The sequence below is a fragment of the Thalia democratica genome, chromosome 5 (genome assembly GCF_965202585.1).
Source record: "Thalia democratica chromosome 5, ktThaDemo2.hap1.1, whole genome shotgun sequence".
Lineage (NCBI taxonomy): Eukaryota > Metazoa > Chordata > Thaliacea > Salpida > Salpidae > Thalia > Thalia democratica.
Genome location: NC_139169.1, coordinates 46,086,883 through 46,210,023, shown reverse-complemented (window position 1 = coordinate 46,210,023; position 123,141 = coordinate 46,086,883). Strand labels below are relative to the sequence as shown.

Sequence of the window (123,141 nt, the reverse complement as noted above, 5' to 3'; positions counted from 1 at the left end):
AACACAATTTCAAAGTATCGAAACGATAGGACGTAAAATAAAAGTTTAACGTCTAAGATAAGATGTAAAATTTACGATTTATACGGGATTTTCGTTATTATATGTCGACTATAACGTAATATTAGTTTGTTTGATTTGCAATTTGGCACCCATTTTAAGACGACTTCTCAGAACACAATTGCAAAGTATCAGAACGATAGGATGTAAAATAAAAGTTTAATGTCTAAGATAGTGAAGACAGATATATAACGTATATATCGTGTATTTATATATCGATCAAACTTCAGCTTAGTGTTGCCCTCTCTACAAGAGCAACCACAATAAATGCAATAAATATCTCAAAATTGAATAAGAGGGGAGAGTTAGTAATGTCAGTATTCATAAAATATAATAATTGAATTAAATAAACTGTTTGTAAACCTGAAATTAATTTATAACAAATAAGATTAAATAACCAAAATATCTAAAAAATAAATATCAAGTTTATATACCTAAATTTAGAATCTCTATCTTCTGAAACTAAACACTTAATATCTAGTAAACAAAAAACTAGAAAATAGAACTAAAAAAGAAAAATAACACATCCACTTGTTTAATCACACTGTCAATGAGGACGAAACAACACTAACAAATTTTATGCACAAGAAACAAATTTAAATAAGATATAATGAATAAAATAATAAAACCAACCTATACCAATCAAGCTCTACTTACACCCAGTTTATGAGACCAACAGCAATCAGCTCAAAAAAGTACAAACACCAATACAAAGATATAATTTTAGCTATTGGTAAAAATTAAGCTTGATATTTTTCTGATTGTCTTTTAAGGCCATAGGGGGGGGGGGGGGTAGAAGCCATTTTTTGACCAAAAATAACATATAGACTTATATTATAGTAAATTTCATAATCTATCAGATGCTTTTTTTAGATTTTAAAAATATTAAGTAACTTTTTTTTTATGACCGGTTATATATAGGGTTGTCTTTATAAAGGGTATATAAAGGGTAACTTTAAAGCCGTTTTTCTCGAGTTTTTAAAAACGGGCTTTAAAATCTATCTTCTCCTTCATTTTTCAAGCAATCTTCTTCAAATTTTCAGGAAATGTTCCTTACATTATGAGAAAAAAACGTTATTTGTGAATTTTAATAATTTAAAAAGAAAAAAATTTTATGACAAAAATTAAAAAAAAAAAGTGATTTTTTATCAAAAAAAAATTTTTTTTTTCAAAAAAAAGGTATTTTTACTTGAAATTTTTTAAAGTCACAAATAACGTTTTTTTGTTATTGTATAAAGAATAGACTGTGAAAGTTTGAAGAAGATTGCTTAAAAAATGAAGGAGGAGATAGATTTTGAATGTATTAGTCTTTTTTCGCCGTTTTAGTTTTTCCTTCCCCATAAGGAACCTGTTATGCGGCCCGACTTTGGCCGGTCATATCTCAAAAACTAATTCGAATTTCTAAAAGCGGTAAAAAGCAACTTGAAGCTTAGTAAAAACTGTATAAAATAAGATCAACTTGTAAAAAACATGGCCTACCCCCCCCTATGGCCTTAAGTAAGTTTTCTCTCATTCCATATTGAAATGCTCCTAGATAGCTCTGATCTATAAAGTTTCTTGGCAATTCTTCCCATAGTTTACAACCAAGGTAAGAGAATGTTTTAAGACCATAAAGACTATTTACTCTGGGAACAAAAAAAGTTTGTTTTGGAAAATCTTGTTAGATGATTTAACTAACGTTTCTAAAGTAAGGCTTAAAGTTAACTGGCTAAGTATCTCTTTTAAATTTGTGCATAAAAACTCCTAACTCAATAAGTTATTGGTTAAAATAATCAAATAAGTAATTGGTTAAAATAATCAAATAAGTAATTAAACATTATTTGACATTAGAATAATTTCTTTCAAACTATATAAATGAGACTCAATTTTTAGAACAAGATATATTTCATGCTTCTTTCATCAGTTGTTTACTAAGCAATAAAAATAATAATAATAATAAAGTTTGAAATTTAACTTATATAGTGGAAATGCAATCAACGTAATTAATAATAATAAAGCAAAGAGTAATTAACAATACATAAGTACTTATAATTACAATGCAACTAAAAAAAAAAAAAAAAAATATAATAATAAAACAGAGCAACAACTTATAAAACAATTTAAGAAAACAACGAAACAGTATAATCAAAATCTTTATGTTTACATAACTTAGGTTTTCTTAATAAAATACAAATAGCCTCAAGTTTAATTAAATCCGAAATGTGAAAACATTTTTTAACAATTTTAAATCTTTTTAAATTATAATTACTAGCACAATCAAGGTTATTTACTAAGTGTTCAGAAATAGCAGATCTTTTTTAAGCATTTATTACTCTAATAGATTTAATTTTCTCATTACTCTTACAAAATTTGTCAATACTTTTTGGAATATGTTCTTTTATTCTTTTGCCAAATTGTCTTGAGGTCATCCCGACATAACTGGCTTCACAAAAGCAGTTAAACTGGTAAACTACCATACTTTGTTTAAATTCTGCTATCGGATCTTTTCCTCCAGGTCTGAACATTGGTTTCAATATAAAAATAACAATTGGCTTAGCCGAATGATACGTCCTACTTACTAATTTACAAATCTCTCTTTCTAACACTCCTGAGTTCTTATTGACATAAGGTAATACTAAAGGAATCAAGCATTTCTCAGGCCCTACTGGCTTTATTTTGTTCAAACTATTAAGATGTAAATTTATAGTTTTATTAACAAGTTCTTGTGGATAACCATTTTTATTTAATATCAATTTTATCTGTTTTATTTCATCATCAATTAATTCTCTTGAACAGATCTTATGTGCTCGATGGCAAAGCGTTCTTATTAAATTTGTTTTTCTCTTCATGCTACAGAATGAATTAAAGCTTAAGTAGTTACCAGTGAAAGTTTTCTTTCTAAAAACGGTTGTCAAAAATTGATTCTTGTTTCGTTTTACTAAAACATCAAGAAAAGCTAGTTCATCATTGTTTTCCTTTTCTGAAGTAAATTTTATTGAAGAATGTGTTTTGTTCAACACATCAAAAAGTTCATCTATGTCTTTCTCGTCTTTTCCAAGTACAAAACAATCGTCGACGTATCTATAATAAGTTACTTTGTATTTAGAGACCACCTTTCTTTCTATAAAGCCCATAAATATGTTTGCCAAAGTTGGCCCTAACGGTGAGCCCATGGCTATTCCATCATGTTGGGAATACATTTGTGAATTAAATGTAAATTGTACACCACTAGTGGATAACTTTAAAAGCTCACAAAAATTGTTTTTGCTTATTCTGGGTGTCTCAAGTCTATACAAAGTGTCAACACAAATATCCAATACTTCGTCTAGCGGTACATTTGTGAATAAGCTCTTGACATCAAAGGATGCCATAAAAGTGTTAAAGTAATAATGTTAATAAATAAATGTTAAAATAAGTAATTGGTTAAAGTTGATGAATGGTTGCGTGCTAATAAACTTTTTATAAATTGTACAGAATTTTTGCTTTTCAATAAATCTTCAAAAAATTGTCAATTTAGTGTTAAGATTAATAGTTTTCTTATTTAGCAGAGTAATAATACAAAATATTTGTGTGTGGTTTTGGATGATAAGCTGAATTGGAAGAAACATCTGAAATCAAATTGTCTGGGATTTGTTATTTTTGGTCAAAATTGAGATAACATTTGGACACAATTACACTTAAAGTGCTTTATTGTAGTCTGTTTTATCCGCACATCCAATATTGTATATCTGCTGGAGTGGTGCTGCTGACTGTCACTTAAAACCAATTGTTTGTATACAAAAAAAAATAATCAGATATGTTTGTCGTTTGCCTGCCTTGACCACAACAAACCCTCTGTTCAAAAAAACTGATGTGCTAAAGTTAAATGATGTGTACAAATTCAGGGTTGCCACTCGGTCAGGAAAAGTCAGGAAATCAGGAAAAGTCAGGAAAAATTTGAAAAAATTACAAAAGTCAGGAAAAGTCAGGAAAAAATGGGGGTTTTAAAAAAAGTCAGGAAATTTGATAAAATTAAAAACAAAAGTCATATTTTGTCAGTTTAAATTTACAAAATTCCTTGTTTTCCAAAGCCTTCAAGTGGTAAAAATTAATTAAAAGTCCTTTAAAGTCAGAAAAAAATTCCAAAATTTTCCTAGAAATTTACAAAAATATTTAATTTTATTTCCAATGCCTTCAAGCTGGTATAAATTAGTAAAATATCCTTTATTAAACTGCAAAAATATTCTATTAACATATGCAACAAGTACCCTACTTGAACAAGCATATTTTGTAAGCTTTTTAGTTTTGATGATCTGTAGCAAGGACACTTCCATAGTGAAACTGTGATATATACACAAAAGTTTATCTCGCATAATTTTAGAATCAAAGTGTTTTTTGTTTAAGTAAATAATTGAGTTCTTTTTAACTAAGCAGTTAGTTTAGTATTTTATGTAACAAGTTAGTGTGTATACTTTACCTCTTTATAATTTTTTCAAATTTGTTTAAATTTATAAAATAAGTTATAAGAGAGGTATATGCGAAGATTAAGTTTACTTATTACTTGTATTTTTTGTAGAGTAACTCAAGTTTTTAAAGTAAATAAGAGTATATCTATTTGTTACAAATTTTACACTAATTTAGTATTAGATGAAGAGGTTGAAGTGCTAATAAAAAAACTAAGAAAATAAATTTTAGTACATACATTTAAAAAAAAACAGTATTTTATTAAGTTCTTTATTGTTTTAATGTTTTAACTGTAAAAGTTCGTTATTGTTTAAAGGTTTGAGTTGTGAAAGTTCTAACCTTATTGATTTAAGGTTTTAATTGTAAAAGTTCCTTATATGTCGTTTCGTTTATTTAGATACATTTATACTAGGAAATTGTAAAAAATGTGTTCTTTATTGTTTTAAGGTTTCAACTGTAAAAATTTGTTATTGTTTTAAGGTTTTAATTGTGAAAGTTCGTTATTAATTCAAGGTTTTAATTGTAAAAGTTCCTTATATGTCGTTTGTTTATCTAGATACATTTATGCTAGGATTTGCTAAAAATTGTTTCTTTTTTCAGATAAGCTGTGTTTATAAGGTAATAATACAAGTATTTTGCTGATAGAGCTGTTTATTACAAACATCAATCATACACAGATGGTTTAAGTGATGTACTGGAAGTTTGATGATAGAATTCAGCAAAAAACTGTTGTTTTTAACCTGTATAAAAATTAGATTGGAAGCTTTATATAGTTTAAAGTGTTAGATTATTTATTTTAGAATAAGTTTAATTTAAGAGTTTGATTTAGAAAAGTCAGGAAAATTTTGGTAAAAAGTCAGGAAAAGTCCGGAAATTTTTCTCAGCTTGATGAGTGGCAACCATGCAAATTGCAAATTTGTAAAATGATGTGTAATACTATAATAGGGTTCGATGTACAGCACAATAGATTTATTTACACTTGCTAGCTTTGTTCTCTCACACAACACAAGGTTTTCAATGAAAATGAATTTTGTAAACGAAAGACCTAGAACGAGACTTGGCCTAAACTGCTTTAGGTATTTGGGTCTCAAGTTTTGGTCTAGTGTCCCTTAAATCTTTGAAACTTAAAAAAGATTGTTTCAAATTTATAAAAACTTTTTGTTAAAAAACTACAAGGAGTGGATCTAGGGTGCTTCTGCATGTGTGTTTTGTTTGTGTTAAAATTGGATTATGTTATATGGGTATCAGATTGTGATGGGTCTTTTATTTTATCAATGTTATGGTAATGAAACAGTGATTGTTATAAATTATTAAAATAAATTATTGTAAATTTATTTTATTTGTTGTCTTTTGTTACTGTGTTAAATTTGAGATACTTCATTTTGTTATTATAAATTTTATTTTTACTTTTTATTAAAAACTAGAGGTAAAAGTATAAAATTAATACTAATTTATTATTATTATTTACAGGGTTGCCACACACTCAGGGAACTCAGGGAATCTCAGGGAATTTTCAAACTGTAGAAAATCTCAGGGAAACTCAGGGAATTTTGGCATTTTTCTTTTAACTCAGGGAAACTCAGGGAAGTTTTGATTTTTTCTCTAAATTTCAGGGAAGTTTTTGAAAATCTCAGGGAAATTTTTTTCTAGATCTAGAATGAGGTTTAGTTAATCCAGTTTCAATATTTTGTTCAAAAGTAGTAATTTTTATTATTTAAGTGGTTATTTAGAATTTTTTAAGCCTTGCGGCTAGTTCTTCAATATTCTTAGTATTAACATTGTAGTTTTTTAAGTTTTAAGTTTATATTTACTTAAGTAAAATCAAACAGTTTAGAGAAATGAAAGTTGTTGTTAACTATTCATTGAAAAGTTCTAATAAACTTTTTATTTTTAGTTACTTATGTAGTTTAAAAAACACTATGTTGTACTATTAGTTCTACTAATAGTATTACTATTAGTACTAATAAGTTTTATTTACTGCATTCAGAACAGTTGCTAGGAAAGACATACAAGTCATAATGAAGTTATTATGTATGCATTTAAGTGACTTCTTCATGTGAAATTATTATTATAGTATAATTAAATTTTGTCAATTAAAATGTCAAACAAATTAAACTTTATTCTTTTATGTAGAAAGTTAACTAACAAGTTTACACAAAGTTGTGCAAAAATCTAGTTTTTAATATTTAGTTGGTTTAAACATTTTAAGATTAAGTTTTTGAAAACAGTTTTTTTCATAAATTTAATGCAGAAGCATACACATTCAACCTTCCTTTTATTATTAAAGAAGAAAAATGAGAATGAGGTATTAATAATGGGAGCGGGTCAGAATGACACAGCAACAAAATGACACAGTCATCACTTTGGCACAGCAACAAAATGACACGGTTGGTCACTTTGGCACGGTGCGTCACTTTGGCACAGAGGGTCACTTTGGCACAGCGACAAAACAACACGGTGCGTCACTTTGGCACGGAGGGTCACTTTGGCACAGCAACAAAACGACACGGTCCGTCACTTTGACACAGAGGGTCACTTAGGCACAGCGACAAAATGACACGGTGGTTAATAAGGGAGGGAACGATTTGTTGTGAAACTTTAATCTTCATTGGTTTGGACAACGATCTTATTTGTCTAGGAAACTTTTCGGTTTCCTGTCTTTTAACCGGTTTTGTAGAGTCAGCAACAATCACATTGATTAACTTTAAGAACAAAGACCGCAGGAATTTTTGATTGTGACTTCATAGAATAAAGTAAAACATGTAATGTTTATACCTTCTATTGTCCATCGTCGTACTTATAAACAACATACTCATTTTTAAGCAGTAGCAAGGTGTTAGGTGTGTTTAAAAGCTGTGCTTAATAAACGACAAATAATTATTTGTATCAAACTACGTTAACAAAGATGCAAAAGCAGCAACTTTTTAACAAAATACGACTGCCAAAATTAAAGGGAATTTATTTTTGATTTCTTTCGAATGGAAAAACTTAAACACAGTTTTGTACTAGAACTTGAAACGAGTAATAAAAATTAGAAAATGACTTGCCATTTTACGAATAGAAAGATAAAAACTCATATAAACATATTTTTCAAACTTCAGCAACATTCTAATTTAAAAAATACAATCTACATTTTAGATCAATCATTCAGCACATCAAAACAATAAAGTAGTAGATGTAAACAAAGAGGAAAATTTGTTTTATAAACTAAACTCAGACGTTATCAAAAACAACTTTTCTGCTGTTGTTATTCTAAATTCTAATGCAGTTCTTATTTTACGTTTTTATGTTAAAAAAAAGTAATACTTGCGCTCTTTTGGCGACTTAATAGGTTGCAATTTTGAACTAAAATACTGCGTTCCCTGACGATTTACGTTAGTAGGAACATCTTCAAAAAATCATAGTGCACTTGAACATTAAAACTTGAACATTTAAAGATCGAAATTTTGCGTCTCTATGCGACTTATGTTAGTTGCAACATATATCGTGCACTTAGAAGTAGAAATATAATGCTCTTTCGCAAATAAAATTGTGCACCTTAGCACTAAAATGCATATATAAAAGTATAAGTACAAATAACCGCAAATAAATTAGTTATTTTTAGCAAAACATTCCCTACATCATTCATCTCTTTAAATAAAACTCAATAAACCACTACTACACACTTGTGTTACAATAGTAGACTTGCTTTAACAAATTACAATTTTTATTACTATTACAATAGTAAAACGTTGCAAAATAAAACATTTTCGCAATTAATATTGTCAAGACTTGACAATATACACATGAGTGAATGGTACATTTTATATTACAAAATATTTTGAATGTTTTTTACAACTTGATCTTATTTTAAAGAGTTTTTTCTAAGCTTCAAGATGCTTTTTATCGTTTTAAAAAGTTCAAATTATTTTTTGAGATATGACTAGTCAAAGTTGGGCCGCATAATAGGATCCCTATGGAAAGGGAAAACTAAAATAGCAAAAAAAAAATATTTCATTTCAAATCTATCTTCTCCTACATTTTTTCAAGCAATCTTCTTCAAACTTTCACAGTCTAATCTTTATACAATAACAAAAAAACGTTACTTTGGAATTTATAAAAAAATTTGTAAAAATATAATTTTTTGAAAGAAAAAAACTTTTTTTTATAATTTTTGTGATAAAACTTTTATTTTTTTACATTATTAAAATTCTAAAATAACATTTTTTCCTTTTAATATAATTAACATTTCCTGAAAATTTGAAGAAGATTGCTTGAAAAATGAAGGAGGAGATAGATTTTTAGTGAATTTTTAAATTTCCGAGAAAATTGACCCCAAAAAATTTGCGGTCCATATGTTTGTATTGGAAACTTTTTACAAAAAATAAAATATCTCAAATTTAAATGATATTTTTGAATTCTATAAAAACAGGCTTGTAGTTTGTATTTAAAGCTTTCATATAAAAACCAAAGTTGTAAAAAAAAGTCGGACCCCCCCCCCTATGGCCTTAAAGGTTCTTAATACATTTTCATGTTTTACTTTTAATCATCACCCCACTTAAAACGGCTTGTAGTTACATTAGAGCAATTAAACTTCAGAACCTTGTTCCATGTGCAAAGAACTAAGCACAAAACAAGATTTGACTTTCTACTATAAAAATTAAAATAGTTATGGTGCCCCAAAAAATACCAAAAATAATAATGAAAAAATAGAAGAAGCCTAGTAAACGCACTTTAAAACCGCTTGTAGTTATATTAGAGCAATGAAACCCTTGTTCCATGTGCGTAGAACTAAGCACAAAACAAGATATAACTTTCTACTATAGAAAATAAAATAGTTGCGGTACCTTCAAAATGACTTAAATTTTCTAACATAAAGTCACAATTCATCTATATTAATACACATACAACATAGTAATTAAGGATTAATTTATTAATGTACACAAATAAAGAACTATATGATTATGCTGAAGAAGCATTGGTACAAAAATATATGTTTGAAATAAGTTTTTTAATAGCTTTATGTATAAAATTAACTTTGAAATAAAATAAGAACATATATATTTGCAATAAGCTTTAAGGTTTTGCAATATATTAAGGTTTTGCAACAAAATTTTAAATAACCATGTGCAACTGTGCATAAAATTAACTTGTAAAATAAAAAATAATAAATTCTATATATTAACAGCATGAAGAATCTTCCAGAAGACTTTGAATTTATTTGCCCAAATTGCAATAGTAGCTTCAATTTTTTAAATTATCAAATTCTGCTCATGTATATTGTAGTGTAGGCAACATTCATGAAACTAAATGCTGCAAATGTCACATCAAATCTTTAAAAAATACAAATTATTAGTTTTGTCACTGAGATTAGTATAGAAATATAAATTTTGTTTATTTGTTTTTAATTTTTTTTTTGTCTTTTTTTACCCATCGCACTGGACCAGTATCAAAAATTTGTTAACAAACAACTGATTAAGTACATACATAAAAATGTTCAAACTTACCTGACATTCTTTATTTACGTTTGGTGTTTTACGAGGTTGAGGTACCTAAAAAATGAACGTTGCCAGTATGAAAAATGTTAAGTTTTCTTTTATTTTTTATCTTACTTTAGGCGTAACTTTTTCTAGGTCATTCGCTGCAAAATATATAGAAGTAGTTTTTGTTCCTATATCCAAATTCTTCTGCTTTTTCACACCTCTTCCACCGATAGAGTTCTGTCATAATCAGCAAAGACTTTTGAATCTTGTGATTTATTTCATGACTTATCAACCTATGAGTTTCATTGCTCTAATGCAGGGGTCGGCAAACTGCGGCCCGCAAAGGGTAAATCTGCGGCCCGCAAGCATGTTTTTTTTTTGAATGGAATGCGGCCCGCGGAAGAAAATTTTGTGGCCCGCGAGCATGTAAATGTGGCCCGCTAAGCAAAAAAAAGTATTTTAAGTTTAACTCATTTTAGTTTTTTCTTTAATTTTATTAATTTCGTTTTAAGTCCCTGTTTAACATTTTAAAACAATTAAAAGCTTTTCAATATCAGCTTAACAATTTTAAAAAGATAGATTAGCATTCCACCAGGTTTTTTTTCTCAGTTTCATCATAACTTTCTTCTTACAACAGTAAGTTTAGGTATTTTTACATATTTTTTATACCTAAGATTCTTTTATAGATAATTTATTACTAAAAGTTATTTTTGATTGTGCACAAAAACATTTAAAATAACATGTAAGTGAAAAAAAAGGTTTATTTCATTTTGATTTTTTTATAATTTTTCTTAGCACTTTTAATTAATTACTATGCACACAAATGTACAAAGATGCTCATATTTTAATCGGCATACTGACAATTCCCACCAGATCAAATCCCACCCGAGCACAATTCCCCCTCGAAAATATTTTTAACTTTCTTTATTTATTCCTTTATTTTCTAAAATTTTTGTTTTGTTTTTATTTATTATTAATTTTTCTTTTACTATCACTGTTACCCCTAACCCTTACCCTTGGTTGATAAGCGAAGCGGTTCTCGGATTTGATCGTGAGTGGGAAATGATCGCGGGTTGGAAATGAGCGGTTCCCATTTTTAACCACGTTTTATTTAATACTTAAATTAGATTAAGTTTACTTAATTCATAGTTTTCTAAAATTCTTGTTTGTACATGTAGTATCTAGGTGTGTAAAGACACATTTAAAACAATACATGATATAAATTAAAATATTTTTTGATAGGTATAAATTTTAAATTTTCAAACAATGTTTTTTTGACAAATTAAGTTAATTTTCATGAACTAATATATACACAGTTACTGTTTTTTTGAACTACCTAATTAATACACACTAAATTTAGGTATGGTAAATTCATAAAGTTTGTGCATTGTTAATCAAAATAGTGTAAATTCAAGCAAATAAACAACTAGACACACTTAAGTTATGACTATTTTTAGAATTCAAATTTCAAGTCAATTTAGTCATTTTTTCAGTTTTTGGTTTGAATAAATTTTTGTATACTAAAATATTAGGCTAGTTTTTGGTAATTTAGGCTGGCTTTTTTTGCTTTATAAGTGGAAAATTAAACTTATAATGTATGTTTTGTTCAATTTACAGTGTTGGTTTGATTATAAAATATATTAAACTTTAAGTCTTACAGCTGATAAAAATTTGAAATACTTTTATGTTAATTGTATACATTTAGGTGTGAAAAATAAGAGTTGCTAAAAAACTTGAATCCCGGAAAAACTTGGAATTTAAAAATTTATGTTTAATTTTCTGGGAAAACATTGAACATGAGAATTTTTGTAAAAACCTGTGACTTTAAACAATTTTTGCGTGTAAAATGATGAAATTTCGATTTGACGCAAACATTTACTTTATAGACACTTTTTTAAACACATTAAAATTTACTTTACAGTATCTACTCATAATGCTATATAACTAAAGATAGTTTTTTTATTTCATATAATTTAATTTTATACCAAAAAAAGGAGCAGAAAATTATAGTTCCAAAAACTTTATGTAAGTGCATAGCATTTTTGCTATTAAAATGCCTTTACCTGTTGTTGTGCTTTGAATAAGAACTAAACCTATAAACTCTCCTAAAAAGTCAAAGTCAGTAAAAACACCTCTATTAAAAACTTTCAGATGAGCAATATTTCTTGTACCAGTGCTCTGTTCTTAACAGATTGATGAAAATTCTAATTTGGTTTATGGTGCTTTATAATCTTTAGAGATATACTAAACACGACTTCTTGTTTTCATTGAAGATATAATCAAAATATTTTACTACCGCCAACATAAATTATTTAAAAGGTTTTTACTTCTAAACAGTATCTTCTTTTTAGTAATTATTTTTGCTACTTAATAACTTTTTGAAACAGTTTTTTCTGATCAGTCTGTAGTGACTAAAGATAATCATCCGCTTTGTTGAAACTGACTATAGCTGTTTGTTTTTTTTTGTTTCTCGCAATAACTCCTAACTAACGTTTTTTTTTTTATAGCTCGTCTTTTATTTAACATTTACTCTTTAAATACAACATCTTTATTGCAAAAAAGAATTACTATAATGATCAATAAAAAGTTAAGTTTTTCTACTTTATTAATGGCTTAAAAGTTTTTAATTTTGTTAAAAATGTATAAGAAACGTAAGTGTCCATATAAGCTGACTTATGATATTATTTTTGCTATATATTTAATTCACTGTTATTAAACTTCGATATTTCTTCATTTTAAAAAGGGTTGCAAATCGTACAGTCTAGTTTAAATTTAAAAAAAAATCAAACTAGGTTAAACTTGTTTAAGACATCTAAATAAAACTCAGGTAAACTTTTATTTCAAACACTTTAAATAAATCTTTGAATTCTTAGAACAATTGACTGTAGTGTAGTTTACTAGTTGTAATTATTTCTGGTCTACTTATATATTGTGTACTTTTTATACTGATGATATTTTAGTTAGGTAACTAAGCTTGATTAATTGCATGTTTCTGCACTTTTTTTAAAAGTGAAAACCATGTTAAAAGCCAATTAATTACTAAAGAGGTACTTTATTAAAGTATCCGAGCATTAGTTATGTTAAAAAAAGTACATACATAGTTTATTGAGACTTAAGTATATTAGTCAATGTTAATTTTACTCCAATAAATATTTATGATTAAAATAGACATTCTATGTGCAGCTAATTATCATTAAAATTAATAAAGTGAATAAAAGTAAAACTTTAATTAATGTGACTAAAACTAAAATCAAAAGATAATTCAAATGTCACTAAAACTGCGGCCCGCGAAGATTTTTGAAACTTGAAATTTGGCCCGCGAGCACCAACTGCCTGCCGACCCCTGCTCTAATGTAACTATGAGCAGTTTTAAAGTGTGGTAATGACTATAAGTAAAAAATGAGAATGTACTAATAATTTTGAATTTAAATGTCTATGAAACTTCAGCCTCATAACCTTGTGAGTGTTTAGCAAATGATGTGGCACCAAGGGAATTTTTTTAGTTAAATAGATTTTTATTTTGGTTAGTTTAGTGTTAATTTTAAAGAGGAGGTAGAATTAAAGGTAGTGACAAATTACTTGCTTGACCTTCATAAAACATTTATTGTTAAAGAGGGAACAGTAAGAATAATGTTTTTCTACCATTGAAAAAAAGACAGTTCAAATTCAAGATTTTCAATGAGCAATATAGCAAAATAATCTCTTAATTTTAGAAAAATAAAGAAAGATCTGATTAATAAAATAGTAAAAAAGAATTAAAATAAGATATTCATAGTCCCTTTACGTAGCTATATTTTATTAATTTTTTAATTTTATTAGAACCATCTCTCAAAAAATAGTTTTAACTTGAATAAAATAAGAGTGTATCATAAAGCACTCAAAATATTTGGTTCTGAAACCTGGTGCACTAAAAAATGGTTATCTAGTCGCACACCACTTGGATACCTTTTAACGTCTTTTCCAGGACAGATAAGGCCCAGTTAATCAAGATTAGGACAATTAAACCAAGTTTTCTAAATTATTTAGAGATATAGTTCACAATCACGCAGAAACAACATGGTTAAAAAAATTTTTATTTAAAGTGTTAGTTTTTAAAATGTCTTGTACTCCAACAATTCAAATTGAAAAAATTATTCATTAGTTAAAACTTTAAATTAAGTTTTTTGACTAAAATATTTTTTAAAATGCTGAGGGAAAATGTGATTTTAATAGTATAAAATAAAATAAATAGTTATTTTATACTATAAAAATTCTATACAACAAACAATCACATTGTAAGATTTTTTTATTTTCAGTAAAAGTAAGTTTTTATTTAAAAATTATTAAAGACATTTTTTTCTTTTGGTTACTAAATAATAAATTTTTCTTTAGCTTTTTAAACTGTTACAACATGAATTTTATTTTATAATTAATACAAGGATTATTTCCTAAACATTTGATAGGGTTGCCACAAAACTTTGTTGAGTATGACAATTTAGACTAAAAAATCTGGATTTTAAGAAGTTTTGAAAAAAACCTGGAATTTTGAACAAAAATCACTGAAAACCTTGAATTTTAAACAATTTTTACATGAAATGTTATTAAATTTAAATTTGGTATATAAAATCTATATTATATATATATGATTTCTTTTTTTTATAAATATATTTATTTTAATAACACGTTTAAAGTAGTTTTACAATATATTTTTAATGTTGTTATACTATCTAAGTCAATTTTTTACCTTAAACTTAATTTTATGCTAAAAAAAAACCAAAAAAGTTGTACTTTTAAAAACTTGGAAGAAATTCTGAAAAACCTTGAGCAACCCTGATTTGAGGTCAATTGCTTAAAAATGAATCAGAAGGTATATTTTTAATGTACTTTTAAATTTCTAAGAAAATTAAGGTCCATACATTTGAATTACAAACATTTTATTAAAACAACTTTATCTCAAAATTTAATCTACTAAAATATATATAGTTTATATTTTAAGCTGTCACATTATTTATGTCCTGGGTAAGCTATTGAATTGTATCTGTGGAGTACAACTCAATAACTGAGAGGTTTTAAAATTTTAAACCAAAGTTTTTGAGCACTTTTTTTGTTCAATAAACAATGCCTTATTGTCATGGTTGCAACACACTCAGAGTATTTTGAAGTTTTTGAATACTTTAAGATCACTCAGAAGAGCTCAGCATAACTCAGAATGTTTTTGTTTTAAAACTCAGGCTGACTCTGGATAGTTTTATTTTTTATTAAAAAACTCAGGATAGTTTTAGGTATTTTTTATAATCTTAGGACATTTTTTTTCTAGATTTTAAAAGAGATTTAGTTTTAATATTTATCACAAACTATTTTAAAGAACATGAATTTTATTAATTTAGAAAAATAAGAAAACTTTTTCGACTCATGACAGTCTAAGGTTAATTAGGAAAGTTTTTAGTCACTCAAGACAACTTTTTTGACTCAAAGAGTGGCAACTCTGTACTATGTAAAACCAATATTAATTTTTTTGGTCAAGAAAAATGTCTTTTTTCCTAATTCCCTTAACATCTATTTGCTTTTATTTAATAATAAGTAATGTAATAATTTAGAAATTTTAAAGTTTACTGTGTACCAAATATTGGCTAAATCATTCAAAGTATTTTTAGATTATTCTAAGCTAAAATGTCTAGCAATAGAACAACTTTTTGCCGCCTACCAACTTCTGTAAAACCTTCTCATTATGAACTGGAGTTAGAACCAGATTTAGAAAATTTTACCTTTAATGGTTCTGTGGATATCCACATAGATGTAAGTTTTCCGTTTTTTAAGCACAGTTATAAGATAAAATATTGTTTTTTTTTGTAAATCTGTAAAATTTTGGTATTAAAACTGAACTCTAAAAAACGTCTCTACTTAATTATTATATTGTAAGTTGCTTTTTCAGTATGCTTGAATTATGTTGTTGATTAGTTATACAAGTTTTTTTTTACTTATCAAACAATTGAATATACTCGAGGTTTAGTATTTAAGTAGTGGAAAACAATAATTTATTTTATTTTTTATAAAACAAAAACCACAAATTACATTTAAGAACTTTGAGGGTTCCTCTTGTTTTTTACAAGTTAATGTTATTTTATAGAGCTTATCTTTATGAAGTTATTACTCTTTTTTCAGTAATTAACAAAAATCTAAACAATTTAAAAATTCAAAATAACTTAATAATAGTAAAACTCAAAGTTTATTCTCTTAATTTTTTAATAAAAATTATTCAAATCTTTACAGCTATCTAGTTGATTACTTAAATTAAACTATAAAACCAAAGGAATTTTTTTGAATTAAAAACAACAATAGATTTTAAAATTATATATTTTTTTGTCTAAAACTTTTATTTATTTATTTTTGAAAATTTTAGATTTTTATTTCTTATTATTTAAAGTATGTTTCCTGAATATTTGAGTTATCTTGATCAAAAATAAAGTTTGTAAACTTTTATTAAGTTAAAAAAGAAAATACAATAAAAAAAGTTTTTGCTTTAATTTCTATTAAAAAACCTTTTGCAAACTTGACTATATTATAAAAGTTTTTTAAACGTTTTTATTCTTTAAAAAGTTACTTATTGTTTACACTTTAAACTTTAGCAAGCTCATCTAGTTTGAGAAAAACTGTTGGGCCCTTCATGATTTAAGATTTCTTTGATTACTTTAATACCTAAAACTAAATAATAACTTACACTATTTTTTCAGATAGAAAAAAGTGTTGGTGAGATATTACTTAACAGTTTAGAGTTGCAAATAAATGAGATATATTTAGAACATGAAAATCTTGGATTAATACAATGTTGTAATAATACCTGCAATGAACATGAAGAAACATGTAGAATAACTTTTTCACAAGAGCTACCTATTGGAAAAGCAAAGTTGCGAATAAGATTTGTAGGCATTTTAAATGACAAAATGAAAGGTTTTTATCGGTCCAAGTGCATCAGTAATGGAGTAGTCAATTACAACGCAGTCACCCATTTTGAAGCTACTGGAGCTAGAAAATCTTTTCCTTGCTGGGATGAGCCATTGCTTAAAGCAACTTTTTCCGTTGTATTAATTGTCAATAAAGATTTAGTAGCACTATCTAACATGAATGTTGAATCTGAAACTGAAGTAAGTATAAATGGAGAGGTTAAACAAAGATTAAGCTACAAAAAAACTCCAGTGATGTCCACGTATTTACTTGCATATGCAGTTGGAAAATTTGATTTCATTGAAAAATATTCTGAACATGGCGTAAAGGTAAGAGTTTACACTCCACCAAGTAAGTCTTACCAAGGTAAACACGCTCTAGATGTAGCAACTAGAGCCTTGGACTTTTATGACAACTATTTTGACATTCCATACCCTCTAACAAAATTAGACCTAATTGCAGTTGCTGATTTTCCTATTGGTGCAATGGAAAACTGGGGTTTAGTGACATATCGTGAATCAGCCCTTCTAGTTGACAGTGAAAAATCATCTGCCAAACAAAAACAGTGGGTGACCATCATTGTCTGTCATGAATTGGCACACATGTGGTTTGGAAACTTGGTTACTATGGAATGGTGGACACATTTGTGGCTAAAAGAAGGGTTTGCATCATTTATGCAGTACATGGCAACTCACCATTGTCATCCAGAATACCAAATTTGGGGACAATATGTTAATGAAACAATAATCACGGCATTAGACATGGACGCACTAGACAACAGTCATCCAATTGAAGTAGCTGTAGGCAACCCAGAAGAAGTGGACGAAATATTTGATGCAATTTCTTACCAGAAAGGCTCTTCAGTCATCAGAATGTTGTACAACTGGATAGGAGCTGAGCTTTTTCAAGCTGGTATACAGAAGTATCTAAAAAAATTTTCATACCAAAATACTCAAACTGAAGATTTATGGAAATGTCTTGAAGAAGCAAGTGGAAAACCTGTAGAAAAAGTCATGTCAACCTGGACTCTTCAAATGGGTTTCCCTATAATTGATGTAAGTATAAAAGACAGTACTGAAAACTCAGTTACTTTAAGTTTAACTCAATGCAAGTATACAACATCATCATCTTGTTCTAACACAGAATTTTTGTGGAGTGTGCCAATATCCGTAGAGACATATTCAAAAAATAACAGTTCAATTAAAGTTCACCAGTTTTTATTTGAATCTAAGAAAACAACTTTCACTCTAGAGGGAGTTAAAAAGGATGACTTAATAAAATTAAACCCTGATTTTTGTGGTTTTTACAGAGTTAATTATGACAAAGAGATGCTTGATAAACTGTTATTAGCAGTAAAAGAAAATAAGCTGAACTATATTGATAGATTAAACATAATAAATGATGTATATTCTATTGCCAAAGCAGGTAAAATTTCCCTTGCTAGTTATCTAGTAGCTTTAAAAGTATACAGGAATGAAACAAAATATCCTGTGTGGAATGAAATCATAACGAAACTAACAGAAATAAAGTTTCTTATTTGGAATGACGAAAGTTCAACTAGAATGTTTGTTGATTTTAAGAACTCATTACTTGAAAAAATTGCATCTGAAACTAGTATTGATGCTTATGGTTATGAGGACCACTTTGCTCCTTTGATGAGAAACCTAATTTTCAGCAATTATGATAGTACGAAAATTAATAGAATTTTAATAGAAAAGTTTGAAAATATCGAGAGTATAGATTCTTCGCTAGTCAAAGCTGTTTTTGGCAAGTATCTTTCACAAGGTGGGCCAGAAGAGTTTCAAAAGATAATAAAAATGCATAAAAGTACTGATTCTCAAGAAGCAAAGAGCTGTGTTGAATCAGTTCTTGGCTGCATTAAAGATCCTGAAGCTTTCAAGATGGCCCAAGATTACATGATGTCTCAAAATATAAGAGACAACACCAGGTTTAATTGAAAATTTTAAATGTATTTTTATTATATTACTTTTAAAAGATTTATAGTTTTTAATAAACTGTTTTTAAACTATATTTACAAAAACTTATCTTTTTAACTAATTTAAAGTTAAAATATATGCTTATATAAGTTTTAATCAGAGAAGTAGTATTTTATATATGATAAATTGAACAAAAAAGTAAAAAGGTTTTTAACTATTCTCTTAGTAAAATTTAACTAGTTTATTACTATACATAATTTTTATGAAGCTATAAATTTTAACGTGAAAATTAATACTTAAAGGTATTTTGTACTCTATTCAATGGCCAGCACCAGCAAAGAGGGAAGGGATAAAATGTGGCAAATGGTGCAGGAAAATTGGTCTGTTTTCACAGAAATGTATCGCGGTGGGCGAGCAATTGGTCGCATTGTCAGATACTCTATTGAAAACTTTGCTTCAGATGAAAAGTTGATAGAGGTTGAGAACTTTTTTGAAGGCAAAGTACCTCAAATTGCAATGAGAGCGTACAAACAGTCAGTTGAGAAAATAAAAGAGAGAATTTTGCAGTGGAAAATGCATCAGGAAGAACTTATTAGTTTTCTACAAAATCAAAACAAAACTTCTGGTAAAAACTAATATATTTTATAACTTATTTTTACTGATAGTTTTAGATAAATTTAAAGTTGATTTTTAAGCCTAAGCATCTGTAGTACATAATATATAACTGTATAGATTTTTTATTAATTTAATGCTTGTATTTCTGTGGTTTTAGCTAGTGCCAAAAAAAACCAGCTTAAGTGCTCAAATAAACGTAATGTTGTTTACTTCCAACAAAAAACATCGGCGAAAGTAAGCAGAGCAGAAGCCTGGACTTTCGTTTGCCGAGAGATAAGCTCAAGTTTAACAAAAGGGTTGATCACGTCAATTCGATCATCAGACCACAAGTTTCGGTAGACTGAGACCGGTTTCGTCCTTATTCGACCGGTCTCAGTCTACCGAAACTTGTGGTCTGATGACCGAATTGGCGTGATCAACCCTTTTGTTGTTTACTTATTATTATTATACAATTATTCAGCTTTCAAACTTAAGTCAAGTTCTATATAATCATAAGTATCTCTATTAAATAGTTTTTTATAGTTTCTTAATTAAAATGATCTAATAAAATTATTTGCTAAAATGTATTAAATTGTTGATAATAATTTTTAACATTTTTTAAATATCTCAATACTTTTAACATTTAAAAAACTGTGCTGTATGTTTTAATTTTATTAATTTTAGCTCTACATTGGTGCAATATGATATAGTTTAAACCCACACTTTGTCATTTATACAATCATTTAAATTCTGAAAAGTGTTAAAACTAATAAAGTTTTAAATTAATTAACTACTAAAGTGTTTTATAATTAGTGATGTACCGGATCCGGACTTTTTTTTTCAAATTAGGATCCGGCCGGACACGGATCCGGACTTTTTTTTCAAATTAGAATCCGGCCGGAACCGAATCCGGACTTTTTTTAAATTAGAATCCGGCCGGAACCGGATCCGGACTTTTTTTTTTAATTAAGATCTGGCCGGAACCGGACCGGAATATTTTTTTCAAATTAAAATCCGGCTGGATCCGGAACCGGATTCTTAATACTCTAAGTTATTAGTAATGTAAGTACAGTGCTTCCTCGCTAATCCGGTCCTCGCTAATCCGGTTCCTCGCTAATCCGGCCGGTTTTAGTCGAGAAGTCGACTTATTTATTTTAGCGTTTAATTTCATTTTACTTCGAAAAAGTATTCAATTTACGTTTTATAAGTATGCAAGCAATATATTGTTACGTCATAATGAAGTATCATTTGTATAATCTTCAGTTTTTTTTTCATACTTTTCTCGCTCAGTTGTAACAAACTTGTTTATTATTCATTTGCAATTTTTCTGTCTTTGATAAGCAAGTTACACTTTAATATACTACAATCAACCTATCTGGTAAAAAAATGGATAAGACAGCAAAGAAAAGAAAACGCGTTCAACTAACAATTGAAAACAAGTTAAAAGTTTGCGAAATTGCAAACAATAATGTGCCTAAAGCTGTTATAAACTCATCCAATTTCGTGAGTTTTCTGCTAAGATACGAGAAAGCACTGTAAAACAATCTTCCATTTTTTCTTTTTTCAAAAAAAATCTTAATTCAGTTAAAGTGTTAACAGTGTAGTTTTTTTTTCATTAATTTTGAACTTATAAAATTTTGTTTCGTTTAGTTTTGTCTGTTTTAATTCTTTTTTCTTTGAATAAGGTAAAATAAATTAAATTAACAGAAATTTTATAGTACGTTTTGTTATATACATTCATAATATAAGTAAGGTAGATAATTTGTAAAAAAAGCGATATTTTGTTCTTATCCGGCCAAAGGCAAATCCGGCCGTATTTTCAAAAAAATCTTGCCCAACTTGGCCGGATTAGCGAGGAAGCACTGTAGTATAAAAACTACTATGTACGATAATGCAATTTTATATAACTTACTACTAACTAAGTATAATTGTGTGAAGTTTATCTTTTATGTGTTATATCTAACTATATATTTTTGAATTTTGAAAAATTATAGTTTAAAAAAAATTTAGACTAAAAGTATTAATGTGCTGCTAAAATAGTTAAATAATAAGAAAGTTTATGATATGTTATTAAGGTCTAGTTAAGATTAAAAGTTAAAAATAGTAGCTGGTATGTTTGCTAATTTTCTGAACAATATTTACATTTAAATTTTATTAAAATTGAAAGAAAAAAAGAAAAACTTGTAATTGAAAGAACAATAAAAAACACTAAAATATATTTTTTGCTAAACTTATAAACTTTCCATGATTTTTGGCAACCAGAATACACCTATTTTAGCTAATATCAGGGTTGCCACTCTTTGATTCAAAAAAACTAGCCTGAGTGATTATAAATTTTCCTGAGTTAGAATGAGGTTTGTAAAACGAAAAAAATAATTACTTTAAGCTAATAATCAGTAGAACAGCTAGCCACAAGGTTGAACATTTTAAGTAATGTTTACAATTAAAGCTATAGGGGGGTTAAATACTTTTTTTACAAGTTGATCTTATTTATAAGAATACTATCTTAGCTACCAGGTGCTTTTTATAGCTTTACAAAATTCAAAGTAGTTTTTGAGATATAAGCGGTCAAAGCCGGAGAGTTTCATAGGGACCTAGTGGAAGGCGCAAGCTAAAAACGCGGAAATATCCATTTCACTAAAAATCTATTTCCTCCTAGGTTTTTAAAGCTAGGTACCTCAAATTTTCAAAAAAAATATTCCTTACACAGTTTAAAAGCTTTTGAGTGTTGGAATCTCAAATAATTGAAATTTACAAATTTAAGGTCTAAAATTCGAAAAAACACTTTTTTTGAAAAAGGGGACTTTTTCTCAAAAAAAATCCCGACACTCAAATGACTTCAAATTTAGTAAAGAGTAAACTGAAAATTTGAATAAGATTGCTTAAAAACTGTAGGATGAGATAGAATTTTAATGAATTGGTTTTTTTTCGCCTTTTTAGTTTGCACCTTCTATAAGGAAGCTATTGAGCTGGCCGGCTTTGACCCCTTGTATCTCTAAAACTACTTTGAATTTTGTTAAGCTGTAAAAAAGTATCTGGTAGCTAAGATTAAAATATATCAAATAAAATCAACTTGTAAAAATCAAGGTGGACCCTCTATAGCCTTACCAATCTAAAATCAATTAAAATCAAGTTCTTGAAAAAAACTAACTAGAAAATCACAAAATATTGAAAACTGGATCATCTCAAACTCATTCAAAATCTAAAAGAAAACTAGCGTGAGTTTTTCAAAAAATCTTAAAACTAGCCTGAGTTTTTATAAAAAACTAAACTAGCCTCAGGCAGCCTTAGATTTTCAAAAATTTTCAAACTAGCAGGGTTGCCACTGTTTAAGTCAAAAAAAAAACTAGCTAGAGTGAGTATAAACTAGCCTGGGTCTAAAATTACTTTAATATAATAATCAGTAGAACAGCTAGCCATAAGGTTGACAATTTGGTAGCAAAGTTTTTAATTTTAAAACATAGGTAAAGAGTTGCATTTCTAAAATGTTTGTTTCATAGTTTAAATTTGAATTAGTCACGTGTACAAAATGAGCCAATCAGGTAGGTGTTTAATTTTCGAACGTATTTTCTGACGAAAATGACTCTTTTTAATTTACACAGGGTTTGTTTTTGAAAAAATACTTTTCTGTATGCTCTTTTTTACTAACTAGATCCGGATCTCTATTAGGATCCGGCCGGATCCAGATATCAGACAAAAATGGCAATATCCGGCCGGATAGTGAGTCTGGTACATCACTAAATATAATTAAATGAATATCTCGAAGCTTATAAAAAAGCTAAATGCAGGGTTGACACTCGGTTAGGAAAAGTCAGGAAAAATTTGAAAAAATTACAAAAGTCAGGAAAAAATGGGGGTTTTAAAAAAGGCAGGAAATTTGATAAAATTAAAAACAAAAGTCATATTTTGTCAGTTTAAATTTACAAAATTCCTTGTTTTCCAAAGCCTTCAAGTGGTAAAAATTAATTAAAAGTCCTTTAAAGTCAGAAAAAAATTCCAAAATTTTCCTAGAAATTTACAAAAATATTTAATTTTATTTCCAATGCCTTCAAGCTGGTATAAATTAGTAAAATATCCTTTATTAAACTGCAAAAATATTCTATTAACATATGCAACAAGTACCCTACTTGAACAAGCATATTTTGTAAGCTTTTTAGTTTTGATGATCTGTAGCAAGGACACTTCCATAGTGAAACTGTGATATATACACAAAAGTTTATCTCGCATAATTTTAGAATCAAAGTGTTTTTTGTTTAAGTAAATAATTGAGTTCTTTTTAACTAAGCAGTTAGTTTAGTATTTTATGTAACAAGTTAGTGTGTATACTTTACCTCTTTATAATTTTTTCAAATTTGTTTAAATTTATAAAATAAGTTATAAGAGAGGTATATGCGAAGATTAAGTTTACTTATTACTTGTATTTTTTGTAGAGTAACTCAAGTTTTTAAAGTAAATAAGAGTATATCTATTTGTTACAAATTTTACACTAATTTAGTATTAGATGAAGAGGTTGAAGTGCTAATAAAAAAACTAAGAAAATAAATTTTAGTACATACATTTAAAAAAAAACAGTATTTTATTAAGTTCTTTATTGTTTTAATGTTTTAACTGTAAAAGTTCGTTATTGTTTAAAGGTTTGAGTTGTGAAAGTTCTAACCTTATTGATTTAAGGTTTTAATTGTAAAAGTTCCTTATATGTCGTTTCGTTTATTTAGATACATTTATACTAGGAAATTGTAAAAAATGTGTTCTTTATTGTTTTAAGGTTTCAACTGTAAAAATTTGTTATTGTTTTAAGGTTTTAATTGTAAAAGTTCCTTATATGTCGTTTGTTTATCTAGATACATTTATGCTAGGGTTTGCTAAAAATTGTTTCTTTTTTCAGATAAGCTGTGTTTATAAGGTAATAATACAAGTATTTTGCTGATAGAGCTGTTTATTACAAACATCAATCATACACAGATGGTTTAAGTGATGTACTGGAAGTTTGATGATAGAATTCAGCAAAAAACTGTTGTTTTTAACCTGTATAAAAATTAGATTGGAAGCTTTATATAGTTTAAAGTGTTAGATTATTTATTTTAGAATAAGTTTAATTTAAGAGTTTGATTTAGAAAAGTCAGGAAAATTTTGGTAAAAAGTCAGGAAAAGTCAGGAAATTTTTCTCAGCTTGATGAGTGGCAACCATGTAAATGTATAACTTATTTTATAAGAAAATTGTACTTGATGCAGGTTGTTTTAATGTTTTTTTTTTCGTCTTTAATTGTACTAGCGATAATGTTTTAGATCCTAATAATCCTTAAAATTAAGTCCCGTCGAAAAATCAAAACAGCTGTTTTGGTACGAAATTAACTTATTCAACTAACGACGTTTCGCAGTCCATAAAGTGTACTAGTTCGAAAATCAAAATGTTTGAGTATTTAATACTTAAACTTTTTTTATAAATATAACAAAGTACATTTCATTTTTTCTAAAATTTATTTGAGTACTTTCGAAGTAAGTCTTATCAAAAATTGTTTCTTAATAAATTAAACTGATTTAAAATAAAATTATACTGTAGTTTAAAGTTTTAAACTATTAAATGACGTAATAATCAAATGTAAAAATTAAGTAAATGCTTATACTATAGAGCTTTGCTGTACTAATAAAATCTTGTTAGACTATAATCAAACTAAAATAAACTAGCGATAAGAGACCATAGTTGATAAACTTACTTTGATAGATTTAAGTTTAATCTACCTTTGTTTTGATTATATAGTTTTGTTTTGTCGTTTAATTTTTGTTATAATTGTATTTACGTTAATTATAATTTATATTGCTGAATATTACTAAAATTCAATTAGTTAACTAATCAACTAATTACTTATCTAAAACTATATTAAATGTTTGTCCGTTGCAACTTATTAGTTTGTTTACTTTTACTTGTGATCATCGCACTAGCGTGAAACAATTGTTAAGTAATAAACTTTTTAACAATTAAATTTTGTCATTATTGTATAAAGGTTTCTTAATTGTGAAGCTCTTTAAAAATTTATTGTTAAAACAACTTCAACCTATAGATACAGTCCATGCTAAAGTTTTTTAAAAAGTGTTAAAAATAATTTTTAGTATATCAAAAAACTAGTACATTTTTTTAACTGCACAACAAATTTTCTGTACAATGCAAAATACCTTCAATGCATTGCTTAGAAAATCTTAGTAACGTTTTTATGAACAATTTTTTTACAATCCTCTATTGTCGTAGCAGCGAAGACTTTCATTTATATATAGTCCTGGACAATCCGTTAAAAGGTATCCAAGTGGTGTGAGACTCGATAACCGAAAGGTTTTTTAGTGCACCAGGTCCTAGGCCCAAATATTTTGAGCAATTTTATTTTTGTCGTTCAATAAAAAATTAATGAGTATTTCTAATGGAAAGGTAATTAAATTCTAAAAAATCAATTGAGTTTAATGTATTGTGGATCAAGAAATAGTTTAGCAGTTTTAGATCTAAAAGATAAAAATTTGACAGCATTCTACTGAAAAAAAGTTGTTATGTATTTTATTAAGTTCACTCGTGAGTTCTAAATGATCATGATTCCTAAATACTTTTGTTGTGAGATATTTTCTCAACAAAAATCTTTACTCACAAAATTTTTAAACTATTTATCATTTTTACTATTATTATTTTGTTACAGATTTACAATTTAAAAATCCACTTTGCGGTGAAACGTTGTAATTGTTTTTCCTGAAACAATAAATTATTTATTTAAGTTAGTTGACATATTCTTGTTTAATAAAACCTTCTCTTTTTTTGATCGTAAGTATACACAAAGTGAACGGGTTAAATATGCACGAAGACACTTTTGCATGAATGGTCATTTTTGCACGAGAAAAAAAAATATTAAAAAAAAACATAATAAAAAACAAAAAAGAAGGAAAAATAAGTTACCAATCGAGGGTAAGGTTTAGAGGTAACAGTAATACTAAAAAAAATTAATAAAAAAATAAAGTTAGTTTTAAAATTTTACAAACCAAAGTGCAAAAGTATCTCTTCGTGCATATTTGATACCTACCCACATCATACAGATGAAAATACAGATACTTTATATTTATAAAAAACGTTTAAATGTTAAGCATATTTTGCGGTAGATTTAGAACTTTAGATAAAATATAAAATGACGTAAAAAAAAAAGTGTAAAACTTAATTGGGTAGCTGTCAAATTTGCACGAGCGTACAAATTTACACGAGGGAACAAAATTGCACGAGTGCACAAAATTGCGTGAAGATACTTTTGCACGAAGGGATATAATTGCACAAAAACACTTTTTCACGGAGACATTTTTCACGGGTTGACTTTTTTTATTTACTATCACTGTTACCCCTAACCCTTACTATCGGTCAGTAGCTTTATTTTTTTATAAATTTATATTTTAGTTTTTTTTTTTTACTCTTGCAATTTTGTTTCCTCTTGCAATTTTGTGCCCTCGTGCGAATTTGTCTTCGTGAAAAAGTATCTTTGTGCACTCGTGCAATTATGTTCTTGTTCAATTTAGTCACCTCGTGCAACTTAGTAACCTTGTGAAATTTAGTCTTTGTGCAATTTTGACCCGTTCCCAAATTAACTAAATTCTAACAAAGTGCTTATTTACTAACCCGGACATGTTAGGCAAGATTTTTCTGTAAACATGTCCGGATAAGCATTTTTCCGGATAAGTACAAAAACTTTTTTTTTCATAAAATAATATAACTGCTGCATATTATGCGAAGCAAAATAAATAATAAAAGCGTTATAATAAAAACTAAAAAAAGTTATGAGTAAAGGTAATAAAATGATAAATTATAAAAGCTAAACTTTAAATCTATTTATTTAATTAGTTTTTCTAAAGTAGAAAAACATCAGACTTACTAACTCTCTGCAATGATACACGTTTTTGAGATACCACCAAGTAAAATTTTATTTGTAATTCCACCTGTCCTAAAATTTAATTAAAAAATAAGATTAATTTTTCTTAAAAATAAACTAAATTTATCATTAATAACAAATTAATCAAAATGAAAAGTATCTAAACCTGTCTTTTTTTGAAGAAAGTTTGAATGTAAGCTTTAGTATTCATATTACGTAATAGTGAACTAAGTTCGAAAATTCATAAATAAACTTAAAACTTCCTTACATCATGAAAGCTTAAATATTTATATCACACAAATATATTTGTGTTTAATATATTTTTTTCAAGTTTTTTCTTGACTGTAACTGTCTGGATAAGTGAATTCCAAATAAGTGAACAAGCACTGTACTAAAGAACTTTGATGTACTAATAAAACTTGTTAGATTAAAATCAAACTAAAACAAACCAGCGATTAACAATACAAAGAACTACACTTTTTAATAATTCAAGGAACCAATTACTTCAAAATTACTAAATATAAGGATTTAAAAAGTATATCTGATATCAGAAGCTTATTTACTAATATTCCAGTAGCGAAGGTTGTTGAAATTTGCTTTAAGGGATTGTATCATTCATATTTAAAACACCCTAAGATTACATAAATCGTGTGCAAAGAAGTGTTACACATGACTGTTTTGGGTGTTGAGTTTAGTTTTGATTGTAAAATGTTTAAACAGATAGATGGGGTTGCAATGGGTTCAACTTTGGTCAATATTTTTGTTGGCTACTTGGAAAGTGACTTGTTTTTGAACTGTGAAAGTCCTCTTGTGTATATTCAATACGTGGATTTCCAGTTTTCTAAACTTGGGCATCTTTTAGTCCAGTCAAACAGAAGTTAGGAGTTACAACGGGTATGGTGAAGCGTTTCACCAGACTTTGTTCTCCTTGCTCTCTTAAAGGCGAGTTGAAAACACTTCAAAATACTTTCCTTTGCCTTGGTTATCCAGGTAACTTAGATTAAAAAGTTATAACAATAGCAAGAAGTTCAACAGCTTTAAAAATTATTGGCTTTCAGAAGTGTTTAGTGTACTTTAAACCTCCGTACCTTGGAGATACTTCTAAGAGGTTTTCTAAGAAAATTTCTGAGGAAGTAAACAATTTTGTATACTGATCGACCTCTAATTGGAATTTACAAAGATGTTTCTCCCACTCAAAAAAAAGTAACATCATCTATAAATTTATTTGTCACTGTGGTAGTGACTACGTTGAGAAAACATTTCAAATGTTAAAGCTTTCATGTAAGAATCGATCAGCATGTTTTGAAAATTTTGAAAAGCTGGTTTGATCGTCGTTTGGAGAAACCTGCAAAAAATATTTCTCTGCGATTGGACAATATTTGTTAGACAATCAAAAGTGTGCGAGAAGTTAAAAAGAAGAGAAAAATTTCAATTTTAGTGAGAGCTTCTCAGCTACATATTCTGGAAGCCTTATGCATTCAATCTTAAGGCCCAGTTTATGTAAGCAGAAAAGTTTGTATGTCAAACTAGACTTTTTAAATCCTTAAATCAAGTGATTGGTTTCTTAAATTTTTCAAAAGTGTTGTTTTATTTTTATTGTTAGTTTTTATCGCTGGTTTATTTTAGTTTGATTTTAATCTAACAAGTTTTCTTAGTACAGCAAAGTTCTTTAGTATCTTATACGTTTACGGTAACAGTTTAATCTCAAGTTGAGCGTAAAATGTTTTAATTTTGTTTGTGGTTTGTTTTCTGCTTTAAGTATTTACTAAATCCGATAACTTATTTTACATAACACAAGTACAAGTTAAATGTTAATGTTGCTTGCATGCATATCAAAATATTTAAACTAAGTTTTTGAGTTTGTATCTTATTTTTTTCGTTCTTTTTAGTAAGACGTTTGTTTTTTTGTTCGCCTTTTAAAATAAATTATTCTTACATTAAAGTTCGATTTGTTTACGTTTATCTCTTGAAATATTCTAAAAAAATTTAAACTTAAAAAGTAATACCAAAATTGTTATTGGTAAGTTTTTATTTTATTTACATTACAAACAACTTGAATCTTTAGGATTCCAATCATTAAATATTAGGATTAGGCCGGATCGAAAACTTTTGGATTTGGTAGATCACTATTTTTGGATTACTTAACAAGTCTAGTAATTAACTTTGTATGAACTAAGATATATTAGCCAGCTTTGTTTATATACAAAAATTGTAATATAGGTTATTACTGTCAAATACTTAAACTCATAATTTAATTTATTTTATATGATTTACTATAGTAATATTTTTATAAATATATAAAATTTGTTCCTAAAATTGCTTTATTTATAAGTAATATAAAAACCATACAAATAGCACCAACGACATTTTATTTAACTCTTTAACGATTCAGGTACATAAAAGAACTATGTGCAAAGTAAATCTAAAGTTCAGGTAATGTAGCTACTATTTACACTACAAGTCATATCAACCTATTATGATATTAAAGTAATTAATTGAGAAGGCAAATATATGTTTTTGAAATGTAAATTTTCAATGCAGAAAAATATAGTTACTATGGCACTTTATTAACTAATTTGTAGGAAATAACATAATGATGAAAACGTTTAGTAACACAACACAAACCACATAACTATATACTAAATAAAATTCCTAAAATAAAACACTTTTAAATAATATTTAAGTACCCCAATAAAAATGTGTCAATGTATATAAAGTGTATGATAAGTTGTTTGGACGTTTCAATTCATTTAGTAAAATAATTGGGGCTAATAAAAATAAAGAATACTTATAATAGAAGTAAATATTATGATTCGAATCTTTATCTAACGTCAGTTACACGAATAAAATAAAGTGAAGCTCAAGCTGATAAGTTAGCGTTGTAAAATAAATTGGTGTTTTTAACTAAATGGTAACAACTTTTATAACTTAGAAGAATTCATTTATATTTAACTAAAGCTGCAAAACAAGTTTTCAAAACATAGCAACAAAAACTTAAAGAGGCAACAACATTTACAAACATTCACTAATCTACTGATTAATATTTTTTGGATAATAAAATTTATAAATTCACCTATTATATTTTGTGCAGCCTTTAGGTATTAGAGTGATGTATTGGAAATTTTTCAATAAAAAATAGAACTATAATAGCACAGTACAACTAAAACGATTTTTTTCTAATACAAACAAAATAAGCTTTTACGCAAAACTTTAAAAGAAGTTTTAAAATATACAATTTAGTTTTAAGCGCTTACTAAACTGCCTAAATAATTTTGAAAACCAAGTTCTTTCAATGAAGTTAGAAAAACAGTTATCCGACAAGCTTACATAGTGCGACATTAGTGGTGAACTATCTTGATAGCTTCAACTTCATCAGACAGCCCGTTAATGCAAGAGTCTCCGTTGTGAAGCTTTCCGTTCATCATTGCTTCATTCGATTTTCCGTTTACATGATTTTTATGCCGGTCGTCTATCTGTTGTTTAAAATTAAGTTTGTACATCTGCGTTTTTTTTAGACGGATACTATTATATGTAAGTGTTGGAAACTTAATGATTTTATTAATTAAATTATCGTTTAGCTTTAATACCATTGAGCCTAATACTTAATTTTACAAAAGTAAAATTTGTGTAAGCTACTTTTAAAAAATATTTAAACAAATGTGGAAGTATAGTTAGTTTTGGAAGCATTTTTTTCAGCAATTTAACAAAATTTTACCATAAGTTTTCTCTAAAACAGAAAACACATAGAAAGTTTGCCCCTCTCCCTAGTGTTTAAAAGTGTTTTGTAAAATTTCCTTGCACTATTTAAAAAAAGCTTTTTTCTAACAAAGTTCGAGTTAATTTAATATATTTAATTAAAATAAATATTTGTATTAAAAATACATCTAGATACATTTAAGTTCTTACAAAATAGTACAATAAAACTGTTAAATATTAAAACTAATAGTTCTTTTTCGCATTTTCTTTGCTAATTGATAAACCCATTGAACTTATTTTGTAAAATTATTTATAGTTCAACTAGATATATTAAAAAACTAGACAAAACTTATAAAACAACTGGTAAGTTAAAGACCTGCGAAATAATTCTAAACAAGTAATATTTTGTTACTTATGTTTTTAAACTTTATTGAAATAAATTATCACTTTTTCTAAAAAACTTTTAGTTGTTTTATATATGTATTTAAAAAAAAAAGAAAGTAACAATTTTCATAGCTTTAACCTAATAAAAAACTTACTTCATTAGTTATAAAGTAATTATTAGTAAAAAAAAATTAGTAAAATAAAAATATTCTTTTGTTAAAAACCAAAGCAAAATTAAATATTGATTCTTAAAATATTTGAAGTATCATATTATGTCTGCAAGTGGCAATTAAATAAAGTTTTTAGATTTTTTTGACAATCAAATATTCAAAACGAACTTTAATTTTAATAAATTAAACTGGTTAAAATGATGAAGTAAATTATTTACAATAAAAAAGCGATATAACTTAGTTATTTTTTAATTCAAGCTTACAAATTAATATATATAGACTTATATACTTATATAGCTTATATACACGGACAAATAAATTTAAACTGATACCTGCTTCTTAACAAATAAAGGTTTTATCGTATGATTTCTATTAATACCATTGGTTGAAACTTTTGCAAGGTTGTCGCCATTCAGAATGTGTTGAACAATTAAATCAACTGCAACTGTTGTTTTTATTGTATTTTTATTTTTTAGCAATTAATATAAATATTAAAAACATTTGTTTTTATTTTAATAAAAGCAATTATTTTAATTAATTAAATTAGACCAAAAAAACTGCAACAACCTAGTTTTTTTCGATTATTAAAATATAGTATAAAGTTTTACAGTTATCTCTTTGAAACGTGTTAGATTATATAATAATAGTTGATAATAACTATGTAACATTAATAACAGCAGATTAACTATTTTACTTTTAAATAAGTACAATAATTATTACTATTCTGAAAAATAAGTACACAAATCCAAGCTTTTCTAGTTTAAAAATTATTTAAAAATTCAAACATAATATTTGAGCACACACTTTAATTTAAAGCAGTTTAGTTATCTTTTTCTCAAAGTGTAAACATATGATCATTGAAGAGAAAACGCTGAAAACATTAGTTTATGAATTTTACATTTAGTTAAACAGTGCAGTTATTTAAGTTAGTTTTTCAACTAAAGTGAATTATAATTAACTTATAATACGTTTAAGTACTTACTTGATACCTAGTGTACATAGAGTTTCTTCCTAGTGATTAACAATGCAAAATTTTTACAAGTTTGAGAACTAAAACTCTAAATAACTTACTGTTGGGATTATAGTAATATGATAATTTTTTTTTAAGTACTAACTAACATAAAGAATTTTTAAAAATTAAGTAATGGTGAAAACAAGAAAACAAAAAGATAGTACAATAAAAGTTACTATTCCAAGTAAATTTAAAATTTAAAAAAGTTTTAATGAGTAATTTAAAAGCTAAATGCGGTTTTATTTTTGATTTAGCAACGCCTAAAGAACTGTAATACTCTAGTTACTTATATAACTTTAAATATATATTTACGATTATCTACAAAAATCTGCTATTAATAGAAATACATTGATTAAAAACTAAGTTTGGTGGTAAAGTTGTAAAAATTAAAAAAAAAAACTATAATGAATATAAAACACTGTAGCGAGAGAGAAACTAAGGAGAACCTATACGACATTCCATAAAAAAGTACTTACTAAATTAACAAAACACCATTAATCAAGTCATACATTTCACGTTTTGAAAATAAAATCGGTGATTACATGGGTAACTTTATTTTTAGTAAAAATGTATAAAACTAATTTTAGCTAAAAAAAAAATTAACAACAGAATACAGACTTGATTTTCTGCTGTTATCATAATAAAAACTCAAGTAAACACTCATGTGGTTTTCAACCATAAAATCTAAATAAAGAATTAACAACAAATCGTTTTGCGCATAGTGACCTTTACATGTGCATGATTATGCCAACAATCTGTAATATAAATCGATAAATTTTACCTTATAATGAACACATATGCAGTATAACAACATATTTTTCTTATTCAACACTGTTATATTCAACTGTTTAAGTATATTAAAAAGTGTAAGAACAAAGAAATCGACATACTTGAGATTTAAATAATGATAAATTTTTTCAAAGTAAGAAAAAACGATTATGATAAACTAAACAGAAGAGTTTATTTTGTGTGAATTATCTAATTAAACTGTTTAATAAAAATATTAATTTACTACATTACATAAATATAACTTTTGCCCTTTAATTAAAATTTTATATATACCTTATAGATTCTGAATGTATAGTAAGTATATTATTCGAAATTAGTTTTTCATTTTTATTATCAATTATCTGGTTCAATAACAGTTATTTTTTAAACGTAAAAAGATATAGAATAATTGATTCATATAAAAAACAAGTTTTAATTTTAATCACAATCATTTAAATATTCTAGTATTAACATAATCATGTACTGCTATTAAAACAAAGAATAGCTACATACATTAGAATAAGAATATTAGAGAAGTTTAACTACAACAAAAATGTAAACAAGTATCTTAAGCTTAACTTTTTTAAATAATAGCACTAAATAAAAAACTATAGATTGTTGAAAAAAAAAGGTTTTGTTGTCTCAAGAGATCTATATTTTCAAATTTTTACAGCTTAATTGGTTACAGCTGAAAAAAATACTGAAAAAACTTTTTATTTAATAAAATTACTTAAAAAAGAGAAAAAAAAATGTAAATAGAGCAGTTAACCATAACAAAAAAAAGTACAGATTTCAAATCTAAGTTATTCATAACTTCAAGTAATACAAAGTATAAATCTGAAGCAGCAATGAATAGCATATTTTAAACCAACAAACCATTGTTTTCTGAACCACGAGGAATGACGATATCTGCAAACTTCTTCGTCTGTTTCAATAAATTAATGTTTATTCATTTGAATAATATTGTACATACACTTATTGTAATGTTCCATTTTAGTTTGTATACAACTTAAATAAAAAGGGTAAACGTGACTAACATTGCAAATACTTAAAAATGTACACGTACCAAATAATAAAATAATAGTAAAACAATCTCAGTATAGAAAAAATTTTCAAAAAAAGTATTCTAACTGAAAATTATAATACTAGTTCAAAATAATACACTTCAATAATAATACTATAAAAATAAAACAGGTTTAAAGTTTAAGCTTTTGCTTGATACTATTAAAAATATCTAAGAAAACTTGCCAATTTTTAAAGTGAACTGATACTTTTTAATAAATTAAACTATAATGCCTATTTATAACTACATTTTTACATTAATGTTTTTTTTTTTTTAATACTCAATTTATTTCTATACACAATTTTTTTTTAGTATGTAACGTACTTTGAGTGAAAACATACAACAGGCCCGTTTAATAGGTACTTATTAAAACCACAGCTAATAAATAAAACACGTTTATTGGTTTACATGAGCACTACTTATGAAGTAACAAGGCAACAACTACCGGGAGGCAAAACTCTTCAAACGCAGGCTTGACGTAGTTTGTGTACTGCATCAGAATTGTTTCTAGCGACCGACCTCTCTCCATTACATCCCGCAAAACTAAAATGAACAGTTTTTAAGAATTTTTTTTATTATTTTCAAACTAAATCAATCTATCTACTGAAAGTTCAAAAAAAATTCTTATTTTATTGCTGGCAGGATTCAAGTGGTGTGATTTTTATCAATGACGTTTGTAAAGTTTTATGCAAAAAAAAAAAAAAATTTTTGTAAAATAAATTTCAACTAGGATTTTTTATATATATTTTTTTTTATTTACGCCAGAATTATTGACTACCATGCCCATAATCATACAAAATCTACAACATTTAGATTAATAATATTAAGTTGTCTTATTCAAAATTATAACGATTAAAATAATTACACTTTTATAAAATAACCTCTTTGCAGTTAAAATAAAAAAATTCAAATAACAAAATAACAATAAACTATTCATACTATGGAGAATAGTTGCAACGTGGTTTTAACAAAACAAAACTTTGGCTTGTTTGATTTGTATGTAAATATTTACAAAAATTAGCGGGAATAGTTAATCAGTGTTTTTAAAGTATCAAATATGCACTTTGTCTCTAATTGTTAGCTCGATTTATTTTCATTACAAAGTAAAATGTAACGTGATGTAGTCATGAGACGATTTGACGCATGAGAAACTTATTTTGAGATTATTTTGAAACGCTCTACACAGCTTAAAAGTCAAGTTACAAAAGCTATTTTAAATAAAGTGTATAAAATACTTATATTATATACGTAAATATCATAACTTTGTAAACTAAGATTTAAAAAATTATATTTAAGCAAAAAATAAAACTATTTAGCTTAAGACTTAAGGATTACTTTTTAGAAATGCCAAAAATTTTATATAACAATAATTAATCTAACAGTCATTCTTAAAATCTTCACCTTTTAGTGAAAAAAAATACAAAATCGTGATGCTACAATAATAGAGTTAACGAAAGTCATGGAATTAAGCCGTGTTTTAGTTACGTTAATTGTGGCATTTGACAATTCGATACGGTGAAATTAGAATGTATGAACTATTTTAATCAATAATAACCTTGTTTAGCATTTTTTATCAAGTAGGTTTAATTTTCTAATATGTATTGGATCTGTTTGATATTTATATTAAAAAATTAAAGTATTAGCATAGCTAATAAATAACAAATATATTTAAATAACTAACTATTTTTTAATCAAATAAAGTGTTTTTATATAGTTGTATATTATAAATATTATAACTACTTATGTCAAGAAAAATTATCAGAAGCTTAACAGGTATTTGCAAGCAACCTTAAGAATACAAAAAACTTACAAATTTACACTAAAATGCTAACAATAATTCAACTTAAAGCATGATTACTAAACATTGAAAACAATTCATTTGAACCGATTGAATTAATCAGTGTACAAAAAAAAACAAAAGCCTTAAAAAATTTTTTCAAGTTTATCCTCATAAATGCTGTAAAATCTATAAATTTTGGACTAGATAAAAATATTAGTTATATGTACTGGGAATTTCATCACTCTACATAAAAAGTATTTTTCAAATTCTAAATACTAACTTCGATAAAAATAGTAGTAAGTTATTTTTGGATTTTTTTAGCTTGGTTTTTGATATAAAGTTTTTGTTTAATTTTTTTTTAAACTTTTAAGTTGATTTTTTTGCTTAGTATTTATTGTTTTAAATAAACTTATTTATTACAAATAAATATTATTTATTGATAAGGTTTATAACCTTCTTTGACAATATTAGCTCAACAAGTACAGACTTTAATGTTAGATTAAGTAAAATGTCTACAAAAATTAATTTACATATTAATAGGTACACAGTAACTAATTTAAATTTACTTTATATTCCTAAATGATGTGTATAAATTTATGAAATATACATTTTTCTACTGGATTTTTGGATATTTTTTCATACCGCTTTTTATAAAAAACTAGTTTGTTTCATTCTAGAAATGTAGTTTCCAATCAGCAAAAAATTGTAAGTAAAAGAAAAATAGATGGATTTAATTTTAAAACTTGTTATTCAAATTAAATGAATTATTATACTATAAGTAGTTTTTAAGACACACATTTTGATTTAAAGGAACATTAAAATAAGTTCTGTAAACTATTTTTAATTCTAAATAGAAATAAATACAAAATTATACTGCTAAAAATTATTTATGGCATAGTTTAGATTAAATATTTAAAATATTAGATGAAGCTCATAACAAATTTAATTATTAACTTTTCATACAGCTTTTGTTTTTTTTTTTTAATTCCATAAAATTTTTTTTTTAATGTGTTTAACTAGAAAAACCAAAATCTAGTATTTCTACACTAAATGGTGTTTAATATTTTACAAAACTAAACAAGCATTAAAAACAAATTTATATATATTGTCATTATAAACTTAATGGGCTATATCTTACAGATATTATGAGTTTAATAAAAATACATTCCTTAGACAAGTAGTCATCTAAGTTTGCACCTGTGCACACTAGTGTGCATAGATTTTTTTTCTAACGGGGCATAGAAAAATCAGTAAGCTGACAAAAGGTTTTTTAGATGATGTTTGTTTTGTCTATTTATATGGTAAAAAGATAGTTATAACATACAATAACAGTTTTTAAAACATTATTTATATGCTTAGGCACTCAAAACAAAAATAGTATTCTTTAATATTTATTTCATACTTTTTATAATTAAGTGTGCACAATATTTATTTCCCAGTAATTTAGTGTGCACAGCTTTTGAAAAGATTGAAGACACTGCCTTAGAAAACTGTGTGTGGAGAATTTAAATTTCATTCATTTGCAAAAAAACGGCTATATTAGCTATATGCATTATATCAAGTATAACAGAACAACAAGTTCGTTTTCGTTACTTGATTAAGTGTTTGAGGTGAAAAAAAAAAGAAATAAACCTCTTCTGGAAAGTCTTGTATCAGCATCAATGTCAACAAACAGTTTCATATTGAAGAGATTTCTTACTTCTTCGTGGTAAAATACTAATATTCCCTCAAATAAAACCACATCACAGTCTTCGATCACATGACATTCACCATCCACTCTAAACAACTTAATTTTTAATCAAACTTTCTTTTACACAAATACTTAAAACATAGTCAATTTCTTAAAGAAAATTGTGCTCGGTCCTTTAAAAAGAAACGTTTTAATTCAACTTTTTTGATTAAAAACCACTAAATTTTATCACCTTCTAAGCTTTTTTAACTACAGACAGCTAGCTTTCATGATTTATTTCTAAAACATACTCAACACTTGTGAAAGTTTAAACAATAGAAACATGAATTTCAGTACAAGAATTCAAAAATAATGTTAATTAAATATATAACTTTTTTCTCAAACTACAAAATCTTTATCTATATTTTATTACATTTATTTAATGAAAAACTGTTAGAGACTAAAAAAAAGATTGTTTGATATAAAAATAGACCCAAAGCATAAACATGCTAAACTTTTTTTAATATATTATTAGGTAAGCTTATAATTCTATTATTAAAACAGATATAAAGATTATTTATTACCTGCAGTAATTTTGTGTGTCATAAACAGGTACAGTTACTTTTTTTCCAGACACAACTTTTTTTATTGTATTGACCATCAACTTTGTATCAAAAGCATCTTAAAATTAGTAAATTTTAAGTATATAAATTGTATGAATTAAAAATAAGGCACTCAATTCTAGCTTAATTAAGTCTATTATAAACAAATAACAGTTTTAAATAAATTTATTCAGTAACTAACTTTTTTAGTTTTTTGAGTATCTAAACTAACTATATTTAATAAAGTTTTTGAGAAACTTAAATAAAAAATACATGATAAATTATAATAACTTTTAAACTTAAATTAAAACACAGAACTTAATACTTAATTCATTTAATTACATTAAAGTATCTAAAATTATAGTAGTCATAGTTAAGGTGTTAATATATATAACTCTTAGATACAAAATAAAGAATAACATATATTTGTTTTAATTTTTCAAATACTATTACATGATCAGTCAATACTCAATCTTTATTGTCATTTATTTAAAAGCCAAATGAAATATTTGTTATAAAAATAAAAAATCATTTAAGAGGTAAACAAACTAAAACTTAAAATTCAAATCATAAAGCATTCAAATAAAACCTGGTTGGTCAAAATTGTACATGTTCTTTTCAAGTAGTTCAGTTTCTTGCTTGTTAAGTGGCTTGTAAAAACTTTCTTGGCTGATAATAGCAACTTTTCCTTTAACTTGGTTTTCTCCAAGCAGTTCGACAATCTTCTTACAAACTGAAGTCTGTGTAGTAAAATTTAAAACTTAAATGTTTCGTGCATAATGTTTTACCTATTTAACTTTTTTTACCTAGGTTGCCAGATGTATGTATTTAAAACTTGTTTATTTTTTGAACTTATGCCTTTTTTTAATGCTTCAAATGTACCAAAACATCTTTTTGCAACTCATAATCAAATTTTTTCAATGTGCACAATGTATTAAAAAACAACTTAAAAGTTGGTATACGTGTTTTGCTATTTCTCCTCAGTGTTACTTATCAGAGTATATGTATAAGTAAATAAAGATCAAAACAAACTAATTAAATAGTTAAAAACAAAAACCATGTAATTTTAAAACTTAAGCAGATTAAAGTTAATTTAATAAATATATATCAACTATAATTAATTGCAATAATGAATAATCACAAATGTTAAGACAAATACAAAAAGATTACATAAGAAATTTTTTTATTGTAATTCTCGTTTGAGGCTTAGGCTGTAAACTGCATCTTAAGTTTGTAAATGATTATCTGTTCAACCAATTGAAAATACTAAAAACCCATTTGAATTACAAATCTTATAGCAAATTCAAACTTAAATTAAATGTTTTCCAAAAAATATATTATAAATTTTATTTTATAAGTTACCATTTTGGCTATTTATATTTCTTTTTATAATCCAAATCTTTATAAGTAAATTATTTGGTGAAAGTTGGTTTATTCTACTAAGTAAAAAATTACAAATATTTCCCACATATTTACTTTTGTATGCATATACAATTTTAATATGACTTTATTTTTATGGTAGGTAGTAAGCCTATCTTTGTTGTTTAGGTGAAACTTGTTTGTCTTGAACCAAGATTGTTTGTATATTTCAATATTCGAAAGTAATTAAATATTTTAAAGAATTTTAAGAACAAATTTTATAGCTCTATAGGTTAGACAGCTAATCAAATTAGTTTTCTGTGAAATTGGACTGAAGGAGTTGAATCAAAATCTTTTGCTTTCTGAATAAATAAGTACATCTAAAAATGGCAAATTGTTGTTTACAGAGTTTTCAGTAGTAAACTACTTAAGTTATTATGAATGTTATTTAGTTTATTTAGAACATGTTCCTTTTTTATTATTATCTAAGAAAATAAATGTGTCTTCAATATTTCTTTACTAATAAACCAGTAATTTGTTATTTATTATTTTATATTAATAAATTCCTGCAAAGATGTTTAAAATAATGGGACAAAAAAGTTATTTCAAAAATAACTACTTACAGAGTTTCCACTCTTTGAGGCAAAAAAGCCAGTCTGAATTACTTCATTAGAGTTACCACTAAATAAAATCAAGGAAAAATTTTAGAGGTTTTTTTGGTGCTTTAAAAGACATACTTATTTTAGACTCATTAAGTTTAAAAAGAAGTTAAAACTAATGCAATCTGTTTAAATTCAAAATAATTTTTGAGATATAGCCGGTCAAAGTCGGAGGCAACAATAGGATCCTTATGGGAGGCGCAAACTAAAACGGCAAATAACTAGTAATCACTAAAAATCTATCTCCTCCTACGTTTTTTGAGATAACTACCTCAAATTTTCAGGAAATGTTCCTTGCAGTACTTAGAAAATTCTATCGGAAGGAATTTCAAAAAAACTATTAAAAAAAATTATAATAAAAAAACAAAAAAAAACTGTTTTTTTTGTTTATTTTTTATATAATTTTTTTATTTTTATTTTTAATTTTTTTAAAAATTCCTTCCGACAGAATTTTCTAAATATATCAAGGAACACTTCCTGAAAGTTTGAGGTAGTTATCTCAAAAAATGTAGGAGATGATAGATGTTTAGTGAAACAGTCTATTTTTGCTGTTTTAGTTTGCGCCTCCCATAAGGAACCTATTGTCGGCTCCGACTTTGACCGGCTATATCTCAAAAGTTGTTTTCAATTTTTTAAATCTGTAAAAAGCATCTTGTAGCTTAGTAAAATATATAAAATAAGATCAAAAACCAAAAAGGGTGTTTACCCCCCCTATGCCCTTAATGCTTTAAAAGACTTATTCTTAATATGGTTAGTCAAAACTTTTTAATCAAAAGTTAATACTACTTCAATCTGTTAAAATAAATGTTTGTGAAAAAAATTTAAAGTTGCTTATGTTTAAACTGACAGATTTAATTTAGGTTGAATTTTATATGTGATAAGCCTTTTAAATAAAAAATTTGATTTTATTAAACTTTAAAAATAAAAAATCTTGTACATTATCACTTTAAATCTATTTAAGTCTGGACAAGCTTAATAGTAGTACACTTTATTACAAAGCAAATAAGTTTTAATACAATAAACACTTTATATATAGTTAAAATTTGTAAAGACACTAGGCTAAAAAGGTAAGTCAAAGTAAACCTAGAGTAATTTCATGTTTTTTTTTTTAAAGGAAGCCCATGAAATTCAAAGAAAGTTTGAAGGGAATCTTATGGATAATATTTTTTAAAAGCTAATGTTAATATGTTGAAAATAAAGTGAAACTTAATTGTGAAGTTGGATTAAGAAAATAGAAATATCTTATACATGTAACAACTGTATAAAACTGTTGCTTATTATTTAATTAAACAACTTTATATATGTTTAATATATACCAGTGCTTGTTACTGATTTGATTATTCATATATTGTTAGATTGTTATAAATACAATGTTTATTTTTTTTGTGTATTTACTCATTTTATTATTATTTAGTTCTTCTATAATAACTCTCTAAAATAGTTTATTATCTATTAAGACACTTTAAAAAAAATTAAACAAGACTAAATTTGTGTTATTGTTTTACCAAATTTTTCGGAAATATTTTGTCTTGCTAAAATGTTTAACTTAAACAGATCACACAATTGATTGATGGTTTATTTTTAGTTGCAGAATTGGTGAAAACTTGCTTAGGGGTTTGAGCTTCGGAAGTTTCTTACTCTGTGGTATAATTAGAAGTTAATAAGAAGATTTAACAAATGAGTGGTAACAAATTGACAAGCCACCGAGGATTATCTTTAAGGGCATAGGTAGGTAACACTTTTTTCACATTTTGATCTTATTTTATATAGATTTACTAAGCTACAAAATGCTTTTTACAGATTAAAAAAAAGTAAAACAATTTTTGAGATATAGCTGGTCAAAGTCAGAGGCAACAAAAGGTTCCTTATAAGAGGTGCAAACTAAAACGGCAAACAACTAGAAATCACTAAAAATCTATCTCCTCCTAAGATTTTTGAGATAACTACCTCAAACTTTCAGGATATGTTGCTTGCAATATTTAGAAAATTCTGTCGAAACAAAATTATCTAGTTTTTTTTTAATCTGTTAAAAGCATCTTGTAGCTTAGTAAAAACTATATAAAATAAGATCAAATTGTGAAAAAAGTGTTTTACACCCCCCTGTACCCTCAAATAAGATAGTTTCATTTTTGGATAAATGAGTTTTGATTATTAAAGAGACAGGTCATACTACACATGATGTAATTTACAGCTTTTGTTTATTGTTAAGGGCATAGGGGGGTCCACCTTGATTTTTACAAATTGATCTTATTTCATATAGTTTTATCTGAGCTATCAGACATTTTTAACCACTTAAAGATAATTTTTGAGATATGAGCGATCAAAGTTGGTGACCTCAATAGGTTCCTAATGGAAGGCGCAAAATTAAAACACAACAAAGACCATTTCACCTAAATTCTTTCTCCTGTTTCATTTTTTAAGCAATCTTCTTAAAATTTTCACAGAAAGTGTATTATTAAATTTTAAAAAGATTGAATGCAGGAATTGTTTTAATTTTGAAAAATAAATTTCTTTTTTTTGTAAACTACCATCTTTTTGTTTTTTTAGTCTTAAATTTTTATTTTTTAATATTTTCAAAGTTCCAATATTTAAAGTCTTTTAAACTATAAAATAAGCGTTTCCTGAAGGTTTGAGGTCTCTAGCTCAAAAAATGAAGGAGAAGATAGATTTTTAGTGATTCTTTAAAATTCAGAGAAAATTGACCCCAAAAAATTTGCGTTCTATATGTTTGTATTGGAAACTTTTTATAAAAATTACAATATCTCAAAAGTTAAATAAGATTTTTTAATTCTATAAAAATGGCTTGTAGTTTGTACTTCAAGCTTTCATATAAGATCCAATGTTAATATTAGTAAAAAAAAATTAACCCCCTATTCCCTTAAAGAAGGAAGAGTAAATAGTGATGTTTTCAAGTTTAAAAGAGTTCAAAAATTGACCAATTCTTAAACATAGAATGCAATTATAAGCATACAATATTTAATTAAAAAAAAAAAGATGATGTGAGGTGCATAAATAGTTGATTTTGTTTTATTACCTACTACTGTAAATCTTAAAAATTGAAATGCTTTACAGAACATGAAAGAAAATAATATTGAAGTTAAAAACTGAACTTTAAATATTAGGCAGGTTAATATCAAATCAGATAGTACTTAATAATTTAAAAGGCTAATAATGTACCTTTCCACAAGAAGTACCACCAGCAACACCAATAAGATAAGGTTTATTTACAATCATCATTGGTTGTTGGATTGCACTGCAGTTTGTATTAATTAAAAGTTTCTCAGTAAACTAAGCTTATATGTGAAAGAATCTTGAACTATAATGTCTAACAGCCATTTTCGATTTAATATGAAACATCATGTCTCATAGAAATAAAAAATTGAGTTTAAATCAGGGGTGGGCAAACTGTAGCCAGAAAAACAAAATTTTGCAGCGCGTGATTTACTTAATAACTAAAAACATAACTTAAAAAGTTGAAAGAGAAAAGTTTTTATGGTAAAACTCATATTTATATTTTAGGTTCGATAAATACTAATTCATTGTGCAAAATTACTTTGTTTATTAAACGTAAAAAAATACGTTCAAAAATTTAGTCAAAAGACCTGGTGAACGAATAAAACCTTAAAGTTTTTTAATCATACACAGCGTATACAGTTTAATGTCTTGTATAGAACTGATTATTGTTTATTTTATCCAATTTTTGGTTTGTAGCAACTGTTGATTACTAAAACAATTTTAAGTAAGTTTAGTGCAGTCTGTAAAAGACTTTCTAGCGAGTAGTTTTTTGTGAAATACTGCCGAGCCAACCCCTACTTTAATTTAAATTTATGTTTTTTTTTTTAACTATAAAAAAATTTAATAGAAATAAAAAATACTCTAAAACTTTAATTAAGTCAAAACATCATACATAAAAAAAATAACTGATGTTAAGATAAGCGGACATTTATAGATTTTGTAAAACTTACACTAAAAAATTAGTGGTTTCACGTGCTTGAAATAGCTTTTAAATAAATCGTGGTATTTTTAAAAAATCGTTTAGTAAATATGCTTACTAAAGTAAAACTCTTTTAATAATACAATAAGTAAGATTGTACGAGTTACTTTAAATTAGACTGTTAATGTATAATTGATTAAACTCAAACGAGCCTAGCTAAAGCTTTGAAAAAAATGTTATTAAACCAACTTTTTAAAGTAGCGTCTTTTTGTTTTATTATTTTATAAAAATAAAAACTGTAACCTTACTAAATTGTTTTACATTTCTTTTAGTTTTCTTATCTTTAGTAATGATGCTAGAAATAAGTTTACTTAGTAACGATTATGTTAGCTGATAAATATGGTTTTGTATCTCATCTATCACTTAAAAATACTTTATTATTTAAACTATTTATAATGGACCCAAATCGCACCGGTTATAGTTTAAGAATAAGTTATTTTAAAGGATAATAAACAATTGTTTTTTCATTAAAAATTTTAGTGATCAGGTGACCTAAGATCTTAGAAAATTGTTCCAAAAACTACATAAAAATTATTTTAAAAGATAAATTTATAAGACTAGGAAATAATAGCAAACTAAGAAGTTTTTTTCTTGTGTTTTTGTATAAAAATAGGTTTTTAATAAATAATAGGTAACTAATTATTATTTTTTATTGAACGACAAAAAAGTACTCAAAATAATTGGTCGTAGACCTCTCATATATATAACTAATACTTTAGTTATTTTTGTCTTGTAACAGTTTTGTAGATGCTTTAAAGTTCTTATTGAGAACTATTAAATTTCATAAGTTAAAAAGTTCAAGTCTTTTTTTATTATAAAAATCGGTTACTTTCAGCTGATATTTAAATTAAAACTCGAAATTTTGAAGAGTGCTATAATGATTTACCAAATAAAGTCTTTAGTTGTTAAGATTACGGAGTTAGTTAAAACATATGTTTTTACTGGTATGTAGTTTTGACCTATAACTTATTTAACAAAAATTTTAAATATATCTTCAAAATTATACTAGAGATATTTTGGCTATACTATTTAGATAATTATTTTACCAGGGTTGGTTTAAAATTTGAGTGTTTTCCAAATTTAAAACTTTGTTTAAGCACAAACCGTAAAATAACCACGCGCTAAACGGCATAACTTCGGATGTAGATGGGACAAACAATGTAAGTTAATTAGATACAAGATTTTCTGAACTATATCTTTCAAAGTAATACTCAAAAATTATATTTTTTCTACTTCCAGTTGCGTCGTCAACTGTGTAAGTTAGATTTTTTTGTAGGGTAAATAAGTTTTTTACTATTTTAACTAAACATATAATTAGAAAAAGGCTTCTAAACATCTTTTTAATGGGAACGGGCAGAATATCCACGAAGGGTCAAATAAGCACGAAGAGACACTTTTGCACGAAGGGACATTTTTGCACAACGAAAATTTTGCACGAAGACACTTTTGCACGAAGGGTCAATTTTGCACGAGAGTAAAAATATTATATAAAAAAACAAAAAAATACAAGCTAAATTAAAAAAAAAAAAATTACCGATCAAGGGTAAGGGGTAACAGTGTTAAAAAAATAATATAAAATAAAAAACTAGAAAAAAAAAACAGTTACCGATCGAGGGTAAGGGCCCCTCACTAAGGGGTATCAGTGATTGAAAAAACATATACAAAAACTAATAAAAATTATTAATCAAAAAAAAAATACAAGAAAATGAACAAATTAATCAAAAAAAAATAAGAAAACAAAAAAGCGGCCAAGGGGAATAATAGTTATAGGAAAAAAAAAAAATTCAACCCGTGCAAAAGTGTCTTCTTGCAAAATTGACCCTTCGTGCAAAAGTGACCCCTCTTGCAAAGTTGACGCCGTGCGAAAGTGTCTTCGTGCAAAAATGTACCTTCATGTATATTAGACTTCTACCCCTTTTCAATATATTGTAACATACAGTATATTTGTAAAAATAAACGCAATTAAGCCTTTTTTTATTGTTGAAAAAACTCATTAAAGAAATTATATCGACATAAATATTTTTTATTAAACTGTATGACAAAAACAGTTTTGTTACAACAACTATATTTAAAAGCCTGTTTTCAAACAATAAAATTTTTTTTAAGGCTTAATAGTTTACAATTGTATTTAATATGCTTAACTGTTATTAAATTTTTAAACTATACATAAGGTAGTTTAACATTGCTTGTTTCACTTGTTTCTATGGACATTTTTAAATGATAATATTTTAGTAAACAACTCTGATGAAATGTGGTGAAAAGTGCTCTTATGTGGTGGTTGTTTTGTATAATCTTTAGGTAAACTGAAAATAATTGCAAAAAAAAAATTTTTGTGTTACAAGTAGAGGTGTTTATATCGAACCACAACAAAAATATACTAGTTTTCATCCAAAAACTTATTAAAACGCTGCTAAATTAAATACTGTATAATATAGTTAGTTTTCACTAAAAGAAAATCAAAAGTTATAAGTAATTATTGTCAACGATGGAATGTTTGGTACTATTTCTGTTTTACCATAAGATTAGTATGAAATAAGCAGTTTATGGGAAGAGTATACAAAAATACTGAGTAACAGAATAACTGTTTAAAATTTTAACCTTAGTTAACACTTTATCGTATTTATGCTACCCAGCCGTACCAATACATTACGGTTGATATTTACAACTTTCTTTGTTGCGTTAAATAATTAATTAAATAAGCAAAAAACACAAGCCTGTTGATTTAAGTAAAACATAAAGCTTTTGATACTTAATACTAGGTAATTCAAGGTTGGTAAAATGCTATAAGTTGTCATGCCTATTAAGACCTGAAGCATATAAACTTTTGTTGTTTTAAGTTGAAAGTGTTACGCTTGAGTAAACAAAGCAATGCTTTTTACCAAGCATGCTAGGTATTACGCATAAACATAAATATCAATAATGGTTTTTACATCCAACTCAAAAAAGCCTTTTTACTGATAGTACACTGGTATCTTTGAAATTTGTAAATAGAGTGTAACTTTATGTGCAAAAAATTAAAAGTAAACTTTTTTAACAGTCGTAGAAATTAAAATTAAAATTATAACTTTTTTAATACTTTAGGTTTATTCAGTTTAAGATTTATTGTTTTCCCTAACAGAAACTGATATATATATATATATATACATATGTAATGAAAAATATAAAGCCACATATTTCAATAACTTTTAATACAATTTTATAAAAAAAATCGACAAAGCTGTACAACATTAAAAACCAAAACTTTAAAAAGTAACAAAAAAACGATAAAAAAATAATTAAAAAACGTTCAAAAAAAAAAAAAAAAGATTTTATTATTAAGTTGCAATAAAAAAAATGATTAAAAAACTTAAAGAACATACAATTGTACTGTTTTTATATTTTTTCATACCAATTGAATTTTTTTATTTTTTAGGTTTTTTTGGAAATTTAACATAAGTTTTCTTGTCGTTCCCAAATGACTCACATCCTATGAGACTTTCTGACACACTTAAAACATATAGATTTATATTACAATGTAAGTACGTATTTAAACTATTATTTTGTACCTTGTTATTAAAGTTTAGACATATACTAAAAAGTGAAAACTATATAAATCATGTTAAAACTATAATGATTAACAAACTTATTTGAAATAAATATTTTGTACATATAATTCAAGCTTAAATTGAAGCTTAAAACGAGTATAAAGAAGTACAATTTTAATCTTTTTACAATTAATACACTTGAAAAGATCTTTTAATGTGTTCAACTTACAACTTAACAAAAACATTTTTTTTTTAAATGTAAGACAATATGAATATTAAATTTTCACTAAAATGTTTGATTTTTATATACTGTCTTTTCGAATACTTATATAATATTTAAAACTTAAATAACCGTGTTGAAGAAGAGTTGTTAGGATTTCTAAGATCTTCTAGGTCAATTTGAGTACTTTCTGGTTTTATTTTAAATCTGTTAATAGCCATCACCTTCTTTACTACTTTTCTAAAAGTATTTGACTGAGTTTAATTAAAAAAACTTCATATATCAAAAAAGAAACACAAAAGGTAATGGTTTGGTTTATAAAAAGTAGTTTTATACCTACAGAATATAAAAAACCTTAAAACTTAAGTTAAGTCTGGCAAATACTTAAAGGTTAATTTTTTTTAATAAAATAAAATATTTGCTTAAAACAAAACTATCGATAAAAATATATAATAAACGATAAATGAATGATAAGATAATGAAAAATTTGTGCAAAAAACTAGTTGCATTTTTTAACAAATTTTTAAAATTTTTTTAAAAATTCTTGAAAAACGCGGTCAAGCTAACTTCAGACTCGTGTACTAAATAAATAAAACTCATACAATAAAAAAAGTTATAAAAAAACCCAATTTTTTCTAAGTGGCCCCACTCAAAAAACCAAACCCCAATCCAATGATTTTTTTTTCAATTAAAGACAAAGGACCGTTCTCTAGAATAAAAAAAAGTTTTTAATTATCTATTAAGATAAGGCAAAAAATAATTAGGTCCAAAGTTTAGACATTTTTTAAAAATTGTTGAAAAACGCGGTCAAGCTAACTTTACACTCGTTGAGTATCTACATATAAAACACCAATTAAAAAAAAATCAAGCTTTAACTAAAAACAACAGTTAATTCAGTTTAAATGCTTTTCTTGGTTTTAAACAATTAAGATATACTAAATTAATTTTATCTAAAATCTAGCAATCTATCTAAAATAAATTGTTCACCTACTGTATCAAAATTTTTAAGTCTAAATTATTCAAACAGTTAGAAAAAAGTTAATACTATAAACTTAAGTTAAATAAGCAAAATATTATTTTTTTAATTTATAAATAAAATTTAAAGAGCAACTTAATTTTTTTTTGTCTTTTAATATTAAAGAAAAATTGGATATGTTGAATTATTCGAGCAAAAATCAATACGGTAATAATTTCGAACAATTAGGTCTGGAAAAACGTAAAGTATTTCAGAAGTTATTGCATATTGTATTTATTTTAAAACTAATTGAAAGAAACATAAAATAAATTACACTATAAAAACTGTTTCACAGTCAATTCTAGAATAATGTTTTTATCAATACAATCCTTTATCTACTTGTAAAATGTTTAATGACATTACAAGAGATTTCTTGTTATATACAAGCATAGTGCCTCTAAAAAATGAGTTACATTTGGCGAACCTCTAGAAATTTAAAAACAAAACAGGAGCACGTACCGTAATGCATTGAATGTTAAAGTGGTCATAAACAGGAAAAAATTAATACAACAGTTAGAAATGGTGTTAAAAGTCTTTAGCAGAACATTTAAATAATTAAAATCTTTTTTTTACTGACAAACATGAAATGAAGACCAAAAAAAAAGTTTTTATAATTTATTTTTTTAAAGTAGATAGAGAAAATTTTAATCAAACTAAACAAACAAACTTAATTTTTTTAAATTTTATTTTGTTTTACGAAATTGCAATATTTAGTTAAAGGTGTTTTGTATTAATTTTAATAGTATACTTTTGATGATTTTTACTATGTTAATTAGATATAGTTTAAATGATTAGTTTCGAGTATATACGTTTCGTTTGTGCTATTTCAATTGTTGTTTCCGGATAAAAGCTTGGAAAAAATATGGAAACATTTACATATGATTTGTTTAGAATTTTAATAAATACAAAGTTAAAAGTCAAGTTGAATTAGAAAGTAGTTTATTAACAAAAGAATACTCAAAAACTAAAACATCATTGTATTGAGTCGAATTGTAAGATATAGTCCCTGTGTTGCAATAGCAAAAAACTCAATTTACGACAAAATAGTAACAATTGTTCTTTTTTAAATTAATAGTCATCCATTCAGCGTAAATTTTACAAAGCTGCAGATAGTTTGCGTGTCGGAAACACAAAAATAGCTGCTTGAATTAATAAAAACAGCATATATAGATAATTTCAGCAAATAAGATTGATTGGGTATACGAAAACTCAAATTTTGACAAATCAAGTTTCGACAAATCAAATTCAAACAATTCAAGTTCTTTAAAAAAGTATAAAGGTCCACAACTCAAAAGTAATGTATGTATATAGAAAAATAAAAAAAAGTATGTAGGTCTTATTAATATCTATTAATATCTACAAGCTTTTTTTTATGTTTTGAATTTTTAAAATATTTTTTGTATATGGCTTAAATAAGTTTTCAAAAACAATTATTTCTAGTATTTTTTTTTTTAATATCTAAAATTTTGCAAAAAGATAAATGTATAGATATTAATCAGACCTACATAACTATTTTCAATTTTTTCAAATATATTTATTTTTTGAGATATGATCTCTTAAATATTTAAAGGATTTGAATTGTCATGGAACGATTGATTCACAGCTATTTTTAGTGGGGTAGCTAGTCAAATTTTAACGAGCGTACACAATTGCACGAGGGTATAAAATTCCTCGAGGGTACAAAATTGCACGAAGACACTTTTACACGAAGGGTCACTTTTGCTCTAAGACAATTTTGCACGAGGGAACATTTTTTCACAATCAGACAATTTTCCACGGGTTGAATTCTTTACTTATTTTTTAATTAATTTAGTACTTTTGTTTATTTTACTATCACTGTTACCTCTAACCCTTACCCTCGGTCGGTAGCTATTTTTTCTTTCTTTTTAGTTAATTTATTTTTATTTATTAAGTTTTCTTGTTTTTTAAATATAAGTTTTTATTAGTTATTCTTTTATTTTCACTATTATTGTTACCCCTAAACTTTACCCTCGGTCACTATGTTTTCTGTTTCTTTTGTAATTTTATTAATTCATCTTTTAATTATTTTTTTCGTTTTTATTTATATATTATTTATTTATTTTTACTCTCATGCAAGAATGACCCTCCGTGCAAAATTGTAACTCGTGTAAAATGGTCTTCGTGCAATTTTTCTCCCCCGTGAAAATTTGTCTTCGTGTAATTTTGTGCCCTCGTGCAATTTAGTAACCTCAGGCATCATTTTCTTAGTGCAATTTTGACCCGTTTCAATCTTAGTATGATAGTAGTATTAGCACTAATTTTGGAACTGTCCAGTTGAATCCAATTGATTTTATTCAGCTGCATTTACCACAGATTTTGAGCAGTTAGTAATAGAAACAAAATTATTTTAATATTTTTATTTTATTGTTATTTATTGTATACTATAGGTTTTTTGCCTAAACTAAATACTTTTATTAAAATAGTTTGATAAACTGTATTTCATAGTCTAAGTTTTTACTAAGGTTATAATTCTAAAAATACTTGTATTTATTGTACTTTGTATTATTTGCATTGAAAAGTTTTGTAAAACGGTTTGGCTAGAGTACTTTATTATTCCTAATTACAATTAAGTTATTGCATGATAAGTATATTGCTCACTAAATTATTTAGCAGGGTATTATGATGAAAAACCAATACTTTCTTCGACTTGAGAAGGGAAACCTCTAAGCCAGAAAGTCAGCCCGTCTGACAACTGGCAACAATGGGAGTCCCTATTAGTTTCATAACGTCTTCGCAATCCCTAAACCAACCCACGATGACAAAGTTGATGTAGAGGTAAAAACATCTGAAATAAATTTAAACCAGTCTAACAAACCACACGTTGACCATTAATTCGATAAGGTAATGTCACCAGTTAAAAAAAATTGATTTTAATGGTAAAGACCGGTTGTATGTAATTCAACAAGCTTTTATAGCATGACAGCACTGTCTCGAGAAAACAATTTGTCATCAAGCTAATTAAGAAAAATCTATATCAAGATCAGTGACATTGAACTAGACTAGATATGGTAAATAACTACAGAGGTAAGTCAAACTGTGCTGGTATGCAAAATAAACATTCTTAAAAAAGTGATTGTACTTCAAATGAGATGTATTGACCAGTTTATCGTGGAGTGGATTTACTCACATAGCATTATTCTGAATCAGAGAGCTGTTGAGATAAAGAGAAATTTGACTATAAATGAAAGTAATAACACGAAGGATGAATAAAAATTCTCTGAGGAATCATGCAAAGTAACGGAATTTTCTAATATAAACGACAAATACAAAACTATAAATGCAGTTAGGCCGGCAGGGGTATAACAACTTATTGGGCATAACTAGAGGGAAGGAAAAACTCCATAAAACTGTAAAGGAATTCTTTCCCAATAAAGATTATCAACCTAGCAACATTTTCACACTAAAATCAGAAAGGGCAACGGTAAATGGCTTATCCCTGGTAATCCAAGTTTAAAATTGGAGAGAGAGTTAAACACAGTTTATAAATTAATCAAACTCCTATCTTTGTATCTGGCGCCCAGAGAATTATTTAGTAGATACTTTTCCTGCAAAAAGTAATTCAAGGGATAGGAAACAAAGAGGTTATACATCTAAATAAGAAATGAAATATAAGGAAAATACTACAGTTTTTTTAATACAAATTAAAAATGAACAACTGAGTTTATGTTGTGAAATATATATAAAACAAATTGACAATTATATATTATATTAAGTGTGTTTATTATAAAAGCAGCAACAAAAAATGATAAAAAAAACATACATTTGTTAAAGGTAAAAAACTTGTTTATAGCAAAAAACATATTTATTAGAAAAACATTTCAGGATTGTAAAGACAACATTTTTTTTTGTTAATCTTTACTCCCAACTTTCGCTTGTTTGTGCTAACCAACTGCAACTGATCTGAAAAAAAAAAAACTTTAATTGGGTTGATCAATTACGATTAGTGAGCACAACGAAAGTTAGACGTAATTTTAACTAGGCATTACATTAAACATTCTATAATTGTAAAAGTTTCAATTATCAAAAGATAAAACGTCGTGAAAAACATAGACAGAACAAGCGCTTGCCAAAGTGAGCGATATTACCCCATTTAGGTGATAGTTATTATTATTGTTTATTGAACGATAAAAAATGGCTCAAAATGTTTGGTCTAAAGACCTGGTGTACAAAGGAACCTTTTGGTTATCAAGTCCGTTCACCACATGCTTATAAAATTTCTTACGAGCTATTACACATAATTAAAAAAAAATCTTTAGTGATAAAACAATCACTTAACGAAATGAAAGAAAATAAAACTAAACTAAAATTAATTGAATTTTTTGTTTCAAAATGTACTTAAAAACTTGTCTAATAACATAAGAACTAAAAAAGAACTAAATAAAAAATATCTACAACCTTAAATAAACTTATAAAAGGATATACGCAATACTAATAGTAAACATGTGACTACTTGAATGATAGGTTACTAGTTCTTCAAAGAAGGTAAAATGTAGTACGCTGAAATATTTTTACGTAAAATTTCATCAGTGTTTTGTACTAAAAGTGTAATTTTTCTTTTTTATTTAATGTTTTTACTTAAAAAGTAAAAATAATTTTACTTTTGAATAGATAAACAAACTATTGTATAGTTTTTAATAATTTTAAAAAAGTGAATTCTACCAAACTGAACTTTTATAAATTAAAATACAAAGATAACTACTGTAATATTTATGCACTTATTAAGAAAAAAAAACAATAACAATGAAAAATAATAATAACAACAACAAATTTCCTTCTATTTCAAAATATTCATTTTTATATTTTGAATACTTGTCTAAGTCCAAAATTGTAATTTTAGAAAGCAAACAATATTTGCAAGCATAAAAAAAATAATTGTTTTGATTTTCTTAGAAAAAGATATTTTTTAACAATAGTTTGCATGAAACAGTTAAGTATGGGAAACTTTGGACTAAACTAAACTGAGTGAAAATTTGTTCTAGGCATGAAATGATTAAAATTGTAGCTTTTTAGTGTAAAAGCACATAAATTTTATATGTACAGATGCTTCAATCATCTTTTACTCGTTAATGATTATTATATAAATAATAACTTTAAATGAACAATTTAGCAACTCAATCAAGTTGCTTTACTATTTATGTATCAAACAAGTTTGTGTAATTTTTAAGACATTTTAACTAATTTACTTTATTGGATTTAGCTAAATAGAAACAAACAACTATTAAGCAAAATTACTTGGTAAGTTCCGAAACAGCAGAAAAGCTAAATATATAGAAATACACAACTGTTTACATTTAAAAAAGAAACAGTAATGTATAAAATGTTTAAAACTTTTAACTTACTTGAAAGATGTTTTCGGCTTTTTTTGTTTATTTTCTTCTTCTGTCATTTCTTCCACAATGTTTTTTAAACTGTTTAAACTATCATCATTATTTAAATTGTTTTCGGAGATTGCGTTCACGTCTAATTGCTCGTCGCTTACTTTGCCTGGTTTTTCTGTATTTTTGAAAGCACATTAAAATAAAAATGAAGGTATAATATTTTATTTTGAATCATACTAAAACTTAAACCTTTTTAATTATAGAACAACTTAGAAAATCAAGCTCGGCTATAGTATATCTTCTGAGAAGTACTTTAAATAGTCAAACTAATGTTTATTATTACAATTTTGCTTATATAGGTTACAAATATTTCATAAAAAAATCAATTCAAACTTTTAGAAAGCATATTTTATAAATAAAATAAACACATAACATAAATGATACTTGATGGTATAACGTTTAGTGACTGTATAAATAAACTTACTATTGTTGCTTTTCATTTTCTTCACGCCAAATCCAGCACTACCAATTGCAACAAAACCAACTAAGATGCCTATTAATGCTATTTTCCACGTATCAAACTTAAAAAAAATTGTTTTGTTTTATTATGTTATCAAAAGCTTTTCTCTTAAAAACTGAACGTTTTATAAACTTAACATTTTTAACTTTTAGTTTTAATCTTAATTAAGTTACTGTTTTATTTTAAAACTGTAGTTGTTACTTTTTTAAAGAAATTTTAGCATTAAAACTGTCTCACTGAATCTACAGCTCCTTTATCTTGCACATCACTCCTAACTTTTCCTAAACTGGAAGGTTTTGAACATTGCCCGTTCACTTGCAACATGCAATCACCATTCGCATACACAGAGTAAACACTACCTCTAATTTCAAATTGCGCAGTGGTGCTAGTTAGTAGGCTTTTCATCAAACCAAGGCTTTCGTTTGCGGCTTGTAAGTCTTTAGATTGAATTGTAAACGAACATTCTACTTTTTCTGTACCTTTATGTTGTTGCGTAATTTTTTTAGTTTGATGTATATTGCTAGGTTTTGGTTGTAAAAAGTTCATTAAATAATTTAGTTTTTTTTTTGTATATAAACAAAGTATGTTTATAAAACAATAATTTATACAAATCATATCTCAACTATTTCGATAACTTAAAAAGCACAGTATGTAAAAATTTCATACAACCAAAAATGGTTGCTTTTAATTTAATCAATTAATGAGCTCTTATAAAATTTTTTTTATTATACTTTAATAGTTAATATATTTTGTAATAACACATAAGTAAGCTTTAAATTTAAATATTTTGTAGTAATAGTAACTGCAGTTTTATTATTCCACATAAAATAGGAAGTAATGAATTTATGATTTATATAAATGTTTCACATAATTACTTGTATGTATCTTCAAGCATGAAAAACGAAAAAAAAAACTGCATATATAATAAAAACCTTCTTGAACAACATCTATGTTGTCTACAATTGATTCCTGGTTGATATCTACAATAAAATTGGCAAAAGCAGAACTAAATAGAAACTGGCCACTTTCCACCAAATCTGTTTCTGTTGCTTTGATACTTCTTTTTTTGCGTTTCGAGTCAGATGCAAGTTTGTCTAAACTAGGACCTACAAATATCAACCTACAAAAAAAAAACATTGTATTTTTGAGCATAAAAAAGAATGTGCCTACTTTTACCTGTATAAATTTGATACTAATTCTTCGCTATTATTTGTATTATGCTTTTGATTCCAAACCTGTTTATGTTAATAAATAACGTTATGAAAATGTATTGACAATATTTATTAAATAGACATTCTCTATTACTAAATTTTTTTATTTCCACTATTACAACTTTATCAAGTTAACACAGAAATTTTTTATAATTTTAGTAAAAACTAAATATAATAGATTCAATTAAAAAATTAAATACTGACTGAACTGGTATAAAGAAGGAACGTAGTTTAAACAAGTGTGAAACGCTTAAATTTCATTAAAATGTGCTTTTGCTTCAAATTTTTAATATGTACATAGTATTTTAAGTTGTAGAAAACTAAAGAAAGAAAACTTAAAACGAAAATGAAGTTTCAAGTTTGTAAGAACGTTTAAGCGTCGAAAAATCATTGAAACTACGTTTATGGTATATACTAAAAATATTTTTATATGGTAAAATTAAGATAAATTCTGCGTTTCTAGTTGCTTATAAAAATATCTGTTTATTAAAAATAAACGAACTTTACAACTTTTTCATGTGAATAGTAGTAAAAACATAAAATTCAATGTGGAGTTAATAGAAAATAATTTAAAATTCTAGAAAACAATGATGAAAAGTATGACTTTTTTTTTATAATTAATTATTGCTCAACTTAGACCTAAAATTGTCTTTTTGAAGTAAAAAAATATTGTTTTTTACTCCCAGGAGTTGGTCATATACTTTTAATATAGCTGAAATTGTATTTGTTCACTAATTTTATTTTATATAAAGCTAAAAAATATTAGACTTACTTTTATAGGAGGTGTATAAAGTTTTATTTCATCATAAATCGCAGGTTCACTGAACACCCTGACAAAGTAGTTATAGCGGTGGTAGTGACTTTCAGCTGATGAAATTGTCAAGTTTTGCACATGAATGATCCCGCTGTCATCTGACACTTTAAAAGTGTTTTTTTCATTCGAAGTCAAAATCTTACCAGAAGTTGTGAGCTCTTTTTGATAGTTTGAAACTTTAACTTTGTTTTCAACCAAATTTACTTCAGCTTTCCAAGTATTTCCCTATAAGTACAGCATACTACAACAAACTTAAAACACTTAGACAAGCATACATTTATTATATATATTACTGTTTCTCAATTGGATAAATTTGATAAAATGTTTTAAAAGAAGTTATCATTTATATTTAAATATAAACTTTAGTTTCTACTGAACGCTTGAATGTTGTATTGTTTTATGGAAGATAATTTTTACCATGGAGTTTTTAGAATATTTTATATATGGCAACCTTTTAATCTTTAAATGTTATAGACATCGAAAATTTAGAACTGAATTTTAGACACAATATGTATTGATTACTTATCTAACTATATGTGGCGACTTTTAGATATTGAAGTTACTATAAAGGACTTACCTTGTACCCAACATTAGTTAAGCTTTTACTGCTAGTATCAATCAGCTGAATTTGGAAGTTAATTAAGTCTGTTGATAACAACACATTTTGAGGAGCTTCTATGATTTTTGCACTAACTCGTCTCGGTAAAATTTTTTCAACTCTATGAATTGTTGATTTAATAATAGTTTCCTTTGGCTCAATTATCTGAAAATTTAAATAAGTTCTAATAAACTTGTTGAATTAATGTTCGTTAACTTAAAATATAAGATTTAAAACAAAACAAAAATGTAGTCTTAAAAGTCCTTATATTTAAGCTCAAAAATGGCAATCGGTTTGGATGGTGATTGTTAAAAATTATACTTCATTAGTATAAGCACAGAAATCATCAATATATTTATACTTGTTTATAAAAATTTTACTAGTAGTACTGTCATATTAATATTTAACAAATATTTCTTTAATAATATATAATTATATAGTAAAGGCATAACAGTTTTATGATGTATCTTAGTATACTAAACAGTATGACAACTTTCATCTAAATATTTTGTGAACAATCATTTGTAATAAAAGTATATAGTACCGTATATTTCAGTTGAACACCATCATCTAATGAATTAATGTCATCAACATGGAGATAAACGTTGTTGAACACAGCTTTATCCTGTTTATTTTTATTGAGAGTAGTTATAGATGACTAAAATATACTATGCTCAATAAATTTATTTATTTCTAAACAGAAAGTTGTTTAATAGAACAAAACTCTATAAATTAAATTACATACCTTTTCAAAATTAGCAGTTTTATCTCCTTTTAACTGTACTGAAACACCTTCTTGTTTAATTAGTTCAACTTTGCAAGTCCACATACCACTTACTCTATCAACAAAAGCGTCCTGTTTTATTGATTAATAATAAGAAATGAGGTTACTCTGTTATCAATAAATAAACTATACTTTACAACAAAAATACTTATCAAGTAAGGTACTTTTTTTCTGTTATTTTTAAAATAGCTCTTTATCTTATTTGTATTGACAATCTAATTAAACGCAGTAACTACCAAAATGAAACAACTTATGAAAGGTAATCATGAAAAATATTCATCAATAATAAGTAAAAAAATAGCAAATTTTAAAAATGTTTTCATAGAACATCTTGTCATTTGTAACATGCTATAGTTTAACAAAAACTAAGTTTTATACCTTTTCCATTTTATTAGTTTTCATTGGGTTTTCATAGTTTAACATAAGTTTAATATATAGATTAAATATTCGATCGTTTGTAATTGAAATGAAAGTTAAATTCATGTTTTTTAATTTATCATTACATTTCAAACTTAAATTTATGTGTACAAAAAACGAATGCGTTTAGAATTTATTCTTTAATAAACAACATCGATAGATCATTTAGTAAACAACGGAATATTTTTATTAGCTTTAGTAATTTTACTGGATCTAAAAAGGGAAAATGCTTTGAAATGACGGAAATTGTGTACATCAGGTAAAATTAACAAACTTTAGCATTAATAAATAAAATAAATATAACAGCTATTTAATTTTTTATTCATTTAATTTTTAGTTTGTTAGTTTTATCTGAGATGCATAACCATGGCTATTTTGAAGCATTAGGTTTAATATTAACCTGTATACTTTGATAGTTTAATTGTATTGATAGTATTGTAATCAAAGCACCGAAGTTAAGTATTAAGTTTGTTCAATGAAACTAACGAATTGATCGCGAAAAGTTATGCTGACTTCCCAGTTAGTTGAAAGTTCTTCTACAGTGGTGGGCCCTTCTGCATGCATGGTGGTTGGAACTCTGATGACTGGCAATGACCGGGATGTCACTGATTTTAAGATGGTTTATTAAAAATATATACTTTTTAAATAATTGAAAAAATTAAGTATTTTTCATTTAGAGTTGTAGTTAAGCCCTTAAGTGTGTAAAATTGGTGCGTGTTGTTATCTTGTCAAGTATATCAAAAAAAAAAAAAAGACTATAGAATGTCTATTTTTAGTTAAATTTTTTTTTTATGAACTAGCAAATACAAAGTGTTTGTTTAATAGTTGCTATTCGAATGAAAATGAAAATAGGACTAAACTTTAAGAAAACTTTTAAAGAAAAAAAAAAGAACTTTAACCTGTCTCATTTGGAGGTAGCTCTACTGATGCTTCTGTTGCAGACAACTCAAAAGCAGGAACATCAAGTTTTTCAGCCAAAGTTCCCGTTTGAAAGTCTTTAATCATCTGTATAGTATTTAAAAATGCTGGGACTATATACATTTATTTCTAGCGAAAAAAGATTACTATTTTTAAAGAACTAAAACTATATAACTAAAATCTTATGGTATTTTGATAAGTATTTTTTATCTTAGTGTGTAACCTCATCTGTTTTGTCGTTAATAGCGTCAGCAATCATTGCTCTTTCATCGACTATTTCATCGATACTTGTAGTTTTATTTTTACTATCTTTTTTTTTACTGTCATCAATTATGCTATCATCAAATTGAAACACAAATTCTACCATTTCATTATTTGCATCACGCCTTACAATGGACCTGAAAATTTATGCTCATATAAAAATGCGTAATTAAATGGTTATTATACATAAAAAAGTAAAACACTTATATAATATTTAAAAAATGATTTAAGCTCTACACTTAAGTACAACGATATTATTTTATACATAGATAATTTTCTAATAGGCAATTTAATATGAATAAAAAAAAAGAATACTTTAAAAATAAAAAATAAGCAAACATGATCAAATGAAAAAAGTGAGATAAAGGTCCTTGTTTACCAATTACTTATGCAAATAAGGTAAACGTAAAACTAAGTTTTAAAAATAACATAACTAACCTTTTCCGACGTGAAGTTTCACGAATAATATCGACTATTTTGATTTTATTTTTTGGTACATTCAAGTAGCTGTAAAAAAGAAGTTATATAAGTTTTTGTTTAAGCAAATTATAAAGTTAATACTAACTTTGCGAGATTATTTATTAAGTTTTCTTCAAAAAACTCATCTATCGAAACAGCAGGAAAGCCAAACTTTACGATAACAGCAGGAAATGTTTTGATGTCAATAGGATCTGTACCTTTGATAACCACGTAAAGCAAATCATTTTTGAGATCCATATAATTATCTCCAGGAGTTTCTTGTATATATTTTTGCAATTTAAAACATAATTAAAAAAGGTTTGAAGTAGCCATGGATTAATATGAATGATAAATAGTATTTGGCATACATGCTTCAAAATTAATATGAATACCGCATAAATGCTAAAATATCTTAATTGAAGGAAAAATAACCTGATTTAATTTTAGGAAAATTTTCAGGATTATCATGTCTGCTCGATGGATTAATTTCACACTCTTTTTCAGAATTTTTTACGTAGTTAGTCGGACAAATTCGAGATCCTTTACTGTAAATATCCAATCTCTCTGGTTTTGGATAACTAAAAATTCATGTACTTGATTAACGTTTTATTATATTTTTTAAATTAGTTATTTTTATGAGTCTTTTTAAGTTTTAAAAATAGACAACTGTTTTTGAACGCAAATACTTATTGACTTAAGACGTTTCGCTACTCATAAATAAATATAAATATCTCAAAAAGTCTTATTCAAATAGAATAAATTAGATCTTAAAAAAGAAAAATATTCTATTTGGATAAAACTCATAAGAGTTGTTTATATTTTCTGAGAAACGTAATTCCGTAAGTCAATAAAGTATTTGCGTACATTAACAGTTTTGATTTTGAAATGGGATCTGCTTTTTTGATGTCTAGAATTTAACGCCGTATTGCGTTTTATTGTGTCAAATAAACAAGTATAGAATACGCACTTATCTAAAAAAAAAAAAAACGAGATATACAAATCCTTAATACTTTAAAAATATACTTAATATCAAAATTGTTTACTTAAAAGTTTTCAATACTGATTAACCGACCAAGTTTTAATGTTCAAAAACAAAGAATCAAAAAGAAATATAAAAAGTTCTTAGTTACACATTATGAAAAGCAAAGATGTGTTTCAAAAATTATAGACCATCTTACAAGATAGCTAATCTGACAGTTTTCGAAGAGTCAACATTGAGAAGGTGTAATCTAAGGTCCAGAGGCGGATATCCCGTGAAATATAAGTCGTAGTGAGTGTCTGTGGCTATTAGAGTGAAAAATGTGGAAAGTCTCTTTTGGCATGTGTATCCAGCACACCATCCATGGTCTTGAGGTCCTTTAATTTTTATAAAATAAAATACAGTTCAATTAAACTTAAAAATAATTTATTTTATTTAAAACATTTAAAGTTTAATAAAAAAACGACTAAGAATTAGAGTTTTAATAATCGAAAGCTCTACGTAATATACTTGAAAAGCTGAAACTTAGTAAAAAAACTTCATCGCATAAAAGTTACCACAAAGTGGTAATGTTCTAGAAGGAATAAACAGGGTGTTTACAAAATATTCTTCAAACTTAAAATGTTTGTTATTAAACACTTTAAAATATATCCTAGAAAATCAGTTTTATTTTAATAAACGCTCATTTTGGATCTTTTTATGTATACTTTTGTATCCAAGTATACAAACATAATAAAGTGGCTACCACCAAACAAAATGCACTGTGGTTTGTAAAAACTGATTATTGTGGTTAGATTAATTAAATTACTTAACTATAAATGTGAAAAGTTGTTACGTCTTTTAAATCGTTCCTTCCACAGGATGAAATATAAATAGTCACATCTACAATAATAGAAATATGGGTGAAAAAAGTTGCTGAGAAAAACAACCAGCGAATTTCAAATGTTTTTATTCCTTGTCTTTTAGGGGTTGCAATTACTACGTCAAACAGTGATAAATCTACCCAACAAAGCTTACGGTTACACACTTTAAAAGAGGAGACTGTTACAGGATATTTAACTAAATGATAGTCAAAGGCTAACAAGTTTTAGAACGCATAGCTGAAGCTAAGGGTTTTCATGGACGTTAACTTCAATGACAAGGTAATTTTTACACATGTTTAAAACAGGTAAATTGTAAGAAAAGTGGGAATCACAACATTCCATGAGAAATGTGGCTATAAAGGCAAAATGCAATTAGGAAATATTGTGTGGAATATTGTACAATTTAACAATTAGCCAAAACTTAAAGTGAGGCGATACTTTTTGCAGACGGCATAAATAACTATTTAAGTAAATACCTGGCGCCATAGCTGACTGACCAAAAAACAATCGTTGTATTTAATAAAGCTGGTGAACCAGCCGATAAGGTGATTCATGTTAATCAAATCCAAAGTAGAAAATCTAGAACCACGGTATATCAAAATACAATGCAATATATAACCATTTTAAGCTTTTATTTATAGGTTTACGTAAAAATTGTAGTGTACTAAAGGGTGGTAAATTATTTTAAGTTATAGTAAACAATTTGCTAGACTATAGCTATAAATGATGGATATTTTGTACACTTAACGTTATTAGAAGCATTTTGTCGAATTGATGTACTTCAAGCGAATAATGACGGTCATATAGATGTAAAAAAATTATCGAAAAAAATCTACTTAGTGCTTATGAAAAACAAACGATTGTATACTTTTAACTTTTTTTGTACTACTACTCAAAATGTAAGAAAACATGTGAAGTTACTTTATGTTAAACATAAAAAAATATGTTTGATATTCACCATTATGTAGATCAATATAACGTTCTGAGAGCAAAGCAACAGGAGAAAGTCTCCTCAGCTCCGTGTCCTCATCCAAACTTTCAATGACGAGCATGGCGTAATCCTTGACGTCAGCTCCAGTGCACTTTAACGCCTGCCACGATTCTTTGTAAGTGCAATCATTGTTGCCTATTATACCTTTAACCACAAAACATAGAATAAGCGTACTCTACTGATTTACATAAAGCTAATTAAACAAAAATATTTTGAAATATATAAAAAACAACCTTATGTATTGTAAATTTTGAGCGTATCTTTTCTATAACATAACTATATTGACAAAAAATATGCGTCAAGTTTATAATCATAAATGAGACAAATCAGAAAAAATTATTTTGAAACCTCTAAAGTCAATTATGTTTTCAACAGGAATTCTACTTCCGTCAGATTTTGTTAGTAGAGTTTTGGGTATTCTGTAATCTCCTAATCCCCTTTCCTTCATGGAATCATCATCCCAACCATAAGCAGACTATATAAAGTAATTAAAATGTGATGAAAAATAAAATAAACAAGGGTAAGACACGAGCTTACATCTGGAATGATGGAACCTGGAGATCCAAGTACAGATCCATCCATATCCTTGATAAGAATATTTTTCTTTCCATCACATTCCATGTCGACACAATCAGATGGATTGATTAACCTGTAAACAAATAAAATTGCTGGAAAAGTTACTAGAAATATAAAGTACGACATTCTATAACACTCAAAGAAATTTTCAGGTAAATAAAATCATAAAATATTTTGTATTCAAACTTTAAAAAATTAAAGGCTGCGTAAAAAATAGCTTTGAGAATAAAGTACAGACTTGAGGCTGGGTCTAGTGATAAAAACAATCGAGTCTTCTTCGACATCAAATAATTTTATTCCAGAGAGGTAAGTCGGAGCAACCGCATCTTCCCCATCCTCCATTGGTTCAAATATCAAATCCCTTCTATTTGACGACTGCTTTTTGAAGTTGTAGAATGTCGAGTCTTGAAAATATACACAACAGTCATCTACTTAATCGGTATATAACTATAAAACAAATTTTAATGTTGTAATTAAAAAATGTAGGAGAAATTTTAGTTTAGCTACTTGATATTTCTAAACGGCTTCGCAGTGAAGGGTATGCATTAGCTTTCATCCAGTGCTTATTCGGAGCACCATTGATCGAGCTTAGGAAAGAAGCGAGAAAGATTCCAACTGATCCACCGGTTGCAGAAAGCGGAGGTTTTTTGCTTTTTGACCTTAAGTACAACATTTAATCATAATAACATAAGAGCACATTAAAATCAGTTATAACGACCCGTATTTTATTCTAATGTTCAAAAATACAGTAAAAACAGTATATATATGTAGTTGTTAAGTTTTATAAAACAAACTTAAATTAGCTGACAGTTATTTTATGGTTCTACTTAAACTTTGTGTTTTAAAGATCTTAAAAAAAGTTTATCTTGTACTGTCAAATAAGAAAGTAAACCTGATTTTTACACTATTAAATAAAAACTTTAAACATATGATGTTTGTCTCTTTTTTTTTAATAAAATGTGTTTTTGTAAACAATAACTTTTAAACTATTTTATACTTTTTTTTACACACGTATACTTTATTCATAGACTCAAGTTTATTGTTTTGAATATTTTGTTAAAAATAATATTCAACGAGCATAAGCAAACCAGAAAGTAATAGTTAAAAACTGAATAAGAAGAAATTACCCTGCAATTCTCCGAATTATCAAACTTTTGTCGGTTTCTTCATCCATAAAGTCGACTTTTTCATCAAAATGGTCACTTCGCCCTACCATGAGTAAGTTATTCACTTTGACGAACTTGTCTTTGTAAATGTGAGTTTTTGAATGAGGTCCGAAAACAAGTGGTGCATAGCCAACCTATCAGAAATATTAATGTTCAGTAATTAGTTTTTTTTTATTATAAAACGTTTTTAAAGTTTTCATTCATGCAAAATTGACATTTCATATAGTTTTTATATGACTTTTACTTATGTATATAAATATAACCCATGAAGACTTATAACCTGAAAGTCAGCAATGACATTATTTTCTAGTATGACACTAGATGGGGTTTGATGATAAATACCGTAGTCCCAAGTCTTATAGATAACGAAGTTCCGAATATAAACACACTCCTTGGTTTCATCTCCGGGCCACAAGAACACTCCATGCAGACAACCATGAGCAACGTTGTCTAACAAAATAAAAATATTGTTTAAAAATATAAGGTTTTTTTCGTAGAAATCTGTATTCAACAACTTAACTTTATAATTCTATTAAGATAATTGATTTTTTTTATACAACGTAATACAATACAATATATTTCAATAACTTAAGCAAACTTAATTTTACTGTAGTATTGATGAAGAAGTACGTAAAGTAAAATTCATAAAAACACGGTAGTTGTTTTATTATAAAAAATAGTTACTGAAGATTAAGATTAATTAAAACATTATGAGTGACGTAAAATATGTTTTGTTTTTAAAAGGTAAACTTAAATAGATTTATGCAAATTGTATATTTTTTTCGAGACCGGTTTCGGTGGCAAGAGATTGCGACCTTTTCAAGCAAAAATAAAATATGAAACTGCATATAACAATGTTAGTTAATTATACTGTAGTTTAAAAAGTTATTCATGCGTGATTAAAAAGTAAAAACTTATAAAAACAAAAAATTTTTATAACAAACTTTTAAGTACTTATAAAAAAACACGGTTATAGTCTATTTGACTACTAATTTTTCATGCATTTATGACTATTTATACTATTTTAGATCAAAACCTATGGAGCATAAAAACTAATTAAACCCAATTTTACCCAATGAAATATTCAAGAACTAAAATTTAATTATACATATAGCTCATACCTATCCAAGTTATTTGATCTCCTTGGTCACAGCTGAGTCCATTTATTTTGAACCCTGTTCTTTCAGAGCCTGCTGCAACGTTTCCAACTAGACTTACATTTTTACTTTTTGTCAGTTCAAAACTTCCATGCCAGTCCTTAAAAAAGTTGAGTTGTTTAAATACGCATCTTGTTTTATTTTGTTGTATGTAATTAAATAAATAACGAAAGAAGTGGAAGGTAATACATATCTTATTTCATTGAAACTAATAGGATTTTTTTTTCAAATATATAAGTAAAATTTAAAAATAGAGATTGAAAAATCATACATTTAACTTTTTTCATACCAGAATTTTTTTTATAACTTTCAGATTTCGACTATATATACACACAGTAATTTAAAACTAACTAAAAAGTTATTGTCTTCAAATCGTTCACGGTAGGAGCCGCGGAAAAGAGAATTTACGACCAAATTTCTCTCAAGAGCAATGTTGCTACCAGCTATTCTAATACCTAAAAAATAGTAGGTTTAAAATCTTTTGACTTCTGTATAAATAATACAACTTACCGTCATGTATTGGTCTGTGTACAATATTGTCCTTTACATTGATTCCTTCAGCATCAAATATTCCGATGCCAGTAGAGTAGGAGTCATGAAAACTGCATCCTGTAATGTAGGAAGGTCGGGAAGGAACTACAGGTCCTGTGCTGAGCCAGGTCAGTCCAAATCTAGGATCGTAAGCTTCTGTGAAACCTTCCTGACCGGATCGCAAAAACTCCACGTTCGTAAACCTTCCCCAGCCTAGTGTTAAGTAAATACTTAACAATTGAAAATTTATCCTTATACATGTGTTTTGACATGTAACATTTAGTAAAAGTATCTACAACTCAAGTTGTGCTGATTAAAAATTATACTATTGAATGAAATAGCGTGTTTACCGTAAACATTATCCCAAGGAAAACTTCCAACTAGTAATCTCGCTCCAAAAGCATCGTCATCTATGTTTTCATATACTTCACCTGTTTTAGGTGTTTTTTAATTTTACACGAGCCTAAAAGTTTTGATAGACTAAATACATACTTAAAAACTTTTTAATTTAATTAATTTTAAAATTGTTATGAAAAATTATTTTAAACTACGTGTATTATTTACCTTCAATTCTAATATTTTTATTTAGAAGTCCGACTTCAGCTCTCATATCAAAACTACGTTCGTTTATAGAATAACTTTCGCCTAAGTGACGGTGTTGCAAAGAAGATTCAAGTTCTATTTCTTTTCCATTGACTCGCTTGATTACTAGTTTTTCATTTTGGCTTGGTCTATATAATATATTTTCTCCTATTCTAAGTATGTTTACTATACATTGTGTCTATCAAAAACACCGTCTATCAAAAACTGATACATTATTCTTTGTATTTTTGGACTAAAAAGTAAAATAGTAATATTTTCGTCTTTCGTTTGCTTTATTTATAAAATTTAAACTTTAAGCACAAAATAATTATACTAATTGAGAAAACTTCGAATTACTGAATTGTAGCTTAAGTTCTATAGGAAGTTAGGTTTAGGTATACAAAAAGTTGCAAAATTAAAAAAATATCAAGCTAAGTTAAAAAAAAAGGATACTAATTTAACTTGAATGTTTTATACAAAAACTATAGTAATATTACTTAAAAAAATTAAACTATTAATAAAAAAATAATGCTATTATATAAAATAAGTAGAAAACTTCTTAAATAGGTTTGATAAAGAATGTTCAACTTCTGGATAAACAAAATTATTTTAAGTTTTAATTGCTTTTAATAAATAAGCTCTATAGGTAAAAACGTTAAAACGGATATAAAAGAATAATAAGTAAACTTACGCAAAACTTGTTGAAGTTACGACAATTTCTGAGCCAGGCTTCCAATCAACTTCTTCTAAAAGGGTAAGTCTTGAACTACCAGCCTCAGAGGTTTTGGACAATCTGGTCCAATACACATCGTGGCTTAATCCGTGAAAGTCACAACCTCCAAAACAGCCAATCGCTTTGACTCCAAGAACAGTGCCTAGTAGTGAAGCTTTTACTTATTTTAACAGCTTAAGTATTGTACGATTTTAAAAACGTTTCAAAAATAAAATAAAGAAGTTTGTAATTCATTAAAATTAAGTGGATACATGACATAACATAAATGGATGGTACACTACAAATCTCTTTCGAACGTAATATGAATTTAAGTGGCAAGAAATTTTATGTCTCGGTATGATTATTTTAAAAGCAGCTTCTCTTAGACCTTTTTTAAATTATATCATCTATCACGGCCAAAAACTTAACCGATTATTATCAATGTTCTAAGTAACATATCGTTTTATATAAACAAACTGACTTTATAAGTTTTTTACACTGATTACTACTTTTTTGGCTACTTTTTAGTCTTACGCTGAAATAAACTGTTAACTTTTTTTAATAATTAGTTTTAAAGTCGAATTTCTAGCCCATTTTAACTATTGATCTACTGTATACGGACAATTTAACTTTTAAAAATAATTAATTCTGAATTACACTCCGAATAGAATTTTACTACAAACTGTTATTATATTCTAGTTAAAAACTAGATGAACTTTGATAGTTAGTTTTTTTATTTTGCATTCAATCAATCTTGTCATAAAATAGGGTTCTGCAAACTACGGTCCGCGGGTGTATCTTTTAGCTTAAAACAATAAGTGAAAATAATCATGATTAACCTTACTAAAGGTCTTATTGTGTTTTTTAGTGTATGATACTTATTAGTACAGATTTTTAATATTCTAAAACTTTGCTTTAGAAAAATATTAATAATTTTCCGCAAACTTTACGAGATTACGGTCTTTTGCGAGAATTTTTTAACAAGCCTGGTCTGTAAAAGAGTTTTTATATTTTTAGAAAAATTGTAAAACACTTTTAGAATAATAACTGATGAGATCAAAAAGTTATTATTTTGGGTAACAAAAAACAAAAAACTTTTTTCAAGCACCAACATTGAAATACTTTTAAAACAAAATATTTACAACTTTAAAGCTTCAAAAATACACTATTTATTCAAAATACAGATAACAAAATTACCTTTGATAACAACTTCCTCTTGACGCGGTTTTCCTCTCATTTTAAGAACAAGTCTTTTCGTCAGCGGGTCTTCTGCAGAATGACCTGCAATAAGTCGTCCACCCTAAAAATAAAATAAATATTGATTTTTATGAGAGAAATAAGTCGAACAATTATCGAGTGAGATGTAAGCTATTTTTTTTATCTATGTGTTTATATATATTTTTTTTTCCTTTATATATTTGTTTGTAACATTAACTGTATAAACTCTAGAGGGCGCTTGAAAACTGACTCAAGTAAAAATTATGATGCTTTGAGCAAAAAGCGCCTCTTATCGCATATTCATTAAATATAAATTGATGATTTAAATTAATGATTGAAAGTAAAGTTAGTTGCATTTTATTAATAAACTACACATAGTATTATTCATTTATTTTTTTGTGTAAGTAAGTCGCGAGAAACTAAATCATTAGTTATTCACAGAAGTTTTAGATTAGTGTCCCTGTACATTAACACACAGCTGACACACTAAGTTAGTAGTGTGTCAACTTTATTTAATAATTTAATAATATGTATTACTTTGTTTATTACATATTACTTATGGGAACGGGTCTAAATTGCACGAAGACAAAATTGCACGAGGGGACTAAATTGCACGAGAAGAAAATTTCACGGAGCCAAACTTGCACGAATTACATTTTTGCACGGGAGTTAAAAAAAAAAATTAAAAATAATTAGAAAAAAAACTAAAAAACAATTTAATAAAAAAAAAATACTGGCTTAGGGTAAGGGTTAGGGATAACAGTGATAGTAAAAGTAAAAATGAAAGAATAACTAATAAAAAGAAAAAAGCTACCGACCGAGGTTAAGGGGTAGGGGTAACAGTGATAGTTAAAAAAAACAAAATATAGAATAAATAGTTAATTAAAAAAAAAAAAAATAACTTACCAACCGAGGGTAAGGTTAGGGGTAACAGTTATAGAAAGAAAAATTAATAAAAAAAAATTAATAAAATTAACAAAAAAAAGAAATATATATAACTCTTGCAAAAATGTCTCCGTGCAATTTTATCCCCTCGTGCAAAAGTATATTCGTGCAATTTTGCGCACTCGTGCAATTTTGTCCCCTCGTGCAAATTTGACAGCTACCCATTATTTAAAGCTACATAACAATAACACAGTTATGGTTTTAAATTTAGTTATATATTTTTCTACAATTCGGAAAAAAAAAACTAATTAAGTTTAGATTTGTAGTGATTTTCTCAAATTTGTATCTGCTTTAGATGTATAAAAATGTTTAAAATAAGTATATCTGGGACTGAAAAAAAACACTTACTAGGACTTGAATTGTGATGGCACTAAACGAAAATTGATCAAAATCAACATCATTTGTAAACTGAACGACACCTTTTATAACAAGATGGTCAACGACTATGTTTTCTGAATCAATAATAATCCAACATAAAGCTATTCCTGTCGCTTCCTTCAAAACTTCTACTGTTTTCTCCTAAAATAAGTTAATACCGTAAATTATAAAAAAAAACTAAATAAACAGGTATAGTATGACCTCTCCTGATAAAAAGTAATAAACTGAACTATACGATCACCCACAACAACCTATTAGAATATTCTGCGAAGTGCTTTCGTTCTTATTAGCACTCATCAGGCAGGTATAGTTACGGCGAATCGTTGTATCAGTTAAACCAAACTTGATTAAGTACTTTCGCACTATAGCTGTTTAGGTTTTAATTAGGAGAAAATGACTCAACTCAACGTCAGTTCACCGTGAATTTGTCTGCCTGATGAGAACGAAAAAAGTTCGCAGAATGTCACATGGATTATTGTTGGTAGCGTGTAGTTCATTTTAATGCTAATGGTAATAGCGAGAGAACATCTAGGCTCTGCCGACAAAAGTCAAAAACCTTAAAATTTAACTACAGCTGATAAAAAGTAGTATTAAGAAGTTATATTTTCAACTTTTTAAGTAGGATTGAAAAAAGTTTACGAGCAAATTTTAGTAAATATATTTATAAAAAAACAAATACAGTCTTTCTAAAACTAGAAATTTGAAAAGTGTTAAATCATTTGTATGAAATTAGTCGACTTTAAAAAACTATATAAAACTCTGAAGAGAAACCTTTTTAAGTGATAATTTATAAAGCCTTACATTTATATTTATGCAAGGATGAGGAGAAGATCTTTTCTTCCTACTCTTTCCCTCGCCAAAAAGATCACTGAAATTTATTTCGCTCCATCGGATCGCGTTTGCAGGAGTTTTTGAATCGGGAGGTATTTGGTCTGGATCAATGTCTGCGAGGCAGCCTTTGTTTCTACATCTATAAATAATTTTAAATTGTATTTTTATACCTTACTTAATAAAGTAGCTCATTAACAAAAAAAAATCAAACGCTTGGTAATGCTTCAAAAAAAAAATTAGAATATTCTAACTAAAGTAACGAAACAGGTGGTAAACATATATTACAAATTTTAAAATAAAAGTTTTAATAAAAATTTTACAAAACTTAAGTGAGATTCTTTAATAATTTGTGCACTAACTGATAAATTTTAGGTGTAACTACTTGATTGAGAACATCGGGGTCAACAACACCCAGGTTAGCTCTTTTCTTTCGTTCTTTCGTACCCTTAATGTTGGCTACTTTAAAATCAAGAGTTTTCGAGGATATGTTGAAATACCAATCAAGATTTTTGCTAGAGGTCGTGAGAGGTACAGAAGTTAGAACCTCGCCTTCATTTCCTCCCAAGTCAATTCTACAGTAAATTAAGTTAAAATAACCATACAGTATTTTCTCAGTAAATATAAAGTGCGAAAATTAGCTTGGCAGCTCGTTCTTCAAGCGTGGTTCGTATATAAAACAAGTGGAAAGGTTAAAATCGGTCAAAAGTTACGTTAAACAATTAAACTCGTACCTAAAATTAAAAGAGAATATTTGAACAGAACGTATTGTTTAGCGGTTTATTTCCACATGTTAAAATGTAAAATTTAAACTAGAAAAATTGATTTGATACTAGCTAAAATTTGTGTCTAACTAGTATAATGTGATGAGTTAAAAATTATAAAAAAATTATAGGTTTTGAAATCGTACAAAAAAATTTTGTATGCGATTTGAAAACAATTTGCAATCAAGAATATTTTTAACAATCAATAAAACTCATGTTAGTTTTTCTACCAACAGATAAACAATACTTTTCCTAGTTATAATACAGAATGTAAACTGACACGTCTGGTGTAGATGCAAGGTTGTGCATGGTGTGAACAAAATGACCAGGGAATAGGTCATAGTACTTGCTGCTGTACGATATGTTTGTAAACTTGTCGGATGTTGACCATTTCACCAAGTGAGATTCACTTCCTAGCAAAATTGCCATCCAGCCTTAATTACAAGCAAAATTAATTAAAATATTTATTTAACAAACAGAAATAAAACTGTTATAACAAAAATTTATATAGTTGTAGCTGCTACAATTTTGATTTACTTTAAAGTTTCAACTTTTAAAAATGTATTTTTACGTAATTGGAAACACGTATAGTTAAATTAAAAAACCTATTAATAATAGTAAAAATACATAAAGTTATAGAAAACTTTTAACGATTAAAATTGAAATATAAATACATACAAACCATTTTTGTGAGTCATTCTCTTTTTAGCCCATGGTATTGATGTTTCACCGTATAAGTTGGATATTAGCATATCTTTAGTGTTAAGAGAATTTGGTATAATACCGTTTAAAGCCAAACGATTAAAGTACACTTCTTTTGGACAAAGAAGGGAACTGACAACTCCAGCAGAATATAATATACCATCTTGAAGCTGAACAAATTTTTGATTTTAAAATTTATAGAAAATCACTATTGATACAGCAAAGTTAATCAAATCTAAGTTTATTTGAGATATCTCATAAAACATTTTGTTTAATATTTTAATAAAGATGTCTCAATAAAGGGGTTGCTTATGGGAAGAGGGTATAGAAACGATCAAAACATCTAAGATTAATGTAAAAATCGAAACAAACTTGTTTTTATTTACAAACTAAAAATCACACGGATAGATAATCACTACTTACAGCAAACTATACTAAAACTAATGACAATACAAACATTTACAAGTATATATCTAACAAATAATCACATCCTTAAACCTTAAGAACAGACTACATACTAAATTTATAAAACTCTTGGCTAAATAAAACTTTAAGTCGCTACGCTTAACGCTTCACCTGACAACCAGATACCAATGCTTTCAAAACGTTGTCTATTTTATATAGAAAGCAAAGAACATTTCTTTTTTCTTACGTACATATTTTTTTATTCTATAATACTAACTTTAAAGACGCAAATATTAGCATATACAAAACACATTATTTAAACTACCGTCTAAAATAAAATTCGCCTATCGATCACATATTTCCGATATTAGTTTGGTTTTTATTTTTATTTTCAAATTATAAAACTAGAGTCGCTTATGCGCTACAAAGATCTATAAAATCATTTTTATACAAAGTAAACAACAAAAATGTATTGCAACTAACTTCACACAAGGGAGAATTCACAATTCCACTTATAGGTAAAACTTTACTCCCAGGATCGGATTGTGTGAAAGAGCCATCTTCATCAACCAACACTCCTTCATGCTCCCAATTCCACTTGACTTTTCTACTGACATCAAAAAACGACAAGCCTTTTGTAAAAATTATAAACTTGTAGTTTTTACTAACGTACTTAAATAGTGTGTGTTTTAAAGTATAGAAAATAAATATAACTTAAACTGTTACAAAACATAAAAGTTTCACAACTCATATTAAAACATCCAAAATTTACATTTAGTTCAACTACAAAACGACATACAGTCAAGTTTTATTATAACTTGTATTCGATATAGAACTATTATCTAAACAGTATTTCACAGACATAAAAGCTTTAAAGATTACAATTATAAGTACTATATCACAAACCTCGTAGGTAGTACTGGAAACCTCCACAAAGTACAACACAAGTTCCATCGATTGTTGTAACCCCAAATATCGCTCCACCTCTGTTAAAGTTGTAGAATTCTACGTCCTCTACAATTAACCCAGGAGAAAGAGGCAAGTTCTGATTGGAATTATTACATAACTAAATGTTTAAAAAAAAAATTAATGCGTTATATTATAATATTAAAGTTTCAAGATTTACTAAATTAATTAGTCTTGTCATACAAAATTAAACTACTCAGTAAAGAAATCATAACTAACAGAGAAACATTATCCCAGTTATGTATGCAGTGAAAATGAGAACAAAATTTACCACAGCAAGACGAGTTTCAAAGCCAGGAGGTGAAATAGAAGCATGTCCAACAATAACACCGCCTTTTATCATGGCACCACGGTCGTATCCTAATCCGGACTCAATGATAAGTTTAATTTCAATGCCTGACTTCTCGTTGTTGACCATGACAAAGTCGTGAAACTGCATGGCGGAACATTCCACCCACTCCGCTCCCTTTTCACTGTTCCAAGTTGTCAGCGAGTAAAATCTTGCGGGACTCGGAACCGTTCCAGAACAACTGTTTGAAAAAGTGTTATTTTGGTATGTTTTGTTATAAGGAAAGTTCTGGTAATAAAATTGGACGACATAAGATTTAAAAAATAATTTAAAGATCTTTTTATACTTTGGTAAAACTTTATAAAAAACTTTAAGTTTAATTATTTATTTGTATAAGCTTTTACAATACTTAGCTTAAATATTTTACAGACAAGAAATATCAAAGTTAGCTTTGTATATACAATATTCCCAATACACTTTCAATAAAAAACACTGTAAATTTGGCTTTTACGTATATCAACTTATTATTAATATAAGTATATGATAAAAAGTCAAAAAAAGCATTATAAACAAGATTAAATTATTAAGATACATGTTAGCATGTATCATATTGATAAATTTATTTACCTTTAAAGTAATTATGCAACTCATCTAATACAAAAATTGTATTAATTAAAATAAAGTTTGTTTTCTTAAAATAAGTTAATATTGTAAAATTGTAAAATAAACTATTACCTGCTTCCTACCACGGGAAAGTAAGACTGGAAGACCCATAGACCAAACCAACCATGCGAATGAACTGTGTTGTTTCTAAATATTCCAAGCTCAACTTTTTGCTGGCAAACGTCCGGTGTAAACGATGGACCATCAGGATTTTTGTGCATCCGATACCAGAAACCAAAATGGGTCCCACCAGCAGCGTGGTTGCCAACGATGGTGTTGTTAGGGTTAGTCATCCAATAAGCAGCTGAAACCATGACAATGAAAAATCAATATGAATTGAAAATGCTTGTTTGAGAATTAGATATTTTATTAAGACGTCGTGATATAAGCTAGTAATTTATTTGCTTTTGAAAATTATTGAAACACTTAATTAAACTAAAGTCATAATACTTTAATTTTTACTACAGTCTATTAGTAGTAATTCAACTAATAATTAGTTATTATTTTACCTGGTGTTACATCATCATTTAAAAGAGATGTACTTTGACGTACAAATATAGCTAAGTTGAACTGCATAACAATTCCAGTTTCAATTCCATCTTCTATAAAGAAAGCTCCGCCCATGACATCGTATATTACAGTTCGATCAATCAAAAGGTTGTCAGTTCCTTGAAAACAATTTATCAATTTTTATGAGCTTAACAAATTTGTACTTACTTAAGCTAATTTAAAAGTCAACACATCGTCTAACTTATTGAAAATATCTATATTTTAAATAGTTTAAAATTGTATACGATTTTGTTAGACTAGTAGCTAATTAAAAATCAGAGAACTAAAAGCTTTTTTTTTGTGGCTAAATTAGAATAAAAAACTGTCACTTAAAAACTAAACTGAAAATGAAAGCTGTAAAACTATGTACATTACAACATACCGTGAATAGCCACAGCGCGATTAAATGTTTTGTGAATAGAACACCCTCTAACGTACATTCCAGTAACATCTCCCATCAAATGCCAATGAATTGGATACCTAAAATTGAAATAAACAGTAAAAAGTGAACCTTTTATCTATAGAATAAAAACTACCTTCCAAGCCTGAAAGCCTGTCCAACATAAGTAAGCTCGACATATTCTATTTTTGCTACTGCTTTGAACGTTGAAGGTTCTTTAGAGTGAATCATGATTGAAGCTCCAAACTGATCAGAACCTATTTCTTCACCAAATCTTCCCTATCAAAAATTCAAAATTAAACGTCTCAGAAATAACACTATTGAATTTATTAAACAAAGTAGTACTTTTATACTACAGTGAAAGCGTTTTAACAAGAAAAAAAGTTTGGTTTAGTAGCCCTGTAAAAATATTTAACAAAACTTTTAAACTAGTTACTGGCAGCTATAATTAAAAATAAAGTAAAGAAGCTATTAAGTTTATTGATATTAGCTATACAAAAAGTATAGTTCGTTCGTCTTGGAGTCTAAAACTGACCTGCTAAATATATATTAAAATTTGGTATAATTTTTTAAATTTCTTAAATATTGAAAAAAAAAGTTAAAATGTTTTACTATACATTTACAAATTTGTCGCTATGTTTGATTAATTTTTATGTACTTGTAATTTAATCAAAAAAGTTTAACTCAAAAAAATATTGCTATGAATTATTAATGCTAAAATTATTTTGAAATTAAAAAGATAGTTAATTTAAGTATAAAAATAAATACTTTTCAACTAAACAAGTTGTAGTTAATAAATAGTTTTTCTATAAAAGAATATATATATATACACTTTTTATATGCAATAAAAATAATCAAATGTAAGCTTGGTAGATACTATTTATCTAATAGTTTAATAGTTTTATAACCATTAAATATTAAACCAATTTAACAGTTTTAAACATGTTATAGTAGTTTTAACCTGAAAACACGTTTGAGTAACAAACTCTCCAGTGTCGAAGCCTTCTTCACATGCGGGTATTTTATCATTCCAGGCAGGATTATTAGACCCACGGACAACTATATTCCTTGACAACAGGCCTACTTCGGCTGTGTTTTATTACAAGTTATCAAAGTTATACGATTTGTTATTCCTAACTACAAAAAACCATTCAAACCTCTGAACTCAACGGTGTGATCACCAAACACTTCGCTTACTCCAAGATGTTCGTACTCTAGCGGCTTATCTAACGTCAATGTCATACCGTCTAAACAAAAAAATTATTATTAAAAGTATAAAACACTAGTTTGCTCATAAAATGTACTCTAACCTGGAGAAATTTCTTTGATAGTTCTCTGTTCATTTTCAATCTGGGAGTGTCTATGTCCAGTAGAAGCTATAGCAATGTCATCGCCAACTCTCCAGTTCACAGAATGTTGCAAGGATATCTAGAATTTATGCTGAAAGTAATCTTTTAAACCTTCACTGCTAAAAAAAGTTTTAAACAGTTCAGTATATATTATGGAACTTCGATTTCTCTAAATACTATCAAACAGTTTGATTCATTGAACTTTTATTCAAAAGCCTAGAATCATTTTTTTATTAATAGATAAAAACCTTTACACTTCCTTTAGAAGCTGTTTCACTAAGTTTTGTCCAAGTAAAAGGAATATGCCTTCCGTGGAGGTCTAAAGTTCCATCTCTAACGGCAAGAGTTTTAGCTCCGTAGATCGGAAGTTCTGGCGATCTTAGTTGCCCATATAAGACAATTTCAGTGTTGCGTTCGTATGGCTCATCTTCTGTGCCCACCTACAAAATTGTTGTCGAAAACAGTTTTCAGCGTGTTTTATACTTTGTATGATACTTTTATAACTTGATATACGCATTTAAATCAATAAATGTATTTATCAAACATATTCAGCAAATACACCTTTAGGTTTTACCTGTAATAGTTTAATAAACTGTTTATCATTTAAAAAATGAAAACTGTTATAGCATTTGAATTTTATCAAAAAATTGAAAACGATTTAGATAAAACCAAACTTGAAGTACACCCCCATTTGTAAGGAGTATATTTTCAGCGTGCAAAGATACGTCATTTTCATCATCAAATATAAGTTTACCTCCATTGATGAGCAGCATTACCAAAACCTCGGTGTGAGTATCAAGCAACACAGTCTTGCCCTAAATTCATTAAAAAAATTATAACTTTTGCATATTTTTTAGAATTAAATCTTTAGTCAACCTTTTTTATAAATGTACCTTAAAACAAGAAAAAAAAAAACAAGAAAATAAATGATGGTGAAATTTATAAAGAATGTTATAAACGAGAATTGATTGTAAAAAACAGGTTTTATCTTAAATTATAATTTCATGGGTGAAAACCTATTCTGCAATGAGTTTAAAGTTATTAATCTTGGCTATAGCAGTAGGAGATGCAACGTACTATCTAAATGATATTGATTAAAATACTCAAACACTGTACCTTTGGAATGATTACAAAGTCCTTGATTGTAGGAACTGGTTGTCCTCCCCAAGTAAACACCGAGGACCAACGATCGACGTAGTAGAAGTCTGCTGAATCTTGTCGAGCTATTCCTTTGTCTGCTATCCTTACTTCAACCTAAAATTATGAAGGACTTGATGGAATTGGTTATTCCTGATAACACGTTAAAGCTACAAATATTGCAGTCAAACATATAAGTAAAAATAATATTGTAACACTTTTTTCATCAGTTGATTTCTAAACCATAACACTGTTCTTAGATGAAAGTAAAGTACAAGGGTTTTAAAATCTACGTTTTATCTTTACTTTTAGTTTATTAAGCAATAAGTAATGATGTACTTTAGTTTTGATAGTTCCTTCAGGGCGTGATTCGGTAACACAAACAATTTCTACTGCTGAACTAGACTTGATAGGGCAATCGATACCTCCAATGTTTACTTCAAGATCATCGTCTGCTAAGCTGTAAAAATAATAATAACATTTTATTTACAAAATAAAATACTATAGCTTCATCAAAACAGTTAACAGCTAAAAATATTAAAACTAACTAACAAAATTGAAAAAATAAAGTTTTACCATAAATTAAAATTTGATATAGTTAGGAAGTATAAGTAATTTTAAATTATGCTAAAAAAGTTAAAGCTTTACTTTTTATAAGCAATTAAATATGTAACAAGTAATACCTGAACACATATTAGTTTGAAAAGCAAAAAAGTATACTTACTCTTGGTAAACTTTCATAAACGTACAAAAGCTACTAGGTTAAAATTATTCAAAATGAGTACTTTTTACATCATTTTGTAATTAAAATTTTATAAGAATTTTACTCACTCAAAGTTGCGACCAGTTATAGTAACTTCTGTACCTCCCCCGGTTCCTCCTCGTTGAGGGGAAACCCCTGTAACTACTGCAGTTTCACTCAGAAGGTAGTCGTATGAAACTTCGTCGTCAGATTGCATTAATTTAGAGTTGGTAACTACAACACTTGCCTTGTAAGACGCTATAAATTAGAATATTAATAGTTTTATGACTTCATTACTTATTTTTAATTTTAGGATATATTATTAACAGATAAACAAATTTTGAAAGTTAAATTGAAAATAGCTTAATGCATAAGTTATAAATTATCTATATACCTGATTAGCAATATGCAAAACAGAAATTAAACTTTAAAATTTGGTACAAAGTTTAAAAAAAATTACATGTTCTGAAAACCAAGAGTGTAGTACCAACTAATTCCGGGGGACACTTTTGCACGAGGAGACATTTTTGCACGGCGTCACTTTTGCACGCTGGGTTATTTTTGCACGGAGAGTCACTTTTGTACGAAGGGTCATTTTGCACAGGTTAATAAATGTTTAACTTTTTTTTTAGGTTTAATTATTTTTTTCGTTTTTGCTTTCACTATTACCCCTAACCCTTACCCTCAGTCGGTAGTTTTTTTATTTATATTTTTTTTTGTTTTCTTGTTTTTATTTTGGTTAATTATATTTATTAGATATATATTATTTTTACTATCATTGTTACCTCTAACCCTTATAATCGTTCGGTAACTTTTTTTTTATTTGTGTTTTTTAATAGTTTATTTTATTATTTTTATCTAAGTTTTTATTGTTTTTGTAATTTTTTCTCTTTCATTTTTACTATCACTGTTACCACTAACCCTTACCCTCGGTCGATAACTTTATTATTTGCTTTTTTTATTAATTAATCTTTATATTTTTTTCTTGCTTTTTTTTACAATTTTTTTTTATACACTTGTTTTAGTCTCGTGCAAAAGTGACCCTCTGTGCAAAAGTGACGCCGTGCAGAAGTATCCCTCGTGCTAAAGTGACGATCGCGCAAAAGAGTCGCCGTGCAAAAGTGTCCCCTCGTACAAAAGTGACCCGTTCCCAACTAATCAGACACCGCAAAAAAATCTTTTTTTTTTTGTAATTTGTATTTTTATGAACTTATCTTAAAAATGCTGCTGATGTTTTAAATATGCATAAAATTAGTTTTAGAAACAAGATTTGATTTAACCTTTAAACTCCGGGTAAAATTTACAGAAATCTACTTTCTAAATAAATTACTAGACAATAGAAAAACTTAACCATTAAGTAAGTATATAACATACTTTAAATACTAAATCTTGAAAAACTATAAGTCACTAAAAAATTGGTATGGGGTAGTTCAAAACTAACTTATAGAATCATTGCTATAAACAGACGGTGTGAAGCATGTGATATGTGTTGAGTTTGGTGGATCAACCAGTGTGCACTCTTTGTCACCAATAGTTACTTTCGAGTTGTTAGAAAACCCTTGACCACCTATTTTCACTGTTTGCTTTCCTGCGAAGCTTCCTTAAACATAAAAATCTCGAGGTAATAAAAAAATATTTTAAAAATTTAAGATATTTTCAATACTACCTGATATGGGTGTAATTGACTCTATTTTTAAACTGTAATAGAACTCAGCTTCAACCCGAGCAAGACCTTTAATTTTATGAAGCACCTATAAAAGTTAGTTTTAAAATAGAAGTTTAGCACTTAAAAGTATTACATAAAACTTAAATACCTTTAATAAGACTTTTCCACCTTCGTATGCATTCAATGTGCAAACTATTTGCGTATCATTAACGGATAAGACTTCGCAAAACTTTTCATTGCTTGAGGTTGTTGTAATCATGATGTTTGAAGCTTCATATCCGAAATTAGTCCCATACAATGTAATTTCTTCGCCACCATGTGCTACCAATTTCAAATTGATTCAGATAAATAATATGATTAGATACATTTAACCAGTTACATTTCTAATATCATAAACAAAATTTGATTTCATTAAAGATTTATTATAGTGGCAGTAAACATAGCTGAAACTTCATAAATTGTTTTCTATTCACAAATTATAACTAATATTTTAGTAATAAAACTCAACCTAATTGAGGTTGTATCTCAGAGATAATTGGAGTTAGATCAGCAGTGTACGTGAACCTAAGAGATTCAGGATACCAAATGTTGTTTGATCTTACTCTTATCGGTGGGTTGGTCATATCTCTAGATCCTGTCACGCACACAATAGTGGTAATATTAAATTGAAGTACATTACACTCAACATTTCGTAATTTCACGGTCAATTTATTTTCTTCGCTATCAATGAATCCATTACCTGCAAAAGTTATTTGGAAAATGAAAAACTTGACAAATTATAATTAAAAAACATTTTAAGCTTAGAAAAAAACTAATGTTTTTTTTTTGTTTACACGTTTTTTTTTAACAAGCTATAACAAAACTTGAACTTTTGATATGTAAACATAATATTCATAAACAAACCAGTAATAGTAATTGTAGTTCCTCCTTCTAAGCTACCGCTAGAGGGAACAACGGAGTAAAGTTCAGCCGGACTACTAATTGCAGTTTGAGATTCCAATCTTGCTAAACCTAAAATACAACTCTTAGCTTACAATTCACTAAAACAATTAAGTCCTTATAAAAACATTTGTAATAAAAAACAGTTATTAAAATTAAAACGCATGTACTGTATAATGAAATCTATTTAGTTTGTAGTAACAGAAACTATAAACATAATAAATAATCTAAAAAACGGGAAAAAAAACAGTACTAAATTGATAAAATAAGTTCATTCATGAACAATTGCCAACAATTTTTACTAACCTATACCACTGAAATGTAAAACAACTTCATTCTCGCCGACTGGTAGGTAATCATCTATAACACACAACAATTTTTTATCATTGAAGGAATGTTCGTCAATTACACAGACTCGTTTACCAACTGTAACACTTACTACAGAAGGATCTGTTCCGAAACCTAATAAAAAATTAAACTTATATAAGCAAAGGGTTTTTACAGCTGTAAAACTTATCAATAAAAAGCCATGGTATATGTATATATATATACATATTGTTTATTGAACATAAAAAAAAAGCTCAAAAAATTTGGTTCTAGGACCTGGTGCACGAAAAAACCTTTCGGTTATCAAATCGCACACCACCTGGATACCTTCTAACGTCTTGTCTAGGACAGTATAGAAATTTATTTGTTTGTTTATATTCAAAATATTAACTAGCAAAAAAAATTAGTAATAAAATATTACATAAAACTAACCATTGCCAGTGAAGTCCAAATAGTGTTGCGAAAAAGTCCCACTGACACTGAGATTTTTGCTTAAAGGTGTAGCATCTTTTGAATACTCATAAGTCAATGAGTTGTTTGGAGTTACACCACTGTAAAAAAATATGAACAATTGTTGAAATAAGTAAGACTTTATACACTCTTTTTAGCCATATTATTGATTTAGTTAATCTTAAAACTAAACTGATAAAAACCATAGTACAGTAACATATTAAGGGAAAAATTAACATTACTTCGCTTTCTTTTTGTTTTAAAACATAGATTATTTTGAAATAAAGTAAAGCTCTAAGTTTGATAAAAGCAAACTTCATCTAACGCTTATATGATTTAACTGCAATGCTTTCAAAAAAAAAAACGTTTGTTGAACTGTTTTTCTAATAGTTTATGGGTTGTTTAACGAATTTCAGTGTATGAAATCACTTACTTCTCAACAATGTTAACTTCAAAAACTCGACTGTCACCAAAAGCCTGAGTTCTGCATTTTATTTGTATATAAGTGAACTCTAACACATCGCAAGGTAAATAACCAACTTGGACTTTTGTCAATTCACTAAAACCAGAACCCTTGAAAAAAAAAGTTTTGTAAAAATTTTGGTTTACACAGAAATATCTTACTAAAATATGTAATTTTAGCTGATTGAAAAAACTTGTTTAGTGTAAAAACAAAAAAAAAAAATTGAATTTTTACGTAAACCAATGCTTTGATCTAATAACTAGGACTAAATTTAGTTCTTAATAATGCTTAAATTTAAAGAATAGAAACAGTTCTCACGATTAAAGTCAGTAATGTTCCTCCTAATTCAGATCCAATTTTAGGTGAAAGTGACTCAAGAGTTGGGTAAAACAAAATACTTCTATCTTGCAAGTTGTTTATGGTTAATAAAGCATTTCCTTGATTTTCAGCCGTCAAAGTAACTTCATGACGACCTATCAAAAAGTTTGTAATTTTTACTCGGATAAGCTTTTTGCAATAACAGTACTACACTTTTTAACAAACCTTATCTAAATATTTAAGAGATATTAAATAACTCAACTAATAAAACGTACTAGATTTTAAATTAGATAAACCTTTACTAATTTAAGTTTTTATAGACTAAAAGAAATGTGAAAATTAAGAAATAAAATCTTTTTTTAATGTTATTAAGTACAACTACTTTTTTAAAACTTTTTTCCAAACCTACTAATAACTTTTCTTCTTTTGGAATGATGCATTTTAGTTTGTTGTCTGTTCTTTCTGTTATACCGCACATTTTTCCACCAACCATAACAGTGGGATTAGATATCACATTGTTAACTGAAATTCGAAACAGTGTTATTTTCAAAATTATTAAAGCAGTTATATTAAACAATAGTGACGCAAAACCATTTAAAAGCTTTTATAAACTGCTATTTGTTTAGTTTAGAGCTTTAGGAAATACTTTAAGTATTTAAACATGTTAAAATATGAAATAGGCTAAGATTACTATTTAAATAACAAAAACTGAGTGAGGTTCATAGTATAAAATCTAATTACTATTTAGAACTATCGTCGTTGCGGCATCAGCAATTGAAGGTTGGATATCACTTATTTGTGGAGTTATATTCATACTTGCCGTGAAAAAAAAGTCTTCCTAAAAATAAAACAACAAACTTCAATAGTAATACAAGCATCTTAATTGAGTATTTAACAAACTACTTCTTTATTAGCTTTAATGTCGTTTATATGAGCTGATACAGTGGCCTTAATATCTGTGCGAGTGTTCACAATGACAGTTCCTGTCATCACGATTGCTTTCGTGTATCTCGGTTGTACAACACTCTTGTAGTAAAATTTTCCAACTTTTGTGAAACGGTACTTAAAAGATCCTGAAAATATACAGTTTTACATGTTTTTTATATTTTACAATTTTGTTATTCAACTAAGTATTAAAGCGATTTAAAAAAACAGAATTAATATAATTTGACATAGATAAGATTACAGTTATCTAATAAGCTTTATTTATTCTTAAAATTTCATCAATCCTAAACCTTTGTTATGTATTTACAATTTTCAACTTTTAAGTATTTGACGAAAAAAACATTTTAAAGGAATACTAGTTTCTATTGCTATTTAATTTAGTAGAATATAGAGTAGTATAAAACCTGTTATTAGTTTTTTACCTATTATAATTCATTTTATAGCAACTTGTTAAATGAGAAAAGAGATGAGTAACTTCAATTAAAGTTTATGACAGTACCGAAAAAAATTATTAGGTGGGTCGTAAAAGAAGGAAGAAAAATTGCTATGAATCAGTCAACATACTTTTATCAATCTAATTGCAGAAAACATCTGCTAATAAGGTGCAAGTTAAAACATACTTTTGGAATTTGCACTAAAAGTTTTTATAACTTCTAAGCAACGAGAAATGATTAAAAACTTTTTGTAAACATTCTTAAAATAGGTCAATTACTACTTGTAAAAGTATCTAATACAGTTGATTTGTTTGAGTTTGATGGTTTTTTTAGAACTTCTGTTCTATCAGGGAAGTTTTTGTAATAAATTTAGTATTATTAATATTAAATTGTATAATGATTGTTTAAAAAATACTCACTCACGCTCTTTTTAAATAATTGGATTTGGATGCTAGCAAAAAAGGCCGGACTCCCGGATTCAGTAGATAACTAATTGTTTGCAGTTTAAAGCAAAACACAGTTTGGTTACACTATCTACGTTTCAAAAGTTTGTTAATTGGACATAATGCTTACAATTAAATTCTAAAAAAAACCTTTTGGAGACGGAGGAGTATTAAAACCGTTTCCATCAAACTCCTCGCTTAAAAGATCTTTCACGGTGAATATTGAGTACTCAATGTCAAGAACTCCATCCCGTGCGGACCAAATAAACTCAATTTCGTCACCTTGTTCTATGACAACTAATTGTGGTTGCCATGCGTATCCGATACCGTGTACTGTAAAATCAGATTTTAGTTCAGACTACCGAAAATTTTTGCTATTTTATACTACATTGGAGCTCAGCTTAATCTAATTAAAAGAAACTGATCGACATCTTGCTTTATTATTATTTCTCATAAATATTTAATGAAAATAGTTTTGGATAGTTGTTATTTTTTAACATGGAACTTTTATAATATAAACTTGAGCAATTAAAACTAACCGCTGTGACTTCCAAAGTTGTCAACTTTGTAAACTTTAGTAAATGGTTTAGTTGTACAAACAATGTTTGTACTACTAAAAGAAGAAACGTCACAATAGTCATTCCCAACTTTTACTTGTACGTCTTCATTGAATCCCTCCCCTTGTATAACTAAATTCGTACCTCCTAGAACTGAACCTTCATTTGGATTGATTGAAGATATTGAAAACCGGTATCTTACAAAGCTTTCGCTGTCAAAATTGATATATTCTAAGTCTAAGATGATTGTGTACTAGCGTTTATAAAAAAGGAGGCTTACTCGACATTTATTGCACATCCACTACCTTCAACAATAACTTTTACTCTATAGTCCCCATGATATAATTTTGGAGGTTCAACTTCTATTTCACTACTAGTCCAACTTAAAATGTTTGCCATTTGGCTTCCAACTAGTACGACCCCGGCATCATTAAAATTTTTTCCAAAAATTGTCAGCTTTTGACCTAAAATTAATGGTACAATAGTAAACATAGAATGAAATTTAGTAAGTCATTTGTTAGTTATGTTCAATTAAACAACTAATTTGTTTAACTTATTTACAAGTTTTACTAAAAAACTTTTTAGGTTTTAAGCTTATACTTAATATGTACACATAAAAATGAAAAAAAAAAATTACACATTTAAAAAATTTAATGTCGTTTCATTAACTTTTTAGTTTATTAAAACTTACTTGTACTTTATTTTATAGTAAATGGTTAGCTACCATTTAAAATTGTATACCTGCTACCAAACTAATCGTTTTCGGTTGAATATCTGTTATAGCTCCTATGTCATCACCTGTACTTAAAAACTGGAATCCAGATTCGAGTGATACATTGAAACTGTTATTAAACTCAACTACTACATCAACTTCACCAACAAAATTACTTGGCTGAGTTGTGCAAACAATGTTGGTGTAATTTATTAAGTTTATTTCGCACAATGAGCTTCCAAACATTGTTCTAGAAACAAGGGATGAATCGAAACCTACAATTTTTTTTGAGTAAACAAAAACGTATCAAATTTATTTAGTGTTTCGCTTACCCGATCCAGTAATAATAACTTCGGTACATCCAGCCTGACTTCCACGCATTGGTTTCACAGAAGATAGCTCAGCATTGGTTGTGAAATATCTGGTGTCATTATTTATTTGAGCAAAACCTGTAAACAAAATTATTTTACAAATATCATATGATAGGCTTTAAAGAAAAACTTATAAAAAATGACACATAGCATTTTAACTTAATACAAAGCCAAAGTTCTATGACTAAAAAAATTGTGTGTTTATAAAAAAGTAGACTGAAGTTTCCAAAACAACTATTTATTATTATAAGTAGAATTGTTTAAAAAAATAAGTATTAAAATATGATGTTTATAAACTTTAAAACCAATAAATTTCAATTTATATTTATTTATAATTAAGTTGTTTTGTTTAAATTTAGTTTTAAGTGCCTTATACCTTGCAGATAAATAAGAGCAAAATGAAAGCCTTTCTGAAGAAGCTGGATTCATAAAGCATCAAGCACGAAACACATGCAAACTAGTGTTTATTTTATATAAAATATATTTCATAAACAAGTTGTGAAGTATAACAAAATATTTTTTTTGCTTTGAACAGCTGTTTCAGCGCTCTAAATGCTTCTAATAACTATATAACTGTATATATTTAACTATATAATAAACAACAGTTTTTAATAAACAACAGCTCATATAATTCTCAGTAAAGTTTTAGTTTATTAAACAACTTTTGCAAAAACTTCGAACTTTATTTATTTATAAATATCGTGACTTAGAAATAATGAAGTTTTTTATGCTGTAACTTAAGTTTGAAAAGTACGCTGATTTTAAAATTAATAAACTAACTGTTTTTAATTTTCCTAATAAATCATATATATACAAATATAATAAGGTGATTATTTAAACTTAATCACTTTCTACAGAGCTACTTGAAGGGCGTTTAAATAACTTATTAGGAAAATGCGATTTTAAAAATCCAGATCATATGTTTCATAAAGACAAAAAATTGTCTTTAATTTTCAGCTGGTTCAATTAAAAATATATATACGTACAATATATATTATTTAGTGTGTCTTGTATTTTTTAATGATTTATTTAGTGACGTAACTATTCTTTTAGTTTTTTGCTTAATTTCATGTACATCTTTACTTACGTTTTAAGATATTATTGTAATAAACTAACTAAAAAGCTGTTCAATAGAACAGTGAAACATTTGTATTAGTAAAACGTAGTGTTTGATTAATATATATATATATATAATTAAAACACACAAAATAAACTTTTGCTTGGGACAGATGTTTCTGCGTTCAATACGCGTCTTCAGCCAAGTATTTTATTCAATGAAAAGAAAACTTGTAAATACAGCAATAAATTATACAAAATTAGGTATTCAGTAATAATAGAATTATAAGTAATAATATGATTAGATAAGATAAACTAAATCACCTTCCACAGAGCCCACTTGAAGGGCTTTTAAATAGTTTATTGCGAATATTTGAATTTCGAGTTGAATTGCACCTTGCTTAAGATTAATCTTAAGCACAGTGGAATTCAATTAGAACTGCAGCTGAGGATTAAAAACAATTTTATTGATTTAATTAAACATATGTACTGTTCTTTCCAAATTCAAATATTCGCAATAAACAATATATATGTAAAAAAGCACGTTATGTTTAACATAATAAACTTTAATATGTTTTTTCAAACTAAATTTCAGATAAACTGGTAAGGTATTTATATAATAGAAATTTTTAAGTGAATCTAAATTTTTGTAAAAATCACTAACCTTTTCCTGCTACTGCAACAACAATGGAATTTATACCTGGTAATACTTTTCCAACAGTAAAACTAATTTCAGTTTTAGAAGCTTTAATTATATCACAACTTACATCTCCTATTGTAACAACATTTTTCTCTAAGGCTTCATCATCGAAACCAAGTCCTGTTAATGCAAAATTACTTGATTAATTAGAATGAAATGCAAATTTATTTGAATTTTTAATTAGTTGAAGTAACAAACATGAGTTAAATAAAAAAAATATATGAAGTTTAACTTTATTCTAAACGTTACCTTACAAACAGAGAGTAATAAATTTTTTGTTGTTTACAAATCTATTTTATATTTTATTTATTGGATTTTATTTCTCTAGCTTTTTACGATTATAAAAGTATATATTGAAATAGAACTAGGGTAATCAGTATTTTAAAATTCTTCACGATCTGGACTGTGTTGTTGGGGTCTCTCTCTCTCTAGACGTCTTATTTTTGTTATTTCACTTTTAAAAAACAAACCATTCAAATTTACTTTAAGTAAAACTTCTTAAACATAATTCATAAATTAAATGTTTGTTTAAACACTTTTTGACAAGTCAAACTTTGAAGATTTATAACGGTTATAATACGGGCCGAGGGTTGTAACTTTGGGCTTCTCTTTAGTACAATTTAAACCATTTAAGAACTTGTACTTTTGATAAAAACTACAAAAGTAACAAACGTTTAAATTGTGTCTATAAAAATTACATCTTAAAGACTTATTAAAAAGTACTTTATCTTAGGAACTAACCAGTAATAACTACACTTTGACCAAAAGATGCAAAATTAGGCAAAACTGTTTTAACTTGAGGCGTATGATCATCCGACCAATCAAAAGTACAAGAGGTGTTGACGTCATCATCGAAATCAGCTAAACAAGCCGATGGAATTTTGTTGATGTAAACTTGAACCTTAAACAATAAAACTAAATTTAAACTTATTTAAAAATCAAGTTTGATAAACATTTTATGACACAGTGTTAATTTAAAAGTAATATATTTAGTAATAATCAGATACGCTGTAATTCAAATTTTAAGAAGGTGATAGAACAAAATTGTTCGATAGTTCAGACTTTTGTTAGTATTAATCAAAACAGTTCTACAATGAATATTAACTATTTCAACTAAAATTGTTTTAAACTCGAAATAGCTTAATAAAAAAACTTGAGGTAAATTGCTGGAAGTTCTAAAGTAGTCTCCTTTTATCGGCTCCATTTTTAGATGACCATTTATTACATGATGTGTTTCGATTGTAGGATTTAAACCAATTAGCTTACTACCATTTGCAAAGATAGATGGCGCCCTTCCTCCAGGTCGTGCTATTCTCAATATATACCCGTAGCTAAAGTTCAAATTGTATATATTACTTACCGTAGTTTTTATAATCTTTTTAAGTCAAGTAGCTTATTTTTTATCATATGCATAGAGTCTTAGCTGAAACTCTTATTGTTTTGCGTGATTAAATCACTTGTAAAGAAAACAAGCTAATCAAAACTAAAACAATTAGGTTCAAAAGTTTTTAAAGGGTGATACAACCTTCAACAATACAACATACAACAAAGCTTAACCCGGTGCAAATTCCATATCTCCAGTGAAGAACTTGACCTATACCTTCATGATTTTCGAGAAGAAATGATAAATCTGAAGAAGAAACATTGGCAGGAATATCATGTATCGGAGAAAATTTGCCCCCTTCGAAACTTAAGTCAAAAGTTCCGCTCACTGGAGGTGAAGCTTCTGATAGTCTTTCAACTTTTATCTATGATAGAAATTTTACAAAAAATTAAAGATGCTGCTTGTTTTTAAACAGGAACTAAATATATCTGATTATTTTAGAGTTTGTAATAAAAGTTTCATTAAAGAAAAACAAAATATGAAATTACTGAAATATACTATGGTTGAAAAAATAAAACACCTGCATTGATTCATCGTCTAAAACTCTTTTACTTATTGTAAGATTTTTGCTTTTACTTGCAATAGTCAAGAACGCAAAACCTGCCCAGAAAAATACATGTTTATAAAAACATTAACTTTGTAAATTTATATTCATAAAATGTTATAAATAAAACAACAAACCTAATAAAGGTAAATTATGACCGCAATCGTGAGTTTTCATTGTAACAACATACTTAAAAGGACTTGGCTCAGTAATGTTAATTTCCCTTAGCTTAACGTGAGGTACTACTGATTCTCGTCTTTTTTCCAATAAATCTGTTAAGTTTATAAATTAAATTTTGTTTTATACTTTAAATGCTTATAAAAAAGCTAAAAACATACAATTTGGTAAATAAAATTTGTTTATGAATAGAAAGTATAGTTATTTGCCTTAACTAAAAAAGAATGCTCAATTTACTGGGATGTAAAGAGCTTATATAAATAGATTTATGCAAATTTTATATTTTATTCGCGACCGGTTTCGGTGGCAAGAGATTGCGACCTTTTCAAGCAAAAATAAAATATGAAACTGCATGTAACAATGTTAGTTAATTATACTGTTGTTTAAAAACTTATTCATGCGTGAAGAATATAAACAAAAACAAAATTGTTGCATATTCGAAAATTCAAGCATATCAGAGTATATTTAGGTAAAATTGGTACTAGTTGTTAAAAAAAGGTTGAATTAATATTAATATAATGAGTCAAATAAAAAAGCTCTGGATTCAGTTTTTTTATTTGACTCATTATATTAATATTAATTCAACCTTTTTTTAACAACTAGTACCAATTTTACCTAAATATACTCTGATATGCTTGAATTTTCGAATATGCAACAATTTTGTTTTTGTTTATATTCTTCACGCATGAATAGAAAGTAAAAATTATTAAGAAAACCATTTTTTAATACTTGCTTTGTTTATTTGAAGGTAGAAAATGTAAATTAAATACTATAATAGCAATTCATTTATAAGTAAAAAACTAAATATTTAACGGACTTAGATACATTCGTGGCAATAATAGTTTCTCAAATGTTGGATAACTCACAAATATCGAAAAAAATCTTTAAAAACTTTGAACTTAAATATTAAGCAAACCTGAAATTTGAGTTTCATCAAACGAGTATTTGCTAAATCTAACATTGTCTACGTAAAGTGTTCCCTCTACTATTCTTTGGAACCAAAATCTTCGTAAACGAAACCCACTTCCTTCTGGTACCTCTGAATAATTAAAATTAACTTGAAAATTGATTCATTTGTCAATTTTTTTATTTGCGCCACAAATGTTTTATTTGCACAACAAATTTATTTGCAACTGATTACACAAAACTTATACGTTTAATCAAAAAAAATATTTTTTCATTCACTTTCTTTGAGCATTTCGTTTATGTTTAGACAGACTAAATTCCAGCTATTTTTCACAACTAATCTATCATCATACAAGTCCATTTGCTTTAAACGTACTTCACGTTGTACTTTGTATTGAAAGTTAACAGTAATGTAGTTTCTTGTATCTCCAAGGTAAGCATAGCACAACTAAAACATTTAATTATTAACGTGAATTTATAGTTAATATTTTTAGGATATTTAAAAAGATTTTTTTAAATACACTTTGTATTAACTTATTAGACACTTAATTTTTATGTTTAAGTTAAAAGTTCCTATTTTCTAAAATGATGATATTTAAAATAACTCTTTTAAAAACTAGCTAGTTTAACTAAACAACAATACAAGACAATTTCTTTTGAAAATAAATAAATAAATAGGTAGTAAATATTTTATATATATATTAATAAAGCATCTTAAAAAAAATTGTGTAATTAAAATTCATTGAAATCTAACAATTGGGCTTGATGCCAAGATAATCGGGTTCTCTTCATTGTTGTAAAATCTATGTACATTTTTTAGTGAGAAAGTTCCACAGAATGATTGTTCGCTTGATCTTTGGTTTATGAAAGACTCAGTAGTTAATTTTTCCATATCGCTAAATTTGAACAACATGTTTTTCATTTAAATTTTGCAAAAAAAACATTTGAAAGTTTTGCTGTGCAAATTATTAAAGGTTTATGCAAAGATTAAAAAATAGTTTGCCATTCAATACAAAAAACTAACTAATAAAAAAAAGAGTTTTTAAAGTGTTCTTGAGATAACTCTTCCGGGCAGTAAGGTTCAAACAATGATTTTATTTCTGTGGCCATAGTTTCATTGTTTAGTTTTTCCAATGAAATTGTGTTAGAAATCATTTCGCCAACTTTAAAAGTTATGCTTGTTTCATTTTGAATTCCAGCTGACCGAGGAATTATTTCAGCTACAATTGACTGTTGTGACTCAATTTTGAACAGGTTTGTGAAGTCACCTAGTAAAAATTATATTCTAAATACCTTAAGTAGACATTTCTGCGTAAAAGAAATGAAAATAAAAGGTTGTTTTTTTTGACTTAAGTTAGTATCAAAATGCTAAAATTAAAATGTATTTGAAAAGCGTTTTATATTCTATGTGAGCTTTTATTAAACAAAACTTATTTTTTAAATTTCTTGAAAATTAAATTTTAATGCAACAGGTACCTTTACAACATGATAAATAATTATAAATGACTGCAATAAATTCAATATTTAGAATACTTGCCTTTATATTTAAATAATTTTTCATTTATCATTAATTAAAAAAATAAACATTTTAGAACCAAATAGAAAACAATGGAAAAACCTCTTTTTGACTTAACAGTAATTCGATATTGTGAAATTGTCTCTTCCTTAGAAACTTGTAGAGCAACTATAACTTCTCCAGTCTTTCGGAAAACTGGCAATTGGTGAATTTCGTAACTCAAAGCTGCTTCCGTAATATAAAAGCCTAACCAGCCTGTATTGATTGTTTTTAAACTAAAACGAGGATATATGTTGATAAAATATACTTTTATACCACTATAAATTATATTTTTTACTTCAAGTTATAACATTTTTAATTGTAGTCTATTGAAAATTATATAGATATATAATTTTCAATAGACTATATAGTCATATAGCTTTCAGTAAGTTTTTTTTTGACTTATTTAGCTTTTGTGTAAGCCTTCTTTCAGTATACAGGTTTTGTTTTATAAATTGGTTTGCTGAAGATTCTATTAAATCAAAAATTGTAACATGTCTTTTTATGACATAGTGCCTAGCCTACTAAAGCTAATAAGTGTAAATTGTGTTTTAAACTTAGTCAAAATCAAATATTTATGTTTATTTGGTTTGTATCCTTAGAATTTAGATGAAAATATTTCGAGATTTTATTATAAGACAATTAACCCAGTAAACTCTTCGAATATAAACTTAATCTTATTTAAATAAAATTTTATTGGATAATGTTTGTCTACTAATATCTACACAAGCTATGTTTGCATAATTTAGATCTTTAAGTATAAAATAAAGTTATATTTTTACTTTAAATGTAATAAAAATCTCCAAGTAAATTACTCTGGTTGTTAACAATTTAAAAATCTTCTTATATAAGGTCATACTATACATACACGTGAATTGTTAAAAACTTGAACTTTTGTATATGACTAAAGAAGTACTTGTACTGTATTGAGCGACATGAATTTTAAACATTTGGTCTTCACAGAAAGAAAGGTCACATGTCAAAGAAATAAGGAAGACTGTGTCTGCCCCCGAACGTGTTTCATTGATGTTCATTAGCTCGATTGATTGCTGCTCGTGCATCACTGTGGATTTCATTCTAAGGTGCTGTCTATCGACCTCAATCGATCCTAAATTTTGCAATAGTAATTTCCAATTAACGCAACAAACATACTGTTTTATTACAATTGATTATAGTAAATTCGATTCAGTTAACTAGTTTATTTTACTGACTAATAGAACATTACTGGTATAATTAGTTAGAAACTAAAAATATTTAGTGCGACTTGTTATTATTTTTTAGATCTTTAAACAAAAGATATATGTGACAATTAAACTGTAAAAAGAATTTAAAAAACAAAAACATTTAGATAGATATCAAAATAGTATTAAGAAAGATGTAGCTAGGTGTAAATATTACAAACTGCTTAGAATAGGGGTGGGCAACGTACGGCCCGTGGGCCGGATCCGGCCCGCAGACTGAAAATGACCGGCCCCCGACCGTTTTTTAAATTTTAATAGGATCCGGCCCGCTAGCAAAGTGACAGGCCCGCAAAGGGTCAATATTACAAAATAATTATAAAACTTTGTATCATATTTTTACAAAACAAACCTGTAAGAATTTGACTTTAAAACATACTGAAAAACTTCTTTATAAACTAATGTGTACTTATAAATACACTATTTTGTCCTAATATTTTGTGTTGTTGTAACTTAGTTGAAATATCGTTCTAGGACGAAACCGGTCGTAGGGTTGTCTCGGAAGCTGTTGTTGTTGATCGTGTGGTGAAGTTCATTGTTTATTAGACATTATTTAAACATCTGACATGTCTCAATCTACATCTTAAGTTGTCAGATATGAGAAAGCTTTGTGAATTTAAAGGGTTTAAAAAAGTGATTAAATGTATCCATAAAATTAGACTTCAGTCGGATCCGATAATTTTATCTAAATTAGAATCCGACCGGATTCGGATCTCGACTTAAAATTAGCATCCAGTCGGATTCGGATCTAAAAAGTCATTATTTGGTTGGATCCGGTAAATCACTAATTCGAAACGCTCCGGCCCGCAAAAGACTAAATTTTCCCGGATCCGGCCCGTTGATTTAAAAATGTTGCCCGACCCTAGCTTAGAACTATCATTTTGGCCAACTTCTTTTTAGGTATAAAGTATTAGGTTGCACATTGTTAAAACGTTTTGCAATATAAATATTTAGTCAAAACAATGTAATAAATTTCGTAATATGTTTTATCTTATTCTAACTTTACTAGTAATCAAAAACATATTTTAAAAACTTTTGTTTTAATATAGCTTAGTGTAAAAAATAAAGATCATACCTATTTGATCGGAGTTGAAAACAGTATCATACACCATTGCATTTAATTTGATAGATTCTGTACAAGGTCCTTCAGTTTCAAATTTAGCTTCAAAGTAGTATTGATTTCCCTTTTCAAGTCGTACTTCACTAGTTGTTGCTTTTCTGCTTTCAATTAACTCCTGTAAAAAATAGTTAGAAATGATATATATAACAAATAAAAATGCTAACTAGCTAAATATTCTAACCAGGCCTTTACCAATGTCCATTTCCAATAGAAGAAGAGAATTGTCATTTAGTACACTTTCTGAGCTAAAATAAAATTTATATGTAGAAGTGACAGATGGCAAAAAAAGACCGGAAACTTTTGCTCTGTATCTACTAGTTTCGTTAAATTCCAGATGACACATTTCAACGATATCAGAGAAAAAAATATGGTAATCTAAAAAAAAAAAGAATTTTGTGTTTCTATTTGTATCAAAAAAAAACAATTTTTGTGGATTATTAACTTAAAAATACTTTATCAAACATTTTTTACATTTTTTCAACTACTTTGCTTAAAGTTAGAAGTTCTGCACGCAACAATAAATTATAGTAGTGCTAAACTTAAAACCTTAATTAAGGAAACTGTTTTAAAAAGCTAATTAGATTAACTTTGACGACAAATAAGTTTAGTAATAAAATAAAAATATAGCTTAAAGAAAATTAGGATACTACCATCGGATAAAGTGTCGTTGTAAAAAATGTTTTCATTGGTTAAAACTTCAACTTGAACACCTCTTCCACCAGGGTATATGGTTTGGTTGGATACAGGTTTTTTTGGTGTTGTGCAAACCAATTCGTCGTTGGTTAAGTGTTTAACTTTACATATATCACTACCTACCATCACCTGTGTTTTTGTGTTCATACTGTTAGGCCTTCACAAAAAAATCCTCTAGACAAAAATACTACTTATATAAAAATTAACTTTTTAGTTGTACATAAAACTTTATTATAAACTAGAGTTGCTCTAAAATGTTATAACGTAAGTTGCAAAAGTATTATTGAAGTTTTTAAGCAGCTTTAGATGTTTAAATTACCTTTGCTGGTATACCAGACTTATCATCAAAGAACTTTCCGTAAACTTTGATACTGGTTCCACCTTCTATACTTCCTAAACTTGGTTCGACCCGATCTACAACTGTTGAACAAATTATTTATGATTCTAAACAATTCAATTGCAATCTGTGTATATATTGTACGTATATAGTTTTAAACATACTTAACCAAAGTTCATTGAATTTAATAAAAGTTAGGTTTTTTGTGACTAAATCTTGAAGATAAAACTTTAAAACTTTTGTACCTGCGTACGTTTGTAGCATGTGTATTTTGTTATCAGCACTGACGTGGTACAAACTTTTATCTGGTACCGACCTTCCGTATTGTCCACTCACAATGTAGGATATATTTTGATTTCCGACATACAAACTTTGTACCATACATCTAATAATACCATTGTTGGAGTATTCGTCTTCTTCAAGATTTTCTAGGTTAATGCCGTAGCTGGAAATCAAGACAAAGATCACAAAAAAAATAATATGTATAACTATATACTAAGTAAAGACTGTAGTGTTCAAAAAATATTGATAACTATTGTCATAAAGTTTTGTAAGTTTAAACTTGAAACTATTCAAAACTTATCTAAAATAAGAGTAATTGTGAATAAGATCTAGTCAAGTTGTCGAACCAAAACAATTTTAACTAACAAAACATCAACATCTTCATATAGTTCGCAAGTGCCTGCTGTCAGCGAAACTCTTCTGAGAAAGGCATCAACACCGTTTGACGCGGTTGCATTTGATGAAGCGATTATATCAGTGAAAATTCGACCCCTCAACTCCACTAAAGATCTTGGAGGCATTGAAGTACGTTTAATATTAGTTATTGTGGGTACGTTCTCATTTCGAACCTAAATTTGTATTTAAATAAGCTTTTGTAAAACAAATATTAAATGTAAACTAATAATGAATAACGTGAATAAGATTAAGTTAGTACATTTTATAGTAAAACTGCTTATTAGTTATTTAGTTTGTTACACATATTAATCTTTTACTTACAAAAAAAACAACAAATATTTCTATTAAATAACAATTCTAAGTATTTTCATTAATATGTTAGCGTAATAGACTAGCTTAAGATGTAAAAATTTATAACAAAAAAATATAACCTGTAAAGTTAAGTTATACTTATATATTCTTTCTATACTATCTTAAAGTATACTATATAGTTGGAATAAAATTCAAAAAACCCTATTTATACTGTACTCTTAAAAACTATTGGTTAATATTTTATACCACCAAGAGTTATTATAAATAAATAAAAAGTTTTAATGAGTTTCTCTATTATGTTAAAAATAAAAGTTCTTATCAGCTAACTTTTATGACATTCTTAGTTTATAATAAACTTTACTATTAAAACAATTTTTCAATTAAAATTATTACAATTAATAACCATCTGTTTAGCTTATAGTAATTTTTTGTAAGCTAAAATATTTAAATAGCTATAAAAATCAATTAGTAAAACTAATACTGTAACTGTTTTTTAAAAGTTATTAAATAGTAAATTATACTCACTGTAAATTTACACTGCCAGTTTTGAAAATGTCTGCTACAATATTGCTTCTCTTCGAGCCATTCGTCAACTACTTTCATTCTTATATGATATTCACCTTTTTTCATGGGCCTGGGAAAAACATATATGATAATAAACCTAGAGATGACTAACTAGGTTTAATAAACAATGTACAGACATTAACAATATAATTGAAGCTCATAAGCTATGGAGACTTATTTATTCTAAAAATTATCTACATACACCCAATAAGATCTACTGAATACAAACTTTGTATTAAACTTCTGTATAACAACATATAATGGTTTATAAAACTCAACATGAATTTAGAATAAGATAATTTTAGAATAAGAATTTCTATTTATTTTTTAATCTTTAATTCGGTTTAAAAAGAAATAAATTCAAACCTAGTATAGCACACAGCTTGCTGTTCGTCAGACTCAGCTTGATGAAAGTCACATGGGTACTCATGTGTATTTGACGCTAAGTACATACGAGTTCTTGGTTCATTGGACTGCCAGTTTAAATCAACGTCGAAATCTGTTAAAAAATCTTAAATTTACTGTATAAAGTACTATTTTTAGCTTGGAGAAATATATTTTTTCATGAAAACTTAATACAATACTTTAAAAGCATGTTGGTATCAAAAAATTCAAAACACATAGCAAAACTGTTAGTATAACTTTTGTTAATAAACTAAAGTTTCTATACTAAAAAAAAAATAATACAATTTAAAGTTTATTATTATTATTGATTTTAAGTCTACTTAAATAAGCTTTAGTAGCAATAAATCTAGAAGAAAAACAAACATTATAACAACTACACAACCTAGTTTTACTAAATTAATTTCATTTATTTCCTTACTTGATAAAAGTAAATTTAGAGCACTTAAAGAGCAATAACTACAAATAGTTTACTAATCTACACCAAAAAAGAATATAAAATCATATTTAATTGTTTAACTAACTGTTTCCAAAAGCAATGATTTTCACAGCACCGCCTGCACCTCCTTCTCGAGGTGATATTCTGTCAATTTTAATTCCATGGTGAGGCCTGGTTTCTATTCGTTACAATATTTTATATTAGATTATTTCAGCGTTTTACAATAGGTTTACTTTTTTAGTAAATTAAATTATGTGTTTATTTGTGGTTTTTTAAGATTAAACTGGTTCTTTTTACTTTTGTTAACAACTTTAAATAAAATTAGTATAAAATTGTGACATACCTTCAGCTTTACAAATATAAATTAGCATCAAAAGTATACTTAGATGAAACAGAGACCTCATTTTGCATAGTTTTTTAAGTAAGATTTTATACTTTATACTTTATAAGTTATCAAAGTTGTTAAGTAAGATAAAGTTTAAAGCAAAGATATCATTTTGAGTTAAATCGAACTACGATTCTAAAACACATACTTATTACGTCATAATATAGTTGCACTATTTTGCATAAATTAAACAGAAAACAACATGATACATTTTTGTCGATTCGAATGACACTAATTTTAATAACAACATACTTGAAATATTTTGCAGAATAACAGGTTTTTATACCAGATGTTTTCATGCCTTTAAATTTTTTGAGGACAGAATAGCACAACACAGACTTATCTACAGTATCATTTTAGTTTCTTTCTAAACAAACATAAAGATGTTTTTTACTTAAGTTCAAAATACGTATTAATAGTAGTAGGCATGTTTAGTAAGTTACGTTAATATTAAAAGTGTATAACTTTACTGCCTTGCTCTACTCATAGTTTAGTATTCATCATTGTTTCCGGTTTTTGTGATTAGCTGTATTATGTTTTTCAAAATTTACAATCACATTGTGCATATCTTTTGTTACAAACAAATCAAAATTTTAACGCTTTCAATAAATTCTTGTTTTTAGTTAGGTATTTCATTACATTAGTAATTTTTATTTAATTGTTTCATAGTGGTGAGACTTTTATTTCAGACTTAAAGATTGCGTTAGTAAGTAATCATTTAACGACGTTAAAAAACGAAAGTCTTATTTTATCTTTTAAACTAAGTTAGAAAGTCATCATATTATTAACTTTAATCATTTATCCTAAAGTATTAAATTTTTGGCAAAACATCTTAAAATCATAAATTAATGTGTTCTTAGTACAATAGTGTATATAGATATTGATTTATAATAATAAGAGTTAGTTTCAAATATCAGTTTACTTCAAGTTTTATAAAAGTTTTTTATGCCCAAAAACATTGAGATTAAACGATTTTGGTAAAGAATTATGTTTGAGGTCTAAAAAAAATATTCTATTTAATGTTTTCATTGCGATAAAATTTTATTAATACTAAAAAAGTATATTTCAGTACAATCATTAAAGAATTTTAAAAAGTATCAGTCAAAACTGTTTAAGGCATTAACTATAAAAACCATATTTAGCTTTTAGTACTATCATAAATGTTGTATAAAGTTTTTTTATTTTTCTGCCTAAAAATAAAACTCTAAAATTAATTTTATAATTACAGTTTCAGTTATTAGTAAAAACTTAGATTAAGTATGTGTAACTTCAAAATTATAGCTTAGAATACTTGAAGTATTTTAATTAATTATGAACTTACAAACCTGACCTTAAAGTTTCTAAACAACTGTTTTAATAAAACGAGAGCATTATTATTAAATATTTGTACAAGTGTATGAGAATAATATGTTGTACTAGAATTTCAGTTAATTTATAAAACTCTAGTGGTTCTTAATAAAGTTTTTTTTTTTTTAATTAATAATATCTAAATGTTTATATTACTGAATTGAAACTTGAATTAAAGTAAATGTCAGCACGTTGTAAATGACGTAGTAATATTTTAAAATGTAAGAGATTGTTTTGTACGTTGTGTTATGTGTTTTCCGGTGTTTTGTAAGGAGAAACTCAATAGTTTTTAATCAATCTGTTGAGTTTTAATTATAATGTTTTAAATATACAGTGCTGCTTAAAAGTAACAATTCAGTTTTAATAAGCTGTATTGGTTTAACTTCCGAAATACTAGACTGATAGATATTTACTTTGTTTCAATATTTACAATATTTATAACAAATTGTAAATATAATCAAAATCTGTATTTGTTTTTATTATACATATGACTTTATTTAATAAGTAAACGAGCAAGTAACAATTTTTTGAAACTTATTAGCTGGCTTCTTTTCAACAGCAACTTTTAATTCAACACGGTGTAAAAATAGAATTTAGTTTAAAAACCGAAATGGATGGAAGGTTTTTCATCTCATCAAACAAGTCACTTCTTGAAAACGGTGAACTTTGCGCCCCCTTTCCGGCGTGTAACCCTTCTGGGTGCGATGATAGGTCTCTCGCTCCAATAATGTGTCCGTCCTGCAATAAGTCACTCACTCATTTGTATCTGCTATTTCTAATTATTTTCACAATTACAATCGTCGTTGGTTTGTATTTAAGTTATTTTTATCATAAGCAATTTTTTCAAATAGTAAAAACGTCTTTAATAGTAAAACTTATATATGTTCTGATTTAATTTAATTCTTACTTTTCATGTTTATAAATAGTGTGTGTAACAAGCAAAATGATAAATTACTAGTCCAAAAAACTTTCACTTCTAGCTTTTTCAAATTAACAATTAAACTTTCAGTTAGTGTGTTTTTAGAAAGAAAAAAAGTGTAAGTAAAGTAAATAGTTAAAGTATAAAACTAAAAATAGTTAAAAAAATTAAAACCTAAAAGCCGTTCTAAAAATTAAAATAAGATTAATGTTGATAAAAAGCCATTTATAGTCAAAAGTCTATAAAACGTTTTATAAAACGTTAATGAAATAAAACTCAAAAATAATAGTTAATTTTTTAAACATGAGATTTAAACATTAAGTAAACTGAGGTATTTTTAAAAAACTAGCTGTAATAAAAAATTAAAATATATGCACACCTTTTATTTGTTTAAAGTTATTTTATTTAAGAAATAAAGTATCAGTTTTTTATCGTTGTTTTTATATCTTTTAAAACTAGTTCCTGAACAGTATGTTTTAATTTCTATGCTCGTAAATAAATCAAAAACTATAACTGGTAGCAAACACATGCAAAACTTTACTGTTTAAATTGAATATTCCCTTCAAATAAGACTTATGTTTTAGCTTTTTAGCATCATTTAAAAAAATTATTCTAAAGGGATTTCTAGACTTTATAAAAATTTCGCTAGTAAATTCATCAAATTTGAATACAAAACTTTTAATTTGATACATAACTGATTATTTTTATTTCCTTACTTATGGCGTCAGTGTTTATAAAGTGTGCATTGCACAGTAAAATGTAAATGTTTACAGTAGGTGTCCACATGAACAGAGGTATATTTTGGATACATTTAGTAAATGTTACAAGATTGCATGATTAAGTTAATTTAATATTTTTAATTAAATTAATTTTCGCAAGTATCATAGCTTAAAATAGGTTAAAACTTTTTTTCAATGTAAAACTCGTATGTTTAAGTTTATAAGTTTCAAAAATAATTCTTTCTGTTAAGTAATAACTTTTCTTATTTAGTGTTTTAAAATAAAAATTTATAAACAGTGAACACTATTGTCATCGTAATAACCCTTCGAACGAGCGACTTGCGCAAAAGATACGGATACATAAAAGTTTCTCTGGCCGTTTCCGATTTGCTAATGGGACTTTTAGTACTACCTTCAACCATTCACAACACAGTTCGCGTTTTGTACCAGCCTAGAAGTGAAGGCGGAATGACTAACATTGATATTATAGAAGAGGGAAGTGTGCGGAGCTCGCTGTTTGGTACAATCGCAATTGTTTCCATAACAACATCAATTTACAACCTAACCTTACTTAGCTTTGACAGGTTGTTTATAGTTTATATTCATACCTAAGTAGTTAACACTCGATTACTTTTAAAAACTTCACACTGCTGACAAACTATTTTTAATTAATTTAATTGAAAAATTAAATAAAACATTAAATGCTTCACTGATTATAACTTATTTAAGCTGATTTAAGAGACATTTTTGTTCTAGTTTAAATATTTAAAATTATCATCAAGGTGGTTAGCTGTAACGTACCCATTAAAAGCAACTTCTGGTAAATTTTTTACAAAATGGAAATTCATCGGTTGTATTGCATCAGTTTGGTTTCTTGGTGAGCTATGCGTTAATTTTTAAGTTATAAGTTAAACAAAATTAAAAAAAAAACTTTCTTATGACTAATTTATCAAAAGTTAAACTACAAAGCTAATGTTTTTATTTTAAACCTTACAGTTACAAGTGAATAATACTATGTACTTATTATAAAAAGAGTCAAAATAAATTATATAGTTAATTAAAAGTAGTTTTGAACTTTTCATAATTTAAAAAAAAAACGTGTTACAGAGTTGTTCTTTATGTTATCATTTTAAAAACTTAGGCTGAAAAGTTTTTAGAAAATGATTAAAAATTGTATTTTCCAAAAAATGGTCCTTTTAGCAAAATCCTTAAAAGAAAAACAGTAAAAACCTGCTACTCATGCATGCCAAACCTTGTATCTGAAATTACCAAAATTAAATAACAAAACTTAAAAGAAAAAGAAACACGAAGCAAATTGAAAAATCTTTTTCAAATATTAAGATTATTTTTGCAAATTTAATTCAGTTTATATAGTGATTAAGTCTTGTATAAGTTGTAATCAATAAATAAGTACTAAACTTTCTTATGCTACTTGGTTGCCTTTAGCCAGTAAAGCTTTGTTTATTTAATATTAACTTGCTTCAAAAGTTATAATCAAAGTTTTATAATAATCTGCCAAAAAGTTGTACAGACATAATCAAAAACTTGTCGAAAAACTATTCAGTATATATATTTCGTTTAGTATTAAAAATTTTATTAGTTTTAACTATAACATACTAGTGAAAAATTTTAAAACGATGCAAATAGAGTCTTAACCTATATAAATGGGAAAGTATACTTTAAGATCAGTCTAATTTGCATATTTGCTGAGTCAACATTTTTTCAAAGCTTTTTTTTTTATTAACACGCTTATCCCTAACCCACTTTACCCAAACAAACTAAAAGTTAGTCATGAAATTTAGTTTAAATAACTAAAATTAAACATAGTATGAAAAATACTTCTTCTTTTTTGCTGACTCAGCAAAACTTTAACAACTGAATTTTAAGTATACTAGCCATAAAAATCTAAGTTAAAAACCAATTTTGAATTATTATAAATAGCCTGCAGATTAAACTCGTCATTCCTACGTCACAGAAAAAGACATATTGTGTTAATAATAGACATTATGTTTATGATAACGATGTATGCGTTGAATCATCGTATAATAAATTTCAAACTGTTTTAAATATTTTTAAAGAAAATTTTTAGATTTAAAAAGAAAAATTCAGCATTAAGTTGTAATCTTAACTTTCACAAAGCAGTTTTACTTTTTTTTATAAGTTTCAATACAATTCATATAATCATTAAAAAGATTACATTTCATTCGTCTTTTCCCGTGCAGACTGAAAAACGTTTTAAATCTTCTTTAAATTTTTGTAAAAGAAAAACATGACTGTTTTTTATATCATTTTAATATCTCGTCTTTTACTACTGAAATACTTTTAGCAGTTTTGTTTTTGGATATTATAATGTTTAAGGGTAGTGTTAAGAAAAACATAAGTTACTATCAACAATTTATGAAAATAACAATACAAAACTAAATAAAATCAAAATTCTAGGAATTATACTTTCCTCCGTACCAGCAATGACAAAAGATACTTTCTCATACTCTTTGGACCCTACCACATTTTTTTACGTTCAGACTCCACTCATTAACGGGACACTAAGTGTCACTCAACAACGAATTTCACCATACTTCTCCCTTTTAGTGTTAGGACTTCCGTAAGTTTTCAATGGTACTTGTTATGATTAAAGTTGTAATATAACTTTAAACTTCGATTTGACAACTAATTAACAAACGAATTGTCTCAAAAACATAAGTTGTTAATAGATTAGACGCAAAAAAAGGTCTTATGTTTATACAAATTTATTTTTACTTACATAGTTTTTCATAACACAAAAAGGAGTTTTTAGTTAAAATTAATAAATATTGAACACACGATCAACAACAACAACAGCATTCGAGACAACTTACGACCGTTTCGTCCTTATTAGGACTTACCAGGCAGGCATAGTCGCGCGAAACCGTAAACAATGAAGCATAAATAAAAGTTTAAACAATGAAGCTTTAAATAAAAAACAGTATTTAATCTTTTGAACAAGCACTTTTTGTACTCATGGACCAAAATTAAGTTTTAGATAAGCTTTACAATAACTATTCTTCTAAAATTTTACTATGCACAGATACTTTGCAACAATAATATTTAATTTTGCAACTTTTATCATAACGCGTCGAAATTTGAGAATAAGCACAAGAATTGGGTATAAAAGTGGATCACGTATGAAGTACAGTAAAAAAGAACAAAAACGAAGGTATAGTTTTTTGATATAAATGTTTTTGTTAAAGTTTAAAAACTCAATCAAAGTTTAATTTCGAAATGCTACCTATTTTTTCAAAGTTTGGTGTTTTGTTTTGTTTTCTTAAACTTAAAGATTTAGAATTTTTGTTTTTAACATTTTTTCTATGTGTTGTACTTATAAGCAACATAATTATTGTTCTTGGTACATTTATATTAACTTTATATATTTTTTTTTTGTGCTATTTTTTTATTTATAATAAAAATAAAACAACTATTTTGTTTTTAAAGTTGCAACAATTTATTTTATATCAAATAAAACTATTTATAAGTTTTAGTCGGGTAGTAAAATGTTTTTCTAGTAAAACCTAGACATAAAACTTAAAAAAGTTACTTATAAAATGTTATAATAGTTTTTATTAAGTTGTTTAAGAATATTTTGTTAGTAATTCATTAAATCATAGCAACATTATTAATTGATTGTCAATAAATTAAGGATGAAAGCAGTTTTGACCAGTTACCCAGAAATGGATTATGGAAGACAGAGATCTAACTCTTGGTACAGTAGACTAGGTGCACAGCTTAAAAGAAGTTCAGAATCGTTTTCTAAGGTAAAATTATAATCAGTTGTCGCTATCTCTTAATTCTACTTATACACTTTAGGGGCCTGATTTATAACGCAACGTGCGCTCTAACTTGTATAGGAGATGCCCCAAGATAACGCTTAAATTATAGTTGCCTTAGATAAAACAATATGACTTACTTACTATTTACTAAAGGTTTAATAAATCAGTTACTTATACTAATTTAAACTTAGTTCGAATCTGTGATAATGATTATATTTACAATGAATTTTCAAAACGAAAAGTGATAAAATACTGCACAACATTACACTAATAAATCAAATTATCAATTCTTTTAAAAGACGACAGTACTCGAATCAAAGAAACTAAAACCTAAATTTTTAAATCAAACTCAAAAAGTGTTCTAAGATCGAAATAAACTTGACAACAAGATTGAAACCATTAAAATCTAAGTGCAGCGAAGAGCTGCACTGACTTCAGTCCGCTGCAACAAAGCAGAAACTAAAAAGTCTAAATTACGCGCGATTGTTGAATTTATACTCGCTTGAGAGAAAAGAAGAAAGTAAAAAAGAGACAATTACCACTAGAGTGGCACACAGTTACTTTGTTTGGAATTTTTAGTTAAAACTTGTTTTCTTTGATTTTAACAAAGGTTAACTTGTTTTAACAGTGTTTCTAACTTTAGAAGTTTTTTTTATTAATTTAATATTTTTAAAAAACAAACTATGCTTTTGTGTCTAAGAGGAAAATTTTAGAAGAACTTAAGAAAATTATTTGAAAAAATTCTAAACATACAAAAACAATGTTTAAATGATTTTTTTTGAAGTTTTTTAACAAATACAATTTTAGTTATAAGAATAATATGCTAGAGCTATGTCTTGTAATATTAAAAAAATAGACTTAGAAAAGTAATCAAAATATAAAAATGTATATTTTAAAACAGAAGGAAATTTGTTGTTGTTAATATTGTAATTGTTTTTTTTTTTGTTTTCTTATTAGAAGCATAAATTTAAAAGTACTTGGCTTTTTTTATTTTTATAAAATTTAAGTTCAGTTTTGGTAGAGTTCACTTATGTAAAGTTATCAAAAAATTATGCAATTGTTTGTTTATCTATTCGAATTTTAAATTGTTTTTACTGTTCAATTAATAATTATTAAATAAAATGAAAATACTTCTAGCACAAAATACTGATAAAATTGTACGTAAAAATATTTTAGCATAATACATTTTTACTTTCTTTAAAGAGGTTGTAACATATCATTCAAATATTCAAATGTTTGCTATAAAAATTGTTTATCTCCTTTTATAAGTTAATTAAAAGTTATATCTATGTTTAGTTCTTATGTTACTAAACAACTTTAAGTACATTTTATACACAAAATTCAGTTAATTTTTGTTCAGTTTTTTTTTTCTTTCATTTCGTTTAATTGATTGTTTTATTACTAAAGATTTAAACATTTAAATGATCAAAAATTAAATCTAATAGCTCGTAAGAAATTTTATAAGCATGTGGTGTACGAGTCGATAACCGAAAGGCTCCTTCGTACACCAGGTCCTTAAATCAACCTTTTTGAGCGTTATTTTTTATCGTTCAATAAACAATATTAATAAAGCTAAAACTAATAAAGCCAAAGCTAGAAAATTAGTGGTTAAAGAACTTAACCAAAATCATAGCTCTGTTAGTTTCTTATAAACTTTACCACTATTTTTAACAATTTGGACAAAAAATAGTTTAAACTAGTAAAAACTACAGTTTTAGACAACTATAGCAGATTGCATTTTAACTTAATAGTAAGCTATTGTAAAAACAATACAGAAACTCGTAACCGTAATTGAATTTATAAAGACTTTGAAACTTTAATAATATTATAATTTAGTAAAATAGTTTTTAAAATGTTATGTTTTGTTAGTTTATCCGAAAAAATTTAAAGTCATAAAAACTAATAACAATAATCAATTTATTTTCTATCTCTCGTAATTTCAACAATTTCTGAAAAGAAAATAATCAACTTAAATTTTGATAAATTTCAAACGATCATATTTAGCAAATGACCCAGTTTCTGCAAAATATAACTAGAATAAAACTGAACACTAGCAAAGTATATTAATACTTAAATACTATAGGTTGTAGCAGACAACCTTCGTATTAATCCTAAGCCAAGAACACGAGAAAATATAAATGCGAAGATAGGAAGAAGAATAGTTAAGATGATTATCACAATGGTGACTGTTTTTACAGGTAGTAAAACAATTCAAAAAATTTAATAAGTTTCATAAACAATAAAAGATAACTTATAAAAGTTGTTAAAAATTTTTTTAAATATAGAGCTGCAGTACTTGTATACTAAGAATTTTAAGTTTTTTACCTATAGCTAACTCTGATCAAAAAATTTTTGTCCAGGTTTTAATTATTTTAATATAATTAAACAACTATTGACCATAAACATAATTAAAATCGTTTGAATTAGTATAAAAGTTAATAAATTTAAAAAAGTATACGGTTTAAATTATTAAAAAAAAAAATGTTCCCCTAGTTTGCGTAGCTCCATACTTTATAGTGATGACAATGAAGAGTAACGGCAGATTGTCCTGTTCAAATTTCGCGACTCCTTATCTTGTTTCTGCTTGCTTGCTAGTGGTTAACAGCTCCTGCAATTTTTTTATCTACAACGCTTGGCATCGGCTATTTAGGTAGGCTTGTTTAACTTGCAAGATTATCAAATGATTTGGGTATGTACACTTACTTTTTGAGTGTACAACTTTAAACTAGAAAGTGTGAAAATAAAATACCTACTAAAAGTAAACAAATAAAATAAATCTATTAAGCCAAATTATCTGAAGCATAAAAATGTTCTTTACAAAATCTGAAAATGATGCAAAAACGCACGAAATAAAAATAACTACTTTTTTTGTTATTTAAGAAAAACTATGATAAAATCTTATTACATTAGACGTAAAACTTTTGAATGATAGTTTCAAATAGTAACTTAGCTATTTACTGTTTTTTTAGCAAGTTAAATTAAAAAAAGAAATTGACTTTTTATTAGTTGTAGTTTATTGGTGAAACAAATAAAATTTTGTATAGTTTTTGCAAAATAAAAAGATTTGTATCCTTAAATTCTTTCAAGTTTAGTTTTATACCGCAATAAGTATATTATATAGCTTAATCAAAAAATAAAAGAAGTTAAAAAATATATTTTTCTCTATAAACTTTATTTTATGTTTTTAAAACTTGTAAAACTTAGTTATATAATATTAAAAAAAAATAATCGACTTAGCACTGTAAACTTTTTATTGAGCTGTATTTTTTTTAATAAAAAAAAAGGATTATATTAACAGTGTAACTTTTTTTTTTTAATAAAAAGTCTTAACCGAGGGGTCATAAGCCTTTTACAAGTTATTTGCTGGATTTTATAAACAAAGACTTTTTACATCGTCTAGTAACTTTGTAATGTTATAAAATTAATCCTCCTTTTTTAGAACTAAGTTGTAATTAGAAAACTATTAGACTAACACTATTATTTAACCACTAAAGTATTTACCGCATTAATGTATACTTTTTTCTAATTCAAAAAGTTTAGGTAGTGTTGTACAATTTTTTTTATAAGTCGCGTATGGGTTCTACTTGAAAGATCGTAAATTTTTGGTCCTTGGTTTAAACATTTAGTTTAAGTATATTACTACACATTTTTTTTCCTACTCAAGTTAGAAGCTAAAGTATTAATAGTTTTGTTATATTGGACTTATTTCGTTTTAGATTAACTTTGGTAACTAAAGTTTTTTAGTTATTTTCATTAAAACAAGAAAAAATATTAAAAAGTAACAAATAATTTTTTTTTGGTTTATAGAAGAAGAAAATTGTTCTTAATTTCTTTGCACCAGGGGGAAGACAGTAATTTTTTACACAGAAGTCACTGGCCTTATCTTTTAGATATGTAACTATTCAAAACTAAAAAAGTAGTTTGTTTTAACAGAGAAGAAATGTACAAAATGTTCGACAAAATGAGGAATAAAAGAAGTGCATTGTCATCAAACCCAATAGTGTCGAACTCAGTTGCCGCGCAAAGTAGCAGTTCGGCATCACGTGACACACTATCGAAGGATGGTACGATGAAGACAGGTGCAACAAAGTCAATCAGTCTCCACTACACGTCTTCCTCATTCTCAACGAACAACAACACACAAGTTGTTACTTGAGACAATTTCATCTGTTTTGCTGTATCTTAATTTCGATCGTTTAATTTGAATATGGAAAACAAAAGAGATTACGTTGAAATACAAACATGGCGTTTCACATAGTTAAAGTCAATAAAAAAGTTTTTGTTAAAAGTAATTAGAAAGGTAAAATAAGTAGGTTTTTGTTTAAATTATTCACATTGATATGTTAGCCCAACTTAAAAGTTAATTTTACAAAATAATTAAAAATATTTTGTATTTTCAATTGAATAGAACTAGACAATATAAAATTTATTTATTTTACTTATAAAATTTTTTTCACAATGTTTTTATACTCTTTTTACGTAAATATATTTAGTTTTTATTGTTATATTTAATTCATCATTTTTAATTACTGTTTCAACTTTTTTTATCAAAAAAATAATTTTTGTATTATCAGTTAAATTATTTATAAAGTTTTTATTTACTTGACTCCTAAATCTTTTATTTTGTAAAAAAACTAATAATTAAAAAAATAAAGTTATTATTTGCTTTACAACTCAATAACACATTTATACTATTTTGTTAAGTTTTTTCTTTAAGAAGTAGAGAAAAGATAATCAAAACTATTTTATTTTTTACTTGAGTTTATAAAAAGTTCATGGTTCTGTGTTACCTATATGTCATTTAAAACTTTACTGTAGCCTTTTTCATTTATATAAGCTTTTTTTAACTTATTTTCAAAATAAACTGTTATAGAAATATTTTACTCTTGGTTTATTATGTCAAAAACTTAACTTAGCAACTTATTTTTTTCTAGTCTAAAAATATGTGTAAAGAATCTTAGCAAAAAATATTTAGGATAGTGAAACATTAAAATAAAAACATAGTTAACCTCAAAATTTAAAATTTTAACTTAAAGTTTTAAACTTGAAATATTAGTTTTTGTAGATCAGTTTTAACATTGTAATAAGTTTTCAGAAATATAGTGTCATAGTAAATTTGTTAGTAGTACAAGTTACAACTTTTTAAAGTTTTAGCTTATAAATGAATTAGCTTACTGTTTTACTTCATAGTTTTTAGTATACATTTTATCAAAGCTGTTAAAAATACTAGTTTTATTTTGTTTTACTTTATATGTATAAACTTAATAATACTTACTAAGATCGACAGCCATAATAAACTTCACTTCGTTATGTTTAACTTGATTTTATTAAAATAACTTTGTTAACAACAGCGAGAAACAAAAGAAAAAGTAATTTTTAATTTAATTAAACTAAGTAAAATAGTTTACTCTTTTTTATTCGAAAACCAATTAAATCATTGAAACAACGCTTTTCGTGTATTATTTTTGACAACATATAACAGTTTTCTGTATTAGTTTTGAATTACTAATCAAAATTTGTTAACAACTAGGTTTATCAAAATAATTTAACAAATAGTTATTAAATCTCAAATATTTTGATTAAGACATAGTATTCATTAAACATTTATTTTCGATAACTTAACTGAAATTGGTATTTAGTTTAATACAAAGAAATGCTAATAAAAAATAACCTAAATCTTTTTTTTTTGAGTACTTCTAATCTGAAAAAACTAACTTAACAAAATTTTAGTCGGTATGTAGCTAATTTTTATCTAAACTACTTTTAAATTATGGTATGTTTTAACTAAAATACTATAGTTTTACAGCTGAAAAACCTAACATTTTAATTAAAACATTTTTTTTAGCTTTTTTTTGGTAAAACTCTTTTAAAACTTTCAAGGTGTTTATTTATTATAGTATTTTCTATTTTCAAAATAAAAATTATACTTTCTTGTTAAAACAATGCTATATAATACTAAAAATGGTTTTTAATTTGTATATCTTTCGAAATAAATGTTTAATAAAAGAGAGTCAGACAAAAAATATTAATTTTCTAAACATTATCGTTATTTTAATTAAGTCTTGATCTACGGATTCGAAAAGACTTATTTGAAACTCTCAGTTATGACTGTAAAATAAACATGATATACTAACTAGATCCATTATTAAAAACTTCGTTAAATTATTATACCCAAAATGTAGGACCTCATGAAGTAAAATAAACTAATATTTAAGTAAAAACTTTGTTATTAAGTATTTTTGAAACGTTTTATTATGACTGTTTGCTATCACCACAAATACTAGTTTCAAAACATTACATTAAAGAAATATATTTAGAAACTAGAATATATGTATTATGCTTTACATCATAAAATTCTGAAGTTAATCCTTAGTAGCTTAATCTCCCATCTGCGACAATAAAAGACAATCAAAAATAAGATATCTCTTGCAACACGTGTTTTATTAAATATCTGTAAGGTACAAAAACATAATAAAAAGATTTAGAAGCTTTTTTTTAACATTCTAGTTTATAAAATTTTCAGCCATAATGATTTTTTCATTTAATATAGTTTTTCAATCGATGTTAAATTATAATATATATAGATTCAACAAAATGTTTTTAGTTTGAAACGCTTACTAAATTTCTTATCAAATGGAAAAGGTTATATAAAAGCTGTAGCTTAAACTAAATTTTTTTTTATATTAGTTTTAAGTTCAGCAGGTTTATACCAGAGGTCGGAAAATGCAGTTCACGGGCCAAAAGCGGCTAAAATCATGTTGTTTTAAATTAATTATCGACATCAATGAAAAATTTTTTTGCTATAAAAACTAAAAACTTAGCTCCTTATTAACAGTTACTATTTCTAAGTGTTTTACTATTGCTTATTTTATAATATTTTTAGTTTATAAAAGGATTTTTAAGTTGATAACAACAATTATTTGAAATTACTGCAGCCAGCAAAAAAATTTACTATAAAGTTTTGCCTGCGACTCATAAAAATAATTGCCGTCGACCATTCTTACAGATCCTACAAAGTTTTAAAATCAACTGTAAAAAATCCTTATTAGTATATGCTTTAATATCAAGTGATTAGTTATTAGTTTCAAGTATAATGCTTTTTTTATTAACCTATCAATACAAAAAATACTTTTGTATAAATTAAGGTATTGTTTGTCTTATAGAAATTTATTAATTAAAGACTTAATTTTAAAAAATTGAGATAATTTGAAAAAATTGTAAGCATAGTGATAAATTATTATGTAATTTTTATGTTCTTCGTATTATGAAGACAAGTTGAATAGAATGCTAAGTTTTCTGAATATTATTGAAAATTTCAATTATATTTATTCTTAAAAAATGTCATCACCCTAATGTAAAACAAGAAAATGAGAATATGAAAGTAAAAAATTATTTTCTTTACACGTTGAAAAAGCTTGTTAAATTAATTAAAAGCATCGAATTTTAATATTTTGTTACAGGAGAAAAATAAGAAAAAAAAAACTGTAACATTCAACATTGTAAAACTCTGTGAATTAGCGCTTCAAAGGTGTTCTAAAATAGTCCTTTTACTATAGAAAAGTAGTCTGTGGGAGTATTTATTGCTATTTTTTTTATTTGCATATTGTTTAGTTTTTTTATTAATAGTATTGGAGGCTATTTGAGTAAATGGTAATACAGTTCCGACTTTAGATATACAACTCAAAATGTAAAATTATATAAATCTTTATAAAACTTAGACAACAAAAATCAGAGCTGTAAATAAAGCCAATTCATTTTATAATAAGTTTTCTTCTAAGTTTCTTTTGTCATTTTTAATGAAACACAAATATATTTTTTTTCTTATTTTAAATATAACTTATGATAACAAAAAATTATATTAGGTTGCATTATTTATTTTATATAAATTGGTCGAAACCAAGCTCAGCTAAAACTTTTAGAGCGTTAGTCCAAAACATTTTGAAAACATTAAAGATCAACATTTGCTACTTATATTTATCAGTATTTTTAAAATTCCAATGTAAATTTTTAGTTTTGTAAATCCTTGAAGACTAGCTCAACTAATTATTTGGTATTAAACTAAAATAATAAATTTTGTTACTGACTTTACTTAATCAAAAAGTACTTTATACGTTTAAAAATTTTAGTTTCTTTCAATTTTTACATCTTAAGTTTTTACATTTTCCTTGTAAAATTTTCATAAATAGTTTACATTAGCTGAAGTTAAATTAAAAATATTTAAGATAAACAAAACATGTTGTTTTCAAAGGTAAAAATTGTTAAAAAATATTAAACATTTTTTTTCATAGTTTAATACATGAAAAAAAGTACTTTAGTTTAACTATCCATTTTATAAATACTTAAATTAAACAAAAACGAATTTTTTCTCACATTTCTTCATAAGATATATTTTGTGCTATGTAAAACTCAGTTAAATATTGAATAAAAACATATTGAATTTTTTTTGGTGCTACCCTTTTGTTTTCGCAAAAACTATATATTTTCTAAAAATATCTGATTGCTTTCATTTTACGTTTTATAGTTATAAAAAGTTAAATTCAATTTGCTAATTTAATTAGTTGAAACATTTCGACTATCTTTAGCAAAGCTGAGGTGTTTTTGCCATTATTAAATACTATTTAATTGTTAGAAATTTTTAGCCTTTAGTAAGAATGAACGTGTTTAGATGTAATCTAAAGGTCTCCTAAATTAAACTTAAACGAAAAACATAGCTAAGTGTTTTAAAAAAATTAAATTTCTTTTTAAAGTACTTTATTATATTTCAAAGTTTTTGTTTTTTATAAACTAAATAAAGCTAATTCATATATTAAAAGTTTGCTTAGAATCTTTAAAAGAGTAATACTTTAAAATATTGCAGTTTATTTTTCTTATACCTTACTTTTTTTTGATAATCTTTAAACGAACAAAATTTGAATAGTTTTTCTACAGCTATTTAGCATTCTAAAAAAAAGTTTGAAATATTATAACTTTACTTAGTCAAATGTTCGTTACATTAGTAGATAAAAATGTGATAATGACAAACAGTAATCTGATAATCTAAATTTTAAATCGAAAATGTAACAGTAGTCTCATTCATAGTTTAAAAACCTATTTATTTCTAATTCATTTAAAGCTAAAAAAGACATTAAATTTCTAAACAAAGGTTTTAGTTTTTTTAGAATAGAAACATTCCAATAATTTAATACATTATACAACAAAAATATTTTTTTTAGTTCTATATAAATCCTTAAACAACCAGTTTAAATAGTTTGAGTATAAAATTATAAAGTATGTAAGTTTTTAATCACGTGTTTGTAAACTTATTCATTATGTTTGTGAGTTTTAACAAACCAATTTTAAACTTTTAAAATGTCAAAATATTTTTGCAAATTAAAATTTGCAAATTGACAAATTAAATTAATTAATTAAGCAAACTTACTATCATAATTTAATTAAGGTCTTATGATAATCATTTAAAAAACAAAACGTTCTATATTCTAATAAAATTTAATTTGTCATTTAATTGAATTAATCCTTACTAGAATTTATACTTCAAAGTGTTTAAAAAATACTAACTAATCTTTTTCCGCGTTTGCCAAAATTAAAGTAAGTAGGGTTTAAATAATTATACAGATACCGTCGCAATCAGATAAGTCTTAAAATATTTTTTTTTCTATTCATACTAAACAATAAAAAATTGTTGCTTAATATCTTTGTAATATTGATTTTAAAACGTTTTCTCTGCTTAAATAAGATATACATATAAAACAACTTTGTCTACTTTTAATTTTGTATAAGTAGTTTAGTTTAAATAAGAAACATTAAAGAACATTTAGTATTATTATTACAAAATCTTTTGGAGTTTTTGGAGTAAACTGCTTTACATACTTACAAGAACTTTTCAGAAGACTTATACAAATTTGATCATAAGAAAAGCTTGTTGGACTAAATATATATACCGTTAGATGCAATTAAAGCTTTTCCTTTTTGTTGTGATACATTTATTGAGCCTATTAAAAAAAAAACCATCATAGTTTTAAAAATTAAAATTCTAAACTTTGTATAGAAAAATAAAATTATCAGTTAATTTTTTAAATCAAGTTTATAAGTATTGTTTTTAGCAAAGGTACAACAAAAAATTTAATCAAATAAAAAGTTTTTATTACCTGATTTTATCATATTGATTGTAATTCTCGGATAAAGGCTAAGACTTTGTTATTTATCATTGTTTTAATATAAACGTTTAATAATGACTCCATTCTAAATTATTTTACAACGTAGAATAAAGTTATAATTTAGACGCTATAATTAAACACGCCTTTTTAAATTTTAAATGACTACAATTATAGTGATAACTGTAACGATTCAAAATTTTATTTTCCTTTTTAATAGTTTTAAAAATTTGTCATACATGCTTAAAATCTTAGAAATGTTTTTTCTTTATAGAAATTAGAACTACTTATTCACACTCACCAATTACAAAAATTTACACGCGTTAAAATTTAGAATTTAACACTATTTTGTAATTTTTAAAATCAAAGGCAAAAAAGTAAAAATATATCATGCTATAAACAAAATTTTTTTTTACACTATTCTTGTTATAGATGTTAAATTTCAATAAGAAGTTTCATCACTAGGAAACAATGAAGTAACTCGTTTTATAATTTTATTCAGTACAACATTGATAAATTTTATTTTTTGCGTGTGATATAATTTAGCCTCTTTAAATATTGTCGCACACTTTGTGAGAAAATTGGGAGGCCATGTCATAAAAAACGAGTCACCAAAAGTATTTGTTGTACTTTCAAATAGTTTTGTCATAGCTTAAGAAAATAATATTTAATTTATTGTCAACGCACCAAAAAAAATACTATCAAACTTAATCAAAATGTATCGATTAGTTTACAATTTTATCATAACTTTATAAAAGCAATTTAAACAATGAAAACTTTATTATTTTAATAAATTTAAAATACTAGTAAGAAGTTACAAGTATTTAGTTAATATTTACTTAAGATAAATAATATATTTAGTTACTGTTTTAGCTAATTGTTAAATTCATCTGCTTTATTTTTATAATTAACTTTTTTACTAAGGTTTTATTTAAAATAATTATACAGTATTATATAAAATATATTTATATATAAAAATATAAAAAACAGTAAAATACATTTAACAAGTACAAAATACTTTAAAAACTATTAAATATTATTTTGTAGATTTAATCAGAAATATAATAGTAGTGATATGTTACATTAACTAAGAAATGTATCTTACACTTTTACTAAAGTAAATTATACTTCTGTACCACAATAGCTTTTATAATTAGCTATGAATAAAACCTTTTTAATCATTTTTTTTTTCATAAATTGAAACTATAAGTTTAAAAACTAAGAAATAATTAAGCTTAGAAAAATAAAATCAATTATCATTAAGTTTGCTTTATTTAAATACATAACTTTCAGAAGTATGTGGAATAAAAAAAATTTTCAGATTAAACATATGAGTGTTGGAATTATTACCTTCAAAAAATTAAGGTATAACATTATAAGCTGTGTCAAATTTGAACTTAAATAACATTTGATAAGTACATTGATAATGCCGTATAGAAAACTACTGTTTTTTATTGATATTTGCTTTAATACGAATGTCTGTTTAAATCATGTAAATATTTAAATGCGAAACAGTAAAGTTTTGTTTACTTTATAAGTTCTGCGTTAATTTATTATAATTGATAAAATCAAGGGTGTTTAAATTTGAAAGTTTTTGGTACTATGTATATAAAGCTATTAGCAGTTTTTTTTTAACTTTACAAATAAACAACTTTACTTTTCGCTTTCTTAGTAAAAAAACAAAAAGGTGAACTTTAAATGTTTGTATATACAAAAAACATTATCTAAAAAGCATAAGTGTAGCAAAGAGTTATAAATAATTATGAATTTTAATAGTTCTAAATATTCTATTGATTTTTAAAATTAAAGTTTTGATAATACTTAGTGTTTATCTTAAAAAATACTTGCTAATTTTAATGGTATGTGTTTTTAGATAACTTTTTTAACGACATTAAACAAAAAAATACGTACAAACTACACCTAAGTTTTGTTCTATAAGATCTTTACACCTAAATGATTACAAACTATGAATACGTTGTACGTATACTTAATTCTAAAGATTTTTTGAAATGATTAAATTATACGTTCTTGACATAATAATTACTTATAAAAAAATACCATAATTATTTTTTCGTCTTCTATGTAATTCTAAATGAGTAGTCTGAAATCTTTGCGTAATTTTAAAACTATTTGTATTTATAAGTATGGGTTTTAAAAAATTTAAACTAAATACTTTTAATTTTTAAGACCATAATACAATGTACTGATCAAATATAGCACGAGTTATTTTGAATTTAATAATCAACTATAATTAACTTGGAAATAATAATAAGTTATTCATTAACTAAATTGCTTGTATTTTTTGACGATTTTTTTTTAAATAGATTGAATTTAATTTGATTTAAGGTATCAGATGAAAGTGTTTAAAACATTATGTACTAGTTGCATTGTAAGTTTATGCTAAACAAACATAACTTTTTGGTACCCACATTAAAATTATAGGTTTCGTTATAAATGATTCCATCTTTTTTATTTGATTTTTTATACCTTATTATAAAGTAGCTGACGCCACAGAAATTTGGTTTAATAATTTTTTAATACTTTTGTTGATTGTTTTAGCTAATTTTTAATTTTTCTAAACGTTTGAAAAATTTACTTTCAATATTATCTAAATGATAAACATATTACATTTATAGAAAAAAAATTAAAAAATTTAGGGTGTACTTTATAAAACTTAGGCTGTTTTGGTACTAAAAATCTTTTTATAAAAGTATCGATGTGAGCAAGTTATAAATTAATGATATTTTTTTAGCTAAAAATACTACAAAATAATTTCAATTTAGAGAGAATATAATAAAAAAATTATAAATTTTCTAAAAATTGCTTAAAAGATATTATTTTTTTCTTACAGATTAAGAATTTCAAAAAACACTTATCGCTATAAATAACTTAAAGGCATTATTTTTAGTAAACTTTTTTTTGGTTTTATTATATACATAACAACAAAATTTGAGCACAAATTCAAAAGTAAGTTTGTACAAAAATAATTTTACTGAAAAAAAACTTGGTAAACAATTCAAACTGGTTCTAGTCTCATACATCATAGGTAAGCTGAATACCAAACAAAAGACAAGTGGTTCAGCTCGTTCAAGTTCACTCACTATGAATGTTTGAAAATATGATTAATTTATTTCTCTTATAGATTCCATTTAAAAAATACATCAAAAATTTTGACATAGAAATAACTGTAGGTATAACAATATCATCAATAAGTTTTTCCCTTTACAAAAAATTTAATACATTCTGCGTTATAACTGTTTCAAGCATAAGTGATTTAAACATTTAAACTTTTTCTAAATTTAGTAAACTGTGTTATTTTGATTAACAATAATTCATTTAGTAATACAAAGAATTTTAAAGTTAAATAAACTCTTACATAGATTTTCTACAAATGGTACACGATATTTTTAAGAATATAAGAAAATATTCTTTATTTGTGCTTGTAAGTTATTTAAAAAAAGTGTTTAAATGGAAGTTGTAAAATGTTTAATAATCTTTTAATTTTATTTTGAACTAACAGATTACTAAAGTTTAAGTTTCATATTAGTTACAAAAATAAGGGCTTACTCACTTAAGTTATTATAAATAATAAATAGACGTCATATAATAACCACAAACTCTAGGTAACACAACTAAGTAATTAAAGCTTATATTTATACTGATTTCTTTTATTTATTTGTTATGCTATAGCAAGAGCCTAGTATGTAATTATGATATATTTTAAAATATTTTACATTTTAACCAGCAATAGTAAGTACTTAAAACTAGTTTGTTATTCAAATAAATATGCTTTGAGTTAATCTTTAAGTTTAATTAGTTTAACGTGTTTTAGTAGTTTAGTTTAGTCACTTTTTTCTTAGAAGTTTTGTTTTAATTATTTCAAAGAAAATATTTATAATAGTTTAACAAATCAACCTTCTATAAAAAATAACAAAAAAACTTCTGCATAGTCCTTACACAGGTTAATCAAATTAAGATTACATCTAACTGCTTTATATAAGTTAGTTGATTCTTTAAAAAAAATAGCACTTTTAAAACAGAGTAATATTTATTTTGACTTTTTAAAATACAGTTATCTTTATTTTTAATTGGTTAAACAAATTAATTAAGTATTTTGTAAAATGATGATAAAAACTATATAAACACAAAACAAAAGTCAAGTTTAAATTTTAAGTTAATATTTATTTTACCCATTCTTTAGAAGAAAAGTTAGTGTTAAAAAGTATAAAATCAAAAAATAATGTATAATTGTTAGTAGATGTAATTAATGACTTGTTTTTCTCTATTAGAAGTAAACAAACCTGCTTTATAGTTTTAAAAAAATTTATAATAAAACTATAAACAAGTTGACTTTTAAGTTTTATTACTTACCACAGTAGAGTTATAAAATTGTTTTAAGTGTGCGCAGTAAATCGGAAAGTTTAAAATGAGCTTATAACTACTTAGATTTTTATTCTAAAACATCTTTTGAATAAATTTATTTTAAAGTATATGTTTCTTAAACAAATTTGAGGAGTATTGTCTTCACTATTGTGTCATCAATTTGTATTTTTATGACGAAATTTATTTTTTCCCACGAATAACATAAAAAATGAACTAATAAACTTTATAGACTTTTCAACACGTTTTATACCGAAAATTTGTTGTTACTGAATTTAATTTTTTGTAGTGACATCCCTTAATTTTGTTTTTTGAGTGTCTAGTCAGTTATAAAAATTATATTAATCAAAATAAAGTAATAACTATTTGAAGTTCCACAAAAATTTTAAAAATCTGTTATGGGTTAAAGAATTTTTTATTAATATAAGGTTTTAACATTACAGAAGTTTTATGAAATAAATATAAAACGTATACAAACATACGTCTATATTTTATTGCTACCTTAAATATATCAAGTAAAGTTTATATATTAAGTAAAAAATTAAGTCAAAAACTGTAATTGAGATTATAGCGGGTATAGCTTTGAGATTTCTCAAACTTATTGTAAAATAAAGTAAATCGTTTTATGTTTTCAAAACAAAATTTTTTTAAATAGTTTGTTGTTATTTTGGAATGATTTAAAATTGCTTATTACCTTAAAGTGTACACGCAGTGCTTCATTTAATATTTTAGTATACTTTTGAAACCTAAAATCTATTTTTCTAAATGGAAGTAAATTGAAATGTAAAACTAAAAGATCAGTTCATGCTTAACTAATGGTTGTTCTTATGAACCTTGAAAACTTTTTTACTATATTTGTTTACCAAAACATAAAATTTTTAACCTGGATAAAAAGAAAAGATAATTTTGTTTTACAAAAATCATAGTATATATTTGCTCAGTCAATAATTTTTGTATTTTTATTATTTTTATTTGAAATAGTTTCTTAAACGCAAAGCGATTTTTACATCTTGTAAAGATTTGAGAGAACAGAAAAAAAAGTATAAAAATGCAAGACTGTATATCCCTAGTTTTTAAAACATTGATGCGTGTTTACGGCTACTTTATAAATGTTAATAAATAAACTAAAATAAAACAGTCAATGATATATTGATAGTTTTATAAAAAGAAATTTATTTATACAAGTGTATTTATTTTTACAAAAAAAAAAGTTTACTATTTTGACAATTTTTGTTAACAATATATGTGTTTTATTTTTACAATATAATAAAACTTACATATAAATAATAATACTTAAGTTTATTGAAAATAGCTTTTTTAAAGACAAATTATACTACTAAAAGTTATTAAAAACAAAATATATTTTTTATATAATATTTTAGATTTTTTCTTAAGTAATGTTTATTGTTAAAAATGTTGATCTAATTGTTCTAAAAACAAAAAAGTATTTAATTTTGTATATTTTAGTTTGAAATTGAAGTTTGTTTGTTTTCACTCAATTTTTTTATTTAAAGCTGAAAAGTACACAACGGGCTGTAGATTTTTGTTTTGCAAGACGAATTTAGCCCGCAGGCTGCAGTTTGTCGACCCCTAGTCTAAGCTGACCGTTTTATTAAACTAATATATAGATAACTACTAAATTAATAGATCTTCCAACCTTAAAAGATATTAAATTAAAAATTTCATCTATAAAAAAAAGTTTAACTATTAAAAATGTTAGAAAGTTTTGTTAAAGTTTTACACTTTAAAAATTTACATCATTTAGGATCAGTAATTTTATAAATATATGTGTGTTAGTTAAAACCAACAATTAGACTATAAGGGTAGTATAAACAATTAACAAAAACATCGGCGAAAGTCTGCAGAGCAGAAGGCTGGACTTTGGTATGCCATGAGACAAACTCAAGTTTAACAAAAAGGCCGATCATACCAATTTGATCATCAGACTACAAGCTGCTTCGGTAGACTGAGAACGGTTTCGTCCTTATTGGGACTCATCAGTTAGTCACAACCGAGAAACTTGCAACCTTCAATCTACAAAAGTTTTACTATGCTTTCACATGAAGTTTTTCGGTTGTGACTGACTGATGAGTTCTAATAAGGACGAAACCAGTCTTAGTCTACCGAAGCTTGTGGTCTGATGATCGAATTGGTATGATCAACTCTTTTGGTATTATAAACAATTATTATAATTATTAATTATTATTTTGTACAGAAAACTAAAAAGAAATAAGCAAAACTAACTATCTGTCAAATTTTAAATAATAAAAATAAGTTTGCTAACTATATGAGCAGTTGTT

At 26.2% G+C, this 123,141-nt stretch overlaps 4 protein-coding genes across 4 annotated transcripts; 2 read left to right on the top strand and 2 right to left on the bottom strand.

Annotated features, from left to right (window-relative positions):
- The first annotated feature begins 15,586 nt into the window (after positions 1 to 15,586).
- Positions 15,587 to 19,714, top strand: LOC145837263 (puromycin-sensitive aminopeptidase-like). The gene is made up of 3 exons (XM_082945066.1): positions 15,587 to 15,716; positions 16,652 to 18,810; positions 19,102 to 19,714. Exons 1-3 carry the CDS (start codon positions 15,591 to 15,593, stop codon positions 19,433 to 19,435), a joined length of 2,619 nt encoding a protein of 872 aa, XP_082801192.1. The 5' UTR covers positions 15,587 to 15,590; the 3' UTR covers positions 19,436 to 19,714.
- A 9,917-nt stretch (positions 19,715 to 29,631) lies between these two features.
- LOC145836056 (uridine-cytidine kinase 2-like) lies at positions 29,632 to 43,718 on the bottom strand. Its single transcript, XM_082943850.1, has 8 exons — positions 43,619 to 43,718; positions 39,013 to 39,163; positions 38,406 to 38,502; positions 37,785 to 37,930; positions 34,818 to 34,915; positions 34,186 to 34,234; positions 31,862 to 31,974; positions 29,632 to 30,752 (listed from the first exon to the last, which is right to left on the bottom strand). Exons 1-8 carry the CDS (start codon positions 43,676 to 43,678, stop codon positions 30,618 to 30,620), a joined length of 849 nt encoding a protein of 282 aa, XP_082799976.1. The 5' UTR covers positions 43,679 to 43,718; the 3' UTR covers positions 29,632 to 30,617.
- An 11,557-nt stretch (positions 43,719 to 55,275) lies between these two features.
- Positions 55,276 to 99,541, bottom strand: LOC145836603 (fibrocystin-L-like). Its single transcript, XM_082944394.1, has 81 exons — positions 99,481 to 99,541; positions 99,223 to 99,315; positions 98,663 to 98,795; positions 98,258 to 98,366; positions 97,391 to 97,593; positions 96,988 to 97,187; positions 96,725 to 96,825; positions 96,409 to 96,534; positions 95,668 to 95,827; positions 94,370 to 94,462; positions 91,810 to 91,932; positions 90,854 to 90,988; positions 90,693 to 90,772; positions 90,346 to 90,536; positions 89,942 to 90,119; positions 89,530 to 89,689; positions 88,753 to 88,908; positions 86,994 to 87,110; positions 86,691 to 86,936; positions 86,230 to 86,413; positions 85,932 to 86,161; positions 85,543 to 85,725; positions 84,471 to 84,643; positions 84,312 to 84,408; positions 83,976 to 84,092; positions 83,571 to 83,725; positions 83,223 to 83,362; positions 82,772 to 82,890; positions 82,319 to 82,474; positions 81,977 to 82,084; positions 81,582 to 81,812; positions 81,242 to 81,394; positions 80,849 to 81,007; positions 79,497 to 79,665; positions 79,005 to 79,125; positions 78,645 to 78,782; positions 78,203 to 78,343; positions 77,777 to 77,968; positions 77,490 to 77,607; positions 77,337 to 77,426; positions 77,141 to 77,268; positions 76,316 to 76,458; positions 76,162 to 76,259; positions 75,740 to 75,898; positions 75,303 to 75,534; positions 74,550 to 74,808; positions 74,219 to 74,357; positions 73,796 to 73,944; positions 72,888 to 73,077; positions 72,486 to 72,639; positions 71,804 to 72,016; positions 71,415 to 71,583; positions 70,584 to 70,754; positions 69,270 to 69,372; positions 68,052 to 68,235; positions 67,343 to 67,509; positions 67,129 to 67,209; positions 66,758 to 66,991; positions 66,599 to 66,702; positions 66,212 to 66,347; positions 65,371 to 65,540; positions 65,052 to 65,224; positions 64,432 to 64,583; positions 64,163 to 64,328; positions 63,886 to 63,997; positions 63,697 to 63,823; positions 63,316 to 63,492; positions 61,694 to 61,871; positions 60,948 to 61,093; positions 60,622 to 60,793; positions 60,495 to 60,563; positions 60,019 to 60,193; positions 59,777 to 59,882; positions 59,364 to 59,482; positions 58,422 to 58,532; positions 58,221 to 58,301; positions 57,656 to 57,841; positions 57,037 to 57,303; positions 56,230 to 56,288; positions 55,986 to 56,173; positions 55,276 to 55,532 (listed from the first exon to the last, which is right to left on the bottom strand). Exons 1-81 carry the CDS (start codon positions 99,539 to 99,541, stop codon positions 55,276 to 55,278), a joined length of 12,243 nt encoding a protein of 4,080 aa, XP_082800520.1.
- Positions 99,542 to 101,479: 1,938 nt separating this feature from the next.
- On the top strand, positions 101,480 to 110,966 carry LOC145836602 (uncharacterized). Its single transcript, XM_082944393.1, has 10 exons — positions 101,480 to 101,675; positions 102,806 to 103,091; positions 103,290 to 103,384; positions 104,947 to 105,109; positions 105,572 to 105,700; positions 106,181 to 106,295; positions 107,822 to 107,947; positions 108,394 to 108,508; positions 108,804 to 108,960; positions 110,244 to 110,966. The coding sequence occupies exons 1-10, from the start codon at positions 101,480 to 101,482 to the stop codon at positions 110,464 to 110,466; spliced, it is 1,605 nt and encodes a 534-aa protein (XP_082800519.1). The 3' UTR covers positions 110,467 to 110,966.
- The last annotated feature ends 12,175 nt before the right edge of the window (positions 110,967 to 123,141 follow it).

What these genes read in the sequence shown, in the direction of transcription:
- LOC145837263 (XM_082945066.1), top strand. Translation starts at nt 15,591, where the DNA reads ATGTCTAGCAATAGAACAACTTTTTGCCGCCTACCAACTTCTGTAAAA. An exon ending in CTGTGGATATCCACATAGAT is followed by an intron (nt 15,717 to 16,651) that starts GTAAGTTTTCCG and finishes CTATTTTTTCAG; the next exon opens with ATAGAAAAAAGTGTTGGTGA. An exon ending in AATATAAGAGACAACACCAG is followed by an intron (nt 18,811 to 19,101) that starts GTTTAATTGAAA and finishes TAATACTTAAAG; the next exon opens with GTATTTTGTACTCTATTCAA.
- LOC145836056 (XM_082943850.1), bottom strand. Translation starts at nt 43,678, where the DNA reads ATGATGATTGTAAATAAACCTTATCTTATTGGTGTTGCTGGTGGTACT. An exon ending in GTACAATTTTGACCAACCAG is followed by an intron (nt 38,503 to 39,012) that starts GTTTTATTTGAA and finishes ACTAATTTTAAG; the next exon opens with ATGCTTTTGATACAAAGTTG. An exon ending in CTTTATTTGTTAAGAAGCAG is followed by an intron (nt 30,753 to 31,861) that starts GTATCAGTTTAA and finishes TTTAAACAACAG; the next exon opens with ATAGACGACCGGCATAAAAA.
- LOC145836603 (XM_082944394.1), bottom strand. Translation starts at nt 99,541, where the DNA reads ATGAGGTCTCTGTTTCATCTAAGTATACTTTTGATGCTAATTTATATT. An exon ending in AAGGAACTATCAAAACTAAA is followed by an intron (nt 78,783 to 79,004) that starts GTACATCATTAC and finishes TCATAATTTTAG; the next exon opens with GTTGAAGTAAGGATAGCAGA. An exon ending in AAACTGCTAATTTTGAAAAG is followed by an intron (nt 58,302 to 58,421) that starts GTATGTAATTTA and finishes AAAAATAAACAG; the next exon opens with GATAAAGCTGTGTTCAACAA.
- LOC145836602 (XM_082944393.1), top strand. Translation starts at nt 101,480, where the DNA reads ATGGATGGAAGGTTTTTCATCTCATCAAACAAGTCACTTCTTGAAAAC. An exon ending in CACAATTACAATCGTCGTTG is followed by an intron (nt 101,676 to 102,805) that starts GTTTGTATTTAA and finishes ATTTATAAACAG; the next exon opens with TGAACACTATTGTCATCGTA. An exon ending in GTTCAGAATCGTTTTCTAAG is followed by an intron (nt 106,296 to 107,821) that starts GTAAAATTATAA and finishes TTCGTACACCAG; the next exon opens with GTCCTTAAATCAACCTTTTT.